The sequence below is a fragment of the Arachis hypogaea genome, chromosome 6, assembly GCF_003086295.3.
Source record: "Arachis hypogaea cultivar Tifrunner chromosome 6, arahy.Tifrunner.gnm2.J5K5, whole genome shotgun sequence".
Classification (NCBI taxonomy): Eukaryota; Viridiplantae; Streptophyta; class Magnoliopsida; order Fabales; family Fabaceae; genus Arachis; species Arachis hypogaea.
Window position 1 is genome coordinate 116818948 of NC_092041.1, and position 118168 is coordinate 116937115.

Sequence of the window (118168 nt, forward strand, 5' to 3'; positions counted from 1 at the left end):
GACAAACAAAGTTGCTATCTGATCAAGGCCTCGGCGACCAAGCATGCATGTTTTATGTATAGTTATGAAAATCGAATCGGATTGGCCGGTTTGATCGAAAAACCAGTAAACCAAATCTTAAACTTGCTCAATTTACTCTTTAAACCGTCCAAGAAAAAAAACCTGCGTGAATTGATAAGAATCGGAGCAAATTGGTCAAAATCAACTAGAACTAGTACAAACTAGTCTAATTAAACTGGTCTGTTTGTAAAATTTTTCAAAATCTCTCCACCAAGTTTCAAACCAAGAGCCTTTGAGGTATCCACTTGCCACTTAACCTTTATGGTTCTTAACATTATAGGTGACAAATATTAATTATATAGCATACATTCAATTATATAATTTTATAAATATATAATTTAATTTAATTTTGTATTTTTTATTTTTAAATTAATTATATTTTAATTATTTACCATTATTAATATAAATATAAATTTCATTAAAAATTTATTAATCTTCTTGATCTATTTCAATACTAGTATTGTGATTAAAGTTATTTGTTTTGATGTTAGTATTAAAATCGACTGATATTATAGTTAGATGATAAGTTTTGTGAATTAATTGTTATTTTTATTGTGTCAAATTAATATATTATTGTAGTATTACTGATAAATTTTATAATTTTTTTATATTAGTTATTTTTAGAATTTGAGACTTGATTCTTCATAAAATATTAGTGAAGATATGTATTTTAAATTTTAATTTTAAGTTTTTAACTATTTTTTATTTTTTATTTACGTGAGATCGGCTTTACCATTTTAACGTTAAACTAATAAACTAATAAATCAGTAATCTGATTGGTTCGATTACCGGTTTAATTCTGACAATTATAGTTTTATATGTGGTTTTCTCCGAACCTTTTTGTATGGTTTTCTTATAATTTGTAATACTGGGCTTCACAATGCTGTTTTTGGTATTTAAGCTTTTCATAAACAAAATGGAGAAAACAAATGGGCTTCACAGGAAAACATCCAATAGAATGTTTGATATTTTTTTAGTAACTCATTCGACCATAATACCCAAACACAAAAAACTCATTCGACCAAAACTATTACAATTTTTGGTGAAAAATTTTTTAAAAAATGGCAAATATAAGGAAATTCGAACAAAGTAAATATGAATCTACCAATGGTGAAGCAAGCAAATTAACACAATCTTCTAATGGTGGTTTGCAAACAAAAGAAAAATATTTAAAAAATAATAATAATAATGCATAGCTTTTGCTCCGAAAACTATATATTTTACAAAAATATTTGGAATATATTAAATTAGTTACAAAAATTAATCAATATGTAAATACATATATACTTTCATTCATTTTTAATATGTATTTTATATATCAATAAATATTTAAACGCTGACTTGTTTTAATTGCTAATTTTGTTTATACCTAATATGGTTGATATTTTTATGGATGGATTTATAAAATTTGTGATTTTTAAGGGTACGGTACATGGGATAAAATAAATTATACACTTTTACGTTTAGAGTTTCTGCTGAGTCGGTCTTAGAGAAAATCGAAGAAAAAAAATACTTGTAGAGTTGAATTTTGAATTTTTACACCACAAATCTTTAGGCGTTTTATCGGTTCGGTTTGATTTGATTTTGGACCAAAAATTAATCGAATCGATCTATTCAGTTTTCATAGAATACCAATTAATTGGTTTATTATCTGTGCAACAACCGAATCAAATCGAATCGAACCAAAAGCGGTTTGGTTCGGTTGATTTTTTCAGTTTTTAAATTCTAACTAATAGAAAATTAATCTCAGTAAAATGATGTTCAAAACAATCAATAAACTGAAATAACATTACATTACATCCAAATTCAACACAATTTCAACTCATTCCAACAACTAAACATAATAAAACATTGCATTACTAAGCCACTTCATTGGTTCGGTTCGGTTCGATTTCTGCCAAACCAACTAAAAACCGAACCGAACCAATCGATTTAATTCGGAAAAAAACCCAAAAAATCAATTTTTATGGTTTTGTATTCAGTTGTTGTAAATTTCGACTCGGTTTTACAGTTAATTTCGGTTCGGTTCGGTAACTTACACCCCTACAAACCTTTTCTTTTCCATTCTTCTAAAATCTTAATTTGTTTGGAAATTCTATATAATTGCATTTTTTTTGTGTTTGAGTCAAAGTAAAATGATTTTATAAGGGTAATTTCAAAACTTTCTTAAATGTTTAACAAAATGCTTCTGCCATTATTGATTTAGACGGTGTTAGGCTGTTAGCTTTGGGGGCATACTTGACAATACTTTATAAACATTATATATAAAATTGGGACAAATAAATTAGAAATAAAGTTTAAATTAAAGTCAGAAAATGATATATCAATTATTATACCGCTAATATACTTCTTTACATAAAAGCTTTTTCATTGTTTGCATACATTTTACGTAGGTTTTTTTTGGTTAAATACTTTGTTCGTTTCTAAGGTCTTGAGTAAAAATTAAATTTGTCTTCGACATTTTTTTATTATTAAAATTATCCTTAACGTTATAAAATGTTATAAAATTATTCTTTTTTTAATTTTAGACTAAAATACCCTTTATTATCGTCTTTTCTCTTTACCTTCCTCACTCTAGTGTCAGCCTCCTCCCTACTCCACTTTCTCCACCCAAATCTTCAACAACAACAATACCAATTTTTTTTTTTTTAATTAAAAAAAAAATCAAACCAAGCCAATACATAATCAACAATAACAATATATCCAGATTCAAAAATCCATCACAACAACACCAACAATTTTTTTTTAATTTCAAAAAAATAAAATAAAACTAACACAAAATACTCAACAACAATATATTCAGATTCAAAAATCCAACAACAACAACATCACATTCAAATTCAAGAAAGAAAATTGAAAACTCCATACTTCAAACTCAAGAAAGAAAAAGCAGAAAAGAGATAAGAGAGAAAAAAGAGAAAAGAGGGGTGGTGTTGCTGTCGTCCATCACCGTCGCGGTTGAAGAAAAGAGGAGGAAGAAGCGACAACACGGAAAGCTACTGCCGTCGCCATCGCAGCTATGGCTGAGGAGAGGACAGATCTAGCGAGAGAGAAGAGTAGAACCCCTCACCATCAGAAGCTCGACGACGATAGAGCAGCTCTTCGTCGTCACTCTTCTCTCTCTCTCTCTCTCTCTCTCTCTCTCTCTCTCTCTCTCTCTCTCTCTCTCTCTCTCTCTCTCTCTCTCTCTCTCTCTCTCTCTCTCTCTCTCTCTCTCTCGTTCTCGTCACAACACAACAGCGACAGTGGCGGTTGCATTCCTTCCTGCCGTCACCTGCCTCTTCTTCCTTTCCTTTTCTTTCTTCTTTCTCTCTGTTTTTCTCTTCTTTTATTCTGTGTCTTTTGTTTTCTTTTTTGTTTTTTCTGATTTAGGTGAAAGGGGTGGGGGGTAAGGGGTGGGTGGGGTGGTTTTTCTTTTTTAATATTTTTTATTTTTATTTGAGGGTAAAATTATCCGAAAAATGTTGTTTATGGACAAAAGGATGATTTTATAACGTTTTGTAACGTTAAGGATGATTTTAATAACAAAAAAAAAGTCGGGGACGAATTTGATTTTCACCCCAGACTTTAGGGATGAAAAAAGTACATAACCCTATTTTTTATTTTTTATTTATCTTATGCTAATTTTTTGTATTTAACAAGGATTTAATTTTAGATTTTTTTATAAAATTTTTTATATTATCATAAAATTATTTTTTAAAAAAATTTAAATTAATAAAAGATAGTGTATCAATTGTTATATTATAATAAAAATGTTCAAAAATATTTGGAAAAAAAATTGACAATTTTTATCTACCCGTTAAGTTTAAAATTTTGCATGTGCAATAAAAAAGGCATAATCTTAAAAATCAAATCGAACCGACCAGTTCAACCGGGTTAACTGAGAATTGATCACTTAATGGATTTAGTTGAGATATAAAATCATCCTGTAAAAAATCGGTCAAAAAACTGATCGAACCGACGATTAACCGATGAACCATCAGAACCGACCATATTTTTTCATGGTTTCCGGTTTGGTGCATCACTCAAAACGACGCCGTTTGTAATTGTTTAAAACAAGAAATTCAGAAGGAAGAACCTAAGCACCCCCTTTCTTTCACTCTCTGAAATGGTGAAACCTAACCCTAAGCTTAGCTAGCCACCATCACCATCCCTCATCGCGAACTCTTCTTCTCCGGTAGAGGGTGCTGTCACTGCCAGCAGGGACAAATCGCACTCTTCTCATCACATCGTCGAACTCTTCTCAGTTCTCATCGCTCCTCTTCTCATTACCATCGCATGAAGGACGTGTTGACCCGGTGGCGTTGCCGTCGCTAAGGTTGCTAAATCGATCGTCGTCTCTTTGAGCTCTGTGTGTGTCTGTCCAAGACCAACATTCCTCTTCGAACTGTCTGTTGCTCTCTGTCCGAACTCACTTCTCCGTTTGTACTTTTTATTTGATTTTCTGCTTTCTGATTCTGAGTTTGCTAATTTCTGCTTAGTTATTGAATTTCTGAGTTTGTAAGCCTCCATCCTACACTGCTTCTTCAGTTTTATTTTTGGGAGTTAATGCGGTTTTTTTGGATTTAATTATGTTGATTGTTGATTATTATTTTTCTGGATTAATTATTGTTTTCTGAGTTAATTTTGTTCATTGTTCATTGTTGTTAACAGAAATGGATTATTGTTATTTTGTTTTGACTTCTGGTTAATTATTGTTGATTATTGAATTTTCTAAAATGTTGTTGCTGATTATGAGAAATGAATGATGTTGTTGCTAATTTTTTGATGGTCTTGTTTAATTCTGAGTTATTGAGTTAGGTTTAATTGTGAGTTGTTGAGTTAATAATAATAATTTTGTTAATATTTACTTAGTGAATTACTAATTTTTTGAAATGTTGTTGCTGATTATGGAAAATAAATGATATTATTGCTGATTTTCTGATGGCCTGGTCTTGTTTAATTATAAGTTGTTGAGTTAGATTTAATTATGAGTTGTAGGGTTTAATTTTGAGTTGCTGATTTAATAATAATGATTTTATTAATGTTTGCTTATTTTGAGTTGCTGATTTTTTAGAATGTTGCTTATTATGGAAAACGAATGATGTTGCTGATTTTCTGATGGTTAAATTTTTTTGGCTGCTGATTTTTTTATGGATATTTTTTTTGGCTGTATGTTGAACATTATTGTAGAACCTATACACAATTACTCAAGAGGGGGGGTGAATTGAGTATTGCAACAACAATGAATCTTTTTGCGAAAGTTAAAGACAATATACAAAAGTGTTATTGTACTAGTATTTTTCCAAGAGCTTAACTCAATTGCTAAGCATTTATAAGGAGCTTTTACTTTCCAATAGACACCAACTCAAATAAATTGATCAAGCTTTTCACCAATCGGACTTAAGCTATTCCTTAAGTACTTACGAAACTACTTTTCGATCACAATTTATTTGCTCAAAGGTAAAAGACAATAATATTGAAGAGATGAGTTTGGAGAGATGCAAACGCTATTTAGAGTGGTTCGGCACAATCCTTGTCCTACGTCCACTTTCTTTCTCAATCGCTATTGAGAAGTTCCACTATTGCCAAGCTTCAAGGTGCTCGCGCAAAACCTTTTACAATCCGAGTCCTTAGTTTCTAACACCTCACGGTATATGATCACCACTCGTATACTAACCCACTCCACTTAGAGATACCTTCTCTAAGATTTGCCTTGAGTACTTAGTATACTTCTTTGGTATCCTCACCGACTATAGTGTTTATAACTCTTGACTCAACCTTGGAGATCACACTCCAATTTACAAAGTGTACAAGAAAACAATTCTCAAAGAATTGTTGAGACGAAATGAGTACTCTCTAGAAGAGTGTATGATTACAAGTTTAGCACTATTGAACCAATTGATATTGCTCTCTCAAATTGTGTATTATAACACCTTAAAAAATGTGTAGAATGAAAGACTATGAACAAGATAGTTTGCAAATACTCACGTATATGAAATAAGGCTTCAATCCATCTATTTATAGACTCCCCAAACCTTAGAAACGTTGGGGAGTTAATGGGATGGAGCCTTTTTGTCAAAACTAGCCGTTTTTTATGTTTTTGAATCATTTGCATCAATGCATAACACTTTGCATCGATGCAAATGTGTCTTTGAAGCTGAAATTTGAATTTTCAGCTAGGTTGCATCGATGCAAACATCTTTGCATCGATGCAACAAGTCGTCGCATGCTTTGCATCGATGCAAGATGAGTGTGCATCGATGCAAACCTTAAAGAATGGCTTAAAATCACTTCAAAATACTTAGGATTGATCTTAAACTTGTTGGAGTCAATTCTTATGCTTTTGTACCTTTGAAAACAAGTTTTTAAACCATTTGGCTAGCATCGAATTGCAAGATGTGCATCAAAACATTTTGTGAGTGTGTGTTGAGAGATTTAGCAATTGGTTCTTAACAAGAAGTTACCTAAGTCCTAAGACACTATACTTGTCTTCAAATGTTGTGGACTTGAGTTTCTTGTTGTTGTTGTGTTGCTTTCAACTCTTCATTCCTCAACGTTGAATGTTGGTTGATCTTTCAACATGCTTGTTCATTCAAGTTGTTTGTTGGTTTGTCTTTCATGTCGTTTGTTGGTTTGTCATTCATCAAAACCTACGAATACAAACTTCGCATACAAGCAACATGATTTACAATTTCCCCCTTTTTGATAATGACAAACCAATTTTGAGGATATGCATTTATAAATGATTTTGAAAGCAACAATAATGCACTTTGTTTTATAGAAAGCTTTGGAGAAGACTTCACAAAAAAATTTTTGCAGGAGTTCCCCCTAAATATGTGCATTTGTTCCCTTAAAGGGCGTTTATCAAAGAAAACGATTTAGATATCAAAAGTTTTTGCTTAGCGGAAATCTTTTTGAAATCATTGTTTCGCAAACTTATTTCTTCTTTTCAAATCCTCAAACTTCTTCTTTTTCAAAAGTTCAAAACTTCAAATATCCTCAAACTTTTCTTCCCCCTTTTGACATTATCAAAAAGAAAGGAGTTTGAAATGTGTCATAGAAGCATGCATAAAACAATGAAATTTTTTTTTTTTAAGTTCAATATCTCTATTAATCTCAAGGATGAGATATTCCCCCTTTCAAAAAGAATTTGATTTCCTCTTTTTATATATAACAAGCATGCATAATTCCCCCTAAAGAAGTGAAATATATCAAGGCATGCACATTAACTTAAAATAGGGGTACCAAGCCTATTTTGAGTTATTCACCAAATAAGCATACAAGCATTAATCATTAAATAAAATGATGAAGGAAATATCAAAGTATTTAAACCATAATAGAAATCCTTAGCTTACTAGGAGTTAGTTTAACAGTTCATATAATCAAATAAACATAAAGCAATAAAAAGTGACTTGATGAAGAGGAGACAATCAATCTTGGTCTTCATCATCATCAGTATCCTCTTCATACGGTAGGTGGATGCCGAAATGCTCATATAAGTCATCAATACGACGATCCAAGCGACCCGAGCGATGATCTACACGAGACACACGACGATTAAGTGCTTCAAGTTGCCTACCATGCTCTACTTCAATCCTTTGGATGTTTTGGTTGATGGATTGTAATTCTCTCATTACATAACCAAGGAGGGTGGTTCTTGAGCTTGAGGTGCTTGTGGAGGAGCTTGCTCTTGAGGACCTTGTTCATCAACATTTCTTCTTCCCATTTTGTTGAGAATATGAGTGTTGATACAAGATTGAGGTGGTACTTCCTTGGCAATCTCATTTGATATATTAATACCAACATAATCAAAGACTTTAGACCATAGGCAAAGGAATCCTAATCCACCATTCCTATCCTTCATCTTGAGCCTAATCATATGTTGTACTATAAAGTATGGCCAATTAATCTTAATCCCATTCATCATAGCCCACATGACAATCAAATCTTCATCATTTACATTCGCATTCCCGGATATTCTAGGTTGCAATACATAGGTGACTAGATATAACAAAGTTCTATGTTCCGCACTCATTGAATTGCAACTAATTTTGGAATGAGCTCCTTGTACAAGATTGAACAAATGCATGGCATTGTCCTTTGAATAACCCCATTCATCAATTGGGGTTTTACCACCTTGAAACAAGTCACCTTGATTTGGCAACTCCCAAATGGTGGCTAACTCATCACCATCTAGCCTATAATCCTTTCTTCCTATCTTGAAGAATAATGTGAAATTTGATTCATCTTCCTCATCAATCTCAATCATGAGTGTACTATAGGCTATGGCAACTAAATCCGGATAATATTTACTCTTAATTTGAACAAAATCCATGAGGCCTTGATGAACTAGAATAGCCTTAAGAGTATCAAAGTTATGAATGACAAGAAGGGTCGGATCCAAATACCTCGGAGGAATTTCCTTTCTTCCGTCGAGCCTTGCCTCATAGAATTGAAGATCTTCATTAGAGGCAAAGTACCTTGCCAAAGGATGATCATTTGGAGGTGGAACCACACTTGAAGAGCCTTTTGACTTCTTGATGGTTCTCTTGATTCTAGGCATTGTGGATGATTTTGTTTTATGGGTTTTGTAGAGGAGAATGTGGGGACTTCAAATATGTAATTTGTTTGTAGTGGGTATCAAAGTTTTGTGAGTTGTATGAAGCTATATGTGAGCTTGTTTTGGAGGTTATGGAGGTTTGAATGTGGGGATATGAGTTGTGAGGTTGAAGATGATGAAAAAGTGGGATTTTGTTGCTCAAAAATGCCAAATTCACGTGTTTTTGTGCAATTTGGTCGTGTTTGCATCGATGCAAAGCTTGGTTGCATCGATGCAACATGCATCATTTTGCCCAAAATCACCAAATTTTCATCCTTTGGTGGTTCTTTCTTCAATCCTTTGAGTTCCATCATGTATATACTCACTTAAACCATTATAAAGTTCAATTTGTTGATCCTCCATTGTTTATAATCTTCAAATTCTTCAATCTACCTCAAGATTAATCACTCATTCATCAACTCATAAACCTACAAAACAATGGCTAATTGGATATCTCCAATGCTTAAGTTAGTAAGAGATACAAAAATAGCAATATAAATACAATGAATTCAAACAAATCATATTAGATTAGAATCCAAGATACCAAGTTCATTTCGGATGTTAAAAAAAACTTTCTTTACATAAAGGTTTAGTGAAGATGTCCGCTAGTTGTTTACTAGTTTCGACAAATTCAGTAACCACATCACCTTTTTCAACATGGTCTCTTATGAAGTGATGTCTAATCTCAATATGCTTGGTTCTTGAATGTTGAACCGGATTCTTGGTTAAATTTATTGCACTAGTATTATCACATTTGATAGGAATGTGATCAAGCATGAGTCCATAGTCCACAAGTTGTTGTTTCATCCATAAAATTTGGGCGCAACAACTACCGGCGGCTACATACTCGGCTTCGGCGGTAGATAAGGCTACACTTACTTGTTTCTTACTATGCCATGAAACAAGAGAGTTTCCTAGCAAGTGACAAGTGCCGCTAGTGCTTTTCCTATCCAATTTGCAACCGGCAAAATCGGAATCGGAATAACCAATCAAATCACAAGTGGATCCTTTCGGATACCACAATCCAACATTTAATGTTCCTATGAGATACTTCATAATCCTTTTCACCGCACTTAAGTGAGATTCCTTAGGATTAGCTTGGTATCTCGCACACATGCATACACTAAACATGATATCTGGCCTACTTGCCGTTAGATAAAGTAATGATCCTATCATGCCTCTATACTTCTTTACATCTATGTTTTTACCTTGTTCATCTTTGTCAAGGTAGCAAGTAGTGCTCATTGGTGTGTCCATTGCCTTAGCATTGTCCATTCCAAATCTTTTGAGCAATTCCTTGCAATATTTGGTTTGGCTAACGAAAGTTCCTTCTTTTCCTTGTTTGATTTGAAGACCAAGGAAGAAGTTGAGTTCGCCCATCATGGACATTTCAAATTCACTTTGCATGAGGTTTGAGAAAAACTTGCAAAGTGATTCGTTAGTTGAACCAAATATTATGTCATCGACGTAAACTTGTACCAAAAGGATATTTTTGTTTTCAATCATGATAAATAAAGTTGTATCAACCTTCCCTCTTCTAAAACCCTATTAAAAACTTGCTCAAACGTTCATACCAAGCTCTTGGAGCTTGTTTAAGACCATAAAGAGCTTTCTTGAGTTTAAAAACATGATTAGGATTTTCATAATCCTCAAAACCGGGAGGTTGTTCAACATATACTTCTTCTTGAATGAAACCATTAAGAAAGGCACTCTTAACATCCATTTGATAAAGTTTGAAGTTATAAGAGGATGCAAAAGCAAGTAACATCCTAATAGCTTCTAATCTAGCTACGGGAGCATAAGTTTCGCCATAATCAATGCCTTCCTCTTGATTATAACTTTTAGCTACCAATCTAGCTTTGTTTCTAACAATTGTACCATTTTCATCGAGTTTATTTCTAAAAACCCATTTTGTTCCTACAATTGTTTGATTACTTGGTTTAGGCACCAATTCCCAAACGTCATTTCGTTTGAATTGGTTAAGCTCCTCTTGCATTGCCATAGCCCAATGTTCATCATCAATTGCGGACTCAATGGTAGATGGTTCAATTTGAGAAACAAAAGCACTATATGCAAATAAATTTCTAAAAGTGGATCGAGTTGTTACCCCTTTCGAAACATCACCAATGACGTTGTCTAGAGGATGATCCTTTGAAGTACGCCAGTCCTTTGGAAGTGCATTTATTTGTGCTTGTGATGGTTCAATTTCTTCAACTTGAACACTATCCTTTGTTGAGCTTGTAGAGGCTTCATTTAAATCTTTTTCTTTGTCTTCACCATTCAAATTTAGTGAATCAAAGTTTTCTACATTTTCATCAAAATCTTTTCTAGCACAAAAACGGTTAGTTTCATCAAAAGCGACATGAATACTTTCTTCCATAGTCATGATGCGTTTATTATATACTCTAAAAGCTTTGCTAGTTAAAGAGTAGCCTAAGAAGATTCCTTCATCAGCCTTAGCATCAAATTTGCCTAAGTTATCTTTTCCATTATTTAGAATAAAGCATTTACAGCCAAAGACGTAAAGGTGGGAAATATTTGGCTTTCTTCCTTTGTACAATTCGTACGGTGTTTTCTTAAGAATAGGTCGAATGATAATCCTATTCATAACATAACACGCGGTACTAACCGCATCCGCCCAAAAGTACTTAGGAATATTAGCCTCATTGAGCATAGTTCTCGCCATTTCTTCTAAATGACGATTTTTCCTTTCAACCACACCATTTTGTTGTGGTGTTCTAGGAGAGGAAAAATTATGCTCAATGCCATTTTCTTCACAAAAAGTTTCAAAAAGATTGTTTTCAAATTCTCCACCATGATCACTTCTAATAGATGATATATGCAAATTCTTTTCATTTTGAATAACTTTGGCTAATCTTTTGAATGCTCGAAATGCATCACTCTTGTTTGCTAGGAACAAGGTCCATGTAAATCGAGAGTAATCATCAACAATAACTAAAGCATAGTAATTGCCACCAAAGCTCATAGTCCTGGAAGGACCAAATAAATCCATGTGCAAAAGTTGTAATGGCCTTGTTGTTGAAACAATGTTTTTGGATTTAAAAGAGGCCTTTACTTGTTTTCCCTTTTGACATGCGTCGCAAAGGACGTCTTTTTCAAAACGTAGCTTTGGTAAGCTAATTACTAACTCTTTAGAGACCAACTTGCTAAGATGGTCCATGTTAGCATGAGCTACTCTACGATGCCATAACCAAGTTTCATCATTTTTACTAATAAGGCATTTCACATCATTTGAGGAAACTTCATCTAGATTAATCATGTATACATTGTCAACACGGTGTCCAATTAGCACAATTTCATTAGTGTCTTGCCTTTTTATCAAACAACATTTTGAATCAAAGGTGACTAAGTTTCCTTTGTCACAAAGTTGGCTAACACTAATGAGATTATGTTTGAGACCTTTGACAAGTATAACATTATCTATGGAGGTAGAAGAATTTTTACCAACTTTTCCAACGCCGATTACTTTGCCGGTGTTGTTGTCTCCATAGATCACGTTTCCTCCGTTTGTAGGCTCTATTGCGGTGAACTTTGATTCATCGCCGGTCATGTGTTTGGAGCATCCACTATCAACATACCAATTTGTATCCTTAGCTCCAACACGTACCTACAAAACAATTAAAATTGGGATTTAGGTACCCAAGTGAATTTGGGTCCTTGATGGTTAGTATGAGCATAATGCCCATAAAGTGCCCATCTCGTATCTTGACTACGAAAGTTTATATGTTTAATTCTAGTAAAGCATACGGGTGCTATATGACCTACTTTATTACAATAATGACATATGACATTTGGATTATGCATCCTATGCATGTTTCTAAATGGTTGCCTAGGTTGTTTCCTAAATGCAACATCTTTTGATCTATATGCATCGTGATTATAATTTCTAAATGAAGCATGTTGAGGAGGATGTTTAAAGGCTTCATTCCTTTTAGGCATGCTTGCCTTTTGGGCTTGCGGTTGCCTAATAGGAGTTTTAGTATTTTTAAATTTTCCTTTTTCAAAACCTAAACCTTCCTTATTATGAACATGCTTTTGGTTTTTCAACATTTTATCTAAGTTCTTTGAAGATTCATTGAACTTAGCTAAAGTGTTCTTAAGATTTGTAATTTCATTTTCATGCATTTTACAAGATTTGTATGGATCACTACTTGTGCTACACTTATCTTTTCCAAGATTGATATTCTCGTTTTTCAACATCTCATTTTGTTTTAAAAGATCCATATTCTTTTTCTTTAGGAGAGAATAATCTTGGGTAAGTTTTGTGTACACCTCAAGTAAGGCATCATATTCATCTTGTAAATTAAAAGAAGTGGAGTTGTCATCACTAACCTTTTCTTCGCTTGCCATTAAGCAAAGATTTGCAACCTCGTCGTCATCGGAGTCGGATTCATCCTCGTTCTCCCATGATATGTATGCTTTCTCCTTCTTCTTAAATTTCTTGTTTTTGTCCTCCTTTTGAAGTTTTGGACAATTGGGTTTAATGTGTCCAACTTCTCCACACTCATAGCATTTTGGTACCTTTGTTTTGCTCTTGAAGTTTTTCTTCATTGCAAACTTATTGAATCTTTTTAATAAGAGTGCAAATTCTTCATCTCCTTCTTCTTCATTATCATCACTCTCTTCTTGTAGTGATGTTGTTTTAAGGGCGAGACTTTTCTTCTTGCTTTCTTCACCTTTTTGTCTATTTAGCATAGTCATCTCATAGGTGAGAAGATTACCTCGTAGTTGATCAAATGTAAGTTGATCATAGAGCCTTCCTTCCACAATGGCGTTCACTTTGGAGTTCCATTTTGGTGTAAGGCTTGTAAGCACCTTGGTCACAATTTGTTTATCATTGTATTTTGTGCCAAGCATGCTTAGGTTGTTGAAGATCTTGGAGAGTCTTTCAAGAGCTTCTTCAATGCTCTCTTCATCTTTCATTTTAAAATTTTCCCATTCATGAACCAACATAAATACCTTTGATTCTTTAACGTGGTCGGTTCCTTCGTAAGTGATTTGGAGTTTATCCCAAATCTCTTTAGCGGTTTCACATGTAGAGATCTTCATATAATCCTGCTCGTTAAGTGCACAATGAATGAAGTTGATGGCTTTATCATTCATTGCCACTTTCTTCCAATCATCGTCACTATATTCATCTTCTCCTTTCGGTACTTGCTTTGAGACGGAGACTTCTCCTTCTTTAGCGCTTGTTGTCTTTGTTGGAATGTGATTTCCATTCTCAATCACTTTCCAAATTCTCACATCTTGAGAACGGATCCAAATTCTCATCTTATTTTTCCAATAAGAGTAATTTGTTCCGCTAAAAAGAGGAGGTCTAGCGGTTGAGTTACCTTCACTAGTGTTGTTGTTGTTAAAGCTTGTGCTTGCCATGATCTTTTCCCTTAAACGGTTAAGTCTTTCAAAGGGTTAAGCTCTGATGCCACTTGTAGAACCTATGCACAATTACTCAAGAGGGGGGGTGAATTGAGTATTGCAACAACAATGAATCTTTTTGCGAAAGTTAAAGACAATATACAAAAGTGTTATTGTACTAGTATTTTTCCAAGAGCTTAACTCAATTGCTAAGCATTTATAAGGAGCTTTTACTTTCCAATAGACACCAACTCAAATAAATTGATCAAGCTTTTCACCAATCGGACTTAAGCTATTCCTTAAGTACTTACGAAGCTACTTTTCGATCACAATTTATTTGCTCAAAGGTAAAAGACAATAATATTGAAGAGATGAGTTTGGAGAGATGCAAACGCTATTTAGAGTGGTTCGGCACAATCCTTGTCCTACGTCCACTTTCTTTCTCAATCGCTATTGAGAAGTTCCACTATTGCCAAGCTTCAAGGTGCTCGCGCAAAACCTTTTACAATCCGAGTCCTTAGTTTCTAACACCTCACGGTATATGATCACCACTCGTATACTAACCCACTCCACTTAGAGATACCTTCTCTAAGATTTGCCTTGAGTACTTAGTATACTTCTTTGGTATCCTCACCGACTATAGTGTTTATAACTCTTGACTCAACCTTGGAGATCACACTCCAATTTACAAAGTGTACAAGAAAACAATTCTCAAAGAATTGTTGAGACGAAATGAGTACTCTCTAGAAGAGTGTATGATTACAAGTTTAGCACTATTAAACCAATTGATATTGCTCTCTCAAATTGTGTATTATAACACCTTAAAAAATGTGTAGAATGAAAGACTATGAACAAGATAGTTTGCAAATACTCACGTATATGAAATAAGGCTTCAATCCATCTATTTATAGACTCCCCAAACCTTAGAAACGTTGGGGAGTTAATGGGATGGAGCCTTTTTGTCAAAACTAGCCGTTTTTTATGTTTTTGAATCATTTGCATCGATGCATAACACTTTGCATCGATGCAAATGTGTCTTTGAAGCTGAAATTTGAATTTTCAGCTAGGTTGCATCGATGCAAACATCTTTGCATCGATGCAACAAGTCATCGCATGCTTTGCATCGATGCAAGATGAGTGTGCATCGATGCAAACCTTAAAGAATGGCTTAAAATCACTTCAAAATACTTAGGATTGATCTTAAACTTGTTGGAGTCAATTCTTATGCTTTTGTACCTTTGAAAACAAGTTTTTAAACCATTTGGCTAGCATCGAATTGCAAGATGTGCATCAAAACATTTTGTGAGTGTGTGTTGAGAGATTTAGCAATTGGTTCTTAACAAGAAGTTACCTAAGTCCTAAGACACTATACTTGTCTTCAAATGTTGTGGACTTGAGTTTCTTGTTGTTGTTGTGTTGCTTTCAACTCTTCATTCCTCAACGTTGAATGTTGGTTGATTTTTCAACATGCTTGTTCATTCAAGTTGTTTGTTGGTTTGTCTTTCATGTCGTTTGTTGGTTTGTCATTCATCAAAACCTACGAATACAAACTTCGCATACAAGCAACATGATTTACAATTATGTTTGTCATTTATTGTGCGATATAATCTGCTTTAGTTATAAACTTTGATGTTTGAAGTTGTTTATGAATTTTTATTTATAAATTATTAATAATTTATTAGGTGAGATTGTGAAATTTTAAATTTTATTAGGTTAAAAATTATGAATTTAAATATTTAGAATTATATGTTAAATTTTTAATAATTTTATTAAATATTTAATTAAAGTGGTTGAATTCCAGTCGAACCATTAAACCAATAAATTAATCATCTTATCGGTTCATTGACCGATTTAGTTCTTGCAACCTCAAAAAAGGCCACCATTCATATAAAGATGATAAAAATAACTTTTTATAAAGTAGTTTATTTAGCAACAGTTGAAAAACATTATTTAAGAAACGTGGGTTAATAATAAAAACATAAACTATAAATAAAATTGAATCAACAAGTGAATTAGAATATTTAAGAAAAAAAATTAAATTATCCAAATTAATAGATAAAAAAGTTAATGATTCTAACTAATATTAATTCAAATGACATTAAATTTCTTAAATCAATACAAAATATTTTTTTTAATTTTAATTTTACAATAAATTTTATTCAAAAAATTAAAAAATAAATAAGAATTATTAGAGTAAAAATGAAACATCTAACAATAAGAATTGGTAGATTAAAATATAGGTCCTAAAAATAAAAATATAAAAAATGGAAATAAAAATTCAACTCGTAAAAAAATAAAAACAAAAATATCAAAATGATAATAAAATTGAAGTAAAAAATAATATTATAAAATTTATAAAAAAAAGTAATAAAAAGATAAAATAATCCTCTATTAATTTTTTTAATTTAAATTTAAACAAATTAAAAAATTAATATAAAAAACAAAGTAATAGTTTCAAAAATATAACAACACTTTTAATAATAACAACATTTTTAATTTATATCACATGTCAAAAATTTAATACATAATAATTTATTTAATGGACAAAATTAAATATATTTATTTAAATATATTTTAAACATCTTTATTTAGATTTTCACTATAGACAAGTTACCGTTTTGCACGAGAATACATGTCATTAATAATTATTGTTATTTTAACTTTGAAGGCTATTTTTAGTTTTTTTTTTCTAATTGTAAATAATATGATCCTATTGAAACCTACTTGAGTAGTAACTAAAAGAGATAAGTATTGTTTTGGTCCCTAATGTTGAGAGTCAGAATCGAAATCGTTTTTAACGTAATTTTTTATTTAGAATCATCCTTAACTTTTTTTTCGTATTAAAATCGTCCTTTTAAATTTTTCGGACAAAAATATCCTTTACCACTACCAGCACCTTTACCACCACCAGCACCTCCCTTACTCTCATCAAATACTAATAATCAGAATCAGAATCAAATTCAGAAGCAGAAACAATATCAAATTCAACAAGTACCCAATTCAACAACATCAAATTCAGAATCAAAATATCAAATTCAACAATAAAATCAACATACAAAATTAGAATCAGAGGCAGAATCAGAGGCAGAATTAGAAGCAGAAACAAAGCAAAAACAAATGTAGAAGTAAAAGAAAATGCAGATGTAGAAGATAAAACAGATGCAGAAGTCGAAGCAGAAGAAGAAGCAGATGCAAATACAGAAGCAGATTAGAAGCAGATACAGAAGCAGATTGGAAGTAGATGTAGAAGAAGGAGCAGATGCAGAAGATGAAGCAGATTGGAAGCTGAAGCAGAAGAAGAAGCAAATGCAGATGCAGAAGCAGATTGGAAGCAGATATAGAAGAAGGAGCAGATGCTGAAGCCGAAGCAGAACCATCGGCGCTTCCCCGACGACAGTTCATGGGTGAATCGGAGGCGACGGCTCAGCGGTGTGGTCTCCCTCCAAGGCCCGATGATGACGCGATGGTGGCGGCGAGCCCTAGCAGCGCCGGCGCATCTCCTTTCCCTCTTCTCTTCTCCCCCGTCGTAGCCCCTCTCTCCTTTCTTCTTTCTTTCGGCGACGGCGACGGCGACTCCAAGCTTCGCCGGCGCTATCCCCCCCCCCCCCCTTTTCCCTTCCCCCTTCCTCCTCTCCCTTTTCCTTTTCCCTTTTCCTCCCTCAAGCCTCACCCGACGCGCCTTTCCCCTTTTCCCCTCCCCATCGCGTTCTTTTGTTTTTCTTTTTAAATTTTATTTTATGATTTTTTTTATTTATTAGAATAGGGATAATTTAGTAATAAAATTAAAAATTTTATTAAAAAAATATTATTTCAATACGAAAAAAAATGTTAAGGATATTTTAAATAAAAAATTACGTTGGGGACGATTTTGATTCTGACCCGCAACGTTAGGGACCAAAACAATACTTATTCCTAACTAAAAAAAATAAAAAAAAATCCTCCAACCAGATTTTACAGGAATTCCCTACCAAAAACATGTGAGCTAAGAAATCAACCACATTAATTGATACGAAGAATTTCCAAAAACCACATACATTAATTGATACAAAGACTGAACCCCAAATATTTTGGTTTTTAAAGATATTTTTTAGTTAGATCAAAGACTAATTTATTATTGATCTAAAATTTATTTAATAATTTATTGATGACTAATAAATTACTATATGTATAAGTAGGATTTGAATTCTCAACGCTATTTAAACAGAAAAAAAAGTTAATTAGTCGACTAACTCAAATTAATTAAAAAAATCCAAATATAATTTACATTTAAGAAAGTAATAACTAAGTATTATATATAGGTTTGAACTTTGAATCAAGAAAAAACTATTCATCCTAATAACCGATATTATTTAAGATTGGAGTACTTCTAAACGAGAGAAGTATAATCTATAAATCTTCACATTTTACATTAATTACCAGAAACATCCTTTTTATTATAAAGCAACAAAAAACTTAATTATTCACGTTGCTATGGGAATAACTAAATGAAAATATAATTTTTTTAATAAGAACAAAAAATATGTCCAAATTAAATCATATGAAATGTGTATTTAGAATTATCATAAAAGAAAAAATAAATAAAGTTGGACTGAAATCATTACTAACTAGGCGAGATAACTTCATTGGCCATTTGTTCCCCCTTTTTTATCCTTCATTAAATCATTCCAAAATATAATATATGATGATGATTAAAGTAGCAATATAATTAAGTTAATGCAGTTTTAACTTAGTTTGTGTGGGATTGAAATTAATGTTGTGTTACTAATGTTATATATGGATTATTATGGTCCATAGACACGTGCAAATGATGGCATTGTCTTCCCATTTTAATGATGTTTTTCCACCGTTTCTTCCACTGTGTGGGTTCCACATTTTATTACTTATTTTTTTTAGTTATCTAAGGTATTTTTCAATTAGATAATTCATTATGAATTTAAGCTCATTGCATGCACAAGATGGAATTCATTCTAACATTTATTTAAACGGATAAGTGAGTTAACTATTCAACTAATTTAAATTATTTATTATTTATTTTATTATCAATTTTATTAAATAACTAACTAAGAATACAGCCAACTAGTAATAAAAAAGAAGTCCATTAAAAAAAACATAATTGGACCTCTTTTTTTTTTTGAATTTTTTTGGATGAAATGTGAATTTAAATTATTACAAAAAAATCTAAAACTAATAGAAAAGGAATATCCAAAATTTAAAAGAAAAAAATTTAAAATAAAATAAAAATAAATATTTAAAATCATTGTAAAATAAACATTTAAAAGTTAATAAAAAACATCTAAAACGTAATAAAAAAAAACATCCAAAATCTAACAAAAAATTTAAAATCATTTTAAAAAATTCAAAAACACTTAATAATACAACGCATCCAAAAATATCAAGAAAAAAAATCTAAAAACTAAAAAAAAAATATTCAAAACTATTAAAACAATAATCTAAAACATAAAAAAAAAGAAATATCTAAACCACATAAAAAAATACATTTGAAACTTAATAAAAAATATTTAAAATTAGTTTAAAAAATCATCTAAAACCTAAAGAGTGACGACTAATGCATAGGTGATAGGTGGTGGCGGACGTGTGACTGTCTAGTGCGTAGGATGCATAAGTGATTTTAGCGCGACATTTAGGCACGGCGAGAAGGAAGAAGAGAAAAGGAAGAAGGAAGAGGAGAAAAAGAAGGAGAGCGATAAAGACAACGAACGTGTGCAACACAAATACTAAGAATATTTATTTTAAAATTTAAAAAATTTACTCAAATTAACCACGCCCTAATTAATTATCTATATTAATTTTTTCTCTTATTATTATTATTGTGCGACCCAACACAATATATTATGTCCTCTTCTCAAATCAAAACGTTACCTTTTTCTTTGACCGACAAAAAACATATATCATGCTCAAAATTCAAAATCCAAATCTTCCTCCGAATTTTCCTAAGCGACAATAATTCTTCCCTATGGATTCACAACTAAATATGTAAGATATAGTAATTAAGTATATAACATAATAACATACAGATAATTATTAATAGCTATATATCCATTGAAGTGAAACCAAGTGTCTCATTGATGTGGCTTCTTTCGTTATCTTTGCTTTCTTTTTTCTTTTATATTTTGTTGAGTTTACATGCTTATTCCAACCCTTCCTACCTGTCACAAAGAAAATTGTGTATGCTTTAATTTGAGATTTACTATAATGTGGTTATTATTAACTTGTTATATTATAATACATCTATCCTCCATTCTTTATTACTAGAAATGTGGGACATATATTCCTCACTGCCAGAGAGTATTGATTATGAGATTACAAAAAAAAAAAAAAAAAAACTCATATTAACGAATTTCATATGTCCCACATTAAATAATAATAACATAAATAAAATAGTAAATTGATATATACAAATTTAATTCATTAGTTTAATTAATTATGATTTATATTATATAATTCGACCATACTAATTCAGTAATAAGTTCAATCACTGATTTAGTTAAATTTTTTGAAAATAATAAAAGAATTTTTACTAAAAACTTCTATTCTTTTAGTAAAATTTCAATTGACTTATTATGGCACTATAACAAATACAAAAAATAATGACAAAAAATTGACAGTCACTTTTAAAATTGTCTTAAATTAGCGGAATAACAACAGTTATAGTAACAATTTTGCTTTTGCTGCAAAATTAATCAAGATAGCGGCAGTTTAGATAGTTCTAATCGTTGCACACCAATTTATTGAATTTATTAAATTAAAGATATGCACACCTTTTTCAACGAAAACAAGTATTTTTCTTTATTTTTGTGCGAACACATACAAGTGTGTAAAAGCACAAACTACACCTCTGCGAATCCTTATCGCCGTGTAGTTCCTCTCCGTCAGTTCTAATTGTTACATCCTTTCTTTTGCTGTGTTCATCACTGATTTGCTCCTTTCTCATTCTAACACTGATTTCCATTCTTAAGTTTGCTCAAGTTTTCTGATTCAAATTAATGATATCAAAAAGTTATTTCTTTTTATTTGTTCAGTTTTTTTTTCATTAATTAGTTTTAATTCTATCCCATTTTCTTTTTTATTTGATTTCAATTTATTCTTTTCTTTTGTTTTTGTTCTTGCCAATAACACATGACAATAGCGGACAAAGGAAAATCTAGTTCGCCGAAACGCACTAAAAATTTAATTAGTTATATATGTATTTGTGCGGTTTAAAATCGTTGTTATTATTAGAATAAACCGTCGCTATTTTGTGTGTTTGCTATAGTGTGACAAGTTATTTTTAAGTATAAAATTTATAAAATAACTTATTTTTATATATAATTTCAGTTAAATCAAATAATAAATTAAACGAAGATGAAACTTTAGTATTAAAATCCAAACACTCATAATTCAATAGAAAAAGTGTTACCATAACCCTACGATAAATAGTTAATTAGGGTTAGAATAATGAAAGCCTATAAATATATGGATATATGCTGTATGCAAGTAGGCAAGGGAAAAAAATAGCATATATTATATTGGCGGGAGAAAAAAAAGGGAAAAAGAAAAAAAGAAAAAAATGGCATATTGTCGTGATTGAAGGGTGATGATGTGAATGTGGTGCAATCAGATACGAGAACTGTTATTATGTGAGGCCAAAAAACATCTCTAATATTATTGTCAACTTTGAAATCATTATTATAAGATTTTGACGTTCATATATGGACATTATTTGGCATCAAATCAAAATAAAAGGGTCATCCTTCAAAACCAAACCTCTCCATAATTAGTAATCTGGCCAAAGTGAGAGATTCAAATATGATCATCAACTTATTGTATGATTTTAACGTGCACATTTAATTAATGTTCTGATTCTTATGTAAATTATTTTATAATTTTAATTATATAATTATTTTAAGTTAGTATTTAAATTGATTTTATTACACTAGCTATAAATTAAACATGTGTATTGTTTAAGTAAATTATTTAAATTGATTTAATTAATCTTTTTAAAAATTTATTATTATTTAATTAATTTAAATACATACTTTCATATACAGTTGTTCAAAAAATTAAAAAAGTTACTTATTTTTTATTTTCTCTCTCATTTAAAGACTGAATAAAAGACAATTTTTAAAGGATACTTAGTTACACTGTTTTTATTATAATAAAAAACAGTTATCATCTTTTTAAAATTTGATAACATATAAAAAATACTTTAATTTAATTTCCAGCTATATTTAGGCTGCAGTTAGTTAATGTTTAATTTTTCAGAAAGAAAAAAAAAAGAACATATTGATGATGATGCAAGTTATTAATTTATTTTTTTATTTTATATATTAGATTTACATTTTTCGGTGTGTGGAAAGATATAAAAATAATATTCTTTGGTTTTATTTTTTATATATAAAAAATGGGCATTTTATTAGACTGCTTTTATAATAGTCAAACACATACATAACAAAATAAAAAGCTAAAAGTCTGCCTATATTTTTGGTTATTAAGACTTGAAGACACTGAAAACCTAACAAAGAACAATTACAGAAGAGTTGGTAAAAAGAAGAAGAAAACAAAAGACAGAAGAAAAAATGAGCTGGTGACCAACTCATTATATAGATTCATATATTTATTTATATATATTAATAATTAACAATTATTACATTTTTCTATATTTATTTACATATAATTTAATTTGAAATATAAACTAACATCAATTAAAAAATGAATTATTAATTCTTTAACATGGGGAAAAAAGAAAAAGAAAAAGAAAATAATTATTTCAATGAGATGAACATGAAAGTCACATTATCATAGCTTCTAACTTTTTGTTGGAAATCCCTTTTTGTTACCTCCAAAAATTTAAAGTGCTTTTCAATATTTCAAAGGGAACCATCGATCTAACTTTTTATTAAAGCTAGCTTCTTCAATGATATCTAGGAGTCTAATCACACAACATTATACATATATATTCTTCTAAAGAAATAAAAGGCAATAATAAAAAGATTAAAGTTATTAGTATGGTGGTTAAGTGTTTTTCCTTTTTCCTTTTAATTTTTCCGGAGCCTTATAATTCCTCTCCCTATATCTAATTAATTGCATGAAGATTTTATACCCCACCTTCATCACAATATCTCATGTTTCTTTGCATCACTTATATAAATTAAAGTAACTATTATATACATATCACAAACCGTATCTACTTTACCATTCAGATAATGTAATTAACTAACTATTTTTAAATCCGTTTATTGGTCTAACTTGAAGGCCAATAATATTATGAGTAGTTGGTAAAAGATTCCATCAATACTATATTAAGTGAATCTTGGGGTTTTTTAAATTGATCAAGGGAAAATTTGAATAGAAAATGGTTTTAGTTAAATGCCATCATACTACAAGCGGGCGCTACATGGCGGCAATTTTTTTATGATTGGCGGCGATTTTAAGTCACTGCAAAATCAAAGGCTGACGGTTCACCGGATCGCCATAGTTATTGGCGTCGGGATTGAATTTGACGACGGTTTTAAAAAATCGCTAGTATAACCACCACTGAATAAATATTTTGCGGCACGTGATTAGAAAATTGCCGCTAAATGTGAGTTATAGAATTTGCTTCATATTCACCCGACAGTTTCGAACCCGTCGCTATTTATGAATTTAAAGTTGATGTTATGTGGGTTTAATTTCAGCCATTAGAACATTTTGAACTAAAACCCTTATAAATTTATTTTTTTTTATTTTAAACTCTAAACTCTAAAATTAATAAGAATTATCTTAAAATTTGTTTAGTACGTAGGAGTTTGTTTTGGAATAAAAGACAAAAAAAAGTGAAGAGAAAAATTTAAAGTATAACTCTTATTATTATATTCTATAAGAATAAGTATAGAGAATAAATTTTTAATTAGTTGATATTAGTTAAATTTTTGTTATAATTTTTTAACTCTAATTTTTTAGAGAATTTAAATTTTAGAACTAAAGTTTATTGTTTAGAATTTATTATTCAGACTTTAAAATTTAAAACTAAGAATAAAAATAAATTGATATTTATGGAAAAAGAATTGACTTCTTAGTAAACCCATTTTATAATTCAATCCTGATTTTACTTTTATCATTTTGTCTCCAAAATTAAAATTCTCAAGAATATATACAATTACAAGTTTGTTGAATTCTTTACTACCAATTGTGTAAAATTTTGTTGGGTAAAAGAATTTAACTGATTAGTAGACAACATAATTGGTTGGAATAGGAAAGATTTTGTTTTGGAGTTTGGAGAGTGAGACTCACACATACCTCAAATTGGTTAGCCAAGTGGCTAGCAAGGTAGCATAAGCATTCATTCATAATCATCATCATCATTGCCATTGTTGGAGTAAAAAATATATATAAATGGAATAATGATTCACACTTCCTCTTGCAGGTGCATGTGTGTATGATTGTGATGATTGGTGATAATTTATTTTGACTAAAACACGTGTGTACAATCGTGCAACAATGTTGAATGGCACGTGTGGTAAATTACTTGATTAATTGGTTAATAATAATAATAATTAAGGTTTTAATTACTTTATTACTTTTGAAATGTTTTCACATGCGATGAGCCAAATTTGCCAGCTGCACTCAAAATTCAATCATATGCTATGCGCGGGAACTGAGAATTATTATTCCCTTGCGTCATGTATTGTATTATTTCAGGTGTCACTTATTCATAAATAAAACCTATATTTTTTTATTAATTTTTTTTTAAATTCTTATATGTGTGTAAATTAGGGGTGTGTATGGATCGGGTGAAACCGGATTCGATGTGACACAGACACGACCCGAAATATATATCGGGTCTGTTTATTAAACCCGAACCCGGCCTTAGACTCGATGAAACCTATATACTTTCGGGCCACGATTATACCGGGTAAAAATCGGGCCGTTAACATTACATTACCTTGATACTTTCTTATAAGCTAGTATGTGAAAATATCCAAATTTTCAAGACTCAAACCATTATTTGACATGGTAAAATTCATTTAGAAAAATATAACAAGAACCAACTATTCTCTAAAATTAAAGCATATCCATAATCAATACTAATATTGTCTAATAACACCAAATATTTAAATCAATACAAATAACATAATATTATGCATTTGTCTAAAATCTTATGTATTTTAAACATAAAACATTAACTTGTAGTCTTATAATAACTAATAAAACAAAATATTAAGGTTTACAATACTTAAATTTCACATAAGAATAGCTATCATCAATCACTAATAACACAAAATATTAATTGTGTATGATGACCGGGCCACCGGACCAAATTTGGGTGACCCGAGCCATAGCCCAGACCCGACCCAAAATAATGACCGGGTCTATTTTTGAGACCCTTACCCAACCCTAGACCCAGTAAAATCACACCAAATTAGCCTTTAAAATGTTCGGGGCCGGGTGAGACCATGCACACCCTAGTGTAAACATACATGTTTGGATTTTGATTTTTTCTGTTTCCAACATAATAATATGAGATGGTATTCACTTTAATTTGGACCGTACCATCTTATTATTAGGGTTCATCTTTACATAATTAATTAATTAATTAATCTAATGTTGGATTTTTTTTACATATCATTTTGTTTTAATCTCATGGTAATTGAAACATACAAAATGTTATATCTAAATAACAATTTGTGGAGTATATAGTTGTCTACTATATTTAAATTTTTATTTTAATTCATTATAAATATTCTGTTATTATATTATAAAATCACATATTCTAACCATTTTAGTGGTAAAGTAGACAATTCAAATCTTAAATAACTCTTTTAAAAATACAATGGACCATCTTAATTATAGTTAGGAACTTAAATTTCTCTTGCAATCAATTTATATAAAATAGCAAATTTGATAGTGCGACAAAATATTTTGGGAGTGGATATCATGGGGATGCTTGGCCTATAAAATATGCATGGTACTAAAAATGAAGTGCGTATAAAGTTGGTTAGGGAATTGGAGAGAGAGAGTGCTACATTTCCCAAAGGAATGGGAAGGAATATAATAATGGATATTATTGTGTTTTTTATTTATTTATTTAGGTTATATTACTATATATTCTTCAAACTGTTCCAACATTCTCTGCCACTTCAAAAAGACATAGACGCCATTCATTTATTCTTTCACTCTATTGTGCGAAAATATATATATAAGAATAGATATAAAAAATCATTTTTAGTTAATTAATATTATTATAGAATTTTTTTTTAATTTATGTGTTTTACATAATTGAAAATTTTATTTAATAAGAAAATTAATTGATATTAATTAAAAAATAAATCATTATTACTCTAATAAAAAATGAAAAAGCATGTAAAATGGTTGATGGCTTCCTTATTCCATTTTCAATTTTTGGGATTGGAGGAAGGAATAAAATAACAATAATAATAATGATTTTCCTTTTCTTTCTTATACTTTCTCTCAGTCACTCAACTTTAATTGATGAGAGGGGAAAAAAAGATAGAGGGCACCGAAAAGCAATGACAGCTTATAATGATGAAAGGTGAGAAAGAAAATGAATGGATTTGACGGGCCAACACACTTACACCACATTCCATTTATCTATATTCTATCCGAAGAGTTTTAAGTGTATCGAAAACACCGATGTTTCAGTTATTTTAATCATTAATCTGAATTATAAAAAATATATATAATATATATTAATTGAAATTAATAATTAAAACAATTGAAATACTGGTATTTTTGGTACGTTTAAAATTTTCCAATTCTATCTATATATCTATATGTTCACATTCTCTCACATACTCCCTCTTAGCTTCTTTGTCTTTTTCTACGTATCATCTTCATTCATGCATGTGTCTTCTTGCATTGTTTTTACTTCTTTTTCTTAGATTGGAAAATCATGTGTTATGTGAAATTTTTTCTATTACTTTTTTTGACTTATATTTCATTGGTTTGAATAATTATTCTCTTATTACAACAAACAAACTCAAGTTTAAGATTATTTTATGAATGAATTAAAAATATAAAAATGTTATTTATAAATCAAAACCAACTATTAAAATCAATCACTAATATATTTGTATATATAAATATATATATATATATATATAATTTAATTTATTTTTAATATATATTTATATTTTAATATATATTTTATACTAGTAACTAAATTTAGAGACTAATTGTATACGTAATATAGTGATTAAAAGTAATATCAATATTTAAAATTAGATATACTTCATTGGAGATATATATAAACATGATGAAATTGTATACCAATTCAGTTATCCAACTCACTAATTCGAATATATTATTCGTTTTGACACTTTAAACTAAAACGACAATAAATAAAATATAAAATATGATTTAAATTTTATTTTTATTTTACCTACGAATTTAAATCTCCAAACTCGAATCTCTATTCACACTCTAAATTTCTCGATCTAATTCAATTCAAATCGGGTAAACTAATTTATTTTCATTCAAATATAATATTTATTAGTTAAAATGTAGGGTCGAATAGAATTAGTCTGTCATCTGAACTACTCAACCATACCCAATAATAAAATAGAACTTTTATAAATTATGTGTAACAAAAATTTTTTAAAAATACTTAACTTTGAAAAAAATATTTTAAAAATAAAAATTATATATAAAATATTTTTATAATTCACACGGGCAATGGCACAACACATAGAAATACATACAAGAGAGAAAGCAGAATATATATATACACTAAATTACTTAAATAATACTCAATAAATTATAAATTAAATGGCATAATTTTCTCATAATATACTAAACCCCACAAAATTTTTTTATCCAAGTTATCGTGCAAAAGAGAAAATTTTAAAACACTATATATTATTATAATATTACTAATAATTTAAACAGTAATAACCATTTTTAGTAATAAACATATATTTAAGCCTATCGCTATAAGGATATTTTTACTAAGTAATCCATAAATAAATTTAAAAAAAAAAAACTTTTTTTTCAGTTAGCATCAGTCCATTTTTTAAACATTATTTTATTTATTTTAAATTCTAAATTTATGTTATAAATTGTTAACTTTAAAAATCTTAAATTATAAACGGTGAAATCTAGATCTTAAAAAATAAAAAATTATTAGTTCTTATATTTTTCTTAAAATTAAATGATGTATTCTAATTTTAATAAATTAATTGGTATCCAACTCATCTAAAGTATTTGTAAGCAAAACAAAGGTCAGAATCCATTCATCGATTACCGTGAGATTGTTTTCTTTCCTTTATTTCGCAACTCCAATCTTGTTCCTGTTGATATGAATTGACACAATTGTATGTGTAACCTTTTTTTTCTTTTTCTGTTTTTAATTGAAATAATTCCCTAAGTCAACTATAACTCATCATTTGGTCTTGGTTCTTCAAGGCAAACACCTCATTTCCCACTTTCTCCCACTTTTTTTTTTTTATAAATTTTTAGTTTAAATTTATTTTCATCATCACCACCATCCCATTCCATTATTCAATTCCATCCCCTTCATTCTCTATATAATCACCAATCCACTCTTCTTGAAGAAGCTAAGTAAGTAAGGTAGTAGAATAATATTCAATCATCAAAACCTTATATTATAACCAACCATAAGATATAATAATATTTATTTATAATAATGAAGGTGCATCAATTCACACGTGGATTATGGGAGCATGAACCTTCTCTCACGCTTGGGTGCAAAAGATTACGCCCTCTTGCTCCTAAGCTTAGTAGCTATTCTTCTTCTTCTAATAATAATAATAATAATAATTCTCCTTCTTCTTCTTCTTCTCTTGCTTCTTTTGATCTTAAGAGCTTCATTAGACCTGAAAGTAGCAAACTTGGATCATCATCCTCTTCTGATGATGATAACAACATCAACAACAATAATAATATTATTAAGAGGGATCCACCTTCATCATCACCACCAGGGAGCCAGGTTTCTTCTTCTTCTTCTTTTATTTATTTATTTATTTGTTTTCCTTCTAATTCAATTATTATTCCTTCATGACATGTACGTTATCAAGTGTATATATAGTATACATTCATTATTGTATAAAAAGAATGTTTGATTATTATATATATATGTAGTACTATTGTTGTACCAATACTACTATACAGACGATTTTCAAGTGTACCGTCATATTGGTGTATCAGTGATTTTTAACCGATGATCTTAATTATATATATTATATTTTTTATAATTAAGATCAACGGTTAAAAATTATTGAAATATGACGGTACACTTGACAATTTTCCTATTATTTAACTTACATACAATGCTATATATTTTTTTTTTCTAAAGTTAGAAGTGAGACTCGAATCCGTGATTTTTAGTGAGTATGAAGAGATTATGTCATTTGAAATATAGTTCGCCGGCTATATATTCTGTGTAATGTGAGTTTAACATGTGATAAAAATAATTAAGGCAGCAATTTTCATACATTGTTCTTGTAATTGTATTTTTTATCTCCATACCAAATACATACCTTTCTCTAGGGATATTATATAAGTCAACTAGCACTATTATCTAAAAATTATATAGGCAATATATTAAAAAGAACATATCCTCTTGCTATATAAATTAAAAAAAATATATATAATTGGGTTAAATAAAAAATAATAATTTTGATGTTCTATTAGTATAAATTTTTTTTTTATCAAAAACATCTAATTTTATCATATTGTTCATATTAATAAAATAATTAACTTTAAAATCTATTATTTTAAAAATTATCGGATTAAATAACCGATTACACTGTTAATGCATTAAAATTAATTTCATTTTATTCAGGTGGAAACACATCCAGGAGGAACAAGGTGGAACCCTACACAAGAACAGATAGGGATACTTGAGATGCTCTATAGAGGTGGAATGAGAACACCAAATGCTCAACAAATAGAACAGATCACTGCTCAATTAGGCAAATACGGCAAGATTGAGGGTAAAAATGTCTTCTATTGGTTCCAAAACCACAAAGCACGTGAGAGACAAAAGCAGAAGCGTAACAGCCTTGGACTTTCTCATACTCCTAGAACTCCGGCCGCCGTCGCCGCCACCGCCGCAACCACAACAATAGTGTCTTCACCCACCTTTGCTGCTAGCTTAAGTTTTGAGACCTCAAGGGTATGTAACTATATATTTGTGTGTTGTTAATTATAAGGTGAAAAATCAAGTGAAATCTACTTCACGTAAAGTTAATATCTGAGAGCCGTGAGATAAAAGTTTAGTTAATTCAGTCAAATCATTTAACGGCTCTCAGATATCAACTTCACGTGAAGTCGACTGCACCTGAGTTTTCGCCTAATTATAAACTAGAAATGACATGCAATTTTGTTTTTACTATTGTTGGAGTGCAATACTTTCAATCCTTATTCGGATAATGGTGACTAATAAGAATATATAGTAGGGGTAAATTTGTCATTTTATTCTAAAATTTTTCAATGGACTATTATTTCAATTATCTCCTATATATTTTTTTTAGTTAGAAAAAATAAATGTTAATTGTTTCTTTAAGCAAATTAATGGATATTTTATTTCATGAATGAACATAATCTATGAAAAAATATTATGTATTTAATCTTTGAACAAAATTAAAGAAATTTTAATTTCGAAACAAGTCACTCCAAATTAAAATATAATATTTATTATTTTACTAACTATATATGTACTTAATTAAGTTAATATTAGTTTAAGTTTATTTAAAGCTAAATTAGTAGAACTTCATTATTAGAGACTAATACCAATATCTTACCGTAATACTAGGAAAATAAAAAAAAACAGTCAGAACTTGCCTTATTTAGAATTCATTAATTGTCGCAACAATTAATGAATGCTAAATAAAGCAAGTTATAGCTGTTTTTGACTATTTTTTTTGTTATGAAACATTTTCGAATATCTTATTTAGGCATAAAAATTCATGGATGTTTATGTTAAATTTTTTTGTTCAGGGAGAAGTAATTGAAAGAGATCATGAAGATAGCCCTTACAAGAAGTGTAGGAGTTGGGTATTTGAGTATATGGAAGATCAAAGTTGGTCATCATCATCATCATCTAGCAAAGAGGAGGAACATAAAACCCTAGAGCTTTTCCCATTGCACCCGGAGGGCAGATGAAAGGGTTTGATTCACAATTTTAAAGAAAAAAAATCTTATGTGGTCATGAAATATTAAATGAAACATGTTATATATGCTTTTTAATCAATTACTTATTAGATATCATGTTCATAAGTGATTGATTAATTAGAGCATATACCCAATTTGATAATTCATGATCATATAGAGAATTTTATTTTATTTTATTTTTTTATATTGACTTTTGTTCCGAACCCTAGGTAGCTAGATTTGAATGTATTTGCTTCAGTTTCTAATTTCTTTAATTGTGTTGGGAATGAAGAATTGAAGGACAAATTAATTAGTTGTCTACCATGTGTACTATTTAATTTAATTTCCTACTGGATGCAATTAATTCATGACTTTGGAACCAAGTTAACCAAAGCAATCATCAACAATTTGTCCCTATTATTTATATAAAAAATATTTAATAATAACAAAAAATTAACAAAATACAGTTAAAATTTATCTTATTTAATATTCATTAATTATTACAATAATTAATAAATATGAAATAAAATAAATTTTTTTATTTTTCTAATATTATATTATGAGAAGAGTTTCAGGTATACTGAGAATACCGATATTCCAGTTGTTTTAACCGTTGATCTGAATTATAAAAAATATATATAATATATATTAATTAAAATCAACTGTTAAAACAACTGGAACACCGGTATTTTCGGGTACACTTGATAACTTTCCTATATTATGATCCTATCTAGCTTTGTTGAATTGATTTAATTTCGGCATGGATGTTGGTGTGACCATGATGAATAGATGCTTTTAATTTTGACTATGAAGCTTGTGAATTAAAGCTTTTAGGTTAAAAGAAGATGCTATATGGACACTGAAGTCCACGCACCTACTTATTCTTCTTCTCTTCTTAGAGTCTTTAAGTCGTTAACCCTAATAACCTTTCACATGTTACTTAGGTTTCAATTTGAGAAAATAAAATAATGAAATTGAAAAATAAAAAGTTATAATAGTAGTGATGTTGTTTTTCGATATAGCTGAAATCTTTAATAATAACCACACTGGACACTCTCCACTCACCATCATAGATCTGACTTTCATAAAGTAGAGGGCACATCAAGTAACAAAAAAAACAAAGTGTTACACATGCATATATCATTTGTTTATTTATTTATTTATTTTTCATCATTGACATGCAAATTTCTTTCTATCACACAGTGTTTGTAGGGCCATTATTGGGTAAAAACACCATCATGAGAATTAGGACTTTGGAGCCAAAAAGGAAGTTCCACAATTTGAAAATATAGATTAATTAATCATCAAATGGCCCTTTATTATTAACTAAGCATATTTATCTACGTGGTAAGTACAAATGTCTTATGTGTATGTGTTTGGGCGTGATATTTTTTAAATTTTAATATATTTTAAATATATGAAAATTTAAATTTTGTAGTTTTTTTTTTTTCAATTTTTTTAGTTTAGTTCAGATAATTGTATTAGTTATATTTTTGAAATATTTTGTTTGAAAAAATAGTTAGATTATCTTTATTTATAAAATACAGGCTAATTTTTTTGGTTATGGAGAAGGGACAGGTGTTGTGCCGGGTTATGGAATGAGGGGGTGCTACACCGAAATGTGGGACAGCTTTTGGCAAGAAGAAATCGGACCCTCCGAATTCTTTGTTTTACAAATTTTGTAAGCAAATCGGAGGGTCCGTTTTGCGTAGTATACGAAATCACCTAGAACAAATCGGACCGTGCGACATGTCCTCACCAAAACGGATGATCCGTTTTCTTTGTTGGTTTTTTTTTATTTGGTTATACTAGTCTCTAAGTCCGATTTGTGCTTATGAGAAATTCTTTTTCAATTTACAGGAAATCGGAGGGTCCGAGTTCCCATCAGTAACTCGTAGGGTCCGATTACTGTGTCCCTGACACCACAGTCCGGTAAAGCTCTCCTCCTCTCCATATCTGCGTCCTACACTAACGTTGCCTCCATAATAAAATTAATTTGCGTAAAATACACAGCTAATTTTATTATTTATTAATTTTAAGTATTAATTAATATATAAATAGATTTTGAAGTGAGTTAGAGATAAGATAAAATTTGAATTCTTTCTCTTTATTGGGAGAATTAAAATTTTTCATTTTTAATAACCAATTAATTAAAATCTCTTAAAATTTGAAATTTCTTCTAAAAAATATCCAAACATATTATTTAGTCATTAAAAATTTTAAATACTCTTTAAAATAATTTTCCTCCTTTAATTATTTCATCCAACCACGCTCTTAATTACTTGCTAAGAACAAAACAAGGTTTCCTCATCACTAAAATCACCAGAGGTCTAAGGACCCTTTAACTAAATTGTGATATATCTATCTAGCTTAGTAATCTTTCCACTAATACGACCTTCAAAAAGTACATCTTTATTTTTTTTAATTGATTCGTTTTTATCAGTTATTTTAAACTAATTAATATGCATCTAGATTTAGACGATATGTTAATTAATTTTATCAACTTTGCTTCCATTTACTTTCTTAGGTTATCCATAATGAAAAGTACTATATGTTAATGAAACTATGATATTTTGAATATTTTGACGAGAAAAATATTAGAGGGTAAGTAGAATTTATTATTTTTAGTTAGTAGTTAGTCATTAATATTTAAAATTATAGACTAAAATTATGTTGTTAAATTGCTAAATTAAAAAAAATTGTGTTAATGACTAAAAATATAATAAAATACAATAAAATTCTGATAATTTTTAAGCATTTATCTTTTGACAAAAAAATGACAAAGTCATGCATACAAATTTGGGATTTGTATTATGTTGCTTGAAAAGCTTATACAATTTTATTTCATTTATTATCTAACTCATTTCATACTTATTTTATTAAAATCGTTAAAATGCGTTAAATTTATTAGATCAGTTTATTTATTTATTTAAATGGACAAATTTTTTACTTTAAAATTAGATCCATTTAAAATTTGGATCAAATGACTGAACTCCATTAATCTGTCAGTTAAATGGGTGACTTGTTTAATTTTATTTTGCATTTAAAAAAAAATTTGGGCCAAGATTTTTTTTATTTGGTTTAAAAATCTGACTCTCCAATTAAAAAAAATATTTATTGTTTAAGGTGTTTAATTTTAAGTGATAATTTTTTGTCAAAATATTTTTTAAAAAATAAAATAAAAAGATAAACTAGTTAATCCATTTAACTTATTGAATTGACAATAAATAATTCGAGTTGAAAAATTATGGCCCATAAATAAAATAGACTTAAAACATATCAGTTCTATTTAACCCATATATTTAGATGAATCAAATTCAAACGAATTTGAGTGGTGTATTTAATAACATTATATTTTATAAGATATGATAACAATTATATAAATTTGATAAAATAATTAAAATAAAAAATTAAAGCTATTTTTTATACTTTTGGAAAAGTAAACAAAATTAATTGTTAAGAGAAATTGTCATGCGCCTGGTTATGGAAATGCCTGGGGAAGGGGGGGGTCTATCATCATTTGTGGCAGCAGCCTTTTTTGTTTGCTTTTTCTTTAATTGTACCAAAAATTAAAAATTCTTTGATGGGAATGTTCTCCATTATTTCATGTCACCTCTGACGTCTCTAATTCTCTATCTTTTTCTCAACAAAGCATTTTAGTTTTAGTTTTGTTTTCTTATCACAACTTAAATAATAATTTTAAATTTAATTAATTTAGATTAATTGAATGATTAAATTAATCGTTTAAATAAATAATAAAATTTGAATTTTATTTTGTACGTGTAATAATTTATTGACTAATAATAAATTTTGAAATAGAGCTGGTTTGACTGTACTAAAATTAACCTAATAATTATAATACTTACATTAGATATACATATAAATTTATATAGTAGGCATACCTATATAAAAATATACTTAAAATTAAAAATAAAAGGGAAAATAACGATTACAAATCCCAATTCTTATTATACGCGTATAGATACAGATGTAGATTACAGTAATATACTTGAGTTTGAACAAAATATATGTTATAATAAGATCCAAATAAAGAAAAAGAAATAGGGAACTACACGATGGAGATACTGAGAAGTTTGAATAGGTAAAGGTTATTGCAGGGTGTGGGTCAAAGGTCAACATTTGAAGGCTTGAATATCGCTAATTCTTTTTATATTATTCAACATACGTATACAGATTCAAAAGTTACGTTCATCATGAAATTCATGATGCAACACTTGGAGGACTTCAGAATAATAATTCAATGGATGGAGAAGAATTTAATGCTATGGTTTCTTGCATAACCATGCCGCACTCTTAAATTGTGTTTGTTTGGAGACACAAGATATTAAAACAGAAATATAAAAATATAAAATTATATTTAATAGATAAAATATAAATAAAAATATTATATTTAAAAATATTACATTAATATATTTTATATTTATTTTAATAAAAAAATAAAAAATACTAACAAAAAATATAATTATTTTTTATTATTTTTATTATTTTTTTATAATTATATATTTTTATTATTATATATTTTTTTAAATTTTTTAAATAAAAATAAATGAGAATAAATTAGACTTTTATAATTTATTTTAATTTATTAACAAATAAAATATAAAAATATTAATTTTTGTCTCTCTGTCCTTTGGAAAATATTAGATAGAAAAAACAAAATAGCTAAAACTTGCTTTATTTAGTATTTATTAATTGTCGTAATAATTAATAAATGCTAAATAAGATAAATTATAATTGTTTTTGGCTGATTTTCTTTGATTATCAAATATTTTTACTGTTCTTTATGTCTTATTCTCAGTGTCTTGTCTTATCATATTCTTAGAATGCAGCCCTAATACATTGCAAATCACATTTCAGTGCTACTTTGTGATTTTAAAAAACAATCTTATATCAAAATTTCACGACATGTATCAAATTCAAACCACTAAAGTTGAACCAAAAAAGAAAATTATATCATTCAAGTTGGATCAATTTGTTTAACTCAGGATAACTATTTTTTTTTCTTTTTAATAAAAAATCAACATCGATTCAAATCGAGCAAAACCAAACCACGAGCTCATACACAAATTATATATATTTGAAAGAACCCGTCAACTTAAATTTTAGAATAAATTATTTTATAGTTCAACTAGGAATAAACTTTCTTAGGTTAATATCAGTTAAATTGTTTACAATTATATTTTTTTAATCTTATATCTTGATTTCTGAATCTGACATCTTAAACCTTCAAAAAATAAGAAATAAAAAAATTTAAAATAAAAAAGCTAATATTAATTAATTAAAAGTTAATTCTCTAACTTATTCTTTATTTTAACCATTATTCAACCAACTTTATCTTTTTCTATCTTTCTCTTTTTGTTATATTTGGTTAGTTAAAAATATATTGTGTTTGAAATTTTGTTAACTAATTATTAACCAAAAAAAAAAAATCTCTAATTAAATCACCTTTTAAATTCTTTTTTTTTTTGGTTTACAAAATCTCAAATCTATTGAGACAAGGAAACTAAATTCTTCTTGGTCACAATATTATGAAACTTAAAAATAAAAATGTGTCCGAAATTTTAAAGCCCATTAAATTTCCATGGTTGAACAACATGGGCAAACATGGAAGCCCATAAAAAGCCCACACAAGAAAGCCCGCAAAAAACGTTAGGGTTTTCCCGCAAAACCGCAGAGGAGTATATAACGCACTCATACTGACGTGTACTACAGTTGCGGTGCAGCTCACTCTGCCCTCCCCTTTTCCAAACCTTTCCAAATTCCCCAAAAAAAAAAAACAAAAAAATAAAAAACCCCAAAAAATAATAACCTAACTCGGTTTCTTCGCCGCCGTCAATCTCCTTACGCCACCGCTTCCGTTCCGATATCCGGCGGCCCTATCCTTACCCTAGTCAACCCTACTACCCTATCCAAAATCCAAAAAACAGAAAATTATTACAGAGAATCAGTCTTGAATTGTTAGGGTTATTAGTTATTATTTCATTTAAATTTTTTGATCTGAGGTGATGGCGCAGATTCAGGTGCAGCACCAGAGCGCGGTTTCGGCTCCACCGCAGAACGGCGTCGCAGCCGCTCCTTCGCCGCCGCTGCCGGCGGGTGCTGCGAATGGGACGAACCAGTTTGTTACGACGTCGTTGTACGTCGGGGATCTGGACCCTGAGGTTGACGAGAGGCACCTCTACGATTTGTTCAACCAGGTCGGGCAAGTGGTTTCGGTTCGTGTCTGCAGTGATTTGACCACTCGCCGATCGCTCGGTTACGGTTACGTTAATTACAGTAACCCTCAGGATGGTTAGTTCTCTCGTACACACAATTCGTTTTGTTGTTTTATTTGTTGGAAACGCTAATTGAATATGGCTTTTGGGGTTGAATAATGAATATCTTTGGTGTGATTGGGTTAGCCGTGAAAAATATTTTTTTTTTCGGTAATTGATTATAGGTTTATTTTTTTTAAGGTAGCGTGTTTGGATTGTGTTAAAAAAATTGCCTTTTAATCACGTTATTAAAGGGGGAAACAGGTCTGCTGCTTTTTGGTAAATTTCAAAATAAAATGTGATGATAATTTGTAGGTTTTATTTAGCGTTGACGTTGTAAAAATAGCTAGTTGAATGTTTATATGAATTCATCAAGTGTATTTTATTAATAGCTTTTTAGACAAAGAAGCTGCTTTGTGAATAGAGACTTAATGTGCCTTAATATTTGGGTTAATGTATTTTCACCTTCAAAAGGGAATAAACGCAATAGTTTATTGTCATCTTTTAAAAAATAAAACTATTTATACTGAATTTCCTATTACTGGACATGCTTTGGGCGTAACTAAGTTTGTGTTTCCAATGATTTATAGCTCAAATGACATAGTCTCCCAAATGACATAGTCTCCCGATACTCATCTAAGATGTTGCGGGTTCGAGTCTCCCTATCTTCGGTAAAAAATACTAAGTTTGTGTCTTGTGCGCTTTTGTTTTATTCATTTTTTACAGCTGCACGAGCAATAGATGTACTGAATTTCACTCCACTGAACAACAAGCCCATTAGGATCATGTATTCTCATCGGGATCCTAGCATTCGCAAGAGTGGGACTGCAAACATTTTTATCAAGGTGACTTTCGTTATTTGATTAGAAAAAAGAAAATCAGTGATCATTCTTTTGAAGAATAAATAGTTTCTGAAAATTAATCAAAACCAAACATTTGCATATTCTTGGAATTAGTATATATATAAAATATACAATATAATAGTAGTTGAAAATACAAATTTGAATACCCCTCCCCCCCCCCCCCCCCCACCACCACCACCCCCATTTTTGTGTTTGCCGGTTTATGGGGTTGGGATTGTTCGTGACTATATCAGGATTGGGGCACAATGCAATGGAGGAAGGGGGTTGGTGTGAAACTAGGATAAATATCTAGGAACAAGATTGAATAAAGAAATTTGGGTAGTAAACAGTAAGCGGTTATCATAATCATTCAACTGTGAAGCTTCCTGTTCTCTTAATTAGTGCCTCTTAATGAGCTGTGGCTCGTTAATTAAGTTTTGGTTATCTATTGTTTCTGTGTCGTATTTTATTTTTGAATCTTATAATTTCCTGATTTTTGATGTGCAGAATTTGGATAAGGCAATTGATCACAAAGCTTTACATGATACTTTTTCTTCTTTTGGACATATTCTTTCTTGCAAAATAGCGACTGATGCTTCTGGCCAGTCAAAAGGCTACGGTTTTGTTCAATTCGACACCGAGGAGTCTGCACAGAATGCAATCGATAAGTTAAATGGCATGCTGATCAATGATAAGCAGGTCTATGTGGGTCATTTCTTACGTAAGCAAGATAGAGATAATGCTTTGGGTAAGACGACATTCAATAATGTCTATGTGAAAAACCTGTCTGAGTCGGTGACAGATGATGACTTGAAGAAAATTTTTGGAGAGTATGGGACAATCACTAGTGCTGTAGTAATGAGAGATGCAGATGGTAAATCAAAGTGTTTTGGGTTTGTTAATTTTGAAAACCCAGAAGATGCTGCCAAAGCTGTTGAGTCACTCAATGGAAAGAAAATTGATGACAAGGAGTGGTATGTTGGAAAAGCCCAGAAAAAATCTGAGCGAGAGAATGAGCTGAGAAGACGGTTTGAGCAAACTGTTAAAGAATCTGTTGATAAATACCAAGGTGTGAACTTGTATCTCAAGAACTTGGATGATACCATCAATGATGAAAAGCTAAGAGAACTCTTCTCCGAGTTTGGTTCAATAACCTCTTGCAAGGTGTGCCAGTAGGAAATGTTCTCCTTGAAGCTTATTTGTCTTATCCATCTTGTTGGCAGCGAGAATTTATTGATGTATTTTATGCAGGTTATGCGCGATCCAAATGGAATCAGTAGAGGATCAGGATTTGTTTCATTTTCAACTCCTGAGGAAGCATCTCGAGCTGTAAGTATCAAGCTATTTGTTGTTATTCTTTTGTATCTTTTATATGGCGAATTCTTTTCAAATCTGTTGGTACATGTAGCTTACGGAGATGAATGGTAAAATGATTGCTGGGAAGCCTCTGTACGTTGCCCTTGCTCAGAGAAAGGAAGAGAGAAGAGCTAGGTTACAGGTAACGGTATATCAGTAGTTATTTTTATGCTTTAAGAATACACTGATGAGATGCAATTATTCTCCTTTTTTGGCCATTAAATGGTGATTATTTCGTATACTTCTCTGTTAATTTCAATGTTGTTAGATTGGTAAAGGTAGATAAATTTGTAGAAAAAGTCATCTTGAGAGTTTGATGTTTTGGTTCTTCAGAGCACGTAGATGAGATTGTTGGCTTGGATGCGTGAGTCTGTATAATAAAAGATAAATTATTTTTGGATGTGTTAGTGAGGAAATAAAAGTTGTACATAATTGTTCATCTGTTGTTTGAATATGACCAAAAAGACCAGTAGGATCCCTGATATTATCAAATTAAAGAGCATGTAGAACTAAATGGCTTCAGTAGATATGCTTAATTTATTTGATTCATTTCATGTATGTATTGATCCCCCCTTAAAAGTTGTTGCAAGCTTTGGTGACGAGTGTTTTCCTTTAAGCTTGGATTTGGCACGGTGTTCCATATTCAGTTATTTTCTGATCACTGCATTACTGTAATTTTGATTTCTTGAAGGCACAATTTTCACAAATGAGGCCTGTTGCGATGACACCTTCTGTTGCACCACGGATGCCACTTTATCCTCCTGGTGCTCCTGGTTTAGGGCAACAATTTTTGTACGGGCAAGGACCCCCAGCCATGATTCCCCCACAGGTAATTCCTTACAAGTTACAAGTTGTATATTCCTCTTTTGATATCATGTAATAGAAAATTTCTTTGTTGAAATTCATAACTTGAATTAATGTAGAGATGGAATTTAATATTGGCTTCGAAATTATTCGTATTCGAGTTTATTCACTTTGTTGTGCTCAAGGGGATACTGTCATGTAGTATTACTGTAGGAAATGTGTTTTGTTTAAACTCTAGTTTCAGGAATGACAGTTAATCATTGGTCTTTTGTAATAAATACAGGCTGGATTTGGCTACCAGCAGCAACTTGTTCCTGGGATGAGGCCCGGTGGTGCTCCAATGCCTAGCTTCTTTGTTCCAATGGTTCAGCAGGGTCAGCGCCCAGGTGGACGACGAGGAGCTGGTCCTGTGCAACAACCTCAGCAGACAGTGCCAATGATGCAGCAACAGGTTTGCTTTAGCTGAACTAAACAAGTTTTTCTAAAACAAGCTTGCTGTTTTATATAACTTATTTTTCTCTATCAATTTGTTTCCTCAGTTGCTTCCAAGGGGACGCTATATGCGTTACCCTCCTGGGGGTCGCAATATGCAAGATGTTCCACTCCCAGGGGTTGCTGGAGGAATGTTGTCAGTCCCCTATGACATAGGTGGTCTTCCAATCCGCGATGGTGTAGGGCAGCCAGTTGGAATTCAGGCCTTGGCTACTGCTCTTGCAAATGCTCCTCCGGAACAGCAGAGGACTGTAAGTCCGATTTCCTGCAGCAGTGCAACTTCTTTAGCACATTTGTTTGGAATTCTTAGTTGCATGTGCACAATTCTTATGGTTATACTAATTATTTCACACAACCAAGAAAAGAAAAACTAATTATTTCTCGTGAATGTTCCTAGATGCTTGGTGAAGCTTTGTACCCGCTAGTGGACCAGCTGGAGCATGATGCAGCTGCTAAAGTTACAGGCATGCTATTGGAGATGGATCAGCCAGAGGTATTGCACCTGATTGAATCACCAGATGCTCTCAAGGCGAAAGTTGCCGAAGCAATGGATGTGTTGAGAAATGTTTCTCAACAAGCCAACGCCCCTGCTGATCAACTAGCCTCACTCTCCTTGAATGAGAATCTTGTCTCTTAGATTTTTTTTAATTCAGTTTACTTTAGGCAATAAACCCTACACTGGTCATCACTATCTGCTTTTGTTCCAGTTTTAAGGTCTTAGATTGGTGATTTCGGTCAGTACTAAGGAATCTTTTCATGTTCTTTGCAGTTTTTTGTCTCTGGCTTGTTTCTAGGATTAGCAAACTTGCTGGATTATTTAGTTTTTGGATTTATTTATGGGTTGTCTTGTTTGTGGATTTATATTTATATCAGTTGTACTGGATTGTTTGAAGGTGTTGTGTTAATTTTTGTTTTCGATTAATTGCTCCGCTCTATTTCAGTGTTAACTGTGAATTTTGACAGTTCAAGGCACGAGATAGATACATTGTAGGCGTCTTTCATTGAAAGAAAGAATTTCGTTTCCGATAAAACTTTTTTTGGGCTCATGACCTGAGTGTCATAGAAATAATGAATTAAATTGTCAGAGATGCCTAATAGAGTAATAATAAAAGTGGAAAATATTTTACACAAACAAAACATGACCCCGAGGAAGAATGTCCATGGGATCAAAGTCTTGATCATTTTCCTGTGAAACATTGTGGCTTCTTAAGGCTATGTAAAACAAAGCAATGTTTCTACGTCAATGCAATACAATACACCAGCTCGGAATTGAAATAACATGCAATAGGGAAGGGCACAGCTTAAGCAGGGTTTGTGATCCTTTCTCAACAGAGTAGGTTGATGACCAATGCAGATTGCAAACTACTTGATGTAGTTGAAGGCCATAAAGAAAATCTAGTGTGGGTACAAATGTTACTTCACTTTTAAAGTGTAACATCATTTTGATTTTTGAATAAGAGAGTCTCCTGTTTCAAATAGATTTGATAAGCTATTTAATGTATAAAAAATCTCTAAAATTAAGAGATTGAAAAAGTGATAAAGTAAAAAATTAGTTACTATTAAATTTATAATTTCTATCATTTATAAATATTTTTATTGGTTAAACATTTATTTTCTTACTTTATTAATCTTTTCCCCTTAGAGGAAGTGAGGAACATCATAAATTTGGATTCTCTAGATTTTGAACTTTATTTTAGATAGTAAAATGTGATTTTTCACTATTTATTGATTTTTCACTATTTATTTCATAGATGAGACAAAAAAGAATATGTGAGAGAAATTATTCAAAGATAAAAAATCACACTTTATCCTCTAAAGTGAAAATTCAAAATTTAGAGGATCCAAATTTAACATCCATTTAGCGCTTGCCTAAGATCAAGGTTGTCGGATCTACCAGCTCTCTTATACGGTTATACCCTTCTCTTTTTGGGGCAAGAGCTAGGCTTCATCTTGTGGACATTGGCCAAGGGAACAGGTAATTAGACTCTCCTCGGTGGTGAGTTTTCCCATGTAGGCTGTAGCATCATCCTATATTAATTTGATGTCACGTTTTTTATTAAATTTTACGAGTTTTTATTATTGCCACTATAAGAGAATTTTACATACATAATTAATTATATATTAATACAGCAATAATTTAATTTGTAACTGAAATCTTACACACATATTAAAATTCATTCAACTTTTGTACTATCAAACAAATCTCTTTTTACCGTGTAATTTTGAAGGACAAAAAATCACACGCATTAGGGGTGATGACTGTTAATTTTCAAATTCTAATTAGGCCAATTCTATGGTGCCTATCACTTTGGTGCCGAAATTGCCGAACTTACCTTGTATGGTAAGTTTTAAATATTAATTTTTATCTTCTTTTAGTAAATTAGATAAATATTGATAGGCACCATAAAATGCACCTTCTAGTTAATATAGAAAGGTAGAAATTGAATCTTCGGGGGACACAAGTTTATTCTGGAATTGGAGTTTGGACGATGTATTAGTGAGTGGGACCCAGCAACAAGATTCCTGGAGTGGAATGTAGCTGATACCTTCTCTCTCCAAAAAAGGAAGAAAAAAAAAATTCATTTTTCAAAAAGGCCGCGCCCGTGTACGTCGCGGCCGCACACAGCACCATGCACCACCGCTCATCACCCCACACATCACACAACCCCACCGCTCTGTCATCACAGCCAATCACAACACGCCACGTCACCTTGCCACCCCCCAAAACCCACACAAATTCTCACCGGCGGGAACACGAGTGAGAAGAAAGCTTGCGCAACACGAATCTCTCTCTTCCGCGTTTTTTCCCCTTAAACCCTTATAAAAACCCTAACCCCGATTAAAAAACCCCAAACTTTACCCACTCTCTCTTATTTATATATGATTCGATTGCTTCTTCTTCGTTTTGAGTTTCAATTCTCCGCACTGCGATGGAACAAGAAGAAGAACCACAACAAAATGAGCCACCTCACTCTCACTCTCAATCTCGGTGCGTGACGCTACCTCCCGGTTGCCGGTTCCATCCTTCGGAGGAGCTTCTATTGCGTTACTACCTGACCAACAAAAACGGCACGGGGAACTGGAATGGTAACGGTGGTTTGGGATTCGATGGTTCTGATTTGATTCGGGAGCTGGATTTTTACGATTACGATCCTTTTGAACTGCCGGATTTTGCGTGCTTTGCGTACGGCTACGGCGGAAGGAGGAGGCACTGGTACTGTTTCACCTCCGTTAGGGTTTCGAGGGGAGAGAGGTGGAAGAGGAAGAGGAAGGTTAAGAGTGGGTTCTGGTTGAGGAGGGGAAGGGTTTCGAATGTTAACGGTGTTGGGGAGAACGTGGTTTTGGGAACGAGGACGAGGTTCGTTTTCTATATGGGTGATTCGGCGAAGAACGGTGCCAGGACGGATTGGGTTTTGTATGAATACGCATTGGTTGATCATGTTATGGTACGAATTTCGGAAATCAGAACGCTTTTGAATGTTATCTATATTGTTTCCGTAAAGTTTTTGGTTTGTTGAGTTGTTTGATAATCCTTTTGGGTTTAGGATTTAGAGTTTAGTTTAAGATTGAAGAGAAATTGCTATACGAGAGGTTTAGTAATCTTAATCAGATTGGTTAGTTTCGGCAGAATTCAAATATTGGTGATTTCAATAGGAAAGTAATTTTGTTACTTAGAAAGTCATGTGTTGGTTGAGTTCATGCACTAAACACGTTGGGGTGGGGACACAGTACTCATTTGATTAGAGATGGTGGAATTTTGCTTTAGTTGGTTTTGTGTAGAATATCCGGATGAATCCAATTAGTGTAGATTCTAGCACGGAAGTGGGAAATAATGAGAGAAAGAGGAAACTACATGAAATAATTTAGATGTTCATAGTTTTTCTATATATATACATAAGGTTTATTGGTTTATATGGTTAATGTCGAGTGATATACTGTGACATTGTCTGATTTATCAGGCTAATATTACATAGAGAAGCAAGGTTTTCTTCGCAATGGAAATATATTTTGTTACTTGTTAGTTGGGATGTTTTTAAATATCCATTCAAGTGCTGTGTTGTTGATTTTATGCTTGTGAGTTCTGTGTTGGATATTTGTTTCTGCTTGAGTTGAACAGTGCAGCAGTTAATTGGGGATATTCTTTGTTGTAATAAAGATTTTGATACTCTTGGATAATTTTGATGTTCGTAATTTTGCAGCTGATTCCGAACTTCTGATATATGATTTAGCACGGTTTTGCCTGCCATATTTCAACTCTTAAAAGAGTTTGATGAAAGCCTTTTTTTATTTGGAACAATTTTGAAGAAAGTTTATGTACTTAAACTATTTTAACATTTTGGTATTTGTAACCTTATATTACTCCAGATATTTTCTTACCATTTGAATTGGCTAAACCATGAATTCACAAAAGATTTTAATCTCTTGGGTGACTCGTTGGAGGGTTTCTTCACTACCAAAATATAGTAAATTCATAACACTTACGGAGTAACCACTCTGCCTTGGTATCCTCATTTACTCTGCCCTTGTTATCTAGTATTCTGTTCTTTCATTATAGTATTTTAAAGATTCATGTTTTATCTATTTATTCCCTTTCCACTGAAAATTTCACGTGTAGGCCTCTTATGTTCTTTGCCGGGTATTTAGTAAGCCTCGTTATAAGAATAGTGCATCAGACATCGGCCTGAGTTGTTGTGCAGAAGAGAGTGTATCAGCAGTGCGCCATATTGGTATTCAGCATGATGAACATGTTAAATTGGATGCCGTTGAAGCTAAAGTATGTGATGATATCTCCATTGACCACAACAATGAAATATGTGCTGGTGGAAACAGCGATAATGATAATCAAGTTAAGAATGCACATGATATAGATGCTCTACGTTGTTTGGCGGGTCCTCAGGGCAGTCAGCAGGTATCCTATCAACCTTTGATTGATCTGAAATATTTAGAGCTGGTTTGGTTTCTATTTTCATTTACTGTTTTTATTTTCTCTGTTTTTTTCCGATTAAAGATTTTGTGAACAAAATAATGGAAACATCAAATAAGGGTTTATCACTTTATTGTTTTTACTGTGTTCCTTCACAAAAGTCTAGTAAATAGGAAATTAAAGTAGGAAATGACAACAAACACTTACAAATTCATGATTTAGTGAGAAACCATTGTTGTTTTCTTTTATCTTTCCTTTCATTTTATTTCTTTCTTTTTTATCCATTCATGCTAGATGTGTATTTTGCTTACTGCTATTAAGATTTTATTGGTAATTTTTTTTTCTTTTTTGGGTTAAAACTGAATAGTTCAAGTACTATAATTGGGGTTATTTTTGTTATGCAGCTATCAATTGCAAACTTCTACATCAGCAATAATCTGAAAAGTCTAGTCAGAAATGGGGCTATCAGTGTCGGGAGTCAATTAGCGTTTCTATCTTCTTTACAATTACCTTCCCCCTTTTTAGATTTGCTAGATTTGAGAACTCATTCATATGATCTTGGTTGCATTCCCCTTTTTTTCCCTGCTAATATCATTATTAATATTAGATTAAATGTGTTATTCTTTCTTCTGAATGGGAAAACATATTACTGTTCAGTAGAAACCGCTATAAGTAAATCTAGCAGTAATATGTCCTTCCATCCAGCTCTTGCTTTCCAGCAGACTTTTGCTTTAGCATGCTCTTTTGCCAGTGAATCTGTTCATTTCATTTTGTAATTGGTAATAGAATTTAATTATGATGCACTATTAGTATAGAAAAGTTCTACATAGGCATCCAGTCATATATTGTTACATGAACACAAATGTTTGACTCAACTACTCACGAATCACTACATTAAAAATCTAGCAAATAAATATATATGATTGGATGATAATGTAAAGTTTTCTTTTAAACTCACAGTGCATCAAAATTAATATCTTGTTATTATGTGGTAGAAAGGAAATTATTGCTAAAAACATTAAACCCTTTTGTGTGTTATTGATGATAATCAGGAAAGGCTTCCTTTACTCCCCAGCAGTAGTACAATGTTCATTGAAGCAATTTCATCTCCACAACAATTACTTTCCATCACGGAGGAAGACTTCATAGAGTTGAATGATCTTACATGAATTGGATGGCTTTAAGAAAGATTTCAATATTAATCCTGCTCTCAGGAGTATTCCCCTGAAACTCATTAGTTCCGAATGGGTAAATATCCCATCAAAGTGGATAAACATTCGCAACGTCGGAGAAATATTTATGATATCAGGTAACCTTTGGCTGTCATATGAAGATCATATTGTCAGATCAGGTGAAGGAAAACATCACAGGGTGATCGCTTCACAAAATAAGGTAGTTACTTTGATGACATTTCAGAGTACGTTAAAGTCTCAAGCCATACCGGAGGATATTTAGTAGATATTGGTTTTGGGCATGCAGATTTTTCAACTTTGCCTACTGAAAGGCAAGTTATGCAACTGGCTCTAGAGGAATAGAGTTAGGAGTTAGTTTATTGGCATTGGTGATTGCAATATGCAATTTACTTAAGTATGGCAAACCTGACGTTAGTTCCTCATGCTGACATTGATCCCTTGATTTTGGCAGCATATTTAATATTTATCCTTTACTAGGGTTTGGAGTTGTTAGAATTTTCCATCCACCCATTAGCAAAGCATATTCCCAGTAGTCTCCTCTCCTTTCATCTTCATAGCTTATATTGTTCAAGGAGCAAATATGATAAATTCCATATTGTGGATCTTTTTTAAGCGATTAAATCAGGGATTGCTTATGATGATGATTTATATTATACTTTTTTTATGGAACTATATATTGCATATTTAGTCATTCTTTTTCCAACCAATTATGTTGTTGCTCTGCTTTAAGAATACACCTTTGCATGTGTGGATGTGGCACTAGTTTTATGCTTATTTTTTAACATAAGTAATGTCGAATTTATTGATACATGTGTGCTATGATTATGGTGTATCTGGATTGATTCGAGTCCCAGTTTATTTTGCATGTGCTAGTGAGATGTGCTGAAAGCTAGTTACCTAAGCAGCCAAAAAAGAGACATCATAGTATTTATTAGTGTCACGAGACCAATCATAATACCCTGAACGTTACAGTTGTCTTTGTTGTGTTTTGAAATATGCAGTTATTGCTCACATCTTGAAGTATTATATGCTTTAACTTGAAGTATCAATATCATTCATTGTTGTCAAGAAAATTCACCTTTCATTGAATCCGTTCGTTTGTAAATATATTTAGAGATATATGTCTTTATTTTTTGCCCTTTTTTTCTTTTTCTTAAAAAAAAAAATTCATAAAGAGATATCTCCCACTAACTACATAGAAAGTGGTAAATTATTGAGGTTACTTTGAATTTGGAACAAGTATTGATACGTTTTTTTCAGCCGTTATTCTCATTTTTCTTTTGCTCTAAGCATGGAAGGGAGGGTGGGCCTGCCAAGTTTGGCAGCACCCAGAGTTTCATAAGCAAAAATATATGGGCTGGCCCGAATTAATCCAAAAACAGTTTTTTTTCAACTGAATCATAATAAGAGAACAATTAATGTGAATTTTATGAAATCATCCGGGAGCAATTAATTACTCTTAATTGATCACTTTTCAAGTTAGACCAAAATTCATAAATTTGGAAGGCACATACTATTTTATGGGTGTAGGACAGTTTTGATGTGAGGTTGTGATGCCTTGCCTTTCATTCCACTTTGATGATGCCAATCCTCTAAAGTAGCTCATAAGTCCAATCCACACTTAAAATGTAGGAATTACCATAACCTTTTCCCCTTTTTTTCATCCAATAAATACATGCAACAAACTAAATAGTACAAAAACGCTGGTTGCATGAGAAATATATCTAGCACTTAGTGTGGATACGTATTTTAGAGAAAAAAAAAAAAAACTAAATGTATTATTTTTGTGTATATTTTTTATATTAAAAAAGAAAGCGTATATCTAACGATGTATCAAAGAATAGTATAGATATAGTTTTACACTTTTACTTCATTTTATCATTGTTAAATTTAGGTATGAATTTGTACTTCAATATTAACTCTTTATCCTTAAGTTGAGTTGGTAGTTAATAGACATCCAATTTTAGTATAGAGAAAAGAACACGTCTTATTAGCGAAGCCGAAAATGATAAATGAAAAATGAATGTGAATGAATATGCTAGTTGCACTAAGTCTCAACCAATGTAATTGTCATATCTTAGGTAATGAGAAATTTCAAAAGCCATGATGAATGATGCCCCAAGAAGTGGGTTTATTATTTAAATTAATCACATCAAGTTAGAGTTGTGTTGTGGGTTTTGTAATTGTTGTTGTGGCTTCCAAGAAAGCCAACAAATGAAGGTGGCTGCCTCGTGTTTTCAGGAACTTACACACGTCCTTCTTGCATCATTTCATTCATTCATATCTTTTGGTCAATAATCTCATTCTTCCTAACCCTCCCTTTTTGGGAGTTACCCTCCTATTGCTTCTGCTTTTTTTTTTTCTTTCAAATTCTTATGGAGCATCTATCTATATCTTATCTTTTTTCTTTTTTCTTTTTTAATTTTATAATTTTTTTTAAGTTTCTTAAAGTGATGTCGTTTTGAATATTTTGTCGCATTGAATAAAATAAAGAGAAAATGACAAATAGGTCCCTGACTTTTTGTTCCGCGGGCATTTTTGTCTCTGACTATTGAAAAATATTTCTAAGTTTCTGACCTTCACAAAATTTGGACGGATCAGTCCCTTTGCCCAAATGCCTCCGTCATGGACTGATCCGTCCAAGTTTTGTGAAAGTCAGGGACTTAAAAGTATTTTTTAATGGTTAGGGATAAAAATGTCTTTGGGACAAAAGGTCATGGATCTATTTGTCCTTTTCTCTAAAATAATTGATAAGTTCACCAGTTTTTTTAATTAAAGAACATCTAATTTAATTTATTTTCTGCAAGATTCTATGCATCCATGATAAAAATAGATAAAAACTTACTTATCCTTTTACTTTTTCTTTTATACAAATCTCATACGTACCTAAATCTCATCTTATGTGATTGATTTTACCTTTTTTTTAAAAAACAAATATGGAATTTTTATTAATTGAATAATTTAATAATAGTTATAGTACAACTTATACATGTTATCAATATATAAACTATTTTTGTATAAATGTTTTTTTATTGAAAAAGGGGCCTCAGGCCCTTAATAAATTAAAAAAAATTGATGCCATTACTTACTGAGTTAAAGTATAAATACAAGAGTCTAAATAAAATGACAATTTGGAATTTTGGATTGAAAGTCTTACCAATATAAGAATTTGTTCATATCATAACAGTTAAACTCTTCAACAAATTTCTGAGAAAATAAAATTAAGAAAAGAGGTGCTAGAATAAAGAATCAAATAAAATTCTTGCCACTAAAAAGAAGTGTCAGTTTTAGGAATGGATACACACTACACAGTGAAATTTTCAACCTATGCCAGTTGCTTTCTGACTTGAATTCCTTGCTTTTTAATTGTATTGTTGTGGTTTCAGTGATATTTTATAAAAATATGAAAATGTGGTATATTTTTTATATCCCAAATCTGAAGGTCAAATTTTCTCAAATTTGTAATTTTTATTTTTTTTAATTATATAAATATAATGGTCAGATTTATTTATTTTTTTATTTAAAATTTTTAAATATACAAATTTGATCCTTAAATTTATGTTTTAGTAATGAAATTTTTTTTGAACATACTAATCGAACTCTCTAATTGGTTTTACAACGAAAAAAAATTATTTCTGCCCATAAATTTGAGATTTTTTTTATCACAAATCGAATCCTAAATTTTATATCTTAAATAAATTTGAGTCTTTAATTTGCAAATTTTAATTTTAAAAAATTTATCTCCATATATCTATAAAAAATACGTCATTTTTCCATAATTAGGTATAACACATTTTAGATCTCTATAACTAAAAAAAATTTAGCTGAATTATTTCTACACATAAAAAAATGTATTTAACCTTTTTTTTTTGTGTCTAAAATGTATTAACGTTTATTAAAACAAAATATTTTTCTATTTCTATCTAGCGAAAAGAAAAGTAAAAAACAAAACATTGTATTCTTATTGATTTTTTTATAATTAGTAAAGATTGTAAAATGTAAAACAATTAGATCGTTATTACATTGAAAATTTTATATGATTTAATATTCATTTTTTGTCATGGACTTATTTGAAGGATTTAAATTTGCATTTTTTATTGCACAAAAAAAATATTGTACTCCATCTAAAAAGTTTGAAAGTTACAAGAATTATTTGAAAGAAAAAAAAGTACAATAAACCTTTAATACAAGTTTATAAATAATTCTTTTAATTTTAATTATATATCAAAGGGTTACGATTAGGTTTAAAAAATAGTATAAAACTTTTTCTGTACAAATATGTAGACCTTATTATATAAATTTGAAATCTCTGACAACTAATAGATATCATACCTAATCGCTTCAAATTTCCGAATCTATGCAAAGTCTTATCAAGTTCTAAATAGAAATATCCTTGAAGCATTAATGATTTCTTAAAATATAATTACTAAAATAATAATAAGAATCATCATATCAAAAATATTGAGCTTTAATTTAATGTGTTATTCACTTATTTATTCGTGAGATTTAGTTAGGATGTCACTGGTTGTTCTTTCGTAAGAAAATTGTTTGAAGTTATAACTAGTTTTTAGAATTTGAATTTTTCATTCACTTGAATAAGAGAAAGGCGTGGATGTGTGACATAAATCTTATACGTGAATAATCAATTTTAAAGTATAGCTCGTATTTCTGATATTTGAACTAATTTTTTTTTGGAAAAGAAAGATAATACGTCGGTTTTTTTAAGAATAGCGACGGTAGACATCTACAAAGAAATTCTAACGCTCAAGCTAGTAAAAGTAGAAGATAAATATGAAGTTATTCAAAATGAATAACGTATTTGTTTGCGTAGTTGAAGCTTTGTATTTATAGAATTATTGTGTTTGAGGCGGTTATAAGTGTTAGAATATAATTAGAATCAATTATATCAATTAGTATTATTTAACATATCTAAATATTTATGATAGGATATTACATCTTTATTATTTCGATTCGCTTAGCACCTATAAATACCATTTTATAATGTATCGTTATAGACAACTTGAATACACTAAAAAATATACAAATCATTTCTCCAGTTTAGTCTCTTGTTTCTAACATGGTATCAGAGCTATGATATCCTCCTTGAGGAGGATCTGCTATTTTTCTTTTGTTGAAATCACCAGTTTTCCTCTATTCCATTTTTCTTGTCTTTTGTCACTTCTTTGATATTTTTTCACCTTACTGACTAGCTTATTCTCTCCGTCTTGTGTCTTTCCGAGTCGAATAATCAAACATCAATATTATTCCTATTCTCATGAAGAAATCATATAGTTTTCGTTCTCTTTCGGCAGTTTCGTCTGTATTTTTTCCAACAGTGTCGTCTGCGCTTCCTTCAGGCAGTTCCGCGTTTCCTTATGGCAGTTCTTGTCTGCGCTTCTTTGCGTCAGTTCTGTCTGTACTTCCTTTCGACAGTTTCATTTGTGCTTTCTTCTGACAGTTTTGTCTGCGCTTTCTTCATGCAGTTCCGTCTGCACCCGTTCTATCAGTTTATGCAGCTTTTTCTCTCTTTATTTCGTTATTTTAAATAAGTTTCAAACTCATCACTTGAGTTTGAGGGAAGATGTTAGAATATATTTAGATAGGTTAAATAATGCTAATTGATATAATTGATTCTAATTATATTCTAACAATAAGTATTTCCAAAACTGCTTTATGGAGCTTTAGCTAATTATCTGATAACTTTGTTTTAGTGACCCGTTTGGGTTTGTTTAGAGATTTGCGGAGAAATTTCTGTGCCGATTTGGGTTGGTACTGATTTTATAGGATAAGTCCGTTAGGAAAGCAGAACACGTACTCTAAGTACTCTTGATGTGTTTATTTTTGTGGTGATACGATGGAATACTGATTGTAATCATAGTTCAGAATAATGATGATAATAATAGTAACTCCCAAGTTCAACTTGTTGTATGTTGAAAAATGATAATTATGCTTGAAATTTGGTGTATGTGAATAGTAAAGTAAAAGAAATGTGAGAATAATTAGGAATAAAGGTTAAATAATAAGGATAAGCCCTAAGTTTAATCTGATGGCATGTGAGAATAAATTTGTTTGGAGTTATTATTCCGACGTATAAGTGTCGGATTGTTTGAATTGATCAAATTTTATAGATGAAAATATGATTGGATTTGTTTCGACGTATAACTGTCAGGTTGTTTGAATTTGGTTTTGTTGGTAACTGTTTTGTGCTTTTGATGAACTGGTATCCAACATTCTTAGGTGAACTCGTTTGCTTTATATATGTGATACTTTTGCTTTAATATGTCTATAGATTTATGTCAATAAATAATTATACAAAGTAGGTTAAGTAATATGTATTGCTCTTGAAATTGTAAGATTGAAAAAGTATGACTAGTAGTAATCAATGAGGATCTTTGTTGATAAGTCAAATGAATATGGTTGGTTGTTGTTGAGTTGTTTGAAAAATTGGTGAACTGATATAATAGACTGGTTTAGAATTGGGCATAGCAAAGACGGTGCCGATATTTAGAGTTGTACCAACTTATAGATCTGTTTGCTTGAAATTATTCCGACCATAGGTGCAGATTGTTTGAAATGAGTCTGACTTATAGATGTCGATTTGTTTGAATTGATAGATAGCTTAGTAGTTTTGAAAATTGAAGTATAGCTCAGTTTTAATTAGTTGATTAAGCCACTTGTTTCGGTTTGAATATTGTTGCTAATTGATCACTTGATCAATAGTTGATTTTAGATATTTGTTTGTGGATAGTATCTTCAGACTGGAGAGAAGTAAAAGACAATAGAAAAGTAAAAGTCGTGATTTGATCGAAAACCAAATTATCATTCAGTAAGGAGAGTTGAATTTGAATAATGGATTTGGATATACTTTTAGATAAGTTTGAGCAGTTGACTCAATGTCAATGGATTTGTAATTTATTTTTGAAATTTGACCATCCGAATTGTAAGTTTGTTTTGGTATGAAAAGAATTGGTGATATATAAATCGGTAATGTGTTTTATGGGAGAGTATATTTCAGTAGATATTCGTATATGATTATGAAAATTCATGGCGGAGCGATTTATGTTTATTGTGTATGAGATGATTTATAGATCAACTAGGAATGATGAAAATGATAAAAAAAATTTAAAAATAAGAGAATAAAGATATTTCATTAATGAAGAAATAACACATCACCGTATTCTCGTCTTATAAGCCAGGTTGTGATACACCTGTTAGGCTAGTCTTTGATATTGATTTTGGTGTCTGAGTAGTCATTAAAAAGTGTAAATTGTCCGAATTATAATCCACATGACCTTTTTTTAATGAAAAAATAACACATCACCGTATTCTCGTCTTATAAGCTAGGTTGTGATACACCTGTTAGGCTAGTCTTTGATATTGATTTTGGTGTCTGGGTAGTCATTAAAAAGTGTAAATTGTCCGAATTATAATCCGCATGAATTTTTTTTTTATCGGCGTGATTGTATTATCCTCTATATAAGACTTCGACGCATAAATGTATAATAGAAAAAATAGTACCTAATATACTTAAAGAAGGTCAATCAACAATGAAATACATATTAATAGTATACAACTAAATATAACGTATTCAAAGTTAGTATATGAAATGGTAAAATACATTAAGATAAAATGGTTCAAGTATACAGGTTAATGTATACTTTATAAGAGGCTATGTCGTATTGAATATTAAAATAAAAGAATTATATAAGCAAGTTAGGTTATGCTTACGAATTATTTTACTGTAATATAGAACTTGTCAATTTTATATGTTGATATTATTTGCCTCTCAATTGTCATTTAATTTAATTTTTAGGTTTTTTTCTTGTATTGTAAATTCAATTTTAAATTCGTTGCTTTAAAACTAAAACTGAATCCTTTTATTACGGAAGCAAAATAATTGAAAAAAATGAAAAACCGAGCAATCAAAGAAAGCGTGGTTTCAAAAGAAAAATAATAATTATAGCAATGACAATATAAATAATAACTAGAAAAATTTGTTATTAAGTTGGTTTAGATTCAACTTATTTGATGAGAAATAATATATCAGAAATAATAAAATCAATTTATTTAATCAAATATTTGCACAATTGTGTTAATTCAAAATTTTTAACTAGAACGTGAAAACTGAAAATGCAGATATGTAGTTAAAATTGTGTATCGTTAGATAATGTTACTAGAGCATTTAGCAGAATTTGTTTTCTCTATTGACGGATTTGGAGTGACTATTGTCACGGTCATTATTTGGAGTGACTTTTTTTTTTTTATCTTTTTTATCACCTTATTTGTTTTGATTCAAAAATTTGATTAACCTTTGAATTCCTGCCTTCAATGATTCCTTGATCATTAATAGTTTGGCTATAGTAGCGAGTTGAGAAGGTGGATTATTTTACTTTTTTGTTGATGATTAAAACATGTTAAAGATGATAGATAATTAGAAAAAAAATGATAGAAAGTAATATCAGCTCCACGGTGGCGCTAAATGTTCATGTGTAAATAAATCGATTCTAAGGTATAGCTCGTTTTTCTTTAGATAAAAAGGATGATACATGGGTTTCTCAAAGTTTGAGAAAGTACTCTATTACTCAAGTTAGTTAGTAAAAATAGAAGATAAATATAAAATTTTGTATTTATATAATTATTATGGTTGGGGTTATAAATATTTCTAAAACTGTTTTATGAAATTTTAGCTAATTGTCTTATAGCTTTATTTTAGTGATTCATTTGGGTTTGTTTAGAAAGATTTGCGATTTCTCCGCTAATTTGAGTTGATATGTGATTGTTTGATATAATTTTATCTGAACCGAGTTACAACTACAAGAGATCAATTATTATTATTATACAAAAAAGAACTAATATATTTAGGATACCGGAAAAAAATTGCAAGTCTGTGTATGTGTCAATGCGGAAAAATGATTCAACATTAAATTTATGATTGGACTTCCAAAATTTATTTATTTGTATTTAATTTCTATCACTATTTAATTATTAATTATTACTAATTATTAATTAATTACATTAGATAGTTTTAATGTTTATAGTTATAATCATGTGTTGGTCTTATATGCTTGTAGCCTTCGGTGCTTCAACGTTTTGAGCTCATCACATAACTATATAGTCCTACTTTGATCTCTATTTTGTTTTCTAGTTACACTTATCAATAATTTACAAATTAAAATACATACTAATTTCTCATTACATAAAACAAAATACTATTGCACATCATGTCTTTTTATTTATATAGAATACATTAATATTGTTTAGATTTAGATTATATATTTAATATTATGTATTTTTAGAAAAATTTTATTCTAATTTAAATTCATTGGATTAAAACAAATCCAGTAATCAATATAATTATATTATGAGTACACTAAAAATTAGTTACAAAATAAAATATACATTAAAAATATATATAGTAACACATGTATTGTAATAACTAAATTAATTTTTTATATATATGCAATATTTTTATTATCCTTATCATATTTTTTTTTTAACCAAATCTAAATCCTATTTTCCACGTTGAATAATTGGTATTTAGAGCTTAGGAATGTTGGCTTTATTTTATTGAATTTCAAAGGCTAAGATAGCACCAATAATTATTATTAGAAACAAGATATGGTTTTGCAAGCTAAGTGAATTTGGTTATTAGTGCATGATTTCCATTAAACACAATATTATTATTATTATTTTATATATAATTAAGCACAAGTGGCATCTTTGTGCGCCTTATTCTCCCATTGATAGAGTTCAATATTTTTTCCATTTGGGCCAATTAGGGATGGCATGTTTCTTTCAAAGAAAAACTTGTTCACAATGTTGAATAAAGTTTGTGTTTCTTTGGTCTATGATGCATACTACACAATAATACAAACCGAACACAGATAAAAGGGGTTTGTGGTTAGTAGATGTATGTGAAGTAATCTTTTCTCAAATGTTATTATTTTATCAATTTTCTTATGTTAATATTATAAGTTATCTATCCCATTATTATCTCTTGTATTTTGTGTTGACCATGAGAACATAATAATCACCATTTTTTTTTTTCATTTTAGTGGTTATGAATAGGAAATAATTAATCACTTCATGTAAAAAATTTACATAATCTTATATATATGTTGATTGTATCATTGATAAGACAAAAATATATTAAATATGGAACTTAAAAAAATATCTAATTAATAATAAAATTTAATACATGGTGAAAATATTTGAAATTTTCACATAAAAATGAAATGATAAAGGCTTCATCTTATCATATTAGATCTCTAATGTAGTTAATTAATTTAAATTAAATTTAACTCTGACTTAAAATTTATTAAAAAGTCTAATATTTTAAAAACATTTTTTATAAAAATTATTTATATGTAACATACCAAATTTAATATTTATAACTATATATAAATTTTTCAAGTTTTTAAACTATATAAAAAAATTTATAATAAAGTATAACATTTTAGATTATCAAAAAATATGATAAATTAAAAATTTTAATAATTTTTTAATTATAAGATATTTATATATTTATGGAAAAGTATAGGGAATCAAGTATCTAACCAGCTAAAAAGTGAACAACTCAATTAATTATAATTATTAATAATTAATTTTAAATTTAAAATTTAAAAAATTTTAAACTGATTAAGTAAATCTAATTAAAGCTTATAAAAACCTTCATCTTCTCTTCCACATTAACCTACCACCTCTAAAAACGTCCACCAGAATTTGTGTCCACTCAATTTCAATCCAAATGCTATCTCATTCACTTGCTCCTGACTCCTGAGAGAGTGCTCTACCACTCCCGAAACATATATATAACACAGATTTCGATGGCTAATAGTTCAACCATGCAACACATTCATGAATCTTCTCATTTTGGTTTTGGTTGGGTTGAGCAACGATGGGTCCAACCAAAAAAATAGAACGAGAAAGATGAAAACCGTTGTGTAAAGTTCTCATGGCCTCTGGTTCCAAATCATTGAAGGTATTCACTATGATACCATCAACCAAAGAGGCTTTTTGGCACACACTGAGAAAATAGCGTGTAGATTTTACCTGATCGATGAAACAGAATCGGATCTGAAAGGTCTTTCACCTTGAAAGAAGCATAATCACAACCAGGAACAGCCATTGTTCGTTCCAAGTCAAGAAACTCGGGTTCGGATTCGAATTCGGAGAAGAAGCTTTCATCAAACTTTGGAAAGGAAAGAACGAAGGAGAGGAAGTTTTTTATAGGCACAAGTCTTCGAATCGATCAAATCGCGATTTCATCGCATCCAATCGGTCTTTGCCTTGCACTTGGTTCAACTTCAAGAATAAGGAAGGAGTGGTGGAACACGAGTTGTTCTTGAACAATTACAAAAATATAAAAAATATTTATTTAATATGAAAAAAACATCTTAATGCTTAACAAAAGAAATATTCAGTTATATTTTATATCTATAGGATTTAAAAAAAACTATGAAATTCTTAAAAGAAATAAAGATATTCACATTTGTAATACAAAAATATTCAAAAAATATATAAAAGAAGATCCATTTAATATGAAAAAGAAATATTCTGATACTTAGTAGAAGAAACATCCATGTATATTAATTTATTTATTTATGATTTAAAATAATAGTTATTAAATGTTTTACCACATTCAAATTAGGAGGAGATACGTTCATTATCATTGCAACGTGAATCACGAAAACTGATTCAATTAGCTTCCGTCTCTTCACCCTCCTTCCCTCTCCAAATGTCTAAAACATGATAAATAAAAAAATAGATTCAGAACCATCCAATTTACAAAGAAAAGAAACATCCTAATGCCTAACATAAGCACCATCCACGTAGAGGTTTTAGATTCACCTAGAAGCATTTGGCTGGTTTTTTGCTGATACCCTCTTGATTCCCTAGCATTGTTGTATATTTATTTATATTTTAACAAGTTTAAACATGTCCAATAATAACATTAAACTTTTAATATCTTAAAATAGGGAGGTGACATTGAATGAAGGAACTGGTGAGTTAGGTGTGGATATTGATGATGGTGCGAAAGACGTTGATAAAGGAACGGGAGATAGAGATGACATTGTGAATGATAGTGACATCGGTTCGACACAAAGAGAACAACGTTGACAAAGAGATAGGGAGAGTTATCAGAACACGATGAAGAAGTAGTCGAGAAGAGGGTTGTTAATGATGGTGGTTCGGACAAGAATGAAGGAAGTAAGGGGAACAGAAGCAGTATTTTGGAGGAGTAGATGCTTGAAAATAGAAAAACTTAGGACTTCGTCTTAGAATCAGATGCAATTTTATACAATAAAAAAGATGATATTATGTCTATTCTCCAAGCACATGATGAAAAATTTGTTTAAAAAAAGATTGACAAAATAGAAAAAAATAAGATGCTGCAGGTCCAAAAATAAAAATAAAAAAAGGTGTGTAATAATTTTTTTAAATAATTTTATTCTTGAAATGTTATGGGTTAATGGGTGATGAAAATTCGAGCATAATAAAAAATCTCAAGAAAAAAGTTAAATTGAATATGTTAGGCTTGTTTGAGACTAAGTAACAGGTAGTGACAAAGTTTGATGTAATAAGAATTTGGGGGAGTGATGCTACGGGATGAGAATATGTTGAGTCGGAGTATGTCTAAGTGGTTTACTGTTAATTTGGGATAAAATAATGTTTAAAATGACTCACTGTCATAAAATCGAGCTTTGGTTGTGTGTTGAAAGAGTCTTATTAAAAATAATTTCAATTATGCTTTCTTTGGTGTATGAGACTCATACAAGAAAAAAGAAATTTACTGTGTGAGAAGAATTGAATTATATTGCACGTTTATGTCGGTCTTTATAGGAGACTTAAGGAGATTGTGCAGGTGGAGGGGATAAAGGATGCGGAATGGATATAAGAAGATATGCAACTGGTGGACTTCCACTTAGCGATCTTGCAATTCGATTGACAAAATTTTAGTTGGAGTGGTTGGAGATGTTTCCACGAGTACAAAATTAGGAGTAGGAAGGAGGAGCGCCAAAAATGGTTGATGAGTTTTTTTGCGATTTTTTTTTTTTACTTGCGACCTCTTAGATGAATATGGGAAGACTATGCCATTTGAGTTATAGTCCATTAACTTGTGTCGAGCTCTTTTGTTTAAAAAAATAATAAAAATTAATACATGATGCATGAAAATATTTGAAATTTTCACATAAAAATGAAATGATATATATATATATATATATATATATATATATATATATATATATATATATATATATATATAGGCTTCATCTTATCATATTAGACTCTAATATAGTTAATTAACTTAAGTTAAATTTAACATATATTATAGGTTACTTTTTAAGTATTTATTTTAATTTTAATGTGACTTAAAATCTATTAAAAATTCTAATATTTTAAAAACATTTTTTAACAAATAATTATTTATATGTAACATACCAAATTTAATATTTATAATTATATCTAAATTTATCAAGTTTTTTAAATATATAAAATTATTTATAATAAAATATAACATTTTAGATTATAAAAAAATGATAAATTAAAAACTGTAATAACTTTTTAATTATAAGATGTTTATATATTTATTTATATTTTAACAAGTTTAAACATGTCCAATAATAATTTTAAGCTTTTAAAATAATAAAATATCTTAAACCCACACCTAGTTTATAATAGATTAAGTCACACCATACTAAATAGTAAATACAAACCAAATTATAAACTCTTAACAGATAATCCGGCGTATTTCACCCCTATCACTAAGGCACTAACCATGTTTAATGACATCAAATTTCGTTGACATTTTGCTTTGTTTAAAGTTTAAACATGATTCCTAAAGGCAATTTCTAATGCTCTAATTTAATTCATAGACTAAACTTTATTTATTTATTATTATTTTTTAGTGTTTACAATATCCTACCCTAGATTCTTCTAGTCTTTCTATGCAATTACTCTAATTTCACATCTTTTTATTTTTCTCATATATAAATACGTATTTTATCAAACATGACTACCATTTTATAAAAAATATTGTTCAATGTATCATATTTTAACTATGCTCATAATTACATAATAAAATTAACTAATTAATATTTGCAAACAAAACTAATTTGATATTAGTTTTCTCACAGTTCATTATTCATGAGAAACGTGAACAAAAAATTAATTAAAGATTCAAAGTATCAATGGAATAATGTCCAAATGTGTGTATAATGTCTTTTCCCTCGTAGTCGTAACAACTTTTGGACATGGTGGACTCCATCAACAGAGATGCTTAACCCGTTAAAAAATACTGACCGTAATCCTCAATTGCTTGCCATCATTTGCTGGAATTGTTGAAAAGCTCGCAACCAGTTGATTTTTGAAGGTTCTACTTCAATGCCGTCTGCCATTCTAACAAGCTCTGTCAAGTTGCTCTGTGAAATCCAAAGAACTCCCAGTTTAGGTCGTCATCTCCACAAGACAAGCTCTTAGTTGCATTCAATTTGATTTATCATTCTTTCTTCTTTAAAATTTTTCTTTTGTTTGACCACGTACCGTTGGATGAATACCTTCAGTGTAGTGTTTTTGAAAAATCCTCACCTTTTATTATACTGTCCTGCTTTTGGACATCTTTATATTCTATTTTTCAATAATTAATGAAATATAACCTATTATCTTTGAAAAAAAAATATGTGTATATAAATTATTATTTGATAAGGAGAAAGTTTAATTTTGAATAAATTGTATTTATATATTATAGATATTTACATTTTTTCATTTAAAGTGATGACCAGTTGATTATGATAATCACCAAATAATAAACATAAGGTGCATAGAGATGTCAGAATCATATAAAACTTTTAATATTCGCATAGGGAGATTCATATTCTAATTCTAATCAATTCCGAATTTTTGGTTCCATTGTTTTTCAAAGGGGGCCATCACACAAGAGAGTTGTGTTTCCAAGCAATACCAAACGGATAGATATAGGGTTTGATCGAAAGGCCATAATAATAATAATAATAATAATAATAATAATAATAATAATAATAATAATAATAATAACAATTTGAAAAATTACATAGTGGAGACAGATGGAAAGCAAAATAACCCCGTTTAGAAGGATTAGAGAAAGGAAGCACAAAGATGACCAAATTCATGAAGAATAAAATAAAATAAAAATATTATATTTATACCCCCCATTGACATGAGCAATAATAGCATACCACAAAATCGTTTATATTATAAGATCGACATGGAAGAATCACATAGGCCTTTTCTTTTTTTTCTCTTTTTAATTGTGGGGTAAGGAATCACACAGTTGATTGAGCTATATGCCAAATCAAGAGAATTAAATTATAAAGTTTATTTACCATGCACCGAATGTTTTATGTGCCATCTAATTTTGTACTTATATCTATGAGTATTTTAAAATAATTGACAATTAACTCAACATATTCTTAATTGCTTCATACATAATTAATCATTTATATAATTTATACTATACACTAATATTATTTACAATAATTTAATTTTGATACACTATTAATATAAAATAATTTTATATAAATATTTAATTATGTGACATCATATTAACAAAAATAATTAATTTTTACAATAATCGTATAAATAGTCATTTAAAAAACAGATGTAATTAGATTACTGTGTAAATTATTTTATATCGTCAGTATATTAAACTGAACTCAATTTATAATGTCATTTATTGAAATGCTTGAATTTTTAAGATTTTTAAATTAGTATATAATCAAATTAAATATTTATGTTTATTTTTAAAAAATAAAAATTACGATGCATGCATACAAACTAGGGTTAATTTTTGTGGATATTAGATAAGAATTGGTGTAATTCTTTAATATTGAAAGTTATGGTGTTTTACAAAATTCTGGGGCTATAGAATTTACAGAATGCGAATTGTCAGATCAAAATTTTTTTAATTTATAAAGACAATATACAGATTGCGTATTGTATTATTTTAATATTAAATTACAATACAGTGATACACAGTATGCGTATTGTAAATACACAGACTGCGTATTGTAAATACACAGACTGTGTATTGTCAGTGCAATACGTATTTTGCGTATTGTGCTTGCACAGAACAGCGCCTCCAGAACACGGTAAAACTCTATTTTTTGTAACATTAACGTAAAACTCTATTCACTCTTCCATATTAAAATAAAAAATCCACAAACTAGACCCATAATAATAATAATAATAATAATAATAATAATAATAATAATAATAATAATAAAGTTTTAGGTTGAAGACTTGAGAGCTCTTTAAAGCAAAGTAAAATTGATAGATAAATTGGTTGCATACCCAAAGACCCAAAAGCTACTAAATACTGTTACTATTACTACTCCATCGTCACAACAAACACCCCACGCAGACACACATTAACACTTTGGTTATTTTTCCAACTATATTTGTACCGACACAAAATTTTGGGGCCCTAGGATGTTCTCATTTTTGCTCCTTTTTGTTTTTTTAAAATAATTAAAATTATTTTACTTCTACTAAGGCCATACAATCATATTAATTTCATTTAACAAACCCACAAAATAAGAGAAGAGATGTATCATTATCATATATGAGGGAAAGACAACTTAAAATATAAAAGAGAGGGGTCCATAAATAGTTAGTCAAAATTTCATCCAAGCAAGCACCAAGATTTTGGGTACATAAGTTATAGGAAAGAAAAATGCAACTCATCCTCCTGTGGACCCTAAATATTACTATAACCAAAGCCACGTGCACTATTATTTCTTCTTTTTTTTTTTTTTCAAATTAAATCTATTTATAATGCATAAACTTTTTGTATTATTATTATCCAATTATACAATTATCTACATAAAATCTATGATTTTGATTAATTTTATACAGTTTACTATTTCACACATTAGTTAACAAAATTACTTAAGAGTGACTATTAATGTATTAGTATATGAAAAAACTAACTTTTAAATCAGTTATTAATAGACACATTAAAAGTGTGCAATATAAAATATGTATTTATATATATAACATTTGTATGTTGCATATAAATTTTAGCTGAGTCAAACGCAGTTATTTATAAAAAATATTATATGTATACAAAAATAAGTCATCTATATCCAATGACTAAAATAGTTATTTTTTTTTAATTTTTTTTTTTATTAAAGATAGGAGATTCGAATCCGCAACTTTTTAATTGAGTATGAGGAGATTATGTCATTTGAGCTATAACTCATTGGTATATATAAAATAGTTGTTTAACATAAGATTGTGTGTATAAATGATTAAATTAGTAGTTAATTTTTAGAAATAATTAAATTAAATAGAAATAGAGTATAAGAGAGAGAGAGAGGGGGGCATGTGAAGATGAATGTGAATGGTGTGGTAAAAAGAGAGAGGGAGGGTGGGGTGCTTGGCGTGAAGGAGATGGAACCAAATCAAAAAGAGAACAACATACAAGTGGGGGCTGTGTTGCCAATTAAACAACTCATTTATTAACACTTATGTTTTTCATATTTAGTCAATACTATATCATAACAATATTTAGAGACTTTATGTTTAATTTTCATGCACTAACAGTATAAAATATTTTATATAATTATATAAATATAATTATTTTTTTTAAATGATCATTTACGTACTTAATATAAAAAATAGTTATTTTTATTAATGTAGTATTATGTGATTGAATATATATATATATAACTGTTTTATACTGATAGTATATTAAAATTAATTTATATATATATAATGAAAAAAAAAAATTGTCACAACTTTTTATGAAAATGATCTAAAATGATAATTATAAAATAATTAAATAAGATACTAATTATGATTGAATTTGTAATTTCTCTATTGTGTATAAGTTTTATTATTTTAATTTAAAAATGAGTAGATTCTATTTTTTTTTTCTACTTTATCAACTTTCTTATTAAAAAAAAAATCCAAAAATAAATAAAGTAGTCCGGCAATATAGTATATAGTAGAGAATAATTTTTATATATCAACAACTATGCAAAATCATTTTAGATAATTATTTAGTAATTAAGGAAATTGTCATCATATTATCATATAATAATAATGGGGGATTTACATAGCTTCAAATTAACATGATATTTTTTTTTTATTTTTAGTAGATGATAATATAGAATAAATTCATATTAGTGAATACATAAAGAATTATTTTAGTAAATAAATATGAATAATTAAATTGATTTCTTCACCTTTTTCTTAGTTGTGTTTGTAGACAAAGGACAATGGGGGATACACATTTCTTTATCTCAGCAAAGAAAAATCAAAATCAAGGACCCATACAAAACATCACCCATTTGGTAAGCTGCCAAACAAGGCACCCTTTCAGCCTCTCTGGCCCCTATTCACATCTCATTATTACTACTCCCATTACCATTAATTTTCTTTATTCTTACTTAATACTAATATTACCAAACTAATTATAATAACAATAACAACAACCATAGTGTATCCAATTAAAAAGAAAGTAATAATTATATTGCATTAGAATTCAATTTTCATGACCAATTAATATTTTATTTTTTTATTTTTATACAAGTATCTAATCACAAAAACAATATTTTTTTTACAATCACACTTTAAATAAGAATATTAAATGATAAAATTAAATTTATTATCTTATTTCATCATATCCATTACCATTATTGTTAAATTTCTTAAGTTTTTGAATAAATAACAGGATAAATTTTTTTTAAATAAATTAAATCTGTTTTAAGAAATATAATTCCAATCAAATCTGCAAAATAATTAAGAGAAATACAAAAAAAATCAGAAAAAAATATATGATAATCATATTGTAAATCATCCTCAAAAAATAAATAAATAAATAAATAAATAATATAATACTAAATTTCTTAATATATTAATAACACTAAATTAGCCAATAAATTATATCTCAAATGACATAGTCTCCTCATACTTAAAAAAGAGATTGCGAGTTCGAGTCTCCTATCTTTGATAAAAAAACACTAAATTAATAACAAAAGATATAATATTCCATGAGAAAAAGAGAAACTAAATAAGTATGATATATTCATAGTCTATTACATGATTCCATTGTATTATTTATTAATTATTTAAATAGTAAATATCATTGAATGTCTTTGTTGGAAGGGGAAGCTGCTTCTCTCCTCCTTCAAGGCTATGACTTTTGCACACACAAACTCTTATTCACTCTCTCTCTTTCTCTCTCTCTCTTGTTGGGTTGTTTTTGTAAATTGAAGATTACTGTCTCTCTTTAATCTCCCCTCACATTTTTTCATTCATATCTAATTTTTATAAATCTTTTTTTTGTTTGATATAATTTCATTCCATTCTTCCTCTCACCACCACCAAGAGCAGAGCAAAAAAACACCATCTTTTTCTCCTCTTAACCCTTTCTTCATATCTTTCTCACTCTTCATCCATCTCTCTTTCTTTCTCTCTTTCTCTCCTCTATTCTTTTTTGTTATTTTTTTGTGCTGCCCAGGTGGGTGAAAGAGGAACAACAAATCTAAAAAAGCATCTACAGAGAAAAAAAAGAGGAAAAAAAAATCATCATGGGGTGCTTTCTTTGTTTTTGTTATTAACCATCCTTTGATTATTTTTTTGTTTATTTTGGTGATAGATCGGCTTTGTTTCATTTTCACCTCGTAAGTTTTCTGCACTTTCTTACCCTTCATTATTGTTTTGTTTGATCAGTCGGTGGTTTTGCTTGGATTGATGAAAAAGCTGTAAAGTTTGAATTTTTATGATTTTTTTAGAATATTATTTTTTTAATATTTGTTTGTTCGGATTTGATTGGGTTGTTCAACTTTGCAGAAACGATTCAACGTTGTTTGTGTAGCTATCTGTTATTTTCTTGCAAATCCTTTTGTTATTGTTGTTGCTGTTGTTGTGGGTTGTTTATGGATTTTGCTGGGTGTTGTAATTGTTCATAATCCACCGTGGTTTTTAATTGGTTTTTCAAAACCCCAATTCGTTGTTGTAGCTTGATCTTGTTTAAAAATTTTACCTTTTTTGTTGTTTCTTGTTCTTCATATGTTGGGTAAAAAGGAGTTGACTTTGCCTTTATTCTATGAGCTATTCTCTTCTTGATTTGCCCTCTATTGTGTTTGGTAAAATTTCTGTGATGATAGTGTCATTCGGCAATGCGCATTAGTGGTTATCTGTTGCAACATTCTTTAGTTGATAGAAGAGGATTGAGTAGTGTTTTGTTGGTGGTTGTGGTGTTTGCTAATGTTTCCATGTTCTTTGCTTCACCTTAAGCTTTAGGGGTTATGAAGCTGAATTCCGAGTTGCGGTTATCGATGTTTGCAGCATCCTTTGTGTGTGTTTATAGAGGATACTTCTTTGATTGTTTTTGTTCCATAATGTAGAATTGGTGTTTTTGCAATGCTTGATTATAACTTTCATGTTTTGTTTGACAGGACTTGTGAACTTGTTGCATGCACTTGGTTCTTCTTTATTGAGGAATTCATATTCATACATTTAAACTATATTGAGTTTGGGAAACTTAAATAGATTCCCTCAATGCAAGGACAGCGAGATACAATCGGTTCCTTGCCAGAAACCTTAGAATTTGATTGTGGATCAACATCGAGTGGTGCAACCACTGCCACAGTGAATCAGCAGATTTGCTGGAATAATATGCGGAATCCTGCAGATAACCGAATACCCGAGTACATACTTCCCCCAAGTGATGTAAACCCATCTTATGTGAGCCCTTTGAATCATGGTTGGCAGAATTTGAGTGGATGGAGTTTAGGTGAGCCAAGTTACAGTAATACTCAGAATGAGGTTAACATTAACAATGACCAGAGAAGGGAACTAGGATGGCCATCTTCTATAAGTTTTGGTGCTCCTGCTGGTTCAAGGCAAGAAGAACGACGTGTTGAACCGACTAATGCTGTCTCAATGGACAATACTAATACTACTATGTATGTGCACGGTGCCAATTCTCATATGATGCCTCCGCAGAATCTTAACTTGAATGCAGGAATGGGAGACAGTAGTAGTGCTAATAGCCATCATGTTGAACATGCTAACTTGCCAAAGTCTATTGGACCGGTAAATGAGCATGTTCCTCCCCCGCTTATTGGTTCTGGTCCTTTGATGCTTCCTTCGGCAAGTAACAGCCTTTTGTTTGAGGATACTGATGGTAGACCAGGTTGTTCTGTCGACACTCGGCGTGTATCTTGTAAAAGAAAGGCTGTTGAACGCAGTGTTGGACAATGTTCTGATGGTGGAAGTTCTAGCTACAGTCAGCCTACAGATGGCAGTGCTTGGAACACGCTGCCTACTCAGGATTATGTTGGCGGTAGCCTTGGCAGATCTGCTTCGGTGGATAGGGTGAGTGCAAGACTCGGACTAAGTATGGGGGATGGCCCCTCTGAAAGCATTCCTGATTCGAATGTTGCAGGAAACCCGGAAAGCTTCCATAGGAACTTCCGGTTAAGGGTAAATCCTTCAAGTCAACAAAGTTCCATTCCTGTTCCTCCTCCCGCTGCATTCTCAACGGGAAATGTGATTAGAACTTCTGGTATTTCTCCGTCCGTTCCAGTGTTGCCAAGATTTCATCCGGCTGATAATTCTCTAGATGCGAGACCAGTACCAACTGTAGATACTATGATTCCTCAAAGTCAGCCCCTTCTAGTTCATGTTCCTGCTTTACCAAGGAATATGCAATCATTTAGGTGGGGTGGCGCTTCTAGCTCAGCAAACAACCATTCATCAAACTCAGCTATACCTGCGGATAATAGGGACAATAACATACCTCATGAGGACGCAAGCTCGAGAAGTTTGCCTAGAAACCTCTTTGAACACCCGGTGTTTGCACCCGGAACCAATTTAAGAAATTTGGCTCGAAATCCAACAAATAGGGCTCCGAGTAGTGGAAATTTAAGTATTCCAGGAAATGTTGCCGCTGCTTCTTCGTCGCGATCTGGGTCACATTCAGCTATCAATCCATCATCTGCCTCTCCATGGGTTGCTCGTCCTAATCCTCAGCATTATCCACGAAGGTTATCTGAATATGTTCGCCGGTCATTGTTTCCTCCTCCCGGCTCCGAGGCTGGTGGAAGTTCAAGCAGTAATTATCCTTCCGCACGTGGTCCTGACTCGAGGGCACTGCCATCTGGGGCTCACCCGGGAACACCATCGTGGTTGGAGAGGCCAGGAGATCATGAGTATGGAATTCCCTATTCGATACGGTCGTTGGCTGTTGCTGGTGAAGGAAATAGTAGACTTGTGTCTGAGGTTCGTGTTCGTCTCTCCCTTATATTGCATTTCAATATTATCTTATTTGTTACTGATGTAGTGATGTGCAATATTTATTCCAAATGTGTGGGTGAGATTACTGTCTTTTATTTAAATTTTAAATATTACCTTAAATCTGATTTTCACCACAAAATGTAGCATTTCTTGGTTTTGGTCCTTTTAAAACACTTCTGCATCATTTTAATCCCTTTGTTTCAGAACAAGTTTAAATAGTCCTGTTTGCATCACTTTCAGACCCTTTGTTAGTAAAAGGAGGGACTAAGAAGTTGAAACTTTTTTGATGGACTGAAATCAGAATCAGAATGTTCTAATAATACTATTGAGAGCTGCAATATTTGTAGTTCCTTATGTAAACAATTTCTGTTAGTTGACATTCTTTTATTTTGTGCAGCTCCGAAATGTGTTAGGACTTATGCGTCGTGGTGGGAGCCTGCGATTTGAGGTTAGTCTTCTCATTCACTTATTAATCCGGACATGATGACATAAAAATGGTTTGATTTTCATTTGACTGTGATGCAAATTGTTTAATCCTGACATGGTGACTTAACAAGCTTTCAAATGATTTTGTTTTGTTTGAAATTCTGATTAAGATTTTACACTTCTCAGTTTTTCTGTTTAAAACTTTTAAACATGATGAACTGGTTGGTAATAAATCAGAATCTGTGGCTTTGATTGAGCCAGAAAAATGTGGAATTTGCGCACAATTTAATATTCTTTCATTACCTAAATTTGAGGTAATAATATATCATGTGTGTAAGATATATGAGAACATATTTCTGTGTGTTTGTGTGCAAGTTTATCAAATTTGAGAGTTCAGACAAACTTCTGAAACTTAAGTAAACTCGAATTATAAACTCAACTTGTAAACTTCGATACGACTTAACTTGAGAGTTTAATAATGTTGTGCGTAATGTGAAACCAGCATTTAAAGCTTTTCTCTATGCCACTAAAAAAATGCGGTGTGAGGGAATCTGTAGCCTGTAGAAATGTAGGCACGTTTCTTATTTTACTTTGTTATGTATATGACATTGTTTGTCGGTATTTTAAAATGTCTCAATTTCCAGAGGGAAAAGAGGTAAAATTTGATTTATATATGTGTGTGTATTCTTTTCGAGAATGTGTGTGTTAAAGATTAGAGGTATATAGGATTTTGAACAAGACTTTCAATATTTAGAATATACATTTGTTCCTTTGATAAATTGTACTAGACTTTCAATATTTAGAATATACATTTGTTCCTTTGATAAATTGTACTATGGTTACATATTTATATTTTCTTAAATCCAGTTTGATCCTTCTTGGCTTCCGTAGTTACTTTCGATTGCGATTAGGATCCCAGGACTTTAGGCATCTCATATTGCTCAGTTTGTCAGAGTTTTCTGCTATCAGGATCTTGTAAAGAAAGAATTTAAGTAGGAAATGAAAACAAATAATATGATTTTATTGTTTCCATGTATATACTTTCCCTTACTAAACTTCTGAAAGGACAAAAAACCAACCAGCCCTTCGGGTGTAACTAATGTTTAGGTTAATGTTGAAACTTGAAGCCTCAAAGAAGGCTGTGGAGTCTGCTGAGGAGTTAAGTGACTTTTTCCATATCCATAGCCTTTTGATTCCTTGCTTGTTGGTTACATGAGCATAAGGGGCCCAAATAAATTAAGAGACATGCTACACATACAAGTCTTTTTGACATACAAGTTTATACAAGTTAATCCTAATTCAATAAAATCCACTTTTATAATGCAAGGAAGAAGAGGAAGAGTTTTGAATTATATAAAACTTATCAATACACATACATAAAAAATTCTTAAACAATACAATATAAATGACTTGTATAGACTTGTATGTGTAAATGACTTGTATGTAGAGAATAATCCATAAATTTTCTATATTATGTATATGAAGTGTAGATTATGTGAGAAAACAGAAAACCTGTAGAAGTTTCTATAAGAAGAGTAGAACATATGGATAGTAGGGCAACATGTAGAGGAACAGGGGAGACCAATGAAGACTATATAGTATAAGAGAGAACCACCAAAAAATATGTTGATTTAGATGACTTGCTTCTAGACATAGTATATGATAGGACAAATTGGAAACCGGTTGTTCCATTTGGCTGATCATGGTTTGTGCGAGAAGTGTTTTTGTTGTAATAGTAATAATAATATGTACTTCTATATTAAAATGGTATGTAATGAATTTGTGTGCCACGTCTATTGTGTGATTTTTGGGGGCACGATTTCGCGTTTTGGAATTAATCATAGAGTTGAAGAAAAGACACTGGAACTGATCCGGAGTCCACCTGTTTTGAGTGTCTTCTTGACTATCTATAGCTGCCCATAGGCGCAAGATGTAATGGGGGTTTGGGGTTTTTTAAGTTTTGGGAGCATTATTATTGCTGCTGTTGCCGAATAACCGAGTTTACTCTCTATGTACCATGTACTATCAGTAAAAGCTGTTTGCTGACGTGTAATCACGCTGCGACATAGGCAAAAGGGGTTAACTTCCACACCACTATAAAAACAAAACCAGTTTTGGCTAGAACTTATATACATTGGCAATGTGTAACTATTGAACTCACAACCCTTAACAGCATAGTTTTGTTCATGTGGTAAACTTGTTTTTGCATTGTTTTCGTAGGACGTTATGATCCTCGACCAATCAGTGTTTTCTGGAATCGCTGATATTCATGATCGACACAGGGACATGCGACTTGATGTTGATAACATGTCATATGAGGTATGAACTGAAGTTCTCATTGTGTTATGCTTGTTAGGTCGATGCTTCATTTTAGAGTGTTTCGCATGACAATACTTTTGAGTGTAACAGGAATTATTGGCTCTGGAAGAGCGCATTGGAAATGTGAGCACCGGATTGAACGAGGAAACCATATTGAAACTCTTGAAACAGAAGAAGCATTCGGTCGAAACTGGATCTCAGCCAGAGTCGGAAGCAGAACCATGCTGTGTTTGTCAGGTAAACTCGATCGACCAACCTTAATACTCGCTCCACCTGGATTCACGTGTACTTACCTTAGCGCCTAAACTTTGCGATTATGTGCAGGAGGAGTACAAGGATGGAGAGGATATCGGCACGCTGGATTGCGGCCACGATTTCCATACAGAATGTGTCAAACAGTGGCTAAAGCACAAGAATCTGTGTCCGATTTGTAAGACAACAGGGTTGGCAACAAAAACAACATAAATTTCTCTCTGGCAAGTGGTTCTATCTTGTTAGGAAGATTGAAGAAAATTGGCACAATTAGGCAGAAAATTCTGGTTAATTGAAGCTGAATTCTCTTAGTTTCTTTTGGTGCATGCCAAAAATTGACCTTTCTTTTTATTAAGCCTTAGCTGAATTTTATTATTAGCATTTTTGTCTCTTTTTTCACCCCTTAATTTATCTAAGCCAATGATCTCTTGATTAAGGGTGACAGATGAGATTATTGGTGTGGATGGAGGAGTATTTTATTGAACTATTAGTTGATAAAGCTTGTTTTACCTTTATTATTATTATTTTTTTTTACATTTCTTATATTCTCTAATTTGATATTGAGTTTTGTTGTGTTTGATGTATGGTTTAAATTATACTAGAACGAAAAAATGATAATGTAATTATATGGTAAACCTTTGATGTTGATTTGGGGAGGTTAGTCATTCATACGTTTTTAATTTTTATAAAGAAAAAAAAAGGCTTTTGGGTGTTATAACTTATAAGTTAAATTTCAAGAGATAACTGTATATTTTTGCAAATGAAGAGGTAGTGTAATTTATACTTTAAATTTAAGTTATGTCCATAAGGGTGAAGAGAAAGGTGGATAAAAATTTCAATAATCTTTTTAGCATTCTATACATTTTTACCAAAGATAGTAGACTCGAATCCACAATCTCTTAATTGAGTATGGGGAGACTATGTCATTTGAGTTATAACTCATTGGCTTTTAGCATTCTATACTTGTTTGTTGCTAACTTACACAAATTATATGCTGAGTACCCAAGAAAAGTGGACTCCTATTTCAGCAAAATGACCAAGGGCTAAAGGGAGAACTTATTAAATTATTTTAAATAATAGATAAAAAGGATATGATGTTAACTAATGTTTGTTTTAATAAAAAGAACATTTTAAAATCAATACAAAATAATTTTATAGAGTTTTGAATTATAAAAAAAAAATTATTTAAGAAATTGAATCATGAATTTAAAAAAATTGATATCGTGATAGTAATATTTCATGACTAAATAATTACCTGATTTTTAACCAACTATTATAGTTCGTACTAATATATATCAAATATATATGTTGTAAGGTTAAATTAGCAAAAATAATTAATTCTTACATTGATTACGTGATAATTATTTAAAAAAATATATAATTAGAGACTCATTGCCACCTTAAATGTTGTCTAAGTCCTAAATTAATAAATTATATAATAACCACCTTAAAACCCTTCTTTTTAAGCATTCTATTTCTCTGAATTTGAGAGACTCATTGCCATCAATTCAAACGCGACAGCAACGGACGACGGTGACTCCTCTCCGGTGACGGAAGAACTTCCCTGTTGCCTTTATCTTCTTGGTTTGTATGACTCCGATTCCAGTGAGTTGAGCGAGTGCCTTGTATGTGTTTGACAAAATGCCTGACTCGTAAAACATTCATTTGAGGTTCTTGGATGCTGTATTACCGGTTGTTTCAAATTCAACATATTGTTGAATCACAATGGAAGGTGTGATGAAGAAGTTTCAGGGGAAGTTCCTTAAAGTTAGGGAACAACTAAATCGATGGGATGAGCTTCAGTCTTGCTTGATTTCACAATTTAGGAGTGCTTCCAGTATTATTGATAGGTTGCAGGTAATTAGTTTGATTACTAATTTTAACTTTTGGCTGCATTTAATAGCTCGCACATGTCACGAATACAGAGAATGAGGAACACAAGAATATGATTGGAGTTGATGACTTATATCCAAGACAATATCTATGTCCTTGGATAAAGCTTGCCCAATTTCGTGTTCACCGAATAACTGGGGATATTGGGGACAATGACTGAGACGCAACTTCTCGATCTTGTCTCTATCTAATATCTCTGTATTTTCTATCTTGATATGCTTACCAGTTACCGAACACTATTGTACAGTTTGTAAATAATTTTTTATTGTATATATTGCTTTGATGATGTTGCATTTCTGTATTACTTGGGTTTGAAGTAATTGGTTTGATTATGCACAGGTGCTTCAGAATCCTAGCAGTTATGGTTGTCTAAGTTGTAACTGCAATGTAAGAGATGCTCTCTTGGCAAATCAGATGAAATCTTTGGATAACATTTTGGTTTCCATGAGGAGTACTTTGTAAGTTCACATTTCTTTGTAGAATAATGTGCTACCTGTCATAACATTGGATTTCATGTACATTGTTTATATGCATTTGTTATGACAATTTCAATGGCGTTAATTGATCTATGTAGCTAATCTCATCTAGTGGGACAAAAGTTTTGTTGTTGTTCAACATTTTTAATAGTTTGGTCTTCAACTGCAAAATTTATCCTTATAATGCTATCTACAGTCAAATATAAGTAGCATGGTAACTTGTGGCATAGTTTTTCTGCAGTTGTCTGTTGTCTACCCTGAATTTATCCTTCTCCAAGTGTTCTTAATGAAAATATTGAGTTTTAGATAGCAATGACTTATTTGAAATTACTTTGATATGAACTTTCAGAGAAGAGTTTCGTAATATTGTTTTGTTTCTTGAGAAAACACATCATGACAGTAGACAACTGGTGAAAGGTAGTTCTACTCGCTCAAACATGAAGCATCTGCAGCAGCAAGTTGGTGTTAAACCTACTCTTATGGATTGCTTAGATGGTTTGTTGTTTCTACATGACGTCCATCACTCCGAGTAAGGAATAATTTCTGGGACTTTCGCCTTATTTTGTGCTTTGAGACCATCCATGTGTTAATAACCTAATATGACTAATACATGCTTAGTTTTTAAAAGATAAATAATTATAGGATAGAAGAACTTAGAGGACTAAGAGAATTTCAATTCTAACTTGGCATGACTTGAATTATGTTTCCTTTATATTTTGTTTACTTTCAAGAACCAGACAACACAAATAGGTAACATAGATCTATAAAAGGTTGCAGCATCTTAAGGATGTGTTTTTATTAAAATGTGGATGATTCTTTTGTAGGAAGTGTCAAGCTTATCAATAATCTGTCTTCCTTTGCTGGCTGAAACTAATGGCAAACTCTCAAAAAGACTGTTGATTGATATTTCTTCTTTCCCTTTTGAAACAGGTATTTGTTGAAGTCTTCAATAATCTCAACACTATCAGCAAATGCTTTAAAAAAGCCCAGGTATAAATCTGCCAATGCTAGTGTCCAACTTTTTGAAGTTATAATAGTTTCTTTTCATGTGCTGATGATGCAGCAGAATAGTTAATAGAAGTAACAATTGTTTAAGCTATTGTTGTAGTTACGCAATTGAAGTCTGGTTTTGGCAAGTTGAAGTGAATTGAGTTGTGTGCACACTGTTCCTTCTCTTTTATTTACTATATTCATGATTGTTTCTTTTCAGCTTTTTAATGCTATTTGGTCCAATTCCTTTAACTTTATTACTTATCCAACTTGTCTTATTGTGTGCTTGTGTTTTGTGTTTGTTTTGCATTAACTGCATTGCAGTTCCGGTGATCTTGTTGCCATACAACAACTCTTGGTTGATCAACCTAATCTCCTTATTGAGGAAGGTATGAAAGAATTATCTTGAGGTAGACCTGAGGTTTTGATTAAGGCGAATACTCGCATGCAGTTATGTTAACGTAAAATTGATAGTTGAAAACCGTTAATGATTTGATATATTTGATTAAATTGTCATCTCATGATTCTCAATTATCAACTTTACATAGAGATAACTGCACGTGAGTTTTCATATTTGATCAATAATAATGATCAACTCATTGGTAATAGTAATTTGGTTTTTTACTAACTTATATTTTGGTGCAGTTCAACGTGTATTTGATATCATATTTGCTGAAGAACTATGATGATGATACTGATTTTGTGCCTTGAGCTTTTGTACTTAAATGGAAGCTGTTGATTCTACAAGCATGACGAGAACAACATATGAGTTAAAGAGAGGAAAAACAATCTAAAACCAGAAAATTGGTAAAGTAAAAAAATAGGATTCAATTATGATTTGCGTCATGTGCGACAATGCGAGTTTCGAAAACTTTTCTCATTTTACTAATTTTAGAAAAAATTGACTCTTAAGGGGGTGGCATTTGACTCGCTATTATAATTTATGGGTAGTACTGAATTCAATTTCAATTAAACTGCATCGAATTAATTGAACAACAAAAATCAAGAGTATTATATGGGCAATATGGTGAAGAGAACACGCTATCAAGCAGAAAAGCAGCCTCGGGAGTTGCACATTTTTGGTCACTACAATAAATTGGCTTTGCTGGTAGTTTGGTTGGATAAGACGGTGAAGATTACTATGACGTCTTTGACTTTTTGCTTTTTGTTTTTTTCTTTTTCCATTTGTCCTCTACTATCCCGTTTTTCCGTCAATTTTCTTTTTTATTCGGTACATTATTTTCTTTTTTTTCAAGTAATTAAAAGGTTGTGTTATTTGTATTACTTTATATTTATTTTTATGAATGTTTTTTATTATTCGATACAAAATTGAATATATCATAAAAATAAATGTAATAGATGTGCATTATGTTTAAATTTGGTTCACTCTCAGAGTCTCCGTACATTCACTGTATTAGATATGAAAAGAATTCCCCACCCCAAAAAAAAAAAAAAGATATGCCTGACGAGTGTTAATGTTGTAAGTGTGAGGAGTTAGTAGTCCCACATCAAAGAAAGTAAGGAAGAAGAAGGAGTTTATAAGATGAGAGACCTATTAACTTACTCCTTTAAAGTTTTGAGTTGAATGTGGTGTCTTCTCATCTTATGTTTTCTCACTTAATTTTTCTTTGAAATTTTTTCAGTGGTCGACCATTAATCCAACAAGTACTAGTAAACTAGTAAGATATATTTTATAAATATATTTAAAAAAAGAGAAATTGTTCATTTTATGGATGTCTAGGTAATGTTATGTATAAAAAGAATCATACATTTTTTTGTAACTACTCACAATCATTGAGACCTATCTTCAACTTGGCATGCAAATAAATTTTCATAATTTTTATCCAATAATGTTTATATAATAGGAACAAACCAAGCGATCTCACATGGTTATAATAAAACAGAAAAAAAAAAGGTAGAAAATACCGACGAATAAAAATGAAACACGAGAAGATATAAGAAACTCTAATAATTGAACTTAGTATAAATTAAAATGAGGATGTAGAGTGACTAGAAAGAGAAAATCCATTCTCATAATTTGAATAAGGGATAACAATTAAAATTGGTCCTTTGTTTCTATTTGATGATAATTTTGATTTTTCAATTTCAATTTAATATTGATTAAGTCACGTTAGTTCTTTCATGAGTAGTCTAGTTAGCACTGTTAACCAAAAATTATTGTAGAATGTTAGTAATGTAACATGTCAAATCAATTAATTTAGTCTTTGACGAACCAAATCTAATATCCTTTGTGTGACATTCTTCTTGCAGATGTTTCTTTTTTAAATTAAACTGGATCTTAACAAAAAATAGATAATATTTCTTTGTGCAAACTTAGACAAATTAAATTATGATTATATTTTTTTAAATAAAATTCTATATCGAAGCAAAATTTTTATTTAAGTTTATACAAGTTATTGTAACAATTTTTTAAATTTCTTTCTCCTTCTCTTCCTCCTCGTTTTTTTTTTCTTTTTCTTCTCTTCTTTTTTTCCTCCTTCTTCTTCTCTTCCTCTTTCTTCTTCTTCTTCTTCTTCTTCTGAATTTGCACATGCAAGTTTTTTTTTCTTTAGATTATCAATCCAATTCAATTCAATTCAAAACACTTGCGTCCACTCAATTCAAAACAATTCAATTCAATTCATAATGAATCGAACATGTTATTAAGGTGCAATAATTATATAGTACTAAATGAACGGAACATTATCTATTATATAAAATCAAATTCAAAACACATGTGTCTACAATTTAGAGATTATCAATTCAATTCAATTCAAAACACATGTATCATTCAATTCAATTTAACAATTGCATTCTATTCAATTCGATTGAAAAAATAATCCATTAGCAAAATGTTGGTATTGTGGGTGATGACGATAACGAAAGAAGAGAAGAAGAATAAGAGGATGAGGAGAAGAAGAATCTGCGTGGAAGAAGGAGGAGGAGGAGGAGGAAGAGGACGTATACGTGTATTTGAAAAAAAAAGAAGCGCGGAGAGGAGAAGAAGAAAAAGCGCGTGTAATGACGCTCTTTTAATAAAAATGATTTTTATTGGTGTTAGAGCTGCTTGAATAAACTTTAATGAAAAAATACTTAAATTTGTAACAATCTTGTATTTTTTTATATGAGTTTAGAAATAATATGTATTATTAATTATTAAACAAAAAAGTTATCTAAAATATTCTGTATATTTAAAAGAATATTAAAAACATTTAAAAATTAATTTATATTTTAATATAAAAAAATCAAAATATTATTATAATTTATTTAAAAATTTATACATATAATATCCTATCTAAAAGAAATTTGATATTGTCCCATTTGAATCTCGTGTTCTTATAACATATATATATTTTGAATCTTTATACACTAAAGCCGAAATTATTTCTCTCAATTATTTTGTCAAATATAATTTTTTACTATTTAATATCTTCTTTCACAATTTTTTTAAATCTCACTTAAAAAATATACAATAAGAAATTATACTTTACAATAACAATTAAGAAAAAAAATAAAAGAATTCTCTCTCAAATTGTTATCCATGCTTATTTCTCTTAATTTGTAGCATCGTCATCTTTTCTTTTCTTTTTTTTTCCCCCTCAATTCTATTATCCCAACAATCAATAATTTTTATTATTTTTTCTAATCACACAGTCCTGGAAAAATAACCAAAACTCACATGCTAACAAAAATAAAACCTTAACTCTGGTTTGTGGCAATTGAGGATATATCCTAAACTCAGTATCCAAACATGATGTTACAAGCACAAGTAAGTGAAGGCGGGAGAATAATGAAGCTTTAATTAAATAATAATAACAGAATAAACGAACTCATAACCAAATTTAAAACCTTAATCCCTCCCTTTCTATATTCACTCACATTTTCTTTTTATTTATTTAAATACAAAGCCGCAAAGCAAACCTTCTCTTTCTCAAACACAACACAACATTCTCTCTCTCTCTCTCTCTCTCTCTCTCTCTCTCTCTCTCTCTCTCTCTCTCTCTGATATTCATATTGAAGAAGAAGCTTGCTTCATTCATGGGTGGCTGCAATGGTGGAAGCTTCCCTTGTGACTCATCAGAAGACTTCTCAGCTTTGTTCAACCAACTCCTCTCTCCGCCACCACAGCCCAATTTGACCATAACAAACCGGGTTCTTGGCCCTTCTTCTTCTGCTGTTTCTTCATCTGCTTTCCGTTTCTCTTCTTCTTCTCTTCATGATGATGATGATGATGATGATGAAGATCATCCCTTTCTTGATCACAATCCCAGTAACAATAACAACAACAACAATAATAATAATAATAATTGTAATGACGATTATATCCCTGCACCTCTTCATGACTCTGATGATGCTAACAACAACACTAGGCCACATCATCATCATCCAATTGAGGTACTTTAATTTCTTCTTAATCTCTTCAACCCATTTACATTTTAGCCTTCAACTTCTCAGTTTTTATGTCAAAATTGAAACTTGCACACCCTCCCAGTTTTGGGGTATGTTTGAACTAGATTCAATTTAGACACACACAAAAAAAAAAAAAAAATCATTTTTTTGTCTGTTGGGGTCAAATTTTATCTTAAGATTTTTAAATTATGAGCTGATTTGAACATAAAGCAAGCTAAATTCAAATAGATACTTAGTATGTTTTATGGGGTGCAAAGCTAAGGAGACCTTAAAAGCTTAAAAGTTTGGTAGATCTTACAATATATTATAAAAATACCATTTTTTCCCCCACCCTCTTTAGTATATTTAATGGGGTGCAATTATTCTAAGCTTAGGAAAAATTAAATCATGAACTTTGGTAGATCTTACAATTTTATTCTTTTTTACCGGGGTCTAATTCAAAGTTGCATCTTTTGAATAATTTTTCTGTTGCATAGCACCCTGTAGTGGTCACAGTAATCAAGTACAGATTAAAATTTCCTTTATGAAAGGAATCTTTTGTTTCTTTTACTTGTTTGTGTAGAAGAATGGTGAGACTTCTGAATTGCCATCAAGGCATGCCCCACCACCACGTACTTCTTCAAAGAGGAGCAGAGCTGCAGAATTTCATAATTTATCTGAAAAGGTTTTTTTTTTTTTTTTCCTTCTTTCTTTTTTTTTTTGGAAATTGTTTTTTCTTTGGAGGTTTTTGTTGATTATGTGGTTTTGTTGGATTTTCAGAGAAGAAGGAGTAGGATTAATGAGAAGATGAAGGCTTTACAGAATTTAATTCCAAATTCTAACAAGGTACATGAGTATATTATAATAGTAGTTCATTTAAACCAAGTGTTATTTAAAAAAAAATAATTGTTAAATTTACAACTTTATCTAAATTGGTAATTATTTTTTCTTCCCAGTATCCTTTCACCCTTACAAAAATGATCACTTTAATTTGTTAATTTTTCTTTTACCAATATTTGCCTATGATGAGTTTTTCTTTTTCTTTGGTTTGGTTTCAATAGACAGACAAAGCTTCAATGCTAGATGAGGCTATAGAATATTTAAAGCAGCTTCAGCTTCAAGTGCAGGTGAATCTTCTTTAAGTTTGGGCTTGTCATTTGTTCTCTCCTTGACCCATATATTTTGTTTTCCTAAATAAGAATATTTAGTTATCTGACATTCAAAAAAGGTCTAATTTTATTGTATAAACTTTTTCTAACAGTTGGGAACTATAAAACATGTTTTGGCACTGCAATCTGTTAATAAGAACCAACAGCAAATAGTATCATGGACTTAATAAATTGTTTTAGTGTGGCCAACTTTGATTTTGTGTGAGGGATTTTTAGCAGCACATTTCAGCACCTTGTCAAATTCTATGTTGTTTTTACTTTGAAAATGTTTCAATACTTTTCAATACTTTGCAGATGTTAATGATGAGAAATGGTTTGAGCTTACATCCAATGTCACTACCAGGAGGATTGAGACCTATGATCCTGCCACATACTGGTGTGGATTTTGATGAAGGTAACAGATTTCAGAACTCTATCAATGGTGGGGCTCCATCATCATATACAGCCGACGAAAGCTTGGTGGCGCGGCCGCCTTTTGGTTTTCACAGACCATGCAGCATCTCAAACCAATCTGCTGCTATGCCATCATTGACAAATCTAGCTACTTCAGATAACTCATCAAGCTTTCAATCCTCTATCAAGGTACATGTTTGATACTTTAGCCCCTTTGATATGATCCTAAATACTCTCTCAAAAGGGAGTGATTAAGATATGACTAAAGTAACAAAATCAAGGCTTGGTGAAACATTTCATATCAAGCCTTGATTTTGAGTTTGTGTTTTTATTTTCAGTGTTTTCTATTTTTAGAATTTCGCAAAAGAGAAAGAAAAAATAGTGAAAATTTCTCAAATAAGAAAAAAAAAAATAGGTATATGACTTTATAATTCAAAGACATATAAGTCTTTAGCTAATTAAAAATACAAAAACGTCTATCTTTTTCTAAAATACGAGACCTTTAAATTTTTCTGTCCAAAATATATAAGGACAAATAGATCCTATAGAAGAATTTAGAGGTTTCATATTTTAGAAACTGAGAAACGTTTTTGTATTTTTAATTAGTTGATGACTTTTTTTTTTAGTGACTAGTTGATGACTTTTTTGTCATCAAAGTAAAAGACCAAAGACTTATTTATCGTTTTCTCAAATAATAAAATCTTGCTTTCTGTTCTCTCAAATAGTAAAATCCCTGTTTTCTCTTTGTTTTTTTTTTTTACAAAATTTTGAAAATAAAAAACTTTTACTAAATACTTAAAGTAGATATTTTCAATATCTTAAAACATTTTCAATATCTTAGAAGCTTAATAAACAATCAATTATTGGGTAATGTTAGGGAGATAAAAAAAACAGCCGAAACTTGCCTTATTTAGCATTTCGCAACAATTAATAAATGCTAAATAAGGCAAGTTATGACTGTTTTTGGCTGATTTTCTTTGGTTACTAAATATTTCCGCCAATTATTTTGCTCATTTAGTTAGGATGATGTTTAGGAGAATTTATTAGGACTTAGAAGGATAAATAATCTCTCTTTCTTAATCTGTTGGAACTTATCAATTGTTGTTTGTGATGTGAAAGGATGCACACATGCCATAACTGCTTTTGGATACAACAAGGATCAGAAAAAACCCATCCCCAGAAGTGTCTTAAAATCTCATATTTCGTTCAGCAAAGCCATCTCTAAATAGAATATATTTTTGTTTTTGAGACATTATAGTCTAAACTCAAAACTCAAATTTGCTAACTACATATGGAACTCCATTGGGTTGCTTCACTTCTTCGTGGTATAATTGGTAATAGTTTGACACAATCTTTGTGCTCTTACATTAGCATTAAAAATATACAATATATATCCAAATGCAAAATGGATCATGTAACATTCTACACCATATCATGACTTTCTTTTTAAGTATTTGGTTTTGTTTTATATGTTTGTTAGTTATATTTATAGGTAATTAGATAGGTATAATAATATTAATAATCACATTGGTGAATATTATTTAGTGTGTCTTTCTTCTCTTCATGGGTCGAGTTTGTAACGAACTATCTAAAAAAAGGTATAATATTGGTTAGAATGTAAATATTTATGGTTGCGTCATTTAATCTTATTTAGATTATTATACTTAGTGACCTATCTAATATACTGTAGGTTAGAGGATTTTTTTTTTCTCTCAATTAATTCAAGTAATATTGTAAAATGTGATATTTTATTATAGCCTCTTTAAGTGAAATTAAAGGAAAACAAAAAATCACACTTGATAGCGTCAGAACAAATTAAAAGGATTTAATCTTGGTTTTTTCTTTCCCCTAAAAAATGAGTGTTTTTAAATACTCAGAAGAGAAAAATGAACAAAAATAAATATAAAACAAAATAACAACCACAAAAACAATATCTAATTTTTTTTATTGCTTAATAGAAAAACATTTGATGAAAGTGTTTTTTTTTTTTTTTTTAGCAATTTCACTTATGTTCACATTGAAATAAATGTTTTTGGCTTTTTTTTTTTTTTTTTGATTTCCCACGGTATCCTTCAACCCGACAGGCTAAGGACTGAGTTCCATTTAAGGGTTTGTCGCTGGCCAATGGGTTGCTGCATGTACAAGGCGTGGGTTGCTGCATGTACAAGGCGGGATTCGAACTCCCGACACTTGCTTAAACGGACTAGTAAGTTAACCACTAAACTAATCTAACTAGACCAACCCAACTTGGTTAATGTTTTTGGCTATTTTATTTGTTAAAATTTAACGACATAATTTTTTGGCTATTTTCCCTTGAATTTTCTCTTTTCATTTTGGGTTAAAGTGCTTCCAAACAAACCCAACCCTTCAAATTAAATATATACTCAATTATATTATCTATGATCCTAGTTATGTACTCAAATGTAGTTGCAAAATGAATGCAACAAAAACATCAATTTTTGTATTAGAGTGGATAAGAATATAAATTTTAGTATTAGAGTGTTTGGATATGTGGAAATTTAACTACTATTATTGTAATCTCAATACATCCGTCTTAAAAACAATGTCTTCAGATAAATTATACAAATTTTGTTGAATCCTAAACACGGGTGTGCTAATGATGATGACAAAATATCGAGTAAATAAATAAATTAGACCCAATTTTAATTACATTAAAGTAATTAAATATTTATTTTCTTAAACAAAGTTGAAGTTTGAGTTTCACAATAAGTCAAATTTTTTTCCCTAATGAAATGATTTGACAAAAACAAGTTAGTTGCAAATCAATAAATTATAACTAGATGTTAAGGAATTTAAACCTATAGTTTATATTCAAATTCGAACAAAATGGCTCCAATTTGATATTTTTTAATAAAAAATAAAAAATCATATTACTTACATGCAAAGCAAAAGCAAAAAAAAAAAATTACTAGGTCATAATAATGGTAGAGAAGGCAAGGAATGTTAGAACTTTGAAGATGAGCCTTTGGTGGAATATAAAGTAGCGTTTGTTTTGAGGTACTGAGACAGAGACTGAGAGACTAAGACTCAGTATCATGTTTGTTGGTTCAGAGACTGATACTAAAATTTTTGTCTCTGTCTCCAAAATTTCAGTATTTCAGTACCTCCAAAAAGTGGGGACACAGGGGACTAAAATTTTTAGAGATGGAAACTGAAATTTTAATAACATTTTATACCTAAAATATCCTCATTTCGATTGATTAATTCCAATTTTACCTTTTGTGCAAATTAAATTAGAGTTTTATTGTTGTTTCAATTTCTGTCTCCCATTTTGCACCAAATAGAATACTGAAATTTGTTTCAATCTCTGTCTCTTAATCTCTGTCTCTCAATCTCAGTCTCTATCTCTCCACCAAACACTACCTAAGTCTCAAAATGTTAAGAAGCTAAGATTAGAATGAATTGGAGGATGACATGCATGAGAGACACAATACAAGTTGAAACAAAAAGTGTGTATTAATATTGTGTGCTTAATATATATTAATGATCATCACTAATCATATTCCATCATTACTATTTTGTTTACACATGTGACATGTGGTCCACCTTTAACATTACATGCATGATGCATGCATGGTGTGAGGTGGTGGCAAAGAGTTTGCTACTTGATAATCAAAATTGATATTTTGTGTATATTTTTATATAATTTTTTTTCTTATTTTTATTAATTAATTTTAACACAAAAATAAAAATTATACAAAAGAGATACATATAATATTCTCTATTCTCCATTCATCACCATTCATGGATAATGTGAAATATAACAAATTCCATAATAAAAACTATAAGGTGAATTGTAAATAAGCTATTATTATAATAGTGATTACAATGATTGTCTAAAATCACCACGTTTTTTTTATATTTTTACAATATTTTTAACTTTCACTTTTTGAAAATAATATCTTTTAAATATTAAAAAATATATTTTAGTTTCAACAAATATTGTCAAAATTGAATAGCTACTATACAATACGTTGGGTTATATTTATATACTTATATTAATGTAGTTAATGGTTCTTTTTTTTTGTCAACGATATCTCCTAATTTGACAGGTCAAAGATTGATCCGTTGCACACTCGAACCCCGACATTTGTTTAAACCATAATTGTAAGAATCGAATTGGTGATTAAACCGATCAAATTACTAATTTACTGATTTATTAGTTCAACCGATAAATTATTGATTGAACCGATAAAACCGGTTATATATAAATAAAAAATAAAAAATAGTCAAAAACCTTTAAAATTTTAAAATACACATATTTACTAATATTTAAAAAACAACTAAATCTTAAATTTTAAAAATAATTAATACAAATATAAACATAAAATTACTTAATACTAATACAATAATATTTTAATTTAACACAATAAAAATATCAATTCATAATATCAGTAAATTTTAATATTAATATCAAAACAGATAATGCGTTAATGGTTTTCACACTTGTTTTGGGCCAGCTGGGTTCATATCTGAAGATAATGTTTTTTAGGTCTCGGTGCTTCGGTCCCGATGCCCAACCCAAAAAGGGTAAATATTTAATTATATATTTTTAAAATTTAAACACGGAATTGAAATTGATGGTTTAATACATTAATTTGCAATTAAGTATTTAAGTGTAACCCAAAAAATATTTTGTCAAAAATAAAAAGGAGTGTGGAAATTACAAGAAACTTCCTTCATTGGCCACTTCGCTATTCTCATTGGAAAGAACCTTCTTCCTTACACGCTCTTTCTTCTTCTTCTTCTTCCATGGTTTTCCCTCAGCACCAGTTCCAACGGCACTACCAAACCCACCACCAGCAGCAGCAACAACAACCACAAACTAAATCTTTCAGGTAATTATCATCACCCCAAATGTTTTTACTTAGTGGCCAAAATTCAAAAAAAAAAAAAAAAAAACAATTTAACATCCCTTTTCAATTTTTCTTTCTGCCTTTCATTTCACCTAACTTTGTATTTATTATATATATCATTTTTGTTCCTACTTCAGAAACCTGCAAGCAATGGAAGCTCATATGCCACCTCAGGTTCCCTTTTACAATCCCACTGATTTGCAAGATCAGTCCCAACATCCACCATACATTCCTCCATGTATGTAAATTCTTCACCTTTTAGCTATCCTTTTGCTGAATTTGCCTTTTTTTTAGCTACATATGTTTAATAGTACACTTGTTAAGTGACCCAATTAGGTTTTCTTGTGGAATAGCACCCCATTTGGTCAGTTTGAGCTAAATTTGTTAATTTATGTTATATAATGATTCCATTACCGGAAAGTTTGAAAATTTCTTTTCAGCTGCATATGTTTAATAGTACCTTGGAAAATCTGAATTGTAAAGAAAATGACTCAGTTAGGTTTTATTGTGGCATGACACCCCTCTTGGTTATTTTAAGTTAAAGCTGTTAATTTTATGTTGCATGATTATTCCATCGCTAGAAAGTTTGAAATTTTTAAGTCTGTTGTGTTTTCCCTCAACATTCTTTTGGTCATGTTAAATGTAGTTGGTGGGATTGACATAGTTCACCATAGTAAATTATGCTCTCAATTTAATGGATTATGATGCTTTTTTGTTCTTGTATGTAGTCCATGTTGTTGGGTTTGCTCCGGGTCCAGTTCCTCCCGCCGATGGTAGTGACGGTGGTGTTGATTTGCAATGGAATTACGGTTTGGAACCTGAGAGGAAGAGACTAAAAGAACAGGATTTCTTGGAGAACAATTCTCAGGTATCTTCTGTAGATTTCCTGCAGCCACTATCGGTGTCCACTGGATTGGGCTTGTCACTTGACAATCCCCGCTTGGTTTCAACTGGAGACTCTGCTCTGTTGTCACTCATTGGAGATGACATTGAGCGTGAGTTACAGCAGCAGGAATTAGAGGTAGAAAGGTTTCTCAAATTGCAGGTTAGTTCAAGTTTACGGCTTAATGTCTAGTCTCCATTTTATGCTACTTTTTCCTATTAGAAAATTTCGGGATCCCATTGCCTGGGATGAGAGGGGGAGTATTATATCAGCCTTTTAATTGGGATGTAAATTATGTAACCGAAATGGAGTCACCTATTGTTAATGCCTTTTATTCTCACCATAAGATGGACATGTTCTGATTGTTATCTGTTTTTGTATCTTGTTTCCGAACCCGCCCACCCCCCAAACAAAAAAAAACCCTTCTATTCTCTTCTTTGCTCAGTCTTATATGAACTTTCGAATGCATGCAAGCCAATATCATTTGTGCCTGACAGAGGTGGTTCTGCATTTTTCATGCTTATTGCTTTTATTGAATAAAGTTCAGTTGCTGTATGTTTCCTTAGATGGTTATGCGAACTGCCTATTGAATAAATATGTGCATCATTGTTTGAATCTTCAAAGAAATCTGAACATACTTCATTATCTTCCCGTTCTCTGCATGATGGCTGTTTTTTTCAATCAACTGTGTTTTCTTGCTTTTAGAAGTTACTGCTTCAAAGTTCAAGTCCTTTATGCCACATTGAAGCCTGATGTGCCATCCATATAAAGAAAACTTTTCTTGTATATGAAGATGGGACACTAATTAATCATCTTCTCTAATAGGGCGAACAAATGAGGCAATCAATTTTAGATAAGGTTCAGGCTTCACAGCTTCAGAGCGTTTTGGTTATCGAAGACAGGGTCCTTCAGAAACTCCGCGAGAAGGAAGCCGAGGTAGAAAGCATTAACCGGAGGAACATGGAGCTGGAAGACCAAATGGAGCAATTAACTATGGAAGCAGGTGTGTGGCAGCAAAGAGCCAAGCACAACGAGAGCATGATTGCTGCTCTCAAGTTCAACCTTCAGCAAGCATATGTCCAGAGCCGAGATAGTAAGGAAGGATGTGGCGACAGTGAGGTGGACGACACGGCTTCTTGCTGCAACGGCCGTTCCATCGATTTCCATCTTCTCTCAAAGGAGAACAATGGTATGAGAGAGATGATGACATGCAAGGCTTGTAGAGTCAATGAAGTTAACATGCTTTTGTTACCTTGTAAGCATCTTTGCCTTTGTAAAGACTGTGAAAGTAAGCTTAGTTTTTGTCCTTTATGTCAATCCTCTAAATTTATTGGTATGCAGGTCTATTTGTAACTTGATACATTACTTTGGCATGTAACATGATCTCTAATTTTATATTTAAGTTATGTGGATCTCTAATTTGTCCCTGATTAAAAGCAGAGAGAACAAAATGGTTTCTTAGGATTTGATGGAGGTTATTGAAAAAAGAACAGGGCTTTCATTTGGCTACTTCATTGGATGGACGTAGCAGATCTATGCCATTCACAGCCATGTTTATTCACAACTAAAAAGATAATTAAAAGAAGGGTTAGATATATCGGTTTTGTTTCTCAAACCAAAGTTCTAGTTGTAGCAGTTAGAAGTTAGAACTAAACATCAAGTCAGCAAGTATCATAGAGTGAGCTCTAATATATGTCAAGGATAATTTGGCATCATGAAATACTATGACATGAAAATGCAGGATCAAATTATTTTTTTCCAAGAACAATTTTCCTTACACAGGTTATCTATTTTTATTATTTTTCAACAGTAATACACGATTATCAATTTCTCAGCATCTTTCGAACACAAAAGGTAACCCTTAAAATGGCTGATTATTTTGCATTCTAAACAATCTAAGATCACCTTCGAATAAATAATTACTAGTTGAGTTGGTTCATGAGCTTCTTTTGCTGCAGTTGGTAGCAATTCCACAAAATTCTCAACACTTTAAAAGCCAACTAATAGGTTGTTTCAGACAGCATATCAGCAACTACAACCTCCCAAGTCTCTGCATTAATCTTAACCGGAAAATATTACTCATCTGTTAAGATAAGTAAACATCATACACCCACTTCAAATTATTGGTTCACATTGTGATGAAACTTTTCATTGCTGCCTTGGAACCTTTTTTGCTGGGACAATCCACCAAATCGGAACAGAGACAAAGATCACACACAAGAAGATCTAGTCAATGTCTTCCCAACTTACTGCATTAGGTGGACAGTGATGCAAGTTCAGTGATAAGCTCAGTTACACTCTTATCCTCGCTACAAGAACTCTTTACAATAGTTTCCCAGCTCTCCATGTCAGGTTCTACCCTTCTCTTCTCCATCTCTTCTAAAACAAAGCAAGCACCATCAACATTCCCAGAGCTTAACAGCCCAACAACCAAACAACAAAAAGTTTCAGGACGCGGACAATGTCCACTGACAAGCATTGCATTCAAAATACTCAAACCCAACTCAAAATCTCCAACCCTGCACAAACTGTCCACCATCATCCTGTATGTCGCAGCATTCGGCTCGCAACCACCTATCTGCATCTCAACCAACATCTTATAAGCCTCTGCTGTCCTACCTTCCTTGCAAAGATAATTTATCAGTATATTATATGTCACAACATCCGGCTTAATCCTCCTCTTCTTCATCTCATGAAGCACGGACTTTGCCTCCTCAATCCTCCCTCTCCTCCCCAAATCATTCATCAGAACAGAGAAATTAACCAGCCTAGGCTTACACCCACGATACGCCATGTCAAACAACAGCTTCTTGGCTTCATCAAACTTCTCCAAAGAGCACAACCCTTCCATCAAAAGCGCATAAGTCACTGCATTAGCATACTTCTTTTTCTTGTTCATGTCCTCAAGCAAAGCCATGGCATTGTCCAAATCACCCTTTCTACACAAAAACCCAATCAAGCTATTGTAAGTCACAACACTTGGCTGCACCTTCCTCTGAAGCATTTCATCAAACACATCACAGGCTTTCCCAAACTCACCTTTTTCCAACCACCCCTTTATCATAACATTGAACGAAACCGTGTTTGGACGAAACCCCATGTCACGTGACCTCAAGAAAACATCATTGGCCTCGTCGAACCGGTCACTGTCAACCAGAACATTAAGAATCGCGTTGAAAGACTGCAACGTTCGGGCACAGTTAAACTTGGGCATTCGATCAAAAAGCTCAGTAGCTTTGTCCGGAAGCTTCGATTTTCCGTAGTGTTGAAAGAGCGCAACGAAGAGGCTCTCTCTGCATTGTATGTTTGTGCGTTGCATGTGATCGAGAACGGTTTCGACGTCATGGAAGCTTCTAGAACGTGCGAGCTTGTAGAGGAGTGCGGCGTAGGAAGGGTAATGGTGCTTGAAACTGCGTTCCTTGTAATCATTGAATAAAGAGAGGGCTTGTTTTGGGTCTTGAACTTGTTTGAGTTCGGCGACAAAAGGAATAACCTTTTTGCGTTTGGGTTTGTGAAGATTTGAAGAAGAGGTTTTGGATTGAAGGTTGTTTACATGGTGATGGAGAAATCGAGTTGTTGGGTTTCGATTAATCGTTTTTGCTGCTCGGAAGATCATTCATGCAATGGAAACTGCTGAGACAAGCAGCAACGAATGGAAATGGCGACTGGTCTTTGCATCTACAAAAACTTCGAAGTTGGTGAAGAAAAAAAAAATTTCGTTTAATCACTTGTGAATTAAGGCGATGAGGGAGATGGACTTGATTAAAGTTAGGAATTTAATAGTTATTTTAAAAATTTAATTTTTTTTATATAAACTTTCTATATTTTACATTTAAGTTAACTATTAATTCCATAACCGAAAAATGTAGACTCTTAACAAAAATATTCCTAAAAAATATTAGCAACAAAATAATTTTTAAAAAATTTAAAATATAAAAAAAATAATTAATAAATATCATAATTTTATAAATGATAAAAAAATTTTTATTTAACAAAAGATTTATTTATTTTATATAAATTTTTGTGATAACATTTGAATAAGAGGAAGTATAGGGAGCTAATGGAGTATCTATATAATGTGCACAATGAAATTTAGGGATTTTCGATTCAGTAGGATATCAGATGTTTATTATCCCTGATACCCAGATGATTATTCTGGATAGTATGGGTGTATTATGTTTAAGAAATTAGTAGTATTTTATTCTGGATGTTCATTTTTTAACTTATATTGGATCAAATAAATAATCTATTGTACACATTGTACAAATACTCCATTAGGTACCTAACGGAATTCAAAATATTCAAAAAGGTGTATACAAAAATTTAGAAGAAAATTTGATTTTAATATTTTTTTTCAACAAAATTTGGTCATTAAAAATATTTTTTTAAAATAATTCACTTAATATAAAATTATCAAATTTGATGATAAAATGATCTTATTTTTCTACTGATGCTTATAAAAAATTGTATCAATATATGATTTCAAAATTTTGTTTTAGAATATACTAAAAGAATATTAAAAAATTAGTAAAATTTATTATTTTTAACCAATTAATCAATAATATTTAAAAATATAAATTAAAAATATATTATTAAATTACTAAATTAAAATAACTAAATTAATGATTAAAAATACAAATAATAAATTTAATCCTTAAACAATTAAACTTTTCTCATATTTAATATTTATTCTTTTGGTCATATTTTTAAATTTTAAAAAATTTATTTGTCATTAGTATTTTTAGGTTATTTTACTTTGTGAATTTTTTATAGTTTATTCTTTATATTTAGAGATTATTTGGATATGTTTTTACAAAAAGATTTGTTTTAAGTGATTATTTTAAGAAAATTAAAAAAATAAAAATAATTTTATATTTAAATATTTTATTTAAAAATATTTTTTTATTTAATAATTATGTTTAAATACGATAATATAAAAATATTTAAAAAAAAAACATATTTTAACTTATATTACTAAAATTTTATTAAATACATTAAAAAAAATAATTAAAAAAAATATTTTTCTAATGACTCCATAGCAACCAAACAAGGTCTTAAAAGATTTAGACAATTTTAGTTGAATCCTGAGTTACCAACCCGCCACCGTCCACCGCTCCCTAAGCCACCAACCCATCACTGCCGCCGAAGAATCTCTCTTATCACGGCTTCTGGAAGTTCTCCTGACCGGCGTCAAACGTGAGGCTAAGTGGTACCACCTCTCAGGTTTGCAGGCTCCCCTTTCTCCCACCGCCGGCGACAGCAGTGGACGCCGCTCCTCTTCGGTGACGGACGCCGGCAACAAGTGATTATCCTGGTGCTTCATCTTATTAACTTTTATTAACGTCTTTGCATGTGAATCATACAAGTCTTCCATCTTGCTGGAACTTAAGTGAGATGAGCGAGTGCCTTGTACGTGTTTGACAAAATGCCTGACTTGTGCGAATTACCGTTGTTGAGATTGTGGTGAATGATGAAGCCATGAGATGCCTTGCCATGAAAGTGGATCCTAAAAACAGTGATGGGAGGCTCTGATCACTAGTGATTGGAGGAGATGAGGGAAGCGGTAGCTGTAGAGGGGATTGAGGGCGTGAAGACCTCTTTTGGAAAAGAATTTTCAATACTTTCAGTTTTTGAAAACGAAAATAGTCATAATAAATATGTTTCCTAGAACCTACCTAGTGGGATAAGGCTTGTTGTTGTTGTTGTAAACATGTTTCGTAGAACTTGAAAATTCAAACATGAAATCTATTTTCAGAGGATGATTAACAGAAAATATTTTCTTAAATCAAACATGATAGAAATTACAAATTCAATGGTGATTAACCTTTTATTTTATCACTTTATAGTTCTCCTCACTTTAGAGGATCGTTTTCCCATTCCCACTGCTTAACCTGTTTGTGAAAATGAAATAGAAATATTAGTGGGTCTTATCATTGTGTAAATTACAGTACCTGTTTGTTGTTTGTTATCATAATCTTGATGTGTTCTATATTCTATGTAGGCCAGTACGTTGCCTTTGCTTTTCTGACCTTTCAACTTCTCCTATAACTCTTCTTATATAGATAATCTTTTATATGCCAAATGCGTATGAGTTCAGAGTGTTTCAAATATTTGCTTCAAATGTCTAGTTTGTGTTTTGGCTTTTGATAGTCCCTAACTCTCTTGTCATACTGTTATTGTCCAGACTCTGGGAGCTTGATATTGCTGGACCATGAACACCCCTAGACTGACCTGTGCTATAGGGACTTGGGCCAACGTCATTTAAATATCTAACCACAAATTGGAATGCAGGATTTGCTTTGAGTAGCTTTTGAGGAGGTTGAGAGAAAGAATGTGTGGTTTCAGAGCAACGGTTGCTCTCCGCACATTTTGTAAATTAAAACACCGTTACCACCATGTATCCATCTCTCATATTTTATTTCCTGTCTAGTTTCTCTTTCATTCTCTGTCTCTGCTTTCCTGACTTTTCCTGTTATTGTAGGGAGGTGAAACCCACACTGGCCATTCAGAGTTCACCCGACATCTTACCACAGCCACCACAAGAGGTAGTTACTCACTTTTGATGACTACTTGTGGACATAGTTTCCAATTATCCAAATATGTTCATATATCCGATTGTATATCTCTTATTATTTGCAATCTAAATTTATGAAGCTGCATAATATAAATGACATCGATGTCAATTTAAGTAAAGTTGCACCCTTGTATCTCTATAAATTATGAGTTTTTATCAATCAAACCATTGAATTATATTCACCTATCATGAAGATCATTTGTACCAAATTTTGAAAAATTGAACATCAATTGGACTATATTTTGATAACTCAATTCATGTATATTTTAAACTATTATATTATCGTCAATTTTGATCTATAAAAAGGTATGTTAAATGATTTTGGATTGATATGAAATTTTCTAGACATTATCTAAAATATATAGGCTTGTAAGCCACTGGTAGGTTTTAAAAAAAAATTACTATGATAAAAAGGTTATTTAATAGTGTAACATTAAGTTAAACTTTTGTTTTATTATTAATTGATCAATCAATTACTTATACTCCATAAATGCAGGTTCTGGTTATATGGATCCTGTTAGAAGATCATCTAAACATTCTATGAAAATCCGAAAAATTGTTAAGGCACTTCGCTATGGTGACAGAAGAAAGGCTTCTGACTTACTTTTGGGTTTTGCTCAGAGAAGCCCTTCATTAAGAGCTGATGATTTTCTTCCTATTTTTAAGTGCTGTGCACAATCTTGTGATCCGTTGGTACGCTATATAAATAACGTGGACGCCACATGTCTTTCTGTGTTTTCCTACATTAATTTTCTGGGTTTGACAAATAAATACTTAAATATATTGAAATTTGTTCAAAATGTATGACATTGTGATAAAAGCTGCAGTTCATTTATATCCTTAAGTAATGATTCTACAAATTGTTTCAATGTCTCTACACATGGCTTGGTGATTCTGTAAGAACCTTGCACCAGTAACATCTAGAAAGGAATAGAACAGTAGAGAGATAAAGAAAAAGTACAGAAACAGGGAGATACGGAGTGGTTTCGGTGTGATATCACTGTATTTCCCAGAATAGTATGATTTATGAAAGAAAGGTAGAAGAGAAGATAACAAAGCAATATTTTGAGAGGCTGCACCTTAGCTGCATCTTCTCTCCTAACCATACTATCTCTGGGAGGGTACGTAACAGATTCTCATCAAACTGTATTAATTACTAACTGCGGCAATATCATAAACTTTAACGTATCTGAACAGGTCTAGGTAACAATAAGTAATATTTACACTGTTCAGTTGCAATTATCAGATGCCAACTCTATATTCTCCTTTGTGCAATTAGGAAGAAGAAAATATCTCGGTGCTTTATTTTTGTTTCTTCTTTTTCTCTTTCCCATGAGTATATACACTACCTCTGAGATGTTACCATCGGCTTTTGTTGAATATCTTATGCGTGTGAAATTTATTCCTTCTCCTTTTCATTCGTTACAGTTTGTTATGGAGACTTGGCGGTTAATGGAGGCCAAAAACATTAGCCTGAATGATAAATGTGTCTCTCTTATGACTCAGACCCTATGTAAGGGGGGTTACTTGGAAGAGGTAAAAATATTAGTTTCATAAATGCTATAATTGATTATATATTTCCTTTTATCTTCCCTTCCTCTGTAAATATCTTGATGGAGAGGGGAGATAATACTAAGGTGATCTTTGATAGAGTGAGTTGATGAGTGTAGGTTAGGCTTACACCAATGTCAGCTGGCATAACTAACCCTAGCTATCACTAACCAACTCTGGTGGTAAGGTCCAGCACAGAAGGAGAATGCAGGAGCTTGGATGATCTACCAGGTGAGATTATGTGGCTACAATCCTTATTAGAGGAGCTGCAGGTTCCTATAATCAGATCAGTGGTGTATTTTGACAATCTGAGAAGAGTTATTATCAGATCTGCACTCAAGGACCAAACATATGGAGGTGAAATTGTTCTTTGTCAGAGTAAAAGAGATGCAAGGGTAGCTGTTAACTGTTCGATCCCTTAAGAAGAGCAGCCAGCAGATCTGATCACTAAAACAGTCTCCAAAGTTAAGTTCCTCAGTTAAAGAAGCATTGCATGTAGCAGATCTGCAGGACCTTAGAGAGCCCCGTTTCAGGGGGATAATAGTGTGAGTTGATGCGTATAGGTTAGGCTTTCACAATGACAACCAGCATAACTAATCCACTGTCACTAACTCCAGTGTAGAATCCCTCAACTACCCTTGCTATTGCAGTATAGGTTCCGTAATCTGAGTGTAATTAATCAATTATAATTATCAAAATCATCATAACAGAATTCCAAAGCTTCTCTCTATAGATTCTAAAGCTTTTCTGAGATTCTATTTATATTTGTTTTCTGTGAAAAAATTTTTTTATTATACTGTAAATTCATAAAGTAGTCACTAGTGGATCATCTTAACGTTGGAAGATTTTTATTTCTTTTCTGCCTTTGTTCAGGCCTTTAATATGGTGGATTTTCTTGGAGAAAGTCATGACTTCCATCCAGTTCCCTCTCTGTATAATTTTTTATTAACATCCTGCGTTAAAGAGAAGAATATAATTCATGCAAGAAAATGTTTGGAATTGATGGAAAAGCAGATGGCAGGGAAGAATGAAATCACATATATAGAGCTTCTCAAGGTTTGCAGATAGAAAGTTATAGCATCATTCAATTATATAGATTTTGTGGAACATAAAAAACTTTATTGTTTTGATTTTGTGGAAAGTAAAAACTTTATTGCTTTACTGTTGAACTTAATATTTGACAGATTATACAAGCATATATTTTTTAATTCAGTGTAATGTTGTGAATCACTTTATTTGAACAATGATGTGTTCTTAGGTTTGTTACAATGTATTATATAGTGATTGGTACATATATGATGCTAGTTTGCAACTAGAATAGTCTTTGGCTCATTTATATTCCAAATCATGGGTAGATTTTTGTGGTGAAACTTCTGTTTGAGCACTAATTTCGGGCTTCATTGTTTTATTACATATATCATAAGGATTTGCGATCATTATAATCTCCTCCCTCAGTCTTGGCATTGATATAATTTACTTATTAAATCTTTCTGTATGTAATTAATTACACTCACCTTCTCTTTGAGATGAGTTTGAATACACTTCCCTTCCCTCTATATTCAAAACATATACTTTAGTGCAAATTACCTAGTATAGTTTTTTAAAAAAAAAATAGTATTGTCATTTAAACTATTGATTATATATATTATTGAAATTGTTTTATTTTTAAAATTTGTTTAATTTGATGCCAATATTAACATCACTACATTTATTAGGAACGCTTAATTTTTATTTAAAATATCTTAGAATAGTGTAATTATATCTGATATTAAACATTTTATTCCATTTCAATAAACTAAGAGAAAATGTATATTATCAACTTTCGTTATTTACATTGATGTTCAAATTACAGAGATACAGAATATTGAAAATTATGTAATTATTACAGTTTTGCCTCCTTTTTTTTTTTTTTAATAATTACCATTTGTCTTGACCCTGTTTCTCAGCTTGCAGTTTTGCAGGAAAACTTGTCCACGGTTCATTTAATTTGGGAGGATTATATTAAAAACTACAGCATGAGTATGTTACCTCTGATGAAATTCATTCACTCTTTTACAGCATTGAAAGATTTAAAATCTGCTTATAAAACACTACAGCATATGGTGTCGTTAGCCATCATGGGAAACATTGGTATCACTAGAAAGGCTAGTGGGAGGTTATTTTCTGCTAGATTGGATATCCCTGTACCTTCAAATAGGGATTTTAGTTCAACTTTATTGGATTTAAAGGAGAACGAGCAACTGGATTCTTGGATATGTCCTGCTTTCCCAGATGCTATTTGTGCTAGTGTAGAGCAGGAAGCTTTTCGTGTGGGAAAAAGAGAAGTTAAAACTGCGGCACTAGCTGGCCTAAATAGAGAAGAACACTCATTGCTTAAGGAGGTTTTGATATGGTCCTTTGATCAAGTACTATATGGGTGTAGACAGCACAAAAATTATGAGCTTGTGCAGAAGATTATGTTACAGGTAGACTATTCCGGTATGCGTGTATAATCTATGTGTGATGGTAATACGGGTCAATAGATTCCATTTTCCTTCAAAACTTTGAAATCCTGAAAGTTTCTCTATAAGTTGAATTCTACTATGTCAATTTCATTTTTGTTTTCATGTCAGACCTCCAGATCTCAAATATTTAAAGCACCCTTTAGTTTAATGTCAATCAGAATAGCAGATATGATATGAATATTGGTGTTACTGTCTCAATACCTTTTTCCTTTCAAAACTCTTTTACAACACATTATTTGTCTATGGGAAATTTTGAGGAATCTGTATTTATCGACAACTTCATTAGAATAACACCTCTCAACATATTGAAGGACTCTTTTGTCTTCAGATGCAAGACCTTGGTTTGGACCCAAGCAGGCATGCATATGATTGCCTTGTTAGAACAGTTGTTTCTCAAAGACATTTTAAGGATGGCATGGAAATAGTAAGTTCTGTTACAATCATTGTGTTCAAAGTCACTTATTTTTGGTAACTTTTATATTATTTTAGTTTTTTTTCCTTATTCTATTATTCTTTGAGCGGGGCTGCTACCAGAGGGAATTCATGGAAATTTCATCCACTTACTTTTGGGCTTAATTGATCATTAATTGCTTCATGGTATTGGAACTTGAAATTGATATCTAATGTGACACAATTGACCTCATGCCTGCTTAAGTGGTTATACACTTGTTTTGGTAAAATACAATTTTATTTTAACCTTATTATCACTTAATCTAATTTGCAGTTAAAGAAAATGAAACAGAATAATTTGAAGCCACTTGATTCAACTTTGGCAGCACTTTCAGTCAGTTGCAGCCGTGCACTAGAGCTTGATTTAGCTGAGGCTTTCTTGAATCAGATTGCAGGATATCCACATCTGTATCCTTATGGTGCTTTGCTTGCAGCATGTGATGAAATGGTGAGATGAAATACGAGACCAAAAACACCTGTGCTTGTCATTTTACTAGTCTCCAATATACTTTGGATATTTTTCTAGCATGGTTAATGGAATAGGTTCCTGCAAACAATAACTGCATTTTTGTTACTGTTATGTGACTGTTTGTTTGGCTTGAGTTTGTTGCAAGGGTATATAAATTACTTATTTCATCAATGGGCTGAATGTAGAATATCACAAGGATGAGCAACAGAGTTTATGCTTTATACTTGATTTATCTCCAGAAGATTCCTGTTTTCCTGCAAGTTACCATTTTTCGTGTCTTGCATTGTGGAAACTATAATGCTTACTTTTCATTAAACTAATCAAAATTTGCAGGATCAACCCGAACGTGCTTTGAGGGTGTTTGCCAAAATGAAGCAGATAAAACTTGTACCTGATATCAGGATATACGAGAATCTTTTTTCATTGTTTGGCACTGTAAATGCCCCATACGAAAATGGTAACAGAATGTCACAGGCGGATGCATTTAAAAGAATTAATGCTATTGAAAGGGATATGGCCAAGAATGGGATTCAGCACAGTCATATTTCAATGAAAAACTTGGTAAGCTCAATTCATATTACCTTTTTTGCACTCTACTGTTAGGTTAGACTACTCTTGTGCCATATGTTGTTGCTGGTGATGGTGTTGGTGGTGTGGTGAATTAAATGGAGGTGGTTAAGTTCAAAGGAAAGTCATAAATAATGCTTCATCCTATGTATGTTTGAGATTGAACTGCCAACAGCAGCATAAATTAATATTGCTGATGTGATAATATTGTGGTGAATGGGTGAACATACAAGAAACAAGGAAATTGTAAAAATTGATACACAACAGCTATTGAGGATAAAAATGACAATCTTGCCTTAGATGTGATGGTCAGGTAAGGAAAAAACCACAAAAGGCAAAGAGGAGCTGATGTGATGGAGTGTAGCCTGATATACAGAAGTCAAGGAAGGCCAAAGAAACTCTTGGAAGAAAAGACCTTGATGTAAATGGCATCTCTTGATACATCTTGCTACTTCTTTTGATTGGGGAAAAAAAAAAAAAGAAAACTTATGTTCTTCTTTTAGTTCTTATTTCTACTTTCCTTCATATGCACATATAGATACTTGTGTGGGAGCGCACTGATGGGAAATCTAGTCTTACTATTTACTATGTTGTTGGTATAACTCTGTTACTAATGCTATCAAAGTTCACTTAGGTTGATAGGACAGGAATGGTATGTTGTTCATTTACATTGCTTATCACTTGCCTGTGTTCTTTTTCTTCTCAGTTGAAGGCCCTCGGAGAAGAAGGAATGATAAGAGAATTGTTCCAATATTTACATGTGGCAGAGAATCTTTCCATTTACAGCAACTCTTCTTTGAGAACAGAGATGTACAACACAGTGTTGCATTATCTTGTTGAAGCCAGAGAAGTAAGTGACTCAGATGTCATTACTTTACTATTTGACACTTCCCATGTAAAGTAGGTATTTTATTAATCATGTCTGGAAATGCAGAGTCATATGGCTATTGAAATTTTTAAGAAAATGAAGAAGTTTGGCTTCCACACAGATTCGGCAACATATGATATAATGATTGATTGTTGTAGCATCACAAGATGCTTCAAATCGGCTTCTTTGTTGGTTTCAATGATGATACGTAAAGGGTTTCATCTGGAGATTTGCACGTATACTTCTCTCATAAAGGTTTGCACATGTCTTGCTCTCATTAAGGGTTGTGAGATTTTGCGAATCCCCCCCTCCCTCTCCCTCTCCCCCCCCCCCCCCCCCCCCAACCAAAATTTACTTGACTGAGATGATTCGTATAAAAACAGTAAGATGTGCTTGTTTATCATTTTATTGTACCTGTCAAGAGGCATCTATCCTTAAAGCTTATGTGTTTAGGTGAAGCTTATAAATGATTTTATTATAACATTTGACGCCAAACCCCTTTGGCCTTTCAGCTTAATCAATGTTCATGTCCATCTACCTAGTACATGGATGTTCTGATTCATGTCAACTTCTTAATAGATTATGAGCTTAAGCTGTTCAGTGAAGGATTGTGATAGAATTTTGTGTCTAACAACTTTATGAACTTCCATGTCCCCTTCCGCAAGTCAAGTAAATCAACTTGCTAGCAAGTGACAAATTCATGCATTTGTCTTGCACATTTTATTGGTACATAATTTGCCTAACATTTTCATAATTCCTTCAGAATAAGGGAGTTGGATGAACAAAATATGGTGCCGTTTTGTTGAAATTAGCAGGCTATATGGAGTTTGAACATATGAAACCACCAAATATTTGCTTTGGCCTAAATTTTATGTTTTCTTTGTGGCAAAAAAAAAAAAGTTTTTCCCATTACCCAAGGGAAGTATAAGCCATCGCCTGGATCATTTAGCTTTGGTTTGTCCTCTCCGTATTGCTCAATATATCAGTTGGCTTGCAGTGGCTCTATTCCAACAAAATGTCCAGATTCAGGGATATTTTTGCTGACTTCTGGACATTTTTGGGAGGTGAATTATATCTTATTCGTGGAGCTGTATGTAGAACATTGCCCATTTTGCATGTTTTGTTATATCTACTGATTTGCTGTGTGTCATGCCCGTAGTTTGTCTTTAGAACCTTGATATACCAACTTGATACATTACTGATCCTGTACGTATCAGATTTTGATGGAAAATGAGAATTTTAGTGAAGCCTTGAATCTGTTGGAACGGGCCAAATTGGGTGGGATTCAACTTGATGTGCTGCTGTTTAATACCTTTCTTCGATCTGCAAGTTACAAGGTACCCTGCTCATTATCTTATATTCCCTCCAGTCTATTTTATGTGTTATTTTAGGTGGAAACGTTAAAATATTTGCCATTCTCAATTTCTCGTATGTCAATGAAGCATTTATTGTTCACGTTTTCAGTTTTACCCTTCAAAATATTCCAAAGATAGCAAGAATTGAGAAATGTAGTGTGAGATCCCCAAACTGAAATAATTGAATGTTGATAATTAAATGTTTCATTAGTAAATCTGGATTTTGTGCCAAAGAGTCATCGATAAAATATCCTCGGAAGTATCTCTTCCTGGAGGGGGATTAAAAGTAACAAATAAGAGTAATCTGTTTCAAATCTGTCGAGTCTATTTCTCCTCAAATCTCTACATTTTCTTCCCTTTCCCTTTAAAATAGAACTCACAAGGTAAGAAGGAAAAGGAGGGAAATATAGGTGTGATTAAATTAGACTAACTAGTACTCTTAAGAATGCTTCCCTTCGTTTTCCTTTCTTCTCCCCAAAATGAAACTCATAGAAATGCCCATAGGTAAGTTTGAAGTGTTCTGTTGCAACTACTATATTATATGCTGTATTACAATTTCTGCACACTTGCATGTTAGTACTTTGTATTCATGGGCAAGTTTCTTCACTTATAAAAGTCTCATTGGGGCGTACCTTTTTCCATTAAAGAAGGAAAATTTAGAGAATTAATAATATTCTCTTTGCCTTGAAAATTTCTTTTTGTATCAGGGAAGGATTGATATAATTGAGTTTATTGTGGAGTATATGCACAGAGAGAAAATTCAGCCTGATCCAGCAACATGTCGCCATGTCTTCTGTGCATATGTAGCTGCTGGTTTTCACCATACAGCAATGGAAGCATTGCAGGTCTTAACTTTGCGTATGATGTCTAAATACGCCAGCATACTCAAAGAGGAAGATTTTCTCGACGAATTCATTTTTGCAGAAGATTCGGATGCCGAGTCAAGAATAATTAAGCTATTTAAAGATCGTAACGAGGAACTCTCAGTTGCATTGTTGAATTTAAGATGGTGTGCTGTTGCAGGATTTCCAATGCTCAAGTCAGCTGATCAAAGCCTTTGGGCCAAAAGACTTGAATCACAATTCCATACAAGGAGGCTCTTGGTGCCTGGTCGCATGAGATCTTATCAGTCCTCAAGTTATTACCACAATAGGCAGATATAATCATCAGAGCCATGGCACCTTCCTTGAATACGCTTTAGATGTTTCTGCTGTCTCAAGCTCTGTTGAGAGTAATTTTTCTGTTCTTGGTTAAGAGCAACTGTTTTCTATTTTACCAGACCTAGAAACACTTCTCTCTGGTTGCAATGATTGTCTTCAACCAAATGAAGTTAAATTCTTTTCAAAGTGAACAGCACACTTAGATTGAGCTGAAATTGTATAGAAATAGATCAAATGGAGAATTAATAAAAGACCAATAGGGTTAACTATTATTTATGGTAATAAAAGATTTGAATGCTAACAATTCTATCAATGAAAGATATAAACTAATTTAATGCCCATGAAAATGAGGTTAGTTTAACAAAATTATACTAAACAAACTACCCAACTAATTCAATCTTTGTTGAAGATTGTAAGTATAATTGAGAAATGTTGGGATTTTATCAGTATCATCTACATGTAAAAAGTCTTTGGTACTTTTACTTAATTGAAAATTACTGGTTTTTCTTTTAAAATTCTTTATCTATTTTAATATCTTGTGTTTATACTAATTTTTCCTAAATAAAAACTGAGCTGAAATATTATTTATACATTCTAGATTATTAGTAGTAATCCCTTTTGATTTCAATAACAAAATAATTGGTCACATTTTACTTTTCAAACAACAACATAAACAAGGAAAAAGGTGAATTAATATACAAATGATTATTTTCATATTGTAAAATGATAAAATTTTGAATCTAATAAGAGCTAGTGGCTTAAAAAAACAAAAAACTTGGAAATATCAGTGGGCATAACGGTGGATCTTGGATGTGATGTGATGTGACTCTCTCTGTCTCCGATGACCCCACAAAAATCCAATGAGGCAAAGATCCGCACAAGACGCCAAACACACCCTTCTCTTTCAATCCAATTTTCTTACGAGGATCTTAGTCAGCACAGATATTTTCTATATCAACCCCTTCCTGCTTTCTTTTCATTTTTGGGATAAGCTTGTGGCTCAGGATCCACACCCCACCCCCACCACTATTCTTAATTAATTTCACATCATTCATCTCTATCCTTTCTTCACATAATTAATTAATTTTTTATTTTTATGAAACAAAACTTCTAGCACTTTCTTACCATGTATGTATATGCTGGATGCTGTTGCCTTTGATAACGATGTTCCATCAATGATTGCCTTCTAAAATCTGACCACTCTTTAAAATTCCCTCCCTGCGCTGCAGTTTTCATTTTTCAACAACAACAGAAGCCACTTTCTTTCTTTCTTTTTTTTTTCCTTCTCAAATACCGATCACTCTAGAAAGTGGAATTTACGAATTAGTTAGATCTCAACCGACGATGGTGGAGAAGAAGGACACGTTCTTAACGGTTCCGCCATTCGAGTGCGCGTGGCGAGAGGATCTCAAGTTCCGAGAAGCCGGTCGCGGCTGCGTGGCGTTCGAGGCTTACGCCTGCAACGACGTCACTTTGGTGTTTCGTCAGAATGTTGGAAGCCAAGGGTACTGATTCGAGAAAACTACCATATCTGAGATTTGACCGCTCACAATTGAAACGATAGAAGAAACTAATTCGATGTGGTTAGTTCGAAAAAGCTAACCGTTTTCGAAATAGTTTACATCATTCAATTGTTGGCGCTCAAATATACTGTTAGGTATCCTTGGCTTAGGGTACTAATTCGATACCTATTAAAGATTGGTTAGTTCGAAAAATCTAACCATTTTCGAGATATTTAAATTCATTTTCTTTCGTAATAGACAAGAAATTTTCCATATCGTATGGTATTGTATTTAATTTGAATTTGTGTAACATAGGTATCACTATAAAAGGGACAGTAGCCCTCACTACACCGTGATATTGGGGAGCCACCGGAACCGGCGACTTCGGATCGAGGTCAACGGGAAAAACGTTGTAGACGTGGCAGGGATTGGTTTGTGCTGTTCCTCCTCGTTCCAGAGCTACTGGATCAGCATTTACGATGGTTTGATAAGTGTTGGTAATGGAAATTACCCTCTCCAGGGTGTTGTGTTCCAGTGGAGGGACCCGAACCCGAACTGTGGGGTTCAGTACATTGGGCTGAGCAGCTGGGACAAGCATGTCAAGTATAGGAATGTAAATGTGTTGTCTTTGACGCCTCACGTGCCCCAGTGGAAGCACGTGAGTTTTGGTGTGTCTCAGGTTGAGGATGGTGAAGGGGAAGAGATCATCATGATGGATTATGAGAAATGGGGACTTAAGAATTTTCTTGAGAGTTGGGAGTTGTCTGACATGTTGTTCATAGTTGGTTCCGAGGAACGGCCTGTGCCTGCTCATAAGGCGATCTTGGCAGCTTCTGGGAACTTTTCTTTCTGCTCGCCTTCGTCGTTCGTAGTTAAGCTGCCCATGGTTTCTTATGGCGTTCTTCATGCCCTGCTTCAGTACATATACACTGGCTGGACCCAGGTTCGGTGTTATTCCATCAATTTAACTCTTAAAAGTTAGTTATTGATAGAATAATCTTCCTGGATTGATATTATCCTGTAGTACTCGAAAGATTATAATGTCATATAGTTATCCAATATCCAGCTTGTAGACAAATTAGTTCTTACTCTAGGTGAATTTAAGCGAAACTAATCTTTTGGGCACCATGAGGGTCATTAAACTGATCATTCAAGTATTAAGATAATCATGATTACTCTATCTGATGGTTTTTAAGTTTTAAATTTGCTGCGGTTGTTGTTAATGGCAGATATTGTAGCTTTTGTGATGCTCTTTTTCTTTTTATTAATGTGTTTGGAACTTAAATGGAGTTTGTTGCTGTGCCAATTTGGCTAGGTTACAGCCGCATCATAAACCTTGGCATATGCTATTATTGGTGTTACATGTGAGCACTTTAGCCATGATTGTTTAGTGTGGAAGTTAATTGTACTAATAATAATCCGTGCTTGTGGAAGGTTTTTTTTTTCACTGATAAATTTGTTGTTTAGATTCTACTGTTCTACTATAATTTGGCTCGGGCGATTTTTATTTGAGTTGGGGTGCTAAGCTTGCTTGATTCCTACTGTTAGTATTTTATATTCACAAGGTTGCTGTGTTGTGTCTGTGTCATGTAGATTCCGCAGCATCAGCTTGGATCATTGAGGGCTTTGAGCCTACAGTTTGAAGTGATGTCACTGGTGAAGCAATGTGAGGAGAATATGGAACGACTTAAGCAAGATGATAAGCTGTCTGATCCTAGCAAGATAGTGGAATTAACATACCCGTGCATTCAGCTGCATTCTTCGACTTTGGCCTCGCTTCCTATCAGCATTGAGAGACTCAGACAATTCAAGTTAACTGGCCAGTACAGCGACGTAAATATCTACATTGAGAGTTACGGCCTTGTTGCACGAGCACATAAAGTTGTACTCAGTTTATGGAGTGTCCCGTTTGCCAAGGTGAGCCAATTTCACCATATTTTTGTTTGATTGAACTTAAGCTGCCAATGGCATGACATGGGAATTAAACTCATGAAGGTGGGTTTTGGAGATTTGATGCAACAAGATTTATGCCCCTAACTAGCACTAAGATTCTATTTAAATGAATGAAGTATTAAATTGCAAGTTTGACCAAATGAAATTCAATCCAAAGTTAATTACATCCAAGAAAACCTTGAAAGGAAATTTTAGCAAAATTCAAAACTCTCCCGACATTTTAAGTTTTTACTTTTTATTATTTTATACTTTTACAATGAACAGGACCTGAAATCTCTTGAATATATTTTCTTTTACATTCTCAGATTGAAGAAACAACCAACATTTTTAGGTAATCAAGAGAATTAACATGTTTAGCATTGAGATGAGAGGTATTCAACATACGCTGTTATAATACTAGGATGCCATTGGACGGATCTTTTTTACTTGTGAGACCAACCAATTAATTCCTCAATACAATTAATTGGTAGGATGCTGTACAGAAACAGGGATTTCAACTTATATCTCTATGGGATTTAAATTTCTCCTACTGCATGCAATGTTTATTTAATGTTTGGTAGTGATATGTTTTGCATGATAGTGTTTCACATTTTGATATGTTCCCTATATAAAGTATTTCATCATTTTTCCAGATGTTCACAAATGGAATGAGTGAAAGCATGACCTCAGAGATTACTCTAAAGGATGTACCGGCAGAAGCTTTCATGGCAATGCTTGACTTCTTATACGATGGTGAATTGAATGACAAAATTATTGATTCTGGCGCATTGTTTCTCCAGCTGCTTTTGTTGGCTGACCAATTTGGAGTGACTTTTCTTCATCAAGAATGCTGCAAAATGCTTTTAGATTGCCTCTCAGAGGTAGATTGGTTAACTTGAATGACAAATAAATTGGTACTTAATAGAAGTTTGAATAATTTATCATGTGGGTGCCACTTAACTGATCGGAGAAGAGAGTTGCGGTTTTGGACTTCTGAAAACAAAAAGAAGAGATCCATTTTTTACAAGAATCGATTCTAAGAGTTATTCTTGTCTACATACATATGCAGGGATGAAGTTCTTTTGGATGAACGTCAAACAAGAGAGTTTTCCTATTATACAGAAATTTAATGGAGGAGGAAGCAGACAATTTTGGCAACTAATAATGCCGTAGCTTGTGAAGCTAACTGTTGAACTTTGTTGCAGGACTCAGTATGTCCACTTCTCCAAGTGATTTCTTCAATCCCATCATGTAGACCTATTAGAGAAACATTAGAGAGGAGAATTTCAATGAACTTTGACTATTATATCAGTTCAAGTACTGATTTTGTTTCGTTAGATGAGGCAACTTTCATCAATATCATTAAGGTGTGTCTCTCTTCAAGTTTTTCTTTCTGTTGAATTTGACAGTGTATTCACAAATGGTATTGCTGAATAAAATATAACATCTAAAAGGGCCTGCTTGTCTATTAGATTGCACATAAAGTAGATAAGCTCCTTGGGAATGAGTGGCCAAACAACAAAAGATTATGTGGATATGTTTAAAAGTTGAAGACAAGTTTTATTGGTTTCTGCATTCCCAATGTGAATAGTGCTTACTGCTTATAGTTGTTTAATCTTTGAATTCCTTGCAAACTAGTTTAGATATGATAATTTACTATTAGCAAATTCTGTCTTAGTAGGTCTTGTCTACCTCTAACAATTTATATTTGGATTTTGCAGCATCCAGATCTGACAGTAACATCTGAGGAGAAAGTTCTTAACGCAATTCTAATGTTCGGCATGAGAACAAAAGAATTGCTTGGGTGGGAAATGGTGGATGAGTTGCTGGTTAATTCAGAACCTGAGATCCTTTTTGGGGAGAGGCTGCAGTCAGTTTATGACTTATTGCCATTTGTGCGGTTTCCGCTGCTACCATATTCCTTACTTGAGAAGGTTTGTATAACATGAAGTTAGACATTAGTGCACATTGTAAAGCCGAAGAGCTTGCTTATTCTGACTGTACGTTGTAATTCTGTGCAGTTGCAGAAAAGCAACATTACCTCGCATATTCCTGTTTTGCAAGATCTTGTAAGTCATCTGTCTTACTTTAGTTTATTTTTCAAGACATCTGTGTAATGTAATTTTGTAAATATTGTCCGAGTAATTGTTCTATTCTGCTGTTCACTACAGGTTATTGAAGCTATCAATTTCATTCAATGTGGACAAGCGCGGCTGGAAAATGAAGAAAAGTAAATTCTTCAACTTAGTTTTGTTTCCTCAACTTCATTCGGGCATTAAGTCACATGTTGAGTTAAGATTTTCAAAATTTAGATTGTGGAACAGTCTATATTCTTTTTTTTTAAACTGTATCATGAATTCTGATTCAATAGTTAAAAAAGCACGCACATCTTTATAATTTTCATAACTCTTCCCTCTAGTGTCATTTCTAAATGGAACGGCTCACATTGGATTTCCTTATAGGGTTAGATTCCAACATAGACATTCCAGTTACCGGGAGCTCCAGTACATTTGTGATGGGGACAACCATGGAGTTTTGTACTTTGCAGGCACATCCTATGGTGAACACCCATGGGTCAATCCTCTCTTAGCAGAGGTGGTAGATCATCTACTTTACATTTTTCCTATTGATGTCCTTTGGTAGTTTCAAGTGCAAGCTCCAATAAGTGAACTATATATGCACCTCATTAACAAATTATATCTGTTGTCAGCGAAAGACAATTACCATCACAGCGAGCAGTCCCCGCTCGAGATACACCGATCCCAAAGTTTTGGTCTCAAGAACCTACCAGGTATGCTAAAATATTTCTAGTGTAATTGTCGATGGAATTTATAGCTTCTTAGATGGTACTCAAAACTCATTTGGCTATCACAGGGAACATGCTATGCTGGGCCTCGATTGGAAAATGGCCATATCTGTTCTTGGTGGACGGTTGATCTTGGCCAAGACCATCAGGTATATGAAGTTTTAGAAAACCATCAAGATTACATATATGACTGCATAGTAATAGACTTTTACTTTGAAGATCTTTTCTTTTTCTTTTTTCTTTCTTTTTTTTTTTTTTTTGTATCCTCCAACCTTAATTTAAGTAAGTGCTTAGAAGTAGAACTGCAACTATATACGAGTAAATCATAACTCAATAGATGGAGGCAATGTTCTAAAATTAAAATGGAAAATGATTGGATGCAGCTCATGTGCAACTACTATACGCTTAGGCAGGACGGTTCCAAGGCCTTCCCAAGAAGTTGGAATTTTCAGGTACACAATCTTTGCTTTGTTTATGATTTCGTGTTAAAGATTTGTTAAACTTAACTGTGAACTGATAGTCATTCACTTGTTCTAAATGATAATAACAAAAATTAAATCTTTGTAAAACTGTAAGGAAGAAACACGATAAATTCACGGTTCCACCAAAAAAATGTTGCCACGTGTAGTAGGGTATATTTGGCTTTAACCCCAAAAAAGGCATGGAATTATGAGCTGTTATATACAAGGGAAGAATTACATGATTATGTTATTTCTTGGGTCAAAAGTTATTTATGTTGTGGGAAACTTTCAGGGCTCACTTGATGGGAAGAATTGGACAAACTTGAAAGTCCATGAAAATGATGGAACAGTGTGCAAGCCGGGTCAGTTTGCATCTTGGTCAATAACCGGACCCAACGCTTTACTTCCCTTTAGGTATTTTCGGGTTGTTTTGACTCGGCCGACCGTTGATGCCACCAATCCCTGGAACTTCTCTATCTGTTACCTGGAACTGTATGGTTACTTCCATTAGAAAAGAAACACTTTTGCTTTGGTACTACATCAGTCATGACCATAGCATACCATCAAATATCAGACACTCACCTTTATGAGCTTGGCTCTGTCATGTACATTACGGTTATTAAGTAACTAGTTGGTTATTAAGTAATTAGTTATTTGAATAAATAATTTATGGATGAGGCTCGTGTTTTGCTTTGGAGATAAAACGGAGATATCTATAATAACAGGCATCGAGTGTAGGATAATTGTGGGTGGTAAATTCAACTAGTGGTCTAAGTATGCTTTACTAATAAAGTGTATTTATTTTACTTTGGACCTTGTGTAATATGCTCGTGCTATGCAAAGAAATAATATAATATACAATTTTGACAATAATAATGTAAAGGGAGTAGGCTTCTATCTTTTCCTATATTTTTAGAGGCCCTTTAGTATATAGATTAAAGTGGTATAGAGAAAGAGTATTTTTATAGTTATTTTTTATTATTTTATTATTATTCAAAATATGGATTTTATTTTTATCAATCTCTCTTTCATCTTATTAAAGAAAAAATCTATAAAATTACATCTTTACCATATAATTCACCATATTTTTAATCACAAAATTCTACTGTGCTGACCCATGTTGTCAGCAGGTGGCAATTTTGGAGTGTGACATTTGGTTAATAACTCTTCTTCCCCTGTATTTATAAATCAAATGAGAATTTAACAGTCATTCCAATCCAAAAAACAATTCAATTTTATTTATATGTTAAATTATTCTAAACTAAGAAATTAATAGAAATAAATTGTTTTTTCATGCAATGTAATTCTTATCTCATAATTAACTTGGGTTGATTTAGTGGTTATATTTAAATTTTAATTTGTATACAATAACTCATTGATTAGTAATAATTTTTTAATTATTAGTCTCTTAAATTAAAAAATACTGTAAAAAAATATTAATACACATTCTAGTAATATATATATATATATATATATATATATATATATATATATATATATATATATATATATAATTTTTTAAAGATGGATTTTATAATACTAGGTTTTTATGGTAAGGTTTTTAAACAAAAAATTACTAAAATATTATATAATCTTAATCTAACCATTAATGTTGATGTAAGATCTAAGAGTTCATTCTCATACTATGAAGTACGGACACTTCGCTGAGTTGCCGTGTCCGCGTGTCAGACACATTTCGGACACGACACTCACCGACACTCGTCCGACACGCGTATCTGCTGTGTCCAACCGTGTCTTAATAAAAAATAAAAAATTTTTCTCCAGACACATATGGACACGCCTAAATACCGTCACGTGTCAGCGTGTCCAGTCTTATTCTTAACATATATTCTTAAAATAAATTTAGATATAATATATTATTATTTATTAAAATAAAAAAATATTTTAAATACTTGATATAATTAAAATAAAATATTAAAAATAAGGGGGTAAGTACGATTTTGGTCCCTTAAATTTAGTGCCAGAATCGAATTCGTCCCTCTTGTTATTTTGCCATTAAAATCGTCCTTAATGTTTTTTTCGTATTAAAATCGTCCTTTTTATTTTTTTTGGACAAAAATACCCTCACCACTACCAACATAATTATTTCCTCCACCACCACCACCACCACCAACACCAACACCACCGCCACAACCTCCACCAACACCACCGCAGCACCACCATCAACGCTGCCGTCGTCCTCCCCCCCCTTTCCCCTCCCCCTCCCCGTCTTCCCTTCCCAGCACCCCCACCCGGCGTCACCCCCCTCCCCGTCTTCCCTTCCCAGCACCCCCACCCGGCGTCACCCCCCCTCTCCCCGTCTTCCCTTCCCAGCACCCCCACCCCCACCCGGCGTCACCCCCCCTCTCCCCGTCTTCCCTTCCCAGCACCTCCACCCCCACCCCGCGTCACCTCCCCCTCCCCGTCTCCCCCTCACCCAAATCAACAAATCAGAAACAGAAAACAACAATAATATTCCACAAATCAGCAACAAATCAGCAACAACAATAATAATAATAAGAAGAAGAAGAAGAAGAAGGGAAGAAGAAGAAGAAGAAGAAGAAGCAGAAGACGAAGCAAGAAGCAGAGGCGACGAGCAGCAGCGATGAGGCGGCGACCAGCAGCGGCGACTGAAGCACGAACGGCGGCGACAGGGTCTGACGGCAGCAACGTGAGCAGCTCCCTCCCCGGCGCCATCCCCCTCCCCCGCTCCCTTCCCCTCCCCTCCCCGGCGCCATCTCCCTCCCCCCTCACCCACCCACGCGTTTTCTTCCCCCCCCTCCTCCCCAAACGCGTTTTGTTTTTTTTTTTTTTAATTTTATAATTTTTATTATTAAAATAGGAATAGGGGTAGTTTAGGTATTAAATTAAAAATTTTAATAAAAAGGACGATTTTAATACGAAAAAAAATATTAAGGACGATTTTAATGACAAAATAACAAGAGGGACGAATTCTATTCTGGCACTAAACTTAAGGGACCAAAATCGTACTTACCTCTAAAAATAATTAAAATTTTTAATTTATATTTTAATATCAATAGAATATCAAAATATCATTACGATTTATCTAAAAACTACTTTATATTTTATATGTATACGTGTCCCCGTGTCAGGTAAGATTTTAAAATTCGCGTGTCAGCGTGTCCCGTGTCGTGTCGTGTTCCGTGTCCGTGTCAGTGTCCGTGCATCATAGTTCTCATATAAGCTCATAAGAGGAGAAGTAAAAAAATGGAAAAAGATTTTGCCAGTCTTTTATGCTTATTTACTTTTTTGTAAAAAATACTATTATTTGTTTGAAAATATTCGAAACTACATATTAGGAGTTTGTTTGAAAAGTATGAGTATGAAAAAAAGATTTTATTTTTTTTAAAAAAAGAATTTATTTTTATTTGAAATTTAATTCTATGGTTTGAAATGATTTTAATATACTAATAGAATAGAATTCAATTTTTTAATTTGGAACAATTTTTACATGAGTTAAATTAGTTTGGAATAACTTTTATATGAGTTAAATTTTCTTCTTTTATAATTTTGCCATTGACAAAATTATTTTATTAAATATCTATTTATTTAAATAGGGATATTTTTGACATTTGATATGTTAAGTTAAATTGGTATGAGAATTGATTTTAAAATTACACTCTTTTTGGTAAATTCTCAAAGAAATTTAAGTGTGTGTTTAGTTTAGTTTTTGTAAAGAGGAGTTGAGTTCAATTTAATTATATTAGAATTGATTTTGATTAAAATTAAGTTTGTTTCAACGTGATTTATGTTTGGATATTTTGATTCAAAAGCAATTATATTTGATAAAATATTGTTTAAATAATAATGACTAAAATCATTTTTAACGTGAAATTACCAAAAAAATAAAGATTAGATTAAACTTTTAATATTATTATTTTAAATTGGCATATCAAAACTTGTAAATTGACACGTGACAACTTTTAGAATAAGTCAAAATATATCAACTAATTTTATTTTAGTTCAAATATATATTTCTTTTAAAATTTATCATAATATTTTATCTTTTAAATATATTAAATGGTTTCTTATATACAAAAAAAATTAATTCATTATAGCTTGACAAAATTCAAGAATCTATAATTTTAGCTTTTTTTTTTTTTTTTTTGAATTTGATGTCTTTCATCTAAAGATGTTTATTAATGACTTAATATTTTAATTTTTTTTAATAAATATTTTTCACCAATAATATTAATGATAGACAAAATTTATTATTTATTTTTTTTATGAATTCCTTATTACTTGTCTATTGTCAATTTCTAAGTTAACAACAATGATAGAGATTAGTTTTTTTCCTAAGGCTTATTATTAATTAATTAATTAAAAAATATTTTAATAAATTGATTTCTTTAATTAACTAATATCAGATAAAATTAAAGTCCCACCCTGCTATAAGCCTGAAAGTCCTATTGCTCGATCACTCACTGTTACCGATGATTCTCCATCTGAAAGAAGAGCTACGCCGCCGCTGCCGGGAAGAGGAAGCGAGTGAGGCTGATGGAGAAGGCAATGGTTGCCGGGAAGAGGAAGCTATTGAGACTGATGGAGAACAGACAGAGGCATAGCCTACAATTGCTCCACGCAGATGATCGGGTCAATTTTGTATAGTGGTAGGGTTTTTAGAAATTAGGGATTTTAGAAATTAGAGTTCTTGATTATACAAAAATCCCTAATTTCTAAAAACCCTAATCTGGGATTAGCTTCTTCTTTGTATAAAGGTAGGGTTTTTTCTACGGCTCATCGGTCAATTTTGTATAAAGGTACGGTTTTTAGAAATTAGGGTTTTTAGAACCTTAATCTGGGATTAGCTCTATTTTTTCTTTTTCCTTTTTTCTTTTTCTTAGATTCAATGATTCCTTGTAATTTTTTTTTTGTTGTTTTTCAAAAAAAAAATGAAATAAATAAAAATTGAATTTGTTCATCCTTTTCTCTCCCTCTTCTCTCCATTATTTTCCGTATTATATTATTTTTTTATTTCCGTATTATTTTTCTGCTCGCGTGAGGATGTAAATTACAGACCATTCCGGTATGCGTGTATAATCTATGTGTGATGGTAATACGGGTCAATAGATTCTATTTTCCTTCAAAACTTTGAAATCCTGAAAGTTTCTCTATAAGTTGAATTCTACTATGTCAATTTTTTTTTTTTTTTTTTTCATGTCAGACCCCCAGATCTCAAATATTTAAAGCACCCTTTAGTTTAATGTCAATCAGAATAGCAGATATGATATGAATATTGGTGTTACTGTCTCAATACATTTTTCCTTTCAAAACTCTTTCATAACACATTATTTGTCTTTTATGGGAAATTTTGAGGAATCTGTATTTATTGACAACTTCATTAGAATAATACCTCTCAACATATTGAAGGACTCTTTTGTCTTCAGATGCAAGACCTTGGTTTGGACCCAAGCAGGCATGCATATGATTGCCTTGTTAGAGCAGTTGTTTCTCAAAGACATTTTAAGGATGGCATGGAAATAGTAAGTTCTGTTACAATCATTGTGTTCAAAGTCACTTATTTTTGGTAACTTTTATATTATTTTAGTTTTTTTTTCCTTATTCTATTATTCTTTGAGCGGGCTGCTACCAGAGGGAATTCATGGAAATTTCATCCACTTACTTTTGGGCTTAATTGATCATTAATTGCTTCATGGTATTGGAACTTGAAATTGATATCTAATGTGACACAATTGACCTCATGCCTGCTTAAGTGGTTATATACTTGTTTTGGTAAAATACAATTTTATTTTGACCTTATTATCACTTAATCTAATTTGCAGTTAAAGAAAATGAAACAGAATAATTTGAAGCCACTTGATTCAACTTTGGCAGCACTTTCAGTCAGTTGCAGCCGTGCACTAGAGCTTGATTTAGCTGAGGCTTTCTTGAATCAGATTGCAGGATATCCACATCTGTATCCTTATGGTGCTTTGCTTGCAGCATGTGATGAAATGGTGAGATGAAATACGAGACCAAAAACACCTGTGCTTGTCATTTTACTAGTCTCCAATATACTTTGGATATTTTTCTAGCATGGTTAATGGAATAGGTTCCTGCAAACAATAACTGCATTTTTGTTACTGTTACGTGACTGTTTGTTTGGCTTGAGTTTGTTGCAAGGGTATATAAATTACTTATTTCATCAATGGGCTGAATGTAGAATATCACAAGGATGAGCAACAGAGTATAGATTTATCTCCAGAAGATTCCTGTTTTCCTGCAAGTTACCATTTTCCTGTCGCTTTGCACTGCGCTCAATTCATAATCGGATACTATGTGGTTCACCTTCGGACACCATGTTATTCTTCTAATCTTTTCCAAAACAACTCGCAAATTAAACCACATTATGAATGCTCTGAGATTTTCTTTTGAAAAAAATGTGGATGTTTTTACATTGAGTTAGGAAGTTAATCTTGTTCTACTTCCACGAGATAATTGTAATCTTGTTAGCACTATTGTCTTACCTGTTAAGTTAGTATCTTACCTTTGGACCTATTGTCTTTCCTGTTTTGAGAGCTGAAGTTGTTGAGATCATTTCATTCTTATATCTGCCCATAATATACATTTGCAGATTCTGTCAAGAGATATTTATTGGTGAGCAGGGGCATTCAAATTTGCTGGGGCTACATGCATCAAACCAAGTCTATTTTGGTTGATGTTTCAGCTTCTGCCTAAGGCTTATGATAAGAAACTTGCTCATTTCCTGGTCCTGGGTTGATGTTTTTTTTTTTCATCTCTGGATGCACATCAATACCTGACTTCTAAGAATAATCAAGCGTCTGTTTGTAATTCTTTAGACAATCAAAATCACGGAGATGACGGAGGTCTACCATATCTGACGAGCGTTCAACTAAGCTAGAATCTTTGCCTCCAGCAACAATCTTTTGTTTTCGAATCTGATGAGTTTTCAACCAGGCTAAGATCTTTTTCTTCACCAAATTGTTATGACATTGGCAAACATGAGTATATGTATTTGAAATGCTAGTTGAACTTTTTAATATTTATTTTAATTAGAACTTTATTAGCTATTAAGATTTTATCTCTTTTCTGAATTTTATTGTGTACAAATTTATTTAATAATTAAAATGATTACACGTTTCTTTTGTATTTTCACTGCAAAAATAACCCTTATTTTTAGCCAAAAAGAGAACCTTTTAAGGGTTGCATATTTACTTATTTAGAAGAATAGGCAATGCTTTTAAGGGTTGCATATCAAACTGACATGCAACACTTTACTAGGTTGCAACTTCAAATAAATAGGCAATATTTTAACGTGTTATATATTCTAAACAATAGGCGACATTTTAACGTGTTGCATATTCAGAGGAAGAGACGACACTTTTTGCTAGTAGTTGAAGCATCACAGCTAAAAGAGCAGGGGTAAAGTGTTGTCTAAAATAGTTCAGAAGCATAGTCTATTTTAAAAAATAAGCAATCCTTCTAAAGAATTCTTTTTAGAAGCGTTGCTTTTGAAGCAAAAAATATTGCTTCGATCTAAGGCAACGACTGCATCGGCAAGGTCCCCTAAAAGTGTTGCCTCAAGTCTCAAAACGTTGCTATAGATCAAAGACAACTTTTTATAGGTAACACTTTTTAAATATTATCTCAATCATATTGTAGTGTATTGGCTATTATCTTTCAATATTTAAATTCTTGACATATATGCTAACAATGATTCGATCAAAATGACAGTATGCCTAAACTATTATACAAATGTAATTATAAAAAATAAGTCATTACTCTAGGATGCCATTGGACAGATCTTTTTTACTTGTGAGACCAACCAATTAATTCCTCAATACAATTATAAATTGTTTCAACATGCAATGTATTGTGCCTGAGTCATTCAATGCAAGGTAGGATGCTATACAGAAACAGGGATTTCGACTTATGTCTGTATGAGATTTAAATTTCTCCTACTGCATGCAATGTTTATTTAATGTTTGGTAGTGATAGTGTTTCACATTTTGGTATGTTCCCAATATAAAGTATTTCATCATTTTTCCAGATTTTTCACAAATGGAATGAGTTAAAGCATGACCTCAGAGCTTACTCTAAAGGATGTACCGGCAGAAGCTTTCATGGCAATGCTTGACTTCTGAAAACAAAAAGAAGAGATCCATTTTTTACAAGAATCGATTCTAAGAGTTATTCTTGTCTACATACATATGCAGGGATGAAGTTCTTTTGGATGAACGTCAAACAAGAGAGTTTAATGCTGCAACATCACCAAGGTGAGGAGGAGGAAAGAAAAAAATGCAGCAACAAACGAATAACGATAAAAAAAAAAAACGTCAAAGAAAAAAGAATGCTAAAAAGAAAGAGGAGAAGAAGGAAGAGAAACGCAAAAAAAAAATGATGATGACGACATCGTAAAGCGTGTATAATCACATTCTTTTAATAAGAGTGATTTTTGTTCGTGTTTAGTCTACTTGATTGAACTTGGATTACAATAATATTGTAGTAGATATGTAAATATTAGGTACCGTGAATAAGTTTGTTTTGCAATAATATATGGAGTCTAAAATGATCGAATCATCTAAAAAACCGGTTAATCAATAGCGGTTTTGTTATTAAGT

General features: G+C 31.5%; 11 protein-coding genes across 32 annotated transcripts; 10 read left to right on the forward strand and 1 right to left on the reverse strand.

Moving 5' to 3' along the window:
- The first annotated feature begins 28420 nt into the window (after positions 1-28420).
- Positions 28421-31509, forward strand: LOC112756113 (WUSCHEL-related homeobox 4-like). The gene is made up of 3 exons (XM_025804551.3): positions 28421-28961; positions 29817-30149; positions 30974-31509. Exons 1-3 carry the CDS (start codon positions 28659-28661, stop codon positions 31136-31138), a joined length of 801 nt encoding a protein of 266 aa, XP_025660336.1. The 5' UTR covers positions 28421-28658; the 3' UTR covers positions 31139-31509.
- Positions 31510-36819: 5310 nt separating this feature from the next.
- On the forward strand, positions 36820-41787 carry LOC112756114 (polyadenylate-binding protein 2-like). Its single transcript, XM_025804552.3, has 9 exons — positions 36820-37438; positions 38128-38246; positions 38751-39407; positions 39495-39572; positions 39652-39741; positions 40291-40428; positions 40687-40854; positions 40943-41146; positions 41293-41787. The coding sequence occupies exons 1-9, from the start codon at positions 37153-37155 to the stop codon at positions 41530-41532; spliced, it is 1980 nt and encodes a 659-aa protein (XP_025660337.1). The 5' UTR covers positions 36820-37152; the 3' UTR covers positions 41533-41787.
- Positions 41788-43346: 1559 nt separating this feature from the next.
- LOC112756115 (NAC domain-containing protein 71-like) lies at positions 43347-47681 on the forward strand. Of its 2 annotated transcripts, none has more exons than XM_025804556.3 (3): positions 43347-44341; positions 45511-45804; positions 46872-47681. In XM_025804556.3, exons 1-3 carry the CDS (start codon positions 43826-43828, stop codon positions 46986-46988), a joined length of 927 nt encoding a protein of 308 aa, XP_025660341.1. In that variant the 5' UTR covers positions 43347-43825; the 3' UTR covers positions 46989-47681. The 2 variants fall into 2 exon arrangements, with proteins under 2 accessions (XP_025660341.1, XP_025660338.1); XM_025804553.3 differs by having other exon boundaries at positions 43362-44341; positions 46224-47681.
- Positions 47682-66095: 18414 nt separating this feature from the next.
- Positions 66096-72811, forward strand: LOC112756117 (probable E3 ubiquitin-protein ligase RHG1A). Its single transcript, XM_025804557.3, has 6 exons — positions 66096-66679; positions 67457-69284; positions 69697-69747; positions 71946-72044; positions 72135-72281; positions 72369-72811. Exons 2-6 carry the CDS (start codon positions 67560-67562, stop codon positions 72507-72509), a joined length of 2163 nt encoding a protein of 720 aa, XP_025660342.1. The 5' UTR covers positions 66096-66679; positions 67457-67559; the 3' UTR covers positions 72510-72811.
- A 395-nt stretch (positions 72812-73206) lies between these two features.
- LOC112756118 (uncharacterized protein At5g43822-like) lies at positions 73207-77041 on the forward strand. 3 transcript variants are annotated; one of them, XR_011862944.1, is made up of 6 exons: positions 73207-74153; positions 74529-74647; positions 75015-75194; positions 75596-75655; positions 75774-76044; positions 76301-77041. XR_011862944.1 is itself a non-coding variant. In XM_025804558.3 (6 exons), the coding sequence occupies exons 1-6, from the start codon at positions 74022-74024 to the stop codon at positions 76339-76341; spliced, it is 597 nt and encodes a 198-aa protein (XP_025660343.1). In that variant the 5' UTR covers positions 73207-74021; the 3' UTR covers positions 76342-77041. The 3 variants fall into 3 exon arrangements, 2 of the variants coding, with proteins under 2 accessions (XP_025660343.1, XP_025660344.1); XM_025804558.3 differs by having other exon boundaries at positions 75980-76044; XM_025804559.3 differs by having other exon boundaries at positions 75066-75194; positions 75980-76044.
- A 2446-nt stretch (positions 77042-79487) lies between these two features.
- On the forward strand, positions 79488-83228 carry LOC112756119 (uncharacterized). 2 transcript variants are annotated; one of them, XM_025804562.3, is made up of 6 exons: positions 79488-80050; positions 80631-80729; positions 80825-80890; positions 81106-81171; positions 81508-81795; positions 82726-83228. In XM_025804562.3, the coding sequence occupies exons 1-6, from the start codon at positions 79694-79696 to the stop codon at positions 82741-82743; spliced, it is 894 nt and encodes a 297-aa protein (XP_025660347.1). In that variant the 5' UTR covers positions 79488-79693; the 3' UTR covers positions 82744-83228. The 2 variants fall into 2 exon arrangements, with proteins under 2 accessions (XP_025660347.1, XP_025660346.1); XM_025804561.3 differs by having other exon boundaries at positions 79494-80050; positions 80628-80729.
- Positions 83229-84674: 1446 nt separating this feature from the next.
- On the forward strand, positions 84675-88802 carry LOC112756121 (probable BOI-related E3 ubiquitin-protein ligase 3). Its single transcript, XM_025804564.2, has 4 exons — positions 84675-86465; positions 86621-86721; positions 87212-87528; positions 88192-88802. Exons 1-4 carry the CDS (start codon positions 86380-86382, stop codon positions 88717-88719), a joined length of 1032 nt encoding a protein of 343 aa, XP_025660349.1. The 5' UTR covers positions 84675-86379; the 3' UTR covers positions 88720-88802.
- Positions 88803-89057: 255 nt separating this feature from the next.
- On the reverse strand, positions 89058-91231 carry LOC112756120 (uncharacterized). Its single transcript, XM_025804563.3, has one exon. The coding sequence runs from the start codon at positions 90980-90982 to the stop codon at positions 89621-89623; it is 1362 nt and encodes a 453-aa protein (XP_025660348.1). The 5' UTR covers positions 90983-91231; the 3' UTR covers positions 89058-89620.
- A 1133-nt stretch (positions 91232-92364) lies between these two features.
- Positions 92365-103151, forward strand: LOC112756122 (pentatricopeptide repeat-containing protein At1g76280-like). Of its 10 annotated transcripts, none has more exons than XM_072198422.1 (16): positions 92423-92680; positions 93551-93763; positions 93848-93911; positions 94437-94633; positions 95369-95476; positions 95611-95722; positions 95820-95955; positions 96365-96547; positions 97438-97956; positions 98324-98419; positions 98720-98893; positions 99248-99475; positions 100188-100331; positions 100416-100604; positions 101567-101686; positions 102412-103151. In XM_072198422.1, exons 8-16 carry the CDS (start codon positions 96374-96376, stop codon positions 102865-102867), a joined length of 2100 nt encoding a protein of 699 aa, XP_072054523.1. In that variant the 5' UTR covers positions 92423-92680; positions 93551-93763; positions 93848-93911; positions 94437-94633; positions 95369-95476; positions 95611-95722; positions 95820-95955; positions 96365-96373; the 3' UTR covers positions 102868-103151. The 10 variants fall into 10 exon arrangements, with proteins under 10 accessions (XP_025660350.1, XP_025660351.1, XP_072054523.1 ...); XM_072198426.1 differs by having other exon boundaries at positions 92453-92680; positions 95592-95722; positions 95820-96036; XM_072198425.1 differs by having other exon boundaries at positions 92432-92680; positions 95592-95722; positions 95820-96547.
- A 696-nt stretch (positions 103152-103847) lies between these two features.
- LOC112756123 (BTB/POZ domain-containing protein At2g30600-like) lies at positions 103848-110435 on the forward strand. Of its 3 annotated transcripts, none has more exons than XM_025804577.3 (13): positions 103848-104565; positions 104682-105309; positions 105960-106283; positions 106952-107179; positions 107504-107665; positions 108020-108232; positions 108320-108367; positions 108470-108528; positions 108761-108893; positions 109009-109089; positions 109173-109253; positions 109488-109556; positions 109858-110435. In XM_025804577.3, the coding sequence occupies exons 2-13, from the start codon at positions 105076-105078 to the stop codon at positions 110074-110076; spliced, it is 1851 nt and encodes a 616-aa protein (XP_025660362.1). In that variant the 5' UTR covers positions 103848-104565; positions 104682-105075; the 3' UTR covers positions 110077-110435. The 3 variants fall into 3 exon arrangements, with proteins under 3 accessions (XP_025660362.1, XP_025660359.1, XP_025660360.1); XM_025804574.3 differs by having other exon boundaries at positions 103848-104369; XM_025804575.3 differs by lacking the exon at positions 109488-109556 and having other exon boundaries at positions 103848-104369.
- Positions 110436-112314: 1879 nt separating this feature from the next.
- On the forward strand, positions 112315-116696 carry LOC112756125 (pentatricopeptide repeat-containing protein At1g76280-like). 7 transcript variants are annotated; one of them, XM_072198428.1, is made up of 4 exons: positions 112315-114346; positions 114974-115069; positions 115370-115543; positions 116161-116696. In XM_072198428.1, the coding sequence occupies exons 2-4, from the start codon at positions 114974-114976 to the stop codon at positions 116185-116187; spliced, it is 297 nt and encodes a 98-aa protein (XP_072054529.1). In that variant the 5' UTR covers positions 112315-114346; the 3' UTR covers positions 116188-116696. The 7 variants fall into 7 exon arrangements, 6 of the variants coding, with proteins under 6 accessions (XP_072054529.1, XP_029149518.1, XP_025660365.1 ...); XM_029293685.2 differs by having other exon boundaries at positions 113676-114304; XM_025804580.3 differs by lacking the exon at positions 116161-116696 and adding an exon at positions 115750-116084 and having other exon boundaries at positions 113807-114304.
- The last annotated feature ends 1472 nt before the right edge of the window (positions 116697-118168 follow it).

What these genes read in the sequence shown, in the direction of transcription:
- LOC112756125 (XM_025804580.3), top strand. Translation starts at nt 114,974, where the DNA reads ATGCAAGACCTTGGTTTGGACCCAAGCAGGCATGCATATGATTGCCTT. An exon ending in TTAAGGATGGCATGGAAATA is followed by an intron (nt 115,070 to 115,369) that starts GTAAGTTCTGTT and finishes TCTAATTTGCAG; the next exon opens with TTAAAGAAAATGAAACAGAA. An exon ending in TTGCAGCATGTGATGAAATG is followed by an intron (nt 115,544 to 115,749) that starts GTGAGATGAAAT and finishes GGCTGAATGTAG; the next exon opens with AATATCACAAGGATGAGCAA.
- LOC112756113 (XM_025804551.3), top strand. Translation starts at nt 28,659, where the DNA reads ATGAAGGTGCATCAATTCACACGTGGATTATGGGAGCATGAACCTTCT. An exon ending in CATCACCACCAGGGAGCCAG is followed by an intron (nt 28,962 to 29,816) that starts GTTTCTTCTTCT and finishes CATTTTATTCAG; the next exon opens with GTGGAAACACATCCAGGAGG. An exon ending in TAAGTTTTGAGACCTCAAGG is followed by an intron (nt 30,150 to 30,973) that starts GTATGTAACTAT and finishes TTTTTTGTTCAG; the next exon opens with GGAGAAGTAATTGAAAGAGA.
- LOC112756123 (XM_025804574.3), top strand. Translation starts at nt 104,209, where the DNA reads ATGGTGGAGAAGAAGGACACGTTCTTAACGGTTCCGCCATTCGAGTGC. An exon ending in CATATTCCTTACTTGAGAAG is followed by an intron (nt 108,233 to 108,319) that starts GTTTGTATAACA and finishes AATTCTGTGCAG; the next exon opens with TTGCAGAAAAGCAACATTAC. An exon ending in CAAGAAGTTGGAATTTTCAG is followed by an intron (nt 109,557 to 109,857) that starts GTACACAATCTT and finishes GGAAACTTTCAG; the next exon opens with GGCTCACTTGATGGGAAGAA.
- LOC112756114 (XM_025804552.3), top strand. Translation starts at nt 37,153, where the DNA reads ATGGCGCAGATTCAGGTGCAGCACCAGAGCGCGGTTTCGGCTCCACCG. An exon ending in CTGAGGAAGCATCTCGAGCT is followed by an intron (nt 39,573 to 39,651) that starts GTAAGTATCAAG and finishes TGGTACATGTAG; the next exon opens with CTTACGGAGATGAATGGTAA. An exon ending in CTCCGGAACAGCAGAGGACT is followed by an intron (nt 41,147 to 41,292) that starts GTAAGTCCGATT and finishes GAATGTTCCTAG; the next exon opens with ATGCTTGGTGAAGCTTTGTA.
- LOC112756121 (XM_025804564.2), top strand. Translation starts at nt 86,380, where the DNA reads ATGGTTTTCCCTCAGCACCAGTTCCAACGGCACTACCAAACCCACCAC. An exon ending in CCACAAACTAAATCTTTCAG is followed by an intron (nt 86,466 to 86,620) that starts GTAATTATCATC and finishes TTCCTACTTCAG; the next exon opens with AAACCTGCAAGCAATGGAAG. An exon ending in AAAGGTTTCTCAAATTGCAG is followed by an intron (nt 87,529 to 88,191) that starts GTTAGTTCAAGT and finishes CTTCTCTAATAG; the next exon opens with GGCGAACAAATGAGGCAATC.
- LOC112756122 (XM_025804565.3), top strand. Translation starts at nt 93,698, where the DNA reads ATGTGTGGTTTCAGAGCAACGGTTGCTCTCCGCACATTTTGTAAATTA. An exon ending in CATATATAGAGCTTCTCAAG is followed by an intron (nt 96,548 to 97,437) that starts GTTTGCAGATAG and finishes CCTGTTTCTCAG; the next exon opens with CTTGCAGTTTTGCAGGAAAA. An exon ending in ATATTTCAATGAAAAACTTG is followed by an intron (nt 99,476 to 100,187) that starts GTAAGCTCAATT and finishes TTTTCTTCTCAG; the next exon opens with TTGAAGGCCCTCGGAGAAGA.
- LOC112756120 (XM_025804563.3), bottom strand. Translation starts at nt 90,982, where the DNA reads ATGATCTTCCGAGCAGCAAAAACGATTAATCGAAACCCAACAACTCGA.
- LOC112756117 (XM_025804557.3), top strand. Translation starts at nt 67,560, where the DNA reads ATGCAAGGACAGCGAGATACAATCGGTTCCTTGCCAGAAACCTTAGAA. An exon ending in TTGATAACATGTCATATGAG is followed by an intron (nt 72,045 to 72,134) that starts GTATGAACTGAA and finishes TGAGTGTAACAG; the next exon opens with GAATTATTGGCTCTGGAAGA. An exon ending in AACCATGCTGTGTTTGTCAG is followed by an intron (nt 72,282 to 72,368) that starts GTAAACTCGATC and finishes GATTATGTGCAG; the next exon opens with GAGGAGTACAAGGATGGAGA.
- LOC112756119 (XM_025804561.3), top strand. Translation starts at nt 79,694, where the DNA reads ATGGGTGGCTGCAATGGTGGAAGCTTCCCTTGTGACTCATCAGAAGAC. An exon ending in ATCATCATCATCCAATTGAG is followed by an intron (nt 80,051 to 80,627) that starts GTACTTTAATTT and finishes TTGTTTGTGTAG; the next exon opens with AAGAATGGTGAGACTTCTGA. An exon ending in AGCTTCAGCTTCAAGTGCAG is followed by an intron (nt 81,172 to 81,507) that starts GTGAATCTTCTT and finishes AATACTTTGCAG; the next exon opens with ATGTTAATGATGAGAAATGG.
- LOC112756115 (XM_025804553.3), top strand. Translation starts at nt 43,826, where the DNA reads ATGGAACAAGAAGAAGAACCACAACAAAATGAGCCACCTCACTCTCAC. An exon ending in CATTGGTTGATCATGTTATG is followed by an intron (nt 44,342 to 45,510) that starts GTACGAATTTCG and finishes TTTCACGTGTAG; the next exon opens with GCCTCTTATGTTCTTTGCCG. An exon ending in GTCCTCAGGGCAGTCAGCAG is followed by an intron (nt 45,805 to 46,223) that starts GTATCCTATCAA and finishes TTTGTTATGCAG; the next exon opens with CTATCAATTGCAAACTTCTA.
- LOC112756118 (XM_025804558.3), top strand. Translation starts at nt 74,022, where the DNA reads ATGGAAGGTGTGATGAAGAAGTTTCAGGGGAAGTTCCTTAAAGTTAGG. An exon ending in GTTTCCATGAGGAGTACTTT is followed by an intron (nt 74,648 to 75,014) that starts GTAAGTTCACAT and finishes ATGAACTTTCAG; the next exon opens with AGAAGAGTTTCGTAATATTG. An exon ending in CATGACGTCCATCACTCCGA is followed by an intron (nt 75,195 to 75,595) that starts GTAAGGAATAAT and finishes CTTTTGAAACAG; the next exon opens with GTATTTGTTGAAGTCTTCAA.